The sequence below is a fragment of the Anomalospiza imberbis genome, chromosome 4, assembly GCF_031753505.1.
Source record: "Anomalospiza imberbis isolate Cuckoo-Finch-1a 21T00152 chromosome 4, ASM3175350v1, whole genome shotgun sequence".
In the NCBI taxonomy this organism is placed as follows: Eukaryota; Metazoa; Chordata; class Aves; order Passeriformes; family Viduidae; genus Anomalospiza; species Anomalospiza imberbis.
In genome coordinates, this window is record NC_089684.1 from 67,134,471 (window position 1) to 67,256,366 (window position 121,896).

Sequence of the window (121,896 nt, forward strand, 5' to 3'; positions counted from 1 at the left end):
TTTACTATATAACATAATATAAAATAAAAGCATCATGATGAAGGCTATACCTGCAAAGGCTAGATTCATTTAACTATTCTCCCTAAAGCAAGCAACATACTTGGACCACCAGTTCATTTTCTACCTGAAATTTTTCTGCCAATACATTGTGGTTTGTATTTGGTTTTTTTTTTTTTTTTTTTTTTTTTTTTTTGGTTTTTTTTTTTGTTTTTGTTTTTGTTTTTGTTTTTTTCTGTAAGACAAATTGCTGCTATTCCATGAGGGTTTGGCCTTGACTGCTCACATGGCTCATCACTGACTGATTACTCTGAGTTTAGATGATGCAGCTGTCCACAGAAAAAGTGATCTGCTCAGCTGCCCAGGAAGGCAAAGGCAGTAGCCCTGTTTTTAACTTACAGCAATAGACTGTGTTTATTATATTTTGACAAAAATGAATATTTCAAATACTCTTGGCTAGTCATATTGCCAATCATTGGCTCCTAAATATAATAACACAAGCAATTACTACACAGTTATGTATAGGGTTACTAAGTAATACAACCCATAGTAGAGAGCAAATCAAAGACCTCAAACAATGAGCACATATAATATTAAATAATGACAATGGACGTCAGAAAGTACACTCCATCTATTCAAAGACATCTTCATTGATTCATTATCACAACGGTGTGATCATTCATAGTACCTCAGACTGATCAATACCAGAAGTTACAGATGAAGTTCTAAAGTGCTATTAGTTGCATCTAATACGTTGCATTTACCAGACAGACACCAGATTCCCAGCTGCAGTGAGTTCTTTACTTGCTGTTAACAAGATGCTTTCCTGTCCTGTTATATCCTCCCTACCTCTTTTTAGAATTGTTTCACACTTACTCAGGCAGTGCTCATCAATGTGTGAAATTAAAGTACGAACTGATCAGTACAGGAAAGCGAGGTTCATAGAGTTAATTTATGAATAAATTATGCCAGGGATACTGAATATATTTAAGGAAGGCTGTACCACCTGCTAAAATGAGCTGTTACTACTACACAGATGTCTGAAATCAGAATGGTTGCAAGCAAATACTGGCAGGAATCTACTGAGGTGGGATAAATATCATCAAGGTACTAAATATAGGCAGTTAATTGTGTTTTGCTGGGATGCCAAATATAAAATCATGTCTTAAAAATAATAGACAGAATTGCAAAACCTCAGTTTCTATTCTGCTAGATGTACAACTTAAAGCTAATGTTTCAAGCTATAGATATGGTTTGCAAATAAACTGTATTTTTCTGCTTAAGTTATTGAAATGAAAAGATCTGTGTGTACTTCTGATGTCTGTGAGTTAGGAATGTAAGTGCTTTACCTGCTCAAAAGAAGTTATTTTGGAATACATAAAAAGTGGATATTACCTGTTAAATTAGTGTCATGTTCCAAAATAAACTGGGTCAATTTCTTGCTGTTTGGGCTCAAAGAGATTGTGAACAACACGTAGAATTAGGAGTAAAATCAAATGATGAATAATAATAGTATGGAAGAATACTAAAGAGAAATGCTCTGTCAGACCTGCAATCCGCTGGAAACTCAAAGCATCCAAGAAAGATTTAATCCATATACAGGGCACTTGTAGGAAAGCGAATGGAAGGTGGCCTTATTTCTGATAATGGAAGGTTCTGGTAACATTCAATGCATCCAGACCGATAATTGCGTATGTCAAACCAATTTTGCAGGAGATGGGATATGCAGCATACTAATGTCTGATGTGACTGATAGTATATCTACTCTCCACTTTCAAACAGAGTGGTGGTGGGTTTTGATAGCATATTTTACAGCACTGGCTAGAAAGTATTATGTGTACACGTTGATGAAAAAAATAAGATAAGCTTGGCCTTTTCATCCTCAAAACTCTTCTAAAATATGCTCTTGTTTTCTCTTCTGAGCTGTTCTATGAGTATTTGGCAAGCAGAACATGTTAAGGGGTAAAGTTGTGAGAAAACTGAAAATTTAGATGTAGATATTTTCCTAGTAAATGAAGCTTTAAGTTATGATAAATTTAAAACCATAACAATTTTTAAAATGGTCACAAGTTTGAAACTGTGGTTCTAAGCCTACTTAGAACCTACTTAAACCTACTGTGGTTCTAAGCTCATCTGTATGAAGATGGAGCTATGTGCCTCCATAAAAACTGCCAGGAAGCTGGGGGACACACTCAAGCTCTACCTTCTGAAAATGATGAAAACTAATTCAGAGGTTTAGAGCTATTGAACAGAAACATTACCCTGCAGTTTTGTAGGCCACAACAGTTATGTTACTCCACTAAGTCTCATTTGGGATTAAATCATCTAATAGAAAAATAAAGCAGTTATTCCTCAGGTTAGACTAAGGAAGCTCACTTCACCTCATCACGATTGTCAAACATTTTTCATTCTCAAAATAATTGCAAATTTCCTCCAACATTTGAATAACTCTAAGAATAAACTTATTCAACTAAAAAAATTCTTAGCTTTTTCATATTTTTTTAGGGTAGTGTTTTAAAGACTAAATTAAATTCACTTAAATAGTTTCCACAGCTCCCTTTCAGCAATTTTTTTTCTAAATAATACTACATGGTAGTATTCTGAGTTTTTTGAAGATATGATTTACTTTCGTATTTTCTAAATGAAGCAAAATGTTTGTCCCCAAATACATAAATGATGGAAATGATAATATTGGGTATAAATCCACAGTTTTTTATTTCTCACTATTTTAGTTGATTAGACAATGATTTCATATTTTCTCTTCCGACATTGAATGGAAATTTTTATTAAATATGCGAAGTTACGTGCAAAAAATAAAGTATTTATTTCAACAAAGTAGTAATTTTATATGGTGGAAATTTGTCAAGGTGATAACTAAGTTATTCAAATATTATTGAAGTTATAAATAAACTTAGTAACTAAGTTATTAAATTATTATTTAAACCTCTTCAAAAATGCTGGCATTTTTCAGAGGTGAAAAATATATGGAATATGATTCCAAGAAGTGCAACTAGAAAAGGATGCAATTAAAGAAACCTTGTGAAAAAAAAATAAGGAGAAAGTGCTTTGTAGCACAGCTGCAAATTGTGATTAATGAAGCTTGGTACATTAGTGCACTAAAAAAAGATTTCCACTTTATGTCAGCTTGTCTGATCTGGTAAATTCGGAGACTGATTTTTAGCATGTCTGATAGTTCACTTTCATTTTTCTAATCCAGTGGTTAGCTGTGCTTTGGCTGGAAGCAGGCGTGTCAGTTGAAATGACACAGGCACATTTGCTTCTGCTGAGATTACATTTATAATACCTTGTATCATTGAAAAGCAATTAAATGCTTTAAGTTTATTTAAAAGTAGGTAGGTGTCTATAAATAAAAATGGAAATGTGATCAGCTCTATTTGCATAAGTTGTACATATTTTACATTAAAAAACACTGTAATCCTCTGTGTACTATTGTTGTTCCATGTATAAAAGTACAACCTGGTGCACAATTAAATCCATTAAAAGGTCTAATGTTGCCTTGTATGGCTTGTGAAATAATGAACATTTTCAGCTCACAGTCTCAGCCATTATAATGTTATTACACAGTCATTAAATTGAAGTTGTTATTCCACTGCTAAAACAACTGATCAATATCCATTACCATTCAGTGATGGCTGGAACCAAAATGAGATTATATTGCAAATGAGCCACAGACAAGGTAATGATCCCTCCATTTTGATATATTCAAAGGCATTCCCTAAAGCAGATAATTTCCTTAAGGGAGAGTACAACTCTTCCATCAAGTCACCAATCTAGGATAATAAAAATATTCTTTAATTACAAAAAGCCTTACATATTATGATTTATAATGAAACAATAGTGTTCTCAGCAAAGATAACCACTGTTGGATCAATGAAACTGTTTCTAGTTTCTGCCCATTGTGTTTTACTTAAGTTATAAGTGCAGTTTTGTACAGACCCTGTGCCTTATTAAAGAAACAAATCAAATGATGTTTCTTTGAAGTCAGAACTTATCTCAGTGTAGCATACTTTGAAGCTTGTCCAGAAAAAAATAAAGTTGGGAAATACTTCCTTAGAGGGATTTTAGTGTCTCATTCCCATAAGACTCACAATAGTTTTGCCCTTTCTTATCACTTACAAGGTCTGGCCAAAAATTTTCCAAGTTGTGCATGAGTGGTTCCTCCAAGGCCCTGTCAGTCACTGACATAAGGGATCCATCTTTAGTTATCATCTCTCTTACCTTTGGATCATTAGTATACCTGGGTGTTTATAAGTTATTATTATCTTAATTATTTCTATATATTAATATAGTCTGTATTATGTTAATGTGTAATATTATGTATATGTGAGGTTTTTTTTCTTTTATGTTAACAGTTTATTCTCACAAGACAGATGTCCTTATATCTAGGTATCCGTATCTCCTTTACATTCCACATATCATTATAATATGTGGAACACAGGAGGTTTTCCAGTCTCTCCATCTTGCACCTCTTTTCAGCTGGTCCTGAAGTTGCCCTACTGAAGCAAAAGACTTCTCAAGTTGTTAAACAGATTTGGAAAATTTATTAATATGTGGTATAATATAGTAATAAAATATATCATATTAATTTATATAAAGATATTTTTCCCTTTCCTGCTTTTTTTCTGTATTAGACAGATTTCCTTCATTCTGTTTTTCAAAGTGGATATCCATGGATACATGGACAAAATGCTGTTTGTTTCAGATAGACCTTTTAGAACTAGATCTTCTGTTTCTATTTAATTCAGTCTTCTGTTATTTTGAATATATTTATAGACTATTAAAAGCACTTTAGCCCTCATCAAGGAAGATCAGCTCAAAAATAAAGCTTTACTTTTGATACTATAATGACTACTTGGAAGGAAAAACTATCAGTAACTATGATAGGCTTATGTATTTATTTATATACTAAATATAAACACTTCCTACAGCAGAAAGAATTTTCCCAATATGAAGATAAAAATATTGGAAGTCTAATACTTCCTTTTTACTTGCCTATATTTGATATTCTTGTGAATATTACTGTTCTACAGCATGTCTCTGAGGGTTGTCCAAAGGTTAGTGTCTCTGCAAATGTACAGAATGATAGAGGCAGAGAAGTTTACCTCTTTCATGGATAAAAATTAGTCTATCCTCTTTGTAGTCGTTCATAACCATAAAACAAAGGCTGTGACTTAATTTTCTATAAAACAGACACATTATCCACTTAAAATATACAGTAGAAAATAATTTTTTAGAAATAGGCTGGGTTCCAATGGTAATTTTTGTCATTGCTCTCTTCTTTCTTATGTAAAATTACTGCAGTTTTTGAAAAACTCATATTCCTGGCCCATTTCTTTGGATAGATAATTTGTATCTTCTCACCTCTCTGGATTTTTCTTCTGGTCTTCTCAAAAGCTTTTCGCTCTTACTGACTCAATTCGGTATGTTCATTTAGCGAGTACAATTTGTTTTTCTCGACTTGCAACTCTGCAAGCATAATTACTTCTTTGCAAAATCTCCTCATTTTCCCAAGAAAGCTCAAACGAAAGTGTAGCTAAATAGGCAGCTGGTGACCTGTGACCACTGTGCATGTCATACTGGGCCTCACTGCTTTCTCCTGCCTGCCTATCTCACTTTCACTTTGTCCTGTATCTTCGACGTGGTGCTGTGCAATCCTCAAGCTGCCTGTCTTGGCTCCCATCCCCATAACTATTGTACCACAGACTGCAGTGGGAGCAGGATAAGACCAAAAGGAATAAGATCCTAAGATCCTACAGGGAAGGGACTGAGGCAGCCACAGAGCATGCTATGGTGGTTTCACTGCTCCTGGCACCCATGAGAGAGTGAGAAAAGCTTGCTGCTGTCCCACCTCTGATGGCTCTCCAAACATCCTCTCAGTTGGATTGTTCCTTGTGCTACTGTTCCTTGGCAGAATAATGTGTGTGGCAGAAAGAACAATTAGATCATAGTCCATGGCTACTCTGAGGCATGAAGGCAATAATACCAGCAATAAATAATAAGAAACAGCAATAACTTTGGATCATCTGACAACACAAATGCATACTTAAAGCAAAAATAAATAAATAATGGTTGTGAAGACACCCTTACAGGCCCTTCTATACTACTGTATTCTGCTTCATTTAGTGTAAAGTACATAACCCAGCCTGACAGCCCTGACAGCAGAACTGTCAAAAGATTTAATGGAATTTTATGATTTCCTTTCTCTGATCAAACTGAGAACTGACTTGTTTTGGCAAAATTGTAACGAGGCTTTGAATGTTGACAGAAGAAGGGCATGTTGGGGAGAAGCACATAGGTCATGAAAACTGTCTAATCTAATAAATACTATAATTCTTAATGGGTTTTATCTTGGTGATTTTTATTTTTTCCTTACACTGTTGTTTCTCGCCAGTTTCTTACTCTCAGTTTATGTTTTCTATATGAATACATTAATTGCATCTTAGCTTTCAGAGATCTGAGGGCTGGTGCTGGTAGCAGAACTCGCTGCTCCTATTTATACCAACTGTTTGATCAATAATGTATTTATTGCAGATGCGCAGCCCCCAGTACGTTGTTGCAAACACCCAGATGGAATGCTTTTCTCCTACACACGATCCACAGCAGCTCAAGCTGTGCAGTGCCCAGTACTACTCCACTCAGAGGCCAATTAAAACCTTGCTGCTTAATTTCAAGTCCATTATAACCTTGCCAAAGGTTAAGTTATTGCACTTACTGACATTTAAGTTGTAAATAAACAAAACCTGAAGAGAAGAAAGGAAGTGGGATGCTATTTTATTGCATGAAAAGAATAATTTTGCTGGAGTTATAAGGAAAATTCTGTTGGTTTCTTCAGAACTGCTGAAGAAAATTTTCATTGGCTGTGGCTGAATATAACAAAAACACATTGGAAAAAGTATTTTAAAGACTGAAGTTAAAGACCTTAACTTCCTTTTACTTACACCTGCCTCATCAAGACTTAATTCTCTGAAGGAAAAATGTAGGTGAACTGATCCTGGTGGGTTTATTCTCTTTTATAGCATGAATGCAAACTAAACAGAATGAAATTCTGTCCATATTACCTTATCAAGTTCACTGGGAACAAATGAGAATAATTTCCAGAGTAAAGCAACATAATATAGAATGCAGACATATTTAGACTTGATGTTATAAGAGGAAATGAAAATTACTACATTCTGTTCAACAAATTCAACAATAATGATCATCTCTAATCTTTAAATGTCTCAGCTTATAAGAATAGTTTAACTAGCCCTAAGCTGCATACATATTAATAAGAATTTTTTCTCTTTCATTAAAAAAAAAAGAGAGAAAAATGCCTTTTCCTACCCTAACTAATAAAATTGTTTCAAGGAATAACATGGCTTTATCATTACTTTGAGTTCTTAAATAAGTATTAAGTCTTTCTGTAGATAATAATATGCAATTTCTTGAGCTGTATGCAAGAACTACTTGATAAAATTCTATGGTACTGATTACAAAAAAATATGTGCCCATCTCTTCTAGATTTAATATCTAATAATATTACTTTTCATGACATTACATTAATAAACAGCAGAGTCAACACACCACGTCAAGATAAATAATGTGAAAATAAAAGAGATATGATTTTAATTATTTCAGAACTTAGGTGGAAAACAACATTCTAAAGTGAACTTTTGCTGTTATTTTTAATTTTTAAGTGTTGTTTTCATTCGGTAAAATTTTTTATGTTTATTATTATACACTATCTTACATGATTTCAATTTTCAGCTATTTCTTCAGAACTTCACATAATCTGTATTACTTGACAGGTGGTAACTGAATGGCCAATGGCCATTCTGGTTGCTGAGAATAATTCAGAAAATAATTGCTTTCCAATGATTTTTCAGATATTTTGAAGATGGTTCTTGATTGTTAGATATGTCTTAGGAATTCAGAAAATTAGCTAGCCAAGGCTATTTGCTCTTCTCAAGAAAGTCAATATATTGAGGCATTAGTAATTATATTCCCTTTAGCATGTTTCTTTTAGAACCTTGAGTCACTCCACTTCTATTACTAAAAACCCAAATTATGCAATAAGGTAAATAGAGTTCTTTCTATTTTATACAAGCAAAATTTTATAACTAACATCAATCTATAGAAAGAAGACATAAATTTAATACCTGTCTGTCAATCATAAGTCTATCATACTAAATGTTTTTTCTTGTAAGGCTGGTTTCATACATTTCCCTATGCAATTATGTAAAGTTTTCCTTTGTTGTTTAGTCTTGCTGTTTTCCTTAAAGGTCATTTTATATGCCTGAGTTTAACAGTAGAAATGATAGCTACATAGTGTTTTATAACTCTGCAACATTTTAGTTTATAAAGTGAAAAAATGTGACAATCCAACAATTCATCTGGGTCTTCTTGGTTTCTGAGCACATCACTGATGCGTGTAGTGTTGTCTGTGGGACAACACCAAGTGATTGATGGCACTTTTTTCCTACCTAAATGCTGTGTTATAAGCGTTTAGAATAAAATTAGTTCTACTAATGGAGTTTACTGGAGTATGAACATCATTGGGGAGTTTACTAACGCAGTTTTTCAATGGTCCAATCTTGATCCAATGGAAGTAATTTGAAAACATACATTAATTTTCAGAGGCAAGTTTTGGCCACAAGAAATTCAGAGAGAAAGCCATTTAGCATAAAGATAAATAGTTCAGAATCTGGTATCTTTTATGAAAACTTTTTAAATGTGTAACTGTCAACATCATTGGAGCTGGTCACAATTACATTGATATATAAAAACAGATTGGGCCCAGCAAGATTAGATTAATACTAAGAAGTAAAATAGTCATGTGGAGCATGACCTGCTTCAGAAATTCTCAGTGATCAAAATGAACATTCTAATTTCTGCAGAATTACTTAGATAGACTAATGGACACAAAACTCAATCCAAACCAGTAGGAATCTACAAGGGGTTTTTTTCTGCATCATTGATTTAATTGTAGTGGAAGATCACATTATGGTTTTATGCATCCATACGTACATTTGACATGTCTATGAGAAGTTGGATTTTCATTACTTTGACCTTAAGTAAAATGGAAAATATGCCTCCTTTTCTTTCAGGAACTTGATCCTCTGTAGCATTGGGCACATTATAGAAATGTCAAGGGCTTTGAATTGCCATTAAAGCCAGAAGTTTGAAAGGTTGAGTCATACAGACATTTATTTTATAGCAATTAATAACCTGAGAAATTAAGTCACTAATATACTCTACATATTAATTAGAAGCCACATCTTCAATTCAATTACTTTTGTTAAACCTGTCTTAAATTCAATTACTTTCCTTTGCAGCTTTCTTAACAAAGGTGCAGATTCTATATAAGATTTACAATGGATTCAATTTCTTGTTTGTTTATGTGAAACTTGCTGAGAAGAAGGATGAACACTAAGTGATCTATTTTTACTCTCTAGTTGAGATGCAGAATTGTCACTGATACTGGAAGACTCATTACAGTGAATACACCCCAGTGCTTTTAGGGAAGTATTGAAGCTACCCTTACCTTCTGTGTATTTTGGATGTCTAGCTTGTTTTAGTTTATCCCTTCACACCTTTGCAATAATTTATGTTGTATTTTCTGTTACTGCATGTCCAATTAAAATTATAGACTAAAAAAAGAAAAAAAACCAAAATAAACCAAAAGTGCCCCAAAAACTGGATGGAAAAGGCTTGATATAAATACAGATTTCAAAACAACTAAAACATATGTCTCAGCATTTGAAAAAAAGACCAAAAAAAGCAACCAAACCCCTGTTACTGAAGCACCCCTTCCCCCATGGTAGTCTAATTAATTTACAAAATTAATTTACTTTTCTATGCCTTGCATAGATTTGTTTCCTTTTCCCACTAACTCAGTGCTGCACATCTAACACTCTTAATTTAGCACATTTTCATTCATACCTTATATCACCTAACTAACTGTGCCTTTATCTATCTCCTGGGCAGATTACATAAACTAGTTTGCACACAGACATTTTGAGTACAATACTGTATCACCTGTGCAAATGGCCCACCAGATTATGTGGTCATATTCCTCATTATTCCAAATTTTTGTATTTATTAGAAATGAGACACTGAATCAATCTTTCTCAGACTTTAGACAGAGATCTGTGCACAGACCTCAGTTCTGCTGTCAAAGAATTCCAGCCCCTCTAGTGCATGTGAATTTTGCCCCAGACTCAGTAAGCCTCTTTCCTGCCCTCCTAACTTGCCTACATAAATTCCTTCATCCACTTACTGCTGATAATGTCCTCCAACTGCATGCTGTCTCCAATAGTCAAATCTCTGCTTCACATAGAATCATAGAATGGTTTGGCCTGGAAGGACTTTAAATATACAACCAACCTGTGGTAAGCAGGGACACCTTGCACTAGACCAGGTAGCTCAGAGCTCCTTCCAACCTGGCCTTGAACATTTCCAGGAATGGGGCTTCCACAGCTTCTATGGGCAACCTGTTCTGGTGCCTTACTGCACTCACAGTTAAGAATTTTTTCCTAACACCTAATCAAAATCCATTGTCTTTCAGTTTGAACCCATGACCCCTTGTCCTGTCACTACATGCTCCTGTAAATAGTTCCTGTCCATCTTTCTTGTAGGCAAGGCTACAACAGAGTCATCCTGGATCCTGGTTCTCCAGGCAGAACCATCCCAATTCTCTCAACCTTTCCTAATAGGAGAGGAACTCCATCCACCTAATCATCTTGGTAGCCCTTCTCTGGACTTGCTTCACAGCTTGGCTCTTTTCACACAGCATGGTCTTTCTGGTTTTTTTATGGTCACAGCATGCCCCCTTTTTTTACAGGCAACTTCTTTCTCCCTCTCCTCGTTCCAGATGCCAGTGATTTGGTATTAGGCCCTGAGAGACTCTTGTCTATTGGAACAAAACTATCAAGAGACCCCTCATAATCTCATAAACCTGAAAGGATCTTAGCTACCTCCTAACCTAAGGTGCTTAGATGCCTCTCCCTTCCTGTTATCCTAAGTCTTCAGGGCTGGAGAGAGCAATTGCAACCTTCCCACTTGACAGAAGGCAAAGACATGCATGGAAATCCTGGATGCAAAAGAGGGCTTAACACTTAATTTTTTTTTTTTTTTTTTTTTTTGCATTTTGCAAAAAGGAGCCAAGGTGCCTAAGTCAGGGCCACAGATCCAGCTTCTAGATGACAAATTAACTTATCAGTGTTTGCAAATGTGTTGCTATAGGATGTTGCAGACTATATATATATATATATATATATATATATAAATAAATTGTTTAATGGGCTGTCTTGGGGAATAGATGTATGAGCACCTATTAAACATAATGATCATTCACTTAGGCCAGGGAATCCCACAGCTGCCAAGACTCAGTTGTGGGAGGAGGTGTGAGGATGAGGCTGCTCTGTTTCCTGCTCTGTTTCCTGAGGTACCTATTTCTAACCACCTTGCAGCACAGGGCATCAGACTGGATGGGTTTAGTTGTGATCCTGTTCATCTATTCATACATAATTTAGACTAAGATAAATCTTGATTTAAGATACTCAAGATGCCAGAATATATTAAAATGAAGTTATAATAATATATTTCTGAAAGGAGATTAGTCAGCATTGAGGATATTATATTTATTGTCATAAATACCTATCCTGAAGCAAAGGGCACAATTAATAGAAATGATTTTTTGATAACAAAATTTCTTCAGGCCTTAATATAAACTTTTCCATCTCAGTGAACTGTGCATTAAAAAGCTTAGATTATTGTATCAGAAATCTACAATAATGGTCATTAAAGTTAAACATATGCATGTTCAACATATACATGTGTGTGCATATTTCTGCACATTTTAACTAAAAATATTAAGCCACGTACTGTGGACAGTAAGGATTTGCAAAATTTACCAAAAATACTCTTTAAATGTATTTAAATGTTGATACTAATGACTCTACATTTTTTGATAATATTAGGAATTCTGCAAGTACTCTGAGCCATGTTCATCCCATGAATCTTCCTAGAGCTGCTGGATTTTTGTTTCCTCTGATCTGTTGTGTGGAAAACTGATAAAATAAATCTTCCCTCACAGCCCTCCAAAGACAGTTAGTTTCTTGACATTTTAATGGTTCTGGTTCACACCAGATTACTGTTGTTACAATGTCAGAGCCATTCCAAAAATGTGGGCATTCCCAGTAGCCATGTATCTCATTGCTCACAAATGCTAGGCTGCTGTTTTTCAAATAAATATGTTGTAGCAATAGTGATCAGGGAGTGTTCTTTTGTTTGTTCACCTCCTCAGTCCCAGACTGCTAGATTTGTTCAAGCTAGTAACAGAAATGAGGACAAAAGTCCCCAGATTCACAAAAATATGTTTCACCTTTCAAAACTCTATGTAGTGGTGAGTCTTCCCCAGGAGGAAATTCTCAAAATTTTGAAACTCTAGGCATAATGAATACTAAAAAATGCAAATTTAAAAGAATGTATTTAATGACCTGGATGTGACACCAATCGTAAGAAAAAATAGCATGCATACAGATAAGACTAGCAAATGTGTTTATACATATATTTTTTTAATGTCGGGTGTAACTGACAATTGCTAGCTTTGCACTGACTCATGTTAAACTTTCAATAACTTTCTTCATTATAGCCACTTTGATAGGTAATGTAATAGATGAATTCTGTGGCATGTTCTTAACAGGGTTCTGGAACAGAAATTAAAGCTTGCATTTTCATAATATTCTGGGTTTATTATTTTTCATTTTATTTTATTTTGTTATTATTTATTTACCTTATACTTTTCTACACCCAGAAGTATCAAGTGAACTGACTGCATAAGAAAGACAAGTTTTTTCCACAAACCACAATCTCTATTTTCTTCCAATATTATTGTTGCATATCTCCGTTTCTTTCCTCTTCTTTGGGTAAGAGGTAGGTACTGTATTCGATAGACCAAAGAATTAAAACCAGCAAAATATGCAAATAATGCTTCACAAAAGATATTTCACAAATAAATCCTTTTATGCTAAGATAAAATGTCCATATTATAAAAATTATACTTGAAAAAAACTTATATTCTAGAATTCACCAGCTGTTCAAACTGAGAGCTCTCTACAGGAAAATTAAAGAATAATAATAAAATAATACAATAGAGTGTTATAGACAAGATAATCTAGAATAAGATCAGCCTTTAAGCAAAGAAGTTGAATCTTGTTTTATATACTTTAGTTTTATTGTCTTCATGCTATTTTTCTTTACCTTAACAGCATTACCTAAAATATGCCATTTTGAATTATTTTCTCTGTCTTAAAACTTGATTAAGTGAAAATTTTCTTCCACTGACAGATCATGAAACTGAAATTTTTTGCTGTTGGCTTATGATGAACTTATTTTGCTCACATATCCATGCTGAAAGGTTGACTTCATAAAACCAGGAACATAGGCAGTTTCTAGCTTTGGCTCAAAATCATGCAAGTTTACATCAGAAAAAGTTCAAAGCATTAAGATTTACACATCTGATGTTTTTATTTCTTTTTCCTTTTTTTTTTTTTTTTTTGATAATGATCTCTTAACTCTCAGGTGAAGAAAAGACAGGCTTTTACCTGCAGTACGTTCTTAAGATGAATTTTCCTAATGCACTGTAGGCTCCAGATAAGTAAGTATTTTATTGTTTTATTGTAGTCTTATAAAATGTGACTCCCTAGGAAAAAAACCTAAAAACTCAAAAAAAAAAAAAAATAGAAAGAACACATGGGATTTTCAAGCCTTGCAGAAATACTTGAGTTTTAATTGTTCAGTAATGCAATCTAAGCAACTTCCTGACATCCCAGGCAAATAGTCTATGGAAGGTTGGGGAAGAAATTCTTGTGGCAAAACACACAACACCCAGGTCTGTAATTTTTTTTTTTTTTTTCTACAGAATTCCTGCTTGTTTGAGTTGCATTGTTTAGTCAGTAGAATTTATTTTACTGCATCTTAAAATCATTATATTTTTTACTTTAAGTTTAATTATTTTCCAATATTTTTTTAAGAAGCACTTAATAGCTTTTGCCAGTATTTACCATCAAAAAATTGCTGTTTTGAATCTAAATGTATTTGAGTATCTGATGTAGGAAATAGCTGACGACAGAGCAGATGTTCATCATGTGCAGTAGGACGCTTGAAGTCAAGTTTCTCTTATATCATGGCAGGTGAACAATTTTAGATAAAATTCAGTAGAGCCAGCTGAGGTGAAATGTATATATTCTTGTACATCTCTCTGAAACAGCAGCTTACAATAGGATGCTTCTTATGAAATAACATTAGTCCTAGGACAGGAAAAGAAGGCTTGGACAGAAGAAAAAGTATTTCAAAGAGTTGAGAACAAAGAGACCTCCATTCTAGAAGGTGCCCAGTTTCAGTAACTGACTTTTCAAATCATGAGTAAATGGAGATCAGTAGAGCTAACAGGGCCCTGTTTGCAGTCTTAGCTGTGAAGACCCAGCTAATTTTCCAGCTAATTATAGCTACCAACACCAAGCAGATCCACTGAGTCCTAATCATTAGATTATTTTGATTAATTTTGATTTCAGAGTATTCTGAGTCCTGCAGAAAAATGAGAGCTCAAATGCTGTCATAACAAATCAGGATGCCAGTTTCTATCAGCCTTAGTACAAAGGGATGTAATCGAGAAACTCAGTTAGCTTTGTGTTGCAAGTTTTCAAAGAAGATACATCATTCCCATCTAAAGCTATTGTTGTTCCACCAGTACTTGTTATCTAAGTTGGCAAAGTCTTATTAGAAGGCAAGGATCTGATATAAAACATACTAAGGTTACTGTGCTTGTCCCCACTAATTTCAACAAGCTGCAAAAAAAAAAAAAAAAAAAAAAAAAAAAAAAAAAAAAAAAACCAAAAAAAAAAACCCCCCAAAAAAAACCCAACAAAAAACCTTAGAATGTATTTGGCTAAATTTGTAATCTGAAAGGGACAGATCATTAATCTTGGGATCTCTGAATCACATGATATCTTAAGGTCAAATTTCATTCCTAGAGGTCTTAGTTTGAAATTGAAGTCTACAGCTTTTTTTTGGTAAATTGTCTTTACAAAGAGTTTTTATGTCTCTTGTTCATTTGTTCTATCAGAAGTGACATAGAGTTTGCCTAGGCTCATTACTGAAGCTTGTGCTGTCTTAATAACCTTTCTCACAGTTCTTCCTCAGTCTTTTCCTTAAAGGACAGAAAACAAATTTGCAAAGACAATGCCTCATTAATCAGATTGATTCTATGTTATTAATGACTGTTAACCACAAAGCAAGAAAAGAGAAATATATTCCCTCAAATATTTTGCTTCCTTCCAGAGACCTTTTGAAAGTTATTTCTAACATAAAAGTGTTCAAGCTCATAACAAATATAATTTAATTCTAATTTAATATCATTTTAGATCAAAGTTCCTACAAAACAATAACATGATTTTACTACAGTAAATGGCTTGTGTTTCTGCTACATTCATTTTCCATTTATTTGCTTCTGATTTTAATATGGCACAAGCTACTGATTGTTCAATGAAACACAAAATGCTATTCCAGTCAGAGTTCACTTGCCCTATGTATGAAAAAATTAAAACCTTTTAAATACTTTGTGAAAATGGCATCTTCCTTTCCTCACCAATTCCTGAATGCAATAACAAAAAATCTTTACTTCATAGTCATGTTTTGTATCACATTATTAGAAACCTGTCAAAGAAATTAGGACATGGAATTCTGATAATGTTAAATCTGGCAAGTAAGAGCATCACCAAATTCAGATATTATTGCTAAAGAAGGGGAACACAATAACTTCCACACAAATATATTAGATATCTGTCTATCTGCTAGAGTCCCCATGGTAATTAAAACTCAAGAAGACTCACTGTTAAAGTACTTGATAACCTCAGTGTGTCAGGATGCACTCATAGGAAACTCTTAAACCTCCTTTAAGAAATGAAGAACACAATTTGCATTAGTAGGCTCTTTATACTCCTTCATTCATTTGTCCACAGTCTGACTTTTAGTCAGAGATTAGAGCTTTATCATATGGGTATTATTGGGAATGGTCCCAAATCCTTATCAGAGCTTTTTAGTAGCATACTCTTCAATCCTTCCTCACATAGGAATAAGCAAGAAAAAGCAGAGAACTTCTGCCTGCAGATTACTGGAAAAAAGATTGGAAAATATTAATGGAAAAAATAGTACCGAATTCTATGAAGTATGCAAGGTTTTAATATGATGGATGGCAAAGAAGTGGATTTTTAATGAGAGAGAAGAAGTTTTCTGAAAAGTAAAAAAAAAAAATGCTATAGGGCTTTGCATCAACAAATATGAAAAATCTTGCATGGATTTAAAAAAGAAGTCTGCCTTTTCATTTAAAATCATAGGAAAGAAAGCTGACAGGACACGTGATGTGAGAGTAAAAGCGTTATTGACTGTGAGATGCAGATCACAGAGGGAGAGGGGTAAAAGACAAAATAAATGGAAGTTTTACCCTGATAGATTGGCTAGTTGCCTATATTCTATATATGAATAAATAAATTGTGTGAAAAGAAGTGTTAGTCTGAATTGCATATCCGTGTTAGAGCGATATGTTATCTTTCGGTTTTAAAATATGGCTTACCCTTCAGGATATATTTTTAGGATTATTTAATCAAAGTTTAGTTAAAGCTTGATGGCAACTGCAAATAGAGAAAAAAAGGAACAGAGAATTATAATTAAAACACTTTGGAAAAAAAGGCAACGTTCCAAGTAAATAAAGATAGCCTTAGAGGAGTTGGTTGGGAAATGGAGTGGTGTTTATTTAGCAGAGCATAACTGTTGTGAGGACTGATGTGAGCAGTGGACAGGAGGGAACTCCAGTATTTTGGTGTCAGACAGAGAAGACACTGCAGGCAACAGGAACTGAATTTAATTGCATACAGGTAACTGAGATCACACTGATCAATGCCATATTTTAGGAGAGTGGTAAACAGCTCCATAAAGGATGATACCTGCATATTTTTGTACTCTAAAGGGTGAGTCCTACATTTTTCCATGTATTCACATCCCAGTGTAAAGAGAAGTCAATGTGAAAGTAGAGACCACAAGTGGCATCAACAAAGGTTTATAGAGAAAATTATATATATTTGTGTTAAAACAATCCCCAAGATATATCCTTTCTGGGCAGCATGAAAGAAAACATCTGTTTCAGAGAGCACGAAAGCTCTGTGCTCAGATAATGTTCAATCTTTTATGCGCAATTTGGTATTTTATTCATATTATGGGACATTTTTAGTGGTACCTCACATAAACTGTGCCTCCCTTGTGGAATCTCACATTGGGGTAGGTTATTGGAAGCCAACAGCCATTACAGTGGTAATTTCAGCTGGGACAGAGTAATGGCACAACATTATGAACCAATAACGGGATGCTAATGTTTGTAGTATGTTCTTGCAGTGCATAATAATGAAGGGGAAGTAAAAATTTAGAATCAATCCTTAATTAGGCAGATGACTTTCTGATTCTGACAAACACTGCAACTTGCCCAGAACTTCAGCACAGACTCACAGTGTGGCAGCATTTCTGCCCTAGGATGCCCAGGTCCCTACCAAGCAGTATTGCAGGATCTGTTTGCTTTAGCTTTTACCACCTGAGCCTCTAAGCCACCTGAGCCTCTAAGCAGCTTTTTCAATCCCTTAGATTTTCATACAGTTTTATTCCTGTAGTGGCAGTGATCTTATGCCATTTGGCAGCACTCACTGCTGTGGTGAACACATGTCATGATTTCAGCAGACGAGAATGGCAGTGAAAAAGAAAAATGCTGGCATTTGGGGAGCAGTCAGCTTACTTTCGATCAGTGTGAGGAAAGAGACACTTAATGATGTTTCAGACACTAATGAAAATTATTTCAGCATATCCTCTAAAGTTTCACATAGAAAAGGTTGAGAACCTTCCCAGAATAATTCATAACAGGACACCTTGTGTTTGTGCAGGGGCCGGGGGGGGAGTATGGTGGGGGCATTGTTTAAATCAGCTTCTTGCATTATATCCAGTGTCAATGTCAATGACAAGGATGCTATGAATGCAACTCTTTTTGCCTCCAGTAAAGCATGAATATTGTACTTTAGCCATATGTGGGTGAGGAAATGATAAAATAAACAAACATATGGAATGATTAAGCCTGCCACAGTACTTACAGACTGGCCCAAATCCCCTTCTGCTGCTCCATGGCTTCCATCAGCATTTACAGCAGTAAATGGGGAGTGAAGCTGGGCTCCTCAAAGCAGAGCTGCAGTACTTTTTTTATTTGTTTGTTTGTTTGTAAATATTATTTCTGTTAGTAGTTCTGTTTTAATAAGTTATTTTTGATTTGGAAATTTTTTTTGGTTATAAGAACCTTGCATAAGACTTCTGTGTGTGTTCCCAGGTTCAGCTATACCAGCTTCATAGTCCATTGAACTGAAGGTCCCTGCTTTTAGAGATATGGTGTTAGGTTAGGAAACTCTAAAAAAATATCTAGAAAACATTAAAATCTGAAGATCAGAAACACTCTGCATGGAGCATGTTCATCAGTCCATGTCTTCAAGCACCTGTGACAGTCAACTGACTGCGTGCCAGGCCAGCATGCACAGCACAAAAGAGACAGGATTTAAATGAGGCAGGAAAGCAGAGCAGCCAAAGGAAAGCTGTCCATTTGGCATTTTCTGATTTATATGCTTATATTGGGAACTCCTTCATTTACAATGTTATTTGAAGCTCCCCTACTGAAGCCCCTGGGTCTTCCTAGAAATGAATGGAAATACATTTAAAATGGTAATCTTCATTGGCTAGGAGTTATTAAATAAATTATCTGTATTTTCTATAGATAGGCATATTCTTTCAGAACACACATTGATTATCAATCCTTCCAATTTGGTATTTGCTGCCTGCTCACAGGTCAGGTCAACAAATACAATTTTTTATGTCCCATCATGATTTTAGGTCATCTAATTTAGGGCAAATAGGAAGTTGCCAGAAATTTAAGCAATTCCAGGTCAATTCATTAAGTTTTATAATTCTTCTGAAGTTTAAATTAACACTTTTCTGCTGAATTACAACTCTAATTAATTATCTTCGATGTTACTCATCAAAAGGACTCCTCTTCTCCAATCTTAACCTGCTAATAAATGTCAGTGTTTATGAAGAGAAAGGTGCCAGATTCTCATTTGCACTAAGGCTCTTCACAAGGAATGACAGTAAAAGAGGGAGAATAGGAGTGTAAGATGCTCTGTCTCCAGTTTTAAAAACCTCTCCCTATTGACAAAGAGCTGTTCTCACAGTGTCCAAATGTGCAAAGATATAAGATTTTATGAGTAGAGAAGCAAACAAGCAGTGAATGACAAATGCTGTTTTTAGGATTTAGAACTCATTACATGTATATATACTATATCTTGTTTGCTAAACTGTTCAGTTATTACAATAGGAATAAGTTTTTTTGTCAATAACCTTAGGGACATGCCTAATGCTCTTCCTGTTGATAAGACTTTTTAAGGCCTGTATTTTTTCTTCTACCAGCTCCACTGCTTTTAAAAGTCAGTCTCAGCAGTTACATAAATTGAAGGGGAGAGGGGCAGAGAAGCGGCTTTGGTTTTTTTTCGTTTCTCTGACAAACAGGTATTTCCAGAAGCATGCTGACATTTTATCATCCTCTGGACTATTGTATCCTGGAAGAAGGGCTATATTTTGTGGATGATTGCTTCCAATACACAGAGCTTCATTGCTGTCCTGTATTAGTTGAAGCACATAACCTATTTGTTCCAAACAAAATTATTATGAGCTGTTTCAAATGCAAGGAAGTAGAAATGAGCAGTAAGCAGAATTGTCCAAGGCAGATATTTGCACAGCTTCTGTTCCTCAACCTGAAAAATATAGAAAACTTACAGGAAAGAAGTTACTTTTAATCAACCACAACTGTAATGACAGAGACATCGTTGTTGCTCCTGCATTTTTGTGAATATTCCTTTATATTTTTTTATTACTTTAGTATTCCAGTCTTATTTCTCTTCCTAAGAACATACCTAGTTGAACAGCTGCTATATGCAAATCCACTGTTGGGAACCCTGGTGGCTTCCTGGGGAAGAGCAGTGGGAATGGGCAGCAAGGACTTGTCCCCCATCCCAGCAGAGCAACCAGGGCACAGGGACAGCCCCAGCCCTGTCCAGTGTGCACCTCCCTGGGGATGGAGATGGACAGAGGCCAGGGCATCAGTCCACAGAGGGGGATTTATAAAGAGGCAGACTGGCAGCTTTGCTTACAATCCACATATCCTAAACTTCTATCAAACTGTAACTCACCTGCTGCCCAAACCTTCAGATATCTATCCATCCATCATCACCTACCTACCCAAATGCTGCAACCTGAGTACACACCAAACAGTCACACCCCAGGTCTTGCAGACAGGAACCATCCCCAGCTCATCCAGAAGAACATCTGAACAGTGACATCTGTCACATCCTGGAACTGCTTTGCTGCTCTGGATTTCCCTGAAAGCATACTTTTTTAATTTTTCTTTTTAATAAGGTGAATGAAGCAGCTATTATGCTGCCAGGGGTGGCTCAGTTAGTGAGACTGGAGCTGAACAGCTGTTTTCCATGATGAATCCATGTCCAATTGCAATGCAATTGGTCAAAAGGTAGCTGGTGAAGAAACCACTATGAGCCTCTGGGAAAGGAGGGGAAAGGCGAGGTCTGTGCTGGAAAGCAGTAAACAGTTCTGTGAAAGGGTGGATTAATAAGGGAGAAAGTTTTCTGGACCAGAAAAGCCTGGCAGAACTCAGAAATGCCTCTCTTCCTTTCCCTACTATTCAACTTTATTTCCTTTGGAAGGCATATTTCTATCTTCCACAGCTTTTAAGGGAAGAAATCACTGTTTCCCATTCCACCCTCCTCATTGCCTTACTGAGCAGCCACTGCTTTTTTTCATGGCCTTGACTCCAGTCTAAGCTTCTTTTTGCAGCCTCTCACAAATGGCCAAGAGGTGATCCTGGCCTCCCCACAGTGAATATGACGATGATCCCCACCTCAGCCTAAGAAAATCATGATCACTGAGCACACTGTGCCTGCTTCTGCTCCCTGCAGGATCCTCCTCAGCCTGTCTCACGCAGGCATTGTGGTGGGAGGCGAGAGCCTGGACCCGGCTGGTGCAGGGGCTGTAAGCTCTCTCATCCTGCAGCTCTGTTCCTGTAAGTTCAGGAAAAGCCAAGATCAGTTTATTGCCATCATCACCTGGCCTCTGCTTGGCAAGGGGCCCATATTTGCAGGTTCCTGTGTCTGCTTGGATATTGTTTAAGGCTTCTCCTCTGGGGCACCATTGTATTTTGGGGGTTCATTGCATGGTTGACATAAGTTGCTGTGTGATCTTTTGCTGTTCTCTCCACACTTCCCACTAGCTCTGTCTTATTTTTATTCAAGGAGAGACAAAGTTGGCTTCCAGCCCAGATTTGCAGCTGGTGTCTCTAGAAGAAAGCTTACAGAGGGGAAAAAAACCCCAAAAACCAGTAAACAAATAACCTAAATTCCATGCTGAATCTGCAGATTATGCAGTTGGATTCATCCAGCCTTATAGGATGTAAGAGGTAAAGAGACACTGAGAGGAGGTAAAGGCTATAAGTGCTTTCTCCTATGATGGGAAGAGCAGCAGTAGTCGCTCTCTCTCCTCCAGTGGTGTCCAATAAACTGAGGATCCCAGGTGGGAGCAATGATTTTAGCAATGCTGTGCAGTACAGGAGATACAGCCTGTCAAATGAGAAAGAAAATAGGAATTTGCTGTGATGGCTTAGAGAAAATACACTCTGCCACTGACAGAAAATATCCCTACTGCCAGAAATGGTTCTCTCTTTCAAAAAACTTTCAAAAAAAAGTAGCTCATATTCCCACCTGACTTGCATACAGAACAGCACAGCACAGAAGGTACAGATAGGGTTATTCTTCAAAGAGGAGAATGCACCTTTTGTACCATGCAGCACTGCACTGGGGTAAAATAAATGGACTTGCAATGTTAAATGTTGAAACAATTAATGGCAGTGATGGGTCAGCAAATTGTTTCAGACAAGTGCCTTCTGCGGAGTCTGGGCAGCATCTTTTCAGGTTTTCCTTTGAGAAACTTTGGGTGGAACATCTATTACAAAGAGCAGAAAATTGCACCTCCAGCCACCTATCCCAGTACTTCTGCCTGATGAATGGATTTGGAGAATTCAGCTGTGTGGCACTAAGATGGAGAGACTTTGCCTTGAAGCTCTGGAAATGTCTGGGTCTCCATTCTTACAGGTAAATGAGCTTTTATGTTCCTTTTTAGAATTGTTTAACCAGTCATTCTGAGGAACATGGTGCTCTTCCATCTACTCGTCTTCCATGAGATAAGATTCCCTGGCTACCAGCAGCATCAGAATGTTGCTCTGTGCTGCTAGCACTTGAACAGATGGTAAACTTAAGGGTTCAATTTTAAGGCATTAATCTTGCAGTTGGTTAGCCATGGAAAAGAACCCAATTGATATGAACAGACCTTTGACAAAGCACAGGATCTTACTCAAACATTAGGCTGTAGGGCCAAGGCCTGTGAGGAAACACCCTCAGCCATTCAGGAGCTTTCCCGTCTAGTGGCACAAGATAAAACTTCTCAGGTACCACACACCAACCAGAATCTTCTGCAGGGGAACTGATTATACATGAGAACTTTTTTTTTTTTATTTTGCATGCTCATTATATGATTTCTAAGTTAGTTGATCACGCAGTTGACGAGCAAACAATAGAGCAAAGTAATTTGATAAATCTTACAAATATGAAGGTGTCAAAAAGGAAGATGGGTAATCAGGAAGATTTGGTTCAGAAAAAGCATGCTCCAGACATGACTTGATTTAATTCACAGCGGGTTTCATTGACGTAAAAACAAAAGAATATGAAGAGATTGTGACATACTGTAATAAAATTTAAACAGAAGCATTCTAAGGAATACCAGTAGAATCTCTTTGCATTTATGTTGCATTCATTTCAATGGTCCCAGTTCTTGCTTTGCCATGTTCAATTGTCTTGGGACAGGAGACAAGTCTTATGCTTAACTGTTCAGCATTAAACATGCAGCTCATGCAGAATAAATATAAAAGTAAATCATGACAGGGATTTAATATTCTGGGATATTAAGTAAATCAGAACACACCTACTACATAGTTATTCTTATTGAATTTCTGTGGATGACTGAGGAGCCTGAAGAAAATGACACATCTTCAGACCTGCGAGAAAGCATCAACTGGATAATCCTGTAAGCATGGGACATCTTAAGACCTTGGTGTCTTACCAGTTTAAAAGAATCCTTTGATCATTTAATGGTTACAGTAAATATAAGATATAATTCCGGACACGGGCCCTGAATGATATTGCAGTGTTGCTGAAATTTTCTGCCATCAAGATCATGATGGGATGTAGCACACATCCAAAAAATATGTTTGTGGGAGTAATATGATCCATGAATTTACAGCTATGCTTCCTAAGGTGGAGCATTGATGAGGTTCTGGAGATGAGGCGCTTGATGGCTGCTATGAATTCAAGTAGGATCTCAGCTCCTGAGCACCAGCTGGAAACAACTCATTGATTTGGGAGCCTCAGTTCCCAGAATGGCCATCAGCAGATCATCAAGGTAATCATGTGGGGATGATGAATTTAAAGCACATAAAGATCACATTGATCCCCAGGTACTTGAAGATGGGTGGAAACCACTCAAATCACTTTCAAAGCCATGGAGAAGTTGTTTTTTTTATTAATTCTATTATTGATTTAATTTCCCTCTCTTTCCTCCATGACAGTTTCACTGTGTGTGAAGACATACAGAGGGGCACAGAAGACTTTGGAAAACTTCTGTAGCTTTTCAGAAACACTGATTTACAGCTAATTTATTGAAAGCTTGTATGTGTAAGGGTTCTTCTTGCTTCTGTAGCTGACAGAGCAGCATCATTACTTGCCACCTGCTGAGATGCCTATCACAGATTGACTCAGACAATTGCTGTTTACCACTGTCTGGGATTAAGACAGATTCACAACAAGTATTATAATATAGCTCTTGTCAGACAAACTTGATTCATTATTCCTTTCAAATGCACTAAAGAATTAGTGGAAGAAAGGAATGGGACAGCATAATAATTCCTGATTTCAATGTCAAGAAAGCTTACTTGTAAAATTAATTCAAATTGATTTGGAGTGGAAGTAGGAAGCAGTGGTAAAGATGATGATCAGTCTTATTGAGATGAGGGGAAGGGCATAGGGATCACTGCAGAGATAACATGAGTTTTTCAGAAATAACAGAAAAAAAGAGTTACATGCTCAAGTCCTAGTAAATGCCATAGGGAATTTGAGATTTCTTTGTGCCTTCAAAGATCTCTTTCATATGTTTTGCTTGCCATCTTCTCAAAGCTAAAGTAAATGGAATGTTCATGAAATTCGATTTTAAAAAAAAGGACTCAAAAGTATTTAGAAACATAGAGAAAAGTAAAATATGAATGAACATTTGAATAAAGCAGCCTGGTTAGAAATAATTGAAAATCTGGGCTGCATATTTCCAAGAAAAAGCAATGGGGGGAAAAATGAAAGAAAAAAGGTGACATAATTTGCAATATAAAAGCAATTAATAATTCTATATATGGAAACACCTGACCACATTGCAGGAAAGGAATAATCTTTTTTCCCTACCTCTGTCCTTCCATTACTGACCAAAACTAGAATATGTGCATCCTCTTTCCCAAAATACTCTTGAACAGTTGGAAGAAGCTCAAGAAGAGTCATGAGACATATTTGAAACAACAGTCCTTAAATTGCCACGGAAGCTTCGGGTAACTGTCCACATGAATTTAGTGACTTAAGTGACAAAAACAGAAGTCAAGCCTACCTTTCCATCAGAGAGCAAGAAGGCACTCTTAAATTTTTCCATGAGGACATTCAGGACTGGCATTATAAAACCTGTGAAAGAGCAACTTTTTTCCTGAAGACTGGACTTAGTTCTGCAAGATGGTGAAAGCAATCTTGCCCTTGCCAAAGGATACACAAGGGCCCCTCATCCCTCCCATACAGAGACTGAAGCATCATGTGACATGTCCTGCAGGGGCTGGGTCTTTTAATCCTTTGGGATGCCTCCAAATCCACAGTGGAATGGAGGACTACTCTTACCCCTATTTTCTTTAAGCTCATTTCTTGACTGTGTGACAGGCGTTCAATCATTCAGCAGTCACCTAAACTGCTCGTGTCAGAAGCTTACTAATGTAATTTAAATCAGGGATAGGTATAAATCAGAACAATTCAGGGCCACACTGTCAGTGACTATTTTGTGCTGCATTGAATCAAATGCTACCTTCAACAGAAATGACACCATATGAAACACACAATTCACCTAAATAGGTAGAGAAACAGGGAATAAAGCTTTTAAGGGTCATTGATTGATAGTTTTCACAATTCCTTCTAGGACAAACTAGCGATCCAGTAGGGATGAAAAATATTCTATCAGGTGTTGCCTGCTCTCAAAACTTTACATTTACTATGTACAATATATATTTATGAAGACAACAATCTTTCAGTAATATATAAGGAGAAATCTAAGTTTCTCCATTATCAATTGATTGATGTTAAAATAATGAATTGCATGCATGCTGAGCAGATAAGAGGTAAGTGATAGTATTTCAGAATTAAATGTTGCTTTGGAATCTGGAAAGATTATTTATTGCATATTTATAATTTCCATTCTTTTTATGTAAATTTAATTTACTTCTTGTTACTGGTACTCATCTGTTCTGGGGTAACTGCTTGCTAAAAATTACACTGCACTGTAATTGAAACACCTAACATGCTTGCTGCTAGGACTTCATCTAATATGTCTATGAAGGATTATATGAACTAGGGTCTTAGAACGAATTCCATCAAGCTATTTCTATATTTCCCTTTTATGTATATAAAATAACATAAAGTAACATTAACATGGTGAAGAAACAGACATTTCAATAGACAATGCCACATAGGGCCATGGATATTCCCACTATATCCATCTGGTCAATTACTGTTTTTCGTAATTCCTTTTCCTTATTACCTGAGGCAAAGAGATGGCCCAGTAAGAACAGGAAGAGTCCTTATGGGAGGAGAAAATTCTCAAATACTTTTTTTGTTATATTCATCACTAACTGTATTGATTCCATTTGTGCTTTTCCCCAGTGTGCCTTACACAACCTAATTGCCTGCAGCTGAGGATTGCCAGGGTGCCAGGCTCCAAACAGATGGGAACACAGTCGGAGCTGTTTCTCTTCTGGGCACCATTTGTACTCTCTTTTCTCAGCACCCCACTTCATGCTGTCACAAGACCAATTTCAAAGAAGGAAGACTTTGCTAAAGGAGGAGAGATTGCCATCTTCTGCTATGGTTCTACACATCAGAATACTGGGATTTGGTCCCACTGAATGGCTGTTTTCTGTGCGAACAGTAATAATCCACCAGAATAAAACAAGAATCCCACTTCAGATAGTGATGTAAGGTGTTCTGGTATGAAGGCAAGTACCCACTATAGCAGCCTGCAACAAGCTATATATCCCCATGAATGAGTGGATGGTGTGAGGAAAAGCTCTCCCAGCTTTTACCTGCACCTGCCTTGTGCAGCCCAGCACCACCATCTCTGAACTGGGATGTCCAGTTTAGCTGCAGTACCATCACACAGCAGGTGTAGGTGGCCAAAGAACACTGACAGCAGCAGTGGTTCATTAATCAGTGAAAAATGACTTTGTGGCTTGTTTCAATGGAGGACTGGTCTTTGCTGAAGGAATGTGCCACCTGACAGTCTGAAACAAATCACAAGTTGCAGGGCAATGTGACTGTGCCTTCCAGCTTGTGCTTTATGGCATCGTCTTGGTAGCAGTGCTGAAGTTATTCGAACCAGTAACACTGCCAGTGTGTAGAGCTTCCCTCACCAGTTTCCAGTGTAGTCTAGTCTCTTCTGAATTTGAATATGTGTCTTCAGGCAAGGAATAGATAAGCTCTCAAATAAAAGTGACTGTGAAGTCCATGGTAACAATGAAAAAGAGAGGGGCAGAGTGGAAAACATCAAGCAGGATGAAAACCTCTTCTAGATAACAGATCCTGGAAAATGAGAAACTACTTGCTTGCCTCTAATATATTAGCTGAAGTAATGTGTGAATGTTATTTTTATGATGAGCCACATGAGTGGTGCAATCCTGCAGAAACCTGAAGATTTCTTGATAAATTCTGAGCATCCCAAAGAGCCTGGTTCAGTTCATGAGTCACTTGTAAAAGGAACTCAATATTGCCCTCTTGTTACTAATTTGGGTTTTCCACCTCCAGTAGGAAGTATATTTTTAAATATCATTACTTGAACAAAGACAACATTAGCAAGTCAAACTATATTGTGTAAGAACCATTTTTTTACAGGAGACCATAAAATTATGCATTTTATGCAATTTATCATATTGTATTAATTCAAAGGAAATCAAAGTGAATTCTAAAATTCTATTTTAGAATTCATTTCAATTATTCTAATACTTAAGCATTTTTGTTAATGCAATAATCCTTCAGTAATAGACTAGTCAAGCATGTCATTCTGAGCTTTGTTCACACCTTTTCAAGGGTAATCATCACTGTATGGCAAAACTATCTCTAGTCCCCATCATTCAGTTAGAACAATAACTGGTGTATGTAACATCTATGATGTTACACTTCTTGATTCACTCGCTTATCTAGTGAATAAATATGAACAACAATAACTATTCTAATCATATTCTAATTCATTACTCTCATGAAGTATTAGCTTAAATGGGAGATTACTTATAAAGGAAGATTTTATTTTTATCTGTTTCAAATTTTAATCTAGACTATATCTTTCCGTATTTCTGAACATGTCAAATATTAAGAATTAAGCTCATGGGAAAAACATAATGGGATATATATTCCATGTTGAATTCTCATTAAGACCATAATGTAAGGAATTGTGTTGATTTAGAAAGAAAATCTGCAGAAGCAAGAACTCTATTGCTTTCCTTCCAGAAATGTCCTTGCTGAATTTACATGTTAAATTACTTCTTTGTATGTTTTCCTTATTTAAATTTAAAAATAAATTTTATCAAAGCAATTATCACTTAAACCTACCACTAAATTGTTCACTGAAACCTAGCTAGTCTTTAATTATACTGAACCAAATTCGCACCCATCTTTGAAAAGGATGGAAATGAGGACCCTAAGAACTACTGACCTGTCAGCCTCACCTGTGTATCTGGGAAGATCATGGAACAGATCCTCTTAAAAGCTGTATTATGGCAGACAGCCAGCACAGCTTCACCAAGGAAAAGTCCTGCCTGACAATCCAGTGGTCTTCTATGATGGAGTGACTGCATCAGTGGACAGGGAAGAGCTACAGAATTATCTGTACTTATGTAAGGCCTTTGACACAATCCCCACAACGTCCTCCCCTCTGACCTGGAGAGACACAGATATGATAATTAGAAAATACAAGATTATAAGAAAGATGCAGACAAACATTTAGTAGGGCCTGTTGTGAAAGGAAAAGGCTTAATGGTTTTAAACTAAGAAGATAGATTCTGACTAGTTATGAGTAAGATATTTCTTATGATGAGAGTGGTGAGACTCCGGAAGAGGTTTCCCAGCAACCTGATTTAGTTGAAGATGTCTGTGATCATTGCAGGAGGGTTGGACTAGATGACCTTTGAAAGGTTCCTTCCAACCCAAATTATTATTATAATTGAGGATTTACCAATATCAGTATTTGGATTTTTGTTGGTTATTTTGTTTTGTTTTGTTTTGGTTTTTTGTTTTTTTTTTCAGAAGAACATTATCTTCATAAGCTTCAAACAGAGTGGATATTTAATGTGCTGACTGCATCTGCTAAAACCCAATAAAAGGCACAGATTCCCATGGTAGACTATTCCAGTGTGTAATAAAGTGAATAGCTGAAAAGAAGAGAATAAGAAGACTAAAATAAAAAGAATGAAAAAATCTTATTTCTAAAATGAAACAAGAAAAAGTAGCTATCATGGGAACATAAGAAGAATGTAAGACAATACAAAACAATCCAAGTGCTTCTAATTTACAATTCTCTCGTAACACCTGGGAGCTTCCAACCAACCCTAGCCATCTCAACATCCACAAAATCCCATTCCACTGAATGTCTCAGCTTGTGTTCTCCCTAATTGTCTGAAAACTGTATAATAATAACTATATAGATAGGGTTGGAGCTCTACCTGGGTGAACTGGATGAAAAGTGTGACAGGAATTAGAGAATACAACTGAGGGATTCTCATGGCCTGTGGTTCCTCCCCTCTCTCTGACCACAACACATTAGAATTTTTCACTCTGAATGAAGGACAGTGTACACTGTCTAATTCCAAAATCAAATCACTTTGTCTTAAGATGCTACTGTGGTTACCAAGTAGCAGTAATGTCATTCATCTGCCACATCACTCACATGCCTCATGAACACATGGAAAGTGATTAAGGTTATCAAAAATCTCACAGTACTCATATATGAAAAATACATATCAACATAGTACTCTGTTCTCCTCAAGAATGAATCAATATGTTTTGAGAAATTTTAGGCAGTATAATAAAAGAAAAAAAAAAAGCTCCTAAAAATATTTATATACTGACAAAACCAATAGACAGATCAAAAAATCACCTAAGCATTCCTCAGGCAGTTACTTCCTGGAATACTGAGAATAACTAGGAAGGCAAAACAAGCCTTCAAATTCAACCAGGTTTACTAGGAATGTTCAAGATGCTGTCTGCATCTAAAATGTATAATCCCAGGTGGAAAAAAGATCTCAGTATTAGGGTAATTTTGGAGTAAGTAAAACTAGAACTGTATTCCCTGGAGGATAAGTGATGATTAAACAGTTGGAAGTTTCATCAGGTAAAGAATAGGAAGATTAGAAAAGATAGAAAGTAAATGCTAAAGTTTTCTAAGAAGCATTAAACTTTCAAAGGAAAGAATGAGTCTTTTGGACCAGGAAGAAGCAAGGAAGGAACATAAAGGCAAACCTGAGATGCCAAATGATCTCATACTGTCTGTATCAGTTCTGACTAGACTTATCCCAGGTATGGTCCTTCAAGCTATTGAAATGTAGTCAAAATATGCTGAAGCCAACTAACTATCTGAATAGGAGAAAATCTAGCTCTAGATAGGTTAAGGAAAGAATTGGTGAATGAAATTGCTTCTAAAAAACTCTTAGAAGTTTTTGAAAGTGGCCTTTTAGAGGACTAAAAAGTAATACAGGTATCAGGATTAACCCTGGAAATTAGAATACAAGAAGTCCTCTTTACTTTAGCTAAAACCATTTAAAAACCATAAACCATTTTAGCTAAACCATTTAAAATTACCATAAGATGTAAAACATCTCTTCTGACACAAGTGTGCAGTTAGTGCTATAGAACATGTATGGAGATTAACCCTTCTAAATGTGGATGTGTATATTTGTGTGCTCACAGTAATAATTTGAAATCTGTAAGAACTCAGCAGCTCTTTTGTGAACTCCAGCAGTCCTTACCCATTTCAGCTGTGGCTGTCTGAACCACAGTTGTCTTTTTGTTGTTCCTGTAATGAGAAAGGGATTTATTTTCCTGTATCTGAGCTGAGATAACAGGTTTGCCATACAGAGCTGACTATTCACAGAAACTTTTCATTTGTAAATGTAGAACACACACTCTGCTGTAGTCTTTTAAATTTTCTATTTCTAAGCTGATTTTTGTGAACTTGTCAAACTGGAACTGCTTTCCGCTCTGCTAGTAAAACCACTCAATTTTTTAGTTTATCCTGTGCTGCTTCTTAGCATAACTCTCTTTCTCTAAGGGTCTGTATGGCAGTTCCAATTAAACTGCACTACCGTAAATATTTTTTCCCACTCTTGAAATGTTTTTTTTTTTTTTTTTATTTCCAGCAGACTAGTTACGAAAATATTGAACAAAAAGTAAAAACTTGCTTGATTCTATTTAAAAAGGAGAGGCAAAAACAACAGCCAAGAAAATCTACTAGATGGTTCTTTTAATAAATACATTAAAGTCTCTTTTATTTTCCTCCAATTTTAGCGACTAACATAACAAAAACTTTCAGACCATCAAACCAGTTTTCACAATCTGCCATAAATTTGCATTTCACAGAAATAATCCTGACAAGCACTAATAGATGAACGTTGTTGGTGCAATAATAAAACAACATAAGGCATATATACACCATCCTTACATACAGAACACTGTACACACAAAAAAATCACAGATCCCGAACAAAGTAAATTCAATCCCTTAGACATTTTACGTTTATAGGCTTGGTATCAAACAAGTAATTCTCCAAGCAACAGACAACCTCTTGTTCTTGTGTGATTTATTTGTAATATTGTGCTCATGCAAAATAGGTATTTGATTTATTGCATTAACATTGAGAGAATGTTGGGAATTAGTTCCAAAACCAGTTCAATTGAATTTTAAACCCTGTTTGTCTTCACCCTTAGCAAGTCTGAGTCATTTTTAATGGTGACATAAAATGAGGTGTTAACTGATGATTGAGATTTTTATTTGTTACGTTCCAAAATAATAATGAAGCTCAACTGACTGTGGTTCAAAAACCATCTTTCTTGACCATGCAATTTTTTTTTTGTTATTATGAAATGGTTTAGATGAGACATCTTTTGCATTTTTAAAATTTCTATCTTTATATATATATATTTTTAAAGAAAAACATGTACTATCCAACATCCACTGTTCACAGAAAGAAATAAGCAGCAGGAATAGCTCTGGTGGCAGAGTCGGCCAGGAAGAGGACATCAGTAAGAGGCAATGTAGCAAACATCAAATGCCTCAGAGATACGTCAGGAAAGAGTTGATTACTATAACCCATATTTCTGTAAGAGTTCAGACTGCCAGGGACGTTTGCGCTCTGGAAAGTAATCTGGAATGTGGATTTTTTTAAAATCTTGAATACATCTTCTCATTTCTTCCTCAACACTCAGCTTTTCACACACCTTCTTTTTGGAAAGATTTGTTTCTCTGGACTTGCTAATGAGAGTTTGAAAGAGTTCACTGTTCCTGCGTTTGTCTGGTGCTGGCATCCACTGCACCGGGGCCTTCTTAGATGGACGATCCAATGTCAGGGTATTTGGCTGGTGGGCTGTGGATGGCTGAGTGCTGGTGGCATTTTCTTGAGGGGTGCTCGCTTCTGAGTGGCTGTCACAGCTTGAGGTGGACAACTCATTACAGGAAGTCCCACTTTCACTGCCCTTGTCCAAAACTTTGTCGTGCTTCCTTTCTTCATGGTCTTGTTTGGGGGAAACAGTTCGCTGGGGGGGCCCTAATATAAAGCAGGAGAAAAAAAGTGTTAAGCAAGCACTGCTTTACACATAAAACTGATCTGATACCATAAAGAAAAACACGATTCAGAGTCTCAGCTGGCAAAAGTTGGTGTCATTTCCTTGTAGGCAACAAAACTATACCCAACTGGTACACAAATTGAAGGTCTGCTCCTCAAAATTCTCACTCCTAAAAATGTTTACAGCAAGAATAACTTCACTGCCTGCATCAGAATCCAGGTAACGAAGCATGCACGATGCTCACAAATTAGCTGCACTGGAAATCCTTGCACACAAGTTTAAATGAACTAGTTTCCTATTACACTGCAAGAAGTTTATTGTGATAAATTAGATTTGGTTGTATAAGGGAAATACTACTGTACAATTTGCAAGCCCTTCACTTGAATAAAAATATTCCAAGGATTTTGATTTTAATTTTTTTTGGAAGCTCTTAATTCACCTTCCCTGAACAGTCTAAGTCTGCAGAAGGCCTAGACACAAAAAGGAGTATTAAACCTAGGATAACAGAGAGATCGCTCACTGCTGACAGAGGCTTTAAGATTTTGGGTTTTTTTATCCTATAATGATTTCACTGCACTTCTTACTGTCAGTTGTTACCCAGACTTGGTGCAATCTCAGAATTCAGCTGTACACCTCCTGCTGCACAGGCTGGCAGGGAAAAGGAGGTTATGAAGTTAACGGGTGAACAGGCACTCAGCCATGGCAGGGGGAGTGGCCCACCAGCCTCTTGGCAGGCACTGCTCAGCAATTCACATGCCTGAAAATCAGATCTAGGCTCTTATTCCCTCCATATATCATTTTTGCTTTGAAGTCTTATGCAGAATATGATTGTGAAAATTAAGTGGCAGCCACTAAATCTGTACAAGCATTTTCAGTTTTGAAGACTTATTTCAAAATTCCAGCTGCGAAGTGAAATGATGCTATGCTGACATCATATAAATGTCACAATCTTAATTTAGGACACTACCTAAAGATGACAGAAATATCTACGGAGTTTAAGGAGTGTTGGACGGGACCAAAGAGAAAAATTTCAAAGATGTTTAAGGATCTAAATGAAAACATAGAGTGGGGATTTAGTGGCAGTTGTGTGTTTGCTACAAATCCTAAAAGTGTCCAAACAGGTTGGGTATCTAAATATCTTATGAAAACTAGATTATCCCTACAGTATCCCTACAGACACCACCAGCATCGGTTAACTGCCATTGCCAGTACCAAAACTCAGTTGACAGTTCTACCTTGGGTCACTGGGACAGAGTTGCAAGATTTTTGATTCACTTAGCATTTTGTTGTTCAGAATTACAAATTAGAAATGCAATTACAATTACAAAAAGTGCAGAAGCAATATGACCACCCCAGTGGTCTTTTTGACAATGCAGTTTTGTGACTCAAAGGAACCTAACAAGATTGCAGTATTTTATATGAGATGGGTGTGGGGAAAACAAAACAAAGCAATACACAAAGGAAAAGAAAGATTAGTCTAACAATAGCAGCATTCAACAACCTGCTTTTCTTTTGTTTTAGCCAGCATCCCGATATGCTGTGTCCCATTTCTGTGTCAGAAACCCATGAACAATCAAGAGCCAAAGAGAGACAACAATACTACAGGGTTTGTACTTAGATTACGCAGAGTGAAAAACAGAAGCAATTTTCTACTTCATTATATTTAACCCAAGGCTGCACCAATTTCTCTCCTCTTTCTCTTTCAGAAGTTTGATCACCTTCTTAAATAGATTTACATGCCTTCCTTCTAATGTTGTATCTAGCATTTCATTTCATAACTCAAACGATTATATGAATATGCTAAATTGAGAGTCAGCTGGCATTATGGAACTACTCTGGCTTTGCAGCATGCAATTATCAAACGGAGTCATTAATCAGACAGTGATTTCAGTATTGTTACTCTGATTTTCAGTAACATGATTAACATCAATATCTAATCTAGTTTATAATCTTGGTTTCTTCAAATATAACAACACTTAGAAACTAGAGCTTTTTGTTTGCAGTACTCAGTAGTCTTCAAATCTCTTTCCTGCCCATTTCTTTTACTGCATCTTAATCTATCAAGATGTTATTTCTTGTTGGTTGCTCTGTACTTAGTTCTTTATTGGTACTCCTTGCTTATCATGAACTCAAACCTGCAATGTACTAAGGATCTATTTCAGAAAAGCACATTGAAATACACCTTCAAGAATATAAAAAGATCCATTTCCTGCTATAAGATTATTCAGGAGCATGACAATAGGCAGGTATTTAAATGCTTTTTTGGATCACAGCCCTGAGGTTCAGTATCTTACAGCAGTGAGCTCCATATGCTCCACTGAATCACTGAAATTCGTAAGGACTTGAATTGAAACACAAGTTTCTCCCACACCTCTCCTTTTAAAAATTAACAAATCTTCCCTCACAAAGAAGTCATTATATGCCTATGCACTGCTTTTTCAGTAGTGTGTTATTAACAGAAGCAACAGTTCTGCTACAGGGGAGGTTTTCCTCACAGTATTTTTTGCTAAAACCCAATAGAATTTTAATATATATATAGAAGGATCTACAAAAGATTTGTTGAATTTTCAACATCAGGGATTATTGGATAAATTTAGCTACCTTTCTAATTCAAAAAACATATCGTTACTGCCCTTTCTGCTGCCACACTTTTCACTGTACCTCCTCAGCTATTCCAGGACAACACCAAAGACATTCAAGTAGTTCAGTCTACCTGAAACTACTTATTTTCCAGGAGTGCAGAATAGTTCTTAAAAACTCAGAGAAGGTATATTTGCTCCACTGTGCACATGGGATCATTTAGGCTGGAAAAAACCTTTAAGATCATCAAGTCTTACTCCTAACCTGACACTGCCAAGTCCACATGTAAGACAGTGCAAGGAAGTCAGGCTGGGAGAGTTAGGGTTGTTCAGCCTAGAGAACTGAGGCTTCTGGGGAGACCTTTTGCAGCCTTCCAATGCTAAAGGGTCTACAAGATAGAAGAGGAGATGCTTTTTAGTAGGGCCTGTTGCAATTTGACAAGGAATAATGATTTTAAACTAAAGAGGGTAAATGTAGACTAGATATAACAAAGGAAGTTTTTGCAGTGAGTGTGATGAGGCACTGGAACAGGTTGCCCAGAGAGAAGATGGATGCCCCATCCCAGGAAACATTTAAGGTCAGGCTGGACTCTGAGAAATTCAATGTAGTTGAAGATGTCCAACCTTCATTGCAGGTGGGGTTGGACTAGATGGCCTTTAAAGATCCCTTTCAACCCAAATAATTCTTTAGGATTCTCCTTTCTTCAGTCAAATGCCTGGTTTCCTGTATGCACAGGAATTCAGATGCATGAATTAATTTCCTCACTCAGCTACTTTATTCCTACAGTGTCTGAAAGATAATTTTTTAAATATAATTCAGTTTATTTTTACTGCAAAATGTAAAAAGTTGTGAACATATGTATAGACGGCAGCAGTCAGTTATTTTAGTAACTATTGTGTTGAAATGAATAATGGAAAATCATAGTCTGGAGTACAATGGTTATAACTGGATGCAAGACATGTAGATGAGTTGAAGCTGATATAAAAATGGTCATTTGGGAAAAAAACATAACCAACACTTCATATGCATTCAATATGCACCACCTCAATCAAGAAGTATGAAATCTGCTAGAAACATGCTATCTTTTACTGTTGTTTCAGAAAATATGCATAAAAGAAGTGAACTGATTTGAGTTTTATGGATTCCCTTGCTGGCACAATAAAATAAAACCTGTTTGTTGATTTAAGTAAAAACCTAAACCAATTAAAAAAAAAATCAAACTAACAAACCCAAAATCTTGAGTCTTTCTGTGATATAATTTTAGTAAAAAAAAAAAGTTGAGGGCATTTTATCTTCATACTTTCCTGTTTCTTCAAATATACTTAAAAACCCAAACTCAGCACTACTTGATACAGTCTATTGAAATAATGAAATAATCCAGTTAATTAAATCAGTTCATTTGAAATGATATAGCCATAAACAAAACTAACTCCTGCATAAGCAATAAATGTTTTGTAAATACTTTATATTTATTGAAGACCTTTAAGAACATTTTTTCTTTCAAGAATATCTTCAAAAAATTGCAGCAAAATTGTTATCAAAATTATGATGTAAAATAGTGAAACAGTAAATAAACTTCATTGTTCTAGCAGATTTTTAAAAAATGAAAATAGGACGGCAACAGGGTTTTAAACTTAAACTGGCATTGTATGGGATGGTTCAGGAACATAATAGCAATGAGAACAGAAGTTACTTTTATTTGTATCAGCAGAAGAAATTATATCTAATTCAATGATATTATTTGCAGTTTGATTCATAATTTTTGCATTATGTGACTTGTACATGACTTTGCTTAAAATGCAATATTTTCTCCATTGTTTCACATAGTGAAAAGTCCTTATTTTTAGAGGCTACACAGGACCTTTAGTCTGGAACACAGATATATTAAACCCCTGAATAAATGTCTCCTCCACCTCCTCTCTCAAAATTATGTTATGCACACAGAGAATATAAAATGAAACCTATTGTGTTTTATGATTTAATCTTTAGAATCTAAATAAAATTAACTATAATTAATATACAATTAAAGAAAAGAATACTTGTCTAATCTCACATTGATGACTTACTCATCTAATATATCTGGGTTTTTTATTACCTTTCACCAAGACTGGAAGTATTACACTACACTGAAAGCTTAGAGAGAAGTCACCTGTGAAATCTGATGACAGATTATGGCTACTGTGGGAACACTTTCATTACCATAAGTTTGAGTACTTAATGTCACACTTCAATGGTAAATGATTACCTTTTATGTCTAATTTCACTTTATTTATAAAAAAGATTACTTTTAAGAGCTCTGAAAGGATAACTCTAAACCCCTGACATTTTCAGTGGCATATTAATAGTATTTCCAATTTCAGAAGAAAATCCTGCTCAGCTCAACACATGAATTCACTTCAAGACCTGCACAGGACTCAGCTGGACTCTTACCATTAGACTTGTAGGTTAAAACTGTACCTTTATGGCCAGCAAATTTACAAGGTGCTTTCTGACTACTGCACTCTGTCCTATTTATCAAAAATCAAAGCTAAATCCACTCCTTGGACCTAGCAGTAAGAGTTTATGTGGGTTTAACTCCATACAGTTTGTCAAGAAAACTTCACTACTAAGTTTAGTTATCACAGTTTACATTTAACTTAGTTCTGGAGGATGAGGGACAAGGGAGGAAGGAAGGCCATGTCCCATTGAATGTCTATTTTAAGGCTAATATGCAGGCCTACATATGAATTAAGGGCTGTGCAGTGCTTGGCTGTCCCTCTGACCATGGATGAACTTCATCCATTATGAACATATTAAACAAAACATACTAATAACTGAATATATAGTGTGAGAAATACCTAAGTGCTCTTGACAAGCTCTGCTCTAGACAGCTTGCACTTATGGGAAAAACTGAAGAGCTCAGCATAGAAATTTTCATGGAATAAAATTCTGTGTAGGAGTCCTTATGCTGTGTGGCATCAAATTGCTTCAAGTAAAAAAGCATTCAGTTTCCAAAGTGAGTTTCATCTGGTACAAAATTCCAAACCACTTCTTGAATTAAAGGCTTGATCTGAAGAATGCTTAGTATATAATAGCAAAGCATTTCTGCAAAAGGAGGATTAAAATTCAGCCTTTCCTATTTTCTTCCTCCTTTGAGGAGAGTGACGCATTGCTACGGATAGCCAAATGCTCACACTTTTGTGTTTTTTGACCCAAATGGGTTTGGCAATAGTCAATGCAAAGTAGAATAGCTTCAAAAAGCCTGAAAATCATGTCCCTTTCACTTTCAACTACTTCAGGGTAAAATATTCATTTGGAAGAAGTAAGTTAACTTCCCTCAGGCATAAGGGAGATTAGTATCTATAAGGCTTTGACTTACTACTGTGCTAAGTTCTTGGGTAAAAGGCCAGCACTGCTGACATATCAACTTCAGTACTTTGAGCAGAACCTGTAATTTATGTGATTTAAGAAAGCCAAGCATGTTGGCTGGCAAACGAGACTGCCACAGAGAGGCTTGTGAATCTCAGCAGGGCTTCTCTGTCATGAAGAATAGTACTTAGGTTACTCATACTTTATCAAAACAGTTTTGTAAACATGCCCTATGTTCTGGCAAAAATTCAAATCCCTGTCTACAGGGCATGTAAATTGGTTTGGCTTCACTGATAAGAGGATTCTGACCAATGAGTCCAAAACTGCAAAAATTTTTAAGAAAGTTTGAGACATAACTGTTGGTCCCATTTAACTCAAAGACAACATACTCTGTGCGCTTAAATTAAACAAAATTAATAAAAAAAAAAAAGCCTGTTCATTCTAGTGTGAACGAAAAAAAAAGACCTTATTAGAAAAACAATTTAATGGAGAAAATAAGGTGAAAAAATACTGTCTCTTCTTAAAGAAAAAAACCAAAGAATTATTTGTATAACTTTTCTGTACTTTATTTAGACAGCATATTTTTATTGGCCTCCCGAGACAATTCATCTTTAGATGAAATGAGGAAAAATTACTGCAGATAGAACTTTTGTCCAAACGTTTGAGCAAAAACATATGAATATTATGTTCTAAAGAAAACTTCACCACAGACTTAATTATCAATTTTGATAGAATATAGAACCCATAAAAATAAAGAAATTATGAGCAAATTAAAAAGAAATCATAATGATTATAAGTGATGAAGGCAAAATATACTCCTTGATTACTTGGAACTGATTTACTACATTCAGAATTTAATAGGACATGCAAATTATCCCACAATATTTCCTGTTTTCTACAAGCCCATGATGCATCTCACATGCTTTGATTTCAACACAAAATTTCAGTGTGAACTGTACACCAAAGTCTTCTTGGTAATGTTTTGTTTAAGATTTTTAGGAGTGTTTATTTTCTATTCCATGGATATTTCAATAGGAAGAATATGTCTGTGATTGCACTCTTGATGAAGCTTCTTATTTAAATCTCCTTACCTGCCATGGAAAGATAAAAAGACACTGTGTAATGACAGCATCTGTGCTGGGCATAGCTCCCACAGGGGAAATTACCCTTTAATAGTGTTAAGCTTGAAGGTGTGTGAATGGTTATGTGGTACTTGAAGTGAATGAACCAATTCATCTTTCAGATTAGGGCCACATGCCTCTAAGTGATAAGTGTTTTGTCTCAAAAGAAAAAAAAAAAAACATAAAAATATTTTACTGTCACATTTACTACCACCTGATGTTAAACTAACTTCTAGAAAGGGTGCAGTAGAATGAGTGAAATAAATCAATGAGAAAAATTTCTTTGCTTCTTTCCAGTCAAACTTTATTTTACATATTATCATTATTCATGACATAGACTAATTAATATATAGAGAGGGAACTATTTTTGTTATATGGAATGACAGAATAATGAATAATAAATCCTCTGCGCCCAGCTTGAATTCACTAGATATTTCACCTGAATCTTGTTTTGAACAAATAAGCTACCCACATTCTTCCATTTGTTACTTTTCCAGCTCGGTTTTGTGCTAGGCCAAACAGTACTTAAATAGGAGAGAGACAGGGAAATTCTGACATAGGGAATTTGTTGCATTCCAGTAAAGAGACCACAGTTTTTTATTAAATACATTAATCTGAAAATTCTGAAATCATTCTGCAAAGTGTCTTTTCTAGGCAGATAATAAGATGACAAGAAAGACCACTGGTTTTCATATCCAACTGCAAACAGAGTCCCAACATTGAAGACGATATTTTTATTTGGGAAGTTAGAGATGGCTATGACATTAATGCACTGCTCGACATACAACAAGAAAATGAAAAGTTTGGAATAGGAAAGTTTGGAATAGATAAGACAAGCTGAATCTGTAGCAAAAGATTCCAAGTCAGGAAACCACCAATACTGCCAATATCCACCCACTAAGTATTATGCATGACAGATTTAGCCATTTCTGGATTTTATCACTAGGTCAATATTTTTCAGCCAAAGATGTCAAACCTCCTGTTTACCCTTGAAGAAAGGACTGTTTAGCAAACAGATTGCACAATCTTCTGCAAAATCCTAGAAGCAAAATTAAAAAGTCTATCCCAGTTAAAGGAATATTATGAAGTCACCTGCCAATTTCCTAGCAGGCAACACAGATTTCCAGAGTCAACCAGATGGTTCACATTTTCCATGTTACCTCCTGGGTAAATCATGACATTCTTCAGGAGCGGTCATGTGCTGTACCACTCTCCATTAACAGCAGAGTAATAGCAATAAAATACAAATACTATACTAGCAGCAGTATGACTGAGTGATTTGGCTATTTTAGAATGAAAGTAATTTGATGTAAAAGTATTTGACATGTAGAATGGTTGATTTTTTTTCTCTCTCCACCTATAAAAATATTTTTCCCTTGCCCAAAATCTGAAAATATAGGTACTTAAAATAATTTTGATGCTTGAAGGATAATCTCAGAAATTAATGCATTGGTATAGACGACAAATGAGTACATCCTTTATAAAAAAGCATACTTCTTTCATAGCTTTACTTGTTACAGTGAATAGGCCCAATTGCTTTATTTCAGTAACAACTTGGCAAGTTTTGGCAGATGTGCTTGTCATTCATTTACAATCTAGTCAGTTAATGTTCAGCTCTGATCTTGTATTTTTTGACTCATTATTTTTGACTGGTTTTCAGTAAAGAACTAAAATATTTTGTTCTGACCATGAGTAATGCTTATTAGTTACCTTTTATATACAGTATTATCCCTAAAATAAATAGCTAATTGATATTAAATGCCACCAAATTATAAATTTGGCCTTTGAAAGTCAGTTAGACTTATCTAGTGATATTCTCAATACACCACAAAAAGGAGTTAGGGGAATGATCAAACGCAGGATATTTGATTGTGTTGCTCTTTCCTTAACTAGTGCTGGGAGAAGGTTTAATTCATTAATGCTGATCACTGGAAGAGTTCCAAGACACAGACCCATCTTCCAGCTTCTACTTTAGCCCTTGTACTAAAAGCAGAGGTACCTTCTTTCTCTTTCAACACCTAGGATACTGGACACTACCAGAGAATCTCAGTGTCAAGAATGTTCAGTGTTTTTAAGCTGCTCTTTCTTAACCATTTTCTTCACCTTAGATGCAGGCTTAAGTTACAAAAAGGAAAAAAAAAAAAAAAAAAGATTAAAAGCTGACAGCATACTTGCTAAAGCTCCAAAATGGCAGAAGTGACAAAAAGAAAGACAATCACTCCACATTACAGAAACACATCCCAAATGCATCTCCCCCCTATGACTCACAGGACAAACTATAAATGACTGCTTAACCTCTGGGTTTGGATTCTCAGTTCTATTTCCTATTCTATTTGGTATCCTCAGTTAACAGAGAAAGTATCTGTTGACCTTGGGAGGGATACTGACTTCTATATCCCTGTTTATCCCTGATATAGGCTCCCCATTCCCTGGGGGTCCCTCTGAGGTTGCCCAGTATTATAATTTCCCTTTCTCACCTTCCCCTTTCTTCTAAGAACATATTTATCTGCTGGTCAATCAGGCATTTCAGTCTGTAGTCAACCACATTACTGGCTGCTGCATTCTGCTTTGTAAATATTAATATTGGTTGGGCATCTGCTCAAGTGTGAAATAGTCTTTTAGCCACCAGGTCTGTGTTTGGCAAAGCCCTTATCAGACTTCTAAGCAATGTGAAGCTGAATCTCTTTCCACTCAGATAAGCAACACTCTTCTTTGAGCCACTCACATTTCTTTTTTCCTAAATTCATTTTAAATTCTCAGCTGTCAGATGTGGCTCCCTATGTGGCCATATAAATGCTTGTGCCAGAACAACAGGCACCGGAGGGAGGATGGGAAAGCGTACTGATGGGAAAGGACTGCACCTCTCAGTGATGGCTTATGGCAATTTGAAACATGCATGAAGCAGTGACTTACCTTCTTCAGACACACACACACACACGTTAAATATATTGACTTTATAATGCCCCCAACAAATACAGTTTACTCTCAATAAAAGTATATATGGAATGTAAAAAATGCCAGCTCAAATATGGTCCACCAGTCAGAAACATATTTCAGTGGAACTTCAGGGATTCAGTCATGTCCAAAATCACTGCTTCTCTTAGAAGCTACAGCATGAGTTAAAGCAGAGGGAGAGTGACCAACACAAAGTTTCAGGAGTATTTGCTTTGACAGGTTCTTTGAAGGAAAGTTTATTCATAAGTTATTGGTACAAACTCTCCTCTTTGGGGATTGTCAGTGGCCTCAGATACTTTGTTCTAACAGTATGAGTAAGAGAGAAAAACAATAAAAAAGACATGATCAACCATCATGTTTGTGGCTTGTTTCCTCATTCAATTTCAGATACTACACTAATACCGCAGTACTAGTAGTACTGTTTTTCTGAGTATCATATCACATAACTTTTCTGCATCAATTACACTGTCGATTTAAAAAAATAGGAAATCTTCATTTCTTCCCTCTAGCTCTTTCAATTTTCTTTTTTGTCTTTCCTTCTGGCATGCAAAATAAATTAATGTGACTTCAGAGGATGTGTATAAGACATGGCAGTAGGAAGCTGTCAAAATACCATGCACCGGCTTTGGCCTTAGAAAAGGTCTTATGTTAAAGAAATATTTCAGACATCAGCCACCTTTAGTGGCTGATACAGAGTGGTAACAGGCAAGTGCAAAACAATGGGAAATGCAAACTCAGTAACGTTTCATTACCAAGAACTAGCAGTGAATATATGAACTGGGCAAAAATCCACAGTGAATTACCCTACGGGTTGAAGCATTTAAGACCAAAGCAATTCAGAATATACTCAAGATCATATTTGTCTTGTTTATGCCCTTCCTTGCCAGTCCCTGCAATAACAGAAAGTTATCAACCTGCAACAATTCTGTGAAAAGACCAGAAATGTTTGCTGAAAGCTTTCCTTAAGTAACAGTGTTGGTCATCAGTGAGGTCCTTCTCACTTCAGTGTACGCAGCATGAAGCATATTTGAGATTTACATTTCAACTATAGCAGTGCCATTCACCTATTTTATCATTGAGGTCCAGTACATGAAAAATAAAGTAACACAAAATTATATGTGTGGGGCATTCCATCCTAAACCATGTAAACACATTCCAATGATAACAACTCACTTTTTTTAGATCCAAATTCCTAGATCATCCTAATGGAATAATTCAAAGTATTCATTCAAAGCTACAGAAAATATGAATATACATGCAAAAAACAACAAAATTACTTATAGGGTATATATTTAAGTGAAAAAAAATTACTCAATATGTAAGGGATAATGAATTCATTTTGCACAGAACACCTATTTTTTCCTCTGCAAAAAACAAAATAGTTTGTAAATAATTTGCATGTTAAAGTATTATATATGCATATGAACAAAGTATTATGACTATATAAAATAAGCCCACAAACAGATAAAATACCCTAGAGGCTGAATTCATTACATGAATTTTTCTTGGGAAACAGTGAAACAACACAGCCAACCCAACTGAAATCTGTTTGTGATGACAGCTGAGGTGGTACTTCTTTTCTGTCATCATCCAGAGGTGACAAAAAAGACCAGTGTATGTGCCTTAGGACTGGCAGGGGAGAACAATGTAACTTCAGTGACTCAGATTTCCAAGTGCAATCTGTACAGTGATAAATCAGGGAAAGGCATATCTGAGCCCTACTCATTTTTAGTATTCCTCAGAAAGGAACCCAAGATCAAAATACTCCTCTCTTGCTATATTCACTGGCCTCAGTCTTCCTGTAGTGTAATATTTTTCTTCCTACAGACTTGTTTTTCTTCTATTTTGATTTCCTTGTAAGCTAAAATAATTTAACCAGGCTTTACCAATGATAGTGTATCTTTCCTATTCAGCTGTACATTAAGCTTTCAAATTCAAGGCAGTTACCCTGAACAAATTGGTTTTCTTGCCTGAAAATGTAATTTTCTTTTGCTTTTCAATGCCAATATTAAAGTCAGGATTCTTCTGTCTCACTTCCTGAGTTTCTCAACCTGTAAAATGTAAGTTGTCCCTTATGTAAAAAGCTTCAAGACCTGCAGCTGAAAATACTAAATGACAACTGGATACTAATAATTCATTAAATTAAATTGTGCTGGTTTCTTACAAAATAAATTCCAAATTTATTTTAGGGTTATAGATTAAAGTACAGCTGGACCAAGAGAAATTAAAATCCAAACCATAAACTAGTTAACAGTTTTACCTCATGTGACTGTAGAAGTGGTCCCCTTTATATTTTTACTACTATTTCTGGTCTGCTGATGTGTGTAGTATGTCACAGCATTACTGTGGATTGACAAATTTAGGAGAGCAAAGGAAGTCAAAATCCTTAGTAGAAAAGATGAATGAAAGCCCAGGGATTATGAGTCTGGTTCTCCAGGATGCTTATGATTGACTTTGTCTGATTTTCACTCTACAGTCAAAAGTTTATTAAATTCTCCCTTCCAATTTTTTTTTAATTAGACTTAAAAAGTGTAAACAAATGTTGATAAAAGGAAGAAAGATATGCTGATATAGAGTCCTACATTCTTCTCACAAGATACTGTAACTTGCACATTTCAGGTCTAGCTTTTGTCTCATGCTTAGTGTGCACAAAGGGCAGAGATTTAGAGCTGTGTGTATTCCAGGCAAGGTCACAGATGGGAGATTTGCACTGGCAGGGACTTTTAGTGATGGAAGAGAAACTTTTATACATCCTTTTATTTTCCCACACCCAAGCTTCAGGGATCAACAAGTGGGAGTGGTGCCTGCACTATGGTGCTATTCCATTGCTCTAGCTGGGTGTGGTTTTGCTAATTATACTAACATGAATTAAGAGGTACAATCTTGGCTATGAGTTCTGTTTCTTTAGTGAAATTCTTTAAACTGGATTTTATGAACCAGTCATGAAGTGCTTTCTGACACAAACACCACCAACTGTTCCTTGTATTAGAAGAAAGACCATTCTTCAGAGAAAACTTAATACATTTTTGATTGTAGTTTTCAACTTACTGTCAATGATATCGTTTATATTTTACACTCCTCGGTAGAAGTTCATAATAAGAAAAAAGAAAACACAATTGGGTTTTTTTAGTATTTAATCATAGTTGAGATACTGCATTTTTAAAAATATATTAGGGTCTAAAGGACAAGTGTTTTTTCTCTTTCTCTGGGTGGGTTTTGACTTCTGTCTTTTGTTTTAAATATATGTTTTTTCATTCCAGCAAGTGAAATGCTTGTATGTTTTATAAATAATGTAAAATAAATAGGGAAATCCATGTAAGTTAAAAGAAAAAAAAAATAGAAGTTATTTAATAACTTTAAACACTTTTGGAAATCATCTGTTTTTCTTCTTAAACTACCTTTATTTTTCTAGGAAAGAAATTAATGTAAATCTACGTACTTACAGTACTTCAACTTTTGATGAAACATATTTTTCACTGAAAAAATATTACAGCTTTTTTTTGTGAACACAACTAGTACTTTACATATATTTTCCACATCTTACATCACTTTACAGTAGTCTGTGACACAACTGAAACAATAATTCCACAGATCCCTTTTATGATATTTGTCTGAAGCTCTTTCAATGTCTTTATATGAAAGAATAGAAGGCAGAAAGGGACAAAAAATGGGAGTCATTTTAATGTGTATGATAAGGTAGTTAGAATAAGGGTATCTCTCAATTATGCAGCAGTATCTATGGTTAATACAGATGCAGTACTAGAAGTATAGATACAGAATTACATTTCTACTAATGGCAAAATATTATATTATATATCCATACTTATTTCCTCAGCAGGTAGAGGCAGCCAATATTTCAAAATCATCACCTCCTTTGCTTCCTACTGCTATTGCTGCACTCAATAAGATTTTCAGTTCTGCTATTCAGACCTTTCTTATAGTATGGCTCGGATTCTGAACACAGTTACACTGCTGTGAATCCAGCTTCATGCCAGCAGTGTTGCTAAAGATGCTCTGATCTCCATCATGCTCACACATAAGAAGACAAGTCAGGTTCTGTTGTCTCCTTTATTCTTCTACATTAACCTGAATATGTGCAAGACAGACATGCTCCTATATTCAACAGTGCTACAGCTGGACCTGGAGGTTCTCAGCTCCCTTTTAGCATCTGCTAAAACCTCTTGCTTTACAAAATCTTGGAAATGTTTTCATGGTCATCATAAAAAAACTCTGTTAGTATTACATTCTGTACTGGAAATATTGCAGTTTATTTTTATATAAATTTTTTATATATTTTGCAGTTTCTTTATTTAGATATGTTTTTAAAACATAGTTTTTAGAAAAGGATTCATCATTTTTAGATGATGAATTATTTTCTGCTTTGTGGAACAACCTCAGTAGGCAGTCCAGGCACAGACATATGGACAGCTAAAAGTCTGGAAACAGGGAAACTCCGCTAGAGATTGCAAGTGTTTCCAGAGTGAAGTGATAGCTGAGTTGAGTTTCTCAGGATGACATGCTGCACTTAGCTATCTAAGTTCAACCACATATGCCTAAATCTTCTCTTTTTGATGTGGATTTCAGTTTTACCTTAGCCAGAATACAGCTTAGAGATATTTGCCACTCTCCTGTCATGTAAGCAATGAAAAATTTCAAGGTTTAGCCTCCTCATGTTTCTTTGATAAAGACTTTACTAAGCACATCAAGCATTTCAGTTTAACGATAAAGTACAAGCAAAAGCTTACGGCTGGGAAGTGAATAACTGAAAGAGGTTTGGAAATCGTATATGCAGTAGCTGAGACAAAGCTAACAAAAATAGCACTGGATGAAATCCATAAAAAAATCCTTCTTTAACCAGTACATAAGTGTCCACAAGATTGTGCCATGCTCCTTTTCTGCCCTGCCTGCCTCTGCAGGTTCCTAATGTCACTGGGGGTGCCTGTCCAACCCTGCTTTGATGAACAACCATGTAGGAGAATGGCACCTGCTTCCTGCAAAGAGGTCCACTGCAGTGCTGACCACGAGGGTGGTGGGGCCAGACATCCTGCTTATGTTTGACACATGGCTCAATGTGTCAGAACAGTGTCACCCAAGGCAAGAGCCCTCAGGGAAGGGATGGGAGGTGACACTCTCTAAGGAGAAGCATCCATGCTGACCCTCAAGACATGCTGTAAACTTGCTTCCCACTCTCTTCTGCCCAGGGACACAAGCTAGACAATCATGTCAGTTATTGTTTCTACTTGAGCGTTTCTTCAGAAATAAATGAAACTCTTGCTTGTATCAAGGGACAGCCTGAGAATGGGCTCAGTTTATAGAGAAGCAAGTATTGTCTAATGTGCATGACTTCAAATGCAAGAAACGGTGATAGTCACTGAATGGCAGTCTGCAGCATTAAACTTACCCCCTCTCTGAGCAGCATGTCTTTTCAGGATTAACAATTTATGAAGTTAATGCACATGTAAGTATGCAGCTGTCCTTTTCTATTTTTAATAACCAAAAAGAAAATGTCACCAAGGAAAGGAGAAAAAAAGCTGTTTCTCAGATGGGACTGTACAGAAAATAGTGGCAGAGTTATTCTCTGTGCTGTAAAATGGCACTAACCATTTTTGTCACAGAACTTAAAAATACCAGATAGATGAAAATATTTAAACTCTCATCATTTTGCATTTATGTTATTATTGAAGTGTTCTTTGAAATAACTTATTTTAACTTAGATTGTAAAATGATTCCTACTGTATGTGTAGCTTTGTATAAAAAAAAATAAACAAAACTATTTGAGATATTTCACTATTTATATGCATTTTATTTCTATTTTACACATGACTTAATACAAGTAATGCCTTACTTTTCTGGGCATTTATGTATGAAGAATCAGTAAGTGCTTTGCAAAACTACATACACGAAGGAAAAACTTTCAGTGTTTAAATGCAGCAGTCCTCTGAGGAGGTTGATATGTAAACATGTATTTTTCTGCTTGCCATCAGTTTCTCGGACTTTGGTAATGGATGTGCTATAAATACTTCGATAGGAATAGAATCTGCAGCTGCATGAAAAGATGAATTTTGAGCAATAAATATTTTGCTAGGATATCAGTACAATTTCTCACTCATTTGAAAAGTATTGTAAAATTTGTGCAGTAATCATCTGCAAAAAGCCAGACAAGAGGAGGACTTATACAGGAATACAAAGGTGGCCACAGACTTGACTACATGGGAGGTGAAGATGAAAATTGAATTGCTGAACTAGAGAAAAGTGTTTTTTTTTGTTCAGAATCATATTTGAGATGAGTCTCATTTAATATCTGTAGTAATGACCTTTGCAAAGAAACATGCTGCAGAAATGTGGCGACACAAAGTTGTAAGATATTACAGAGGAAAAATCATGCTGAAGACCTAAATAATAAAAACAGGATGAAAGGTAATGATACAAAAATGCATCTTGGAAATTATCAATAAGAATTTCTTCTTTAAGTATCTGAGTGGAAAGAAAAGGAGAGCAAAGAATTGGTTGTGCTAATTGATCATAGCTCCCCTGAACAAAGTAATGCAGTCATTAAAGAAGAAGTTGTATGCAATTTCATAATATAACAAGTGAGGAATACCCAGAAGGAAAAACTGTACCGCTCTGCAAGGTACAGGTTAGACCTGACCCAGAATACTGTGTTTAATTATGGATTCTCACACTTATAAAAGACAATTAAAATTAAAGAAAGTGTTTCTAGCTTTTTTCCTCTTTTTTTAAATACTTTTTTTATTTGAAAGCCCAAAGGAAGAAAAAACAATGCAAACAGAAATGACAGTGTTTGTACAAACATAAGTTGTTTTTAACCAATTGTAAGTTCAGAAGCTTTCTAACAAGCCAGAACAACAAGGTTTTGCAGTTTGATAAGTTTATACACATGTGGTTGCTTGAGATAGTACAAATTCAGTAAATTTGGAATTGCCTTCCAGCCACATCTATGACGAAATCCCCAAATTAGCTACAGCTTTGGGCTGGATACCATAGATAATTTTCTTATAGGTACTTCTCAAAATCTTTTGATAAGTTAAGGTGAAAGAGAAGAATAAAATCAAAACCAGGTCTTCCTTGTATTGCTTGTGCTGTGGGCTGACAGATTTTCTTTCTGGGAGTTGCACACTTAGCAGCTTTGCAGCCCATGTCCACTCAGTACACCCAGTGAGAGCACCAGGCAGAAGCAATCTTTCCTCCCTTTGCCCAGCCTACATTGCTTACAGTGCAGTGCACCAACTTACCAGAAAATGAATGCAACCTGCTTTCTGTCATGACTCACAATGAAGCTGGTCAGTTATACAAAACCCAAAATCCTACATTCTTCCCAGAAAAACAAACAAACAAAAAAAAAAAAAACCCTACCAAGAAGGTCTACCCAGGAGTGTGCTCTACAGTTGGAAGTAGCACATGCACTGTATACATGCTGCTACAAACATGGTGATAAACAGCCAAACTCTCAGCAGAGCATGTGGAATCCAGACAGTGTTCCATTCTCACAAGACAGGGCTGCAAAATATTTTGGTTGCAGATGAGAATAATAATCCAAACCCAAAAATATTGCACAAACTTTATACTGGGAGGAGACAGATGAGACTATGTTAGAAGATCTGCGAGATTCAAACAAATTTTATCATCTATTTAGAACTATATATGCTGCTCTTATCTTTTGGAAACTGTCTTAACAACTCTGTTTATGTGTAATGATAGCAGGTCCACCTTTCGGTGAAACCCTGTCATCATAACTGGAGAGCATGTACCCAACATGCTGTTGATTTCATAAGACTTCATCACTTCCTCGGCTGTCAGTCTCAGCAATTGCAATGTTATGTTCCTTCCTCCTACACTGTAATTTCTTTAGCACAGGGCAGGCAGTGGAGCATGGTGTTTATGCTGCTATCTCCACTGCTGTTGTTACTTCATCGAATGCATCTGTGATACAAGTTGCTCAACCATTATGAGAATAATAATGTATTATGAAGCAGGCTACTTATTATGCTAGAATTATTCAGTAAAGGTATTTTTAATGAATATTTAATTTCCATCATCACTACAATTTGCATAGAGCTGCCTATAAGTCTCAAACAAAAACAAATAATTGTAATCCAGAGTCATTAGTGCTACAATTATGAAGTCAATTCATACACATATGAAAACCTTTATTGTTTCAGAAAGGTAAGTCTTTTGGGGTTATATTAATAATCTGTTTCCTGAGCTTATCTGCATTAACAATCAATTACCGTGTTTAGAAAAAATAGTATACTGTGATTGCTTTTGGGACAACATGTAACATATTTTTCTCCCTTGAAGGTCTCAGCAGCTACTGAATAGAGTATTCACTGCCACCAGACCCTAAATATCTGCCCACTGAAGAAGAACCTTTATGGTTTCTTCCACATTCCTCTTGAAAAATATACATCTATATTTATACAACTGTGCTATGATTCCAGGAGGGAAACTTAAGACTTAAAATCCTTCTGGAAACCAAAGCAATATACCTTTTTTGTAATATATTTATAAGGCAGATACCTGGCATACACCAATACAAGTGGTCACCAACAGAAGCAGAATTCAAGGGACATACATAAGCAGCAAGGGCAGACATCGTCTGATAGCAAATGATCTAAAGTTTAAACTCTCTGCTGCTCTTTGCACTTCTGGAAGAGGTTATTGCTCCCTGAAACAGTAAAGAAAATAATGTGTAGGCACCTCTGGTGCCTCAATTCACAGCCTGATAACCAAATCTATTAATAAAACAACATTTCAGTGTTGCATTAATAGATATCACTTTTGTTTGGTTCTGACATTGTAGATGAGAGACATTCCTTTTATCACTGAGATACCATGTATTTCTAATGTAAACAACAGTGCAGCCCTTTAATTTATATTTTAGAGGCTGTTTTGCTCAACAATCCTGTAGTTCATAGATAATATTCTTGGTGAGCAGGTTTCCTGATATGTAGCAAATACTCCACCCATAACAGAATATATTTAATATGATGACTTTATATTCTTTATTATGTAGCAAGCACATTTCTTTCTCTCTTATTTCATCATTACACTGAAAATTATGAGAAAATGTAGATAGGTATAGCACCTAATTAATTAGCATCACAGTGTGTGCAGAAAACATGACATAAATGCAACATATATACTATGGAAAGCTATTGTGCAGATTATCTATTATTACTTCTATTGGGACACTAGATATAGTATACAAGATGGTGCCCATGTAAAGTAGTTTGCATTGATTTCACTCATATCAGTGCTGATATAACTGTTGAAAATACTCACTTGGACTTATTTTTCTTTTTCAAAATTTTATGTAGCCCAGTCCCACATTCACTACTCTGCACAGAGTCGATTTTCTTCAGCCTACAACCTAAATTAATGGAATACAGTGAAATCTTTGAATTGTAGCATAAGGCTGAACTGTGCAAGGAAAACCTCTACAGAAAAATGCATATTAATAAATACAGGAAAACTTATGGAAAACTCTACTGGTCAAGGATTGGGCAGACGCTGTACCTTTTGGCACATTGAACAATGATATACAATGCCAACAAGCACTTTTTCAGACAGTGTTTGGGCTTTAAAAGCTTTAAAGAGTGTGGGTCAGGGTCTGTTCTCACAAGGTCAGTGGCACATGACCACAGCGGTTTTGGGTGAAGAGATGTTTAGTGTATAAATGGAGACCTTTTGTCTCAGAAACAGCTTGGGTTTTTTTAAGCTGGTAAAAAGAACACAGTACAGATGGCCAAAATTGACTTAGCACTCACTTCTGCTTAGCTTTCTTCTATTCCTTTGCTGAGAAACCCAAGAAATAGTTCATGAGGGATCAAAATCAGACAATCTAACTGCTGTTGGACAAGCACTTCTGCCTCCATCTGCTTTGCTGCTGTTTTTCACTAATGACCAGCTGCAGAGACAGAGACATAGAGCTAACAGGCATTACATAACCCTACAGTAGCTCTGACACTGAGTTAAGCTTTCCACAACAGCCCCCCATGCCTTCAGTGCTGTAGTGTGCTGCAGAGTCACTCCTCTGAAGTCTAAAGATACTTACTGGTTCAAGACACTGGGGACAAGAAGTGAGGAGACAGTCATTTCTCCAGCGATATCTCCAAATGCAACACATGTGCATTACAGTTTAGCAGGATATTACAGTTAAAATCATTAGAAGTTTCTTGTTGCAAAATGGTTTGGAACAAAGAAAGCAATTCTAGCTTGAAAGCAGATTTGCATATAGGAGCTTAATTTATCAAACTGTGGGATGTATTTTGGAAGAAGGGAGAATACAAATGAAGAAAAGGAGAAGCAAATTTAAGATGATTATGCCTCCCAATTACATACATCTTTATGCCTTGTTCTTATCTTCTGACATGTAGAGCTTCTGTTTTCCAAATAAGACACCTCAATACCTTAATTGAAAACAAATATGTTGAAAAACAGAGGAAGAAGCATTTCCTAATCCTGTAAAGTGATATAAAGCCAGCTAAGAGCACAATAAGATAAGGAATAGGGACTAATTGGTGATAAAATGTCAATATTCAAATAGATGTATACCCACAGTCCATTAGATTTAATTAGGATCTCTCAGCAAGCAATAAATAATGTAAAAGATGAATTGAGAAAGAAGTCAACTGACTGCTGGGAAACACTCATAGGTTGGTGTACCAAGGCTAATCTTTAGAGTAAATTAAGAACTAGCCCAGACACGTTAAACAGAGAATTTGAGAAAAAGAGCAATGTCTAATATTAGTACAGGATTAAAAGATTACACAAAGGCACTGTTGATCTACTCAGGTTTTAATTATTGATATCATAAAAAAGTTTTAAGAAAGACTCCAATGAAAGAAAGCACTAGACCCCATTCTGAAAACTGGCAACAATTTTTGTGCAGCACATGGACACTGCAGCTTCACCCTGTGTTCAGCAGGGCTCCATGGAGCTGCCCCTCTACACTCCATCAGCTGGATTAAAGTCTGCAGTTGACAGGGTGTGCATGGAAAATGAAATGCAAATGAACTGGTGGTCGCATTTGCAGGATCAGGACAGAACAGCAAGTGCAACACACACTGGCTGAGCACACAAAACCAAACAGAAAAAGGGAAGATGACAATGAGAAAATATAAGAAGTAGTTCCTGCAGCACTGAAGAACGAAAATATAATATAATTTGTGAGAATAAAAACTATAATTTTTTGCTGACATCAGTGATGGGATTTTATATTTTCCATGGCTCTTCTCAGTTCTTCATTAAAAAGATGTCTGAAAAAGCATGTGACATTTTAAAAAACTTTAAAAGCATCTGAAATACAGAGCACAAGACGCACAAGAAGGGGAGTTTTTGGGTTAATTTTTGGTGGAGGCCAAGGCACAATAAAAATAGGATGATACAAAGAAACATATTTTCAGATTTGCTCAGAAAGTAACAGCTAATTTTTTAAATTGTTTTATTCTGTTTTTGCAACCTAATCGCAATAGTTGTCAATTCTACTTACTTAAAATTGATTGGATGAAACTTGGATAGAAGTGACACAAACTGCCATTTCCCACAGGACAGACCTTCTCTTGTCATGTGTAAAAAGCAACAAATGGTCTTCTTTTATTCAAAAGTGATGCTATGACAGTTTGCATTATGCCTTGAGGCAGGCATTTAGTCTGCATATTACAATTAGAATGGGACTCACAAGAGCAGAATGTTGAAGACCAAGTTTCTATGATTTCTGGCCTTCAGGAAAAAATTCTTTATTTTTTTTAACTTCTGCTTCTAATCGGCCCTTGTAAGATTTTATAGGGGAAAGGAAGAGAGAGGAAAAGTTCTCCAAATGTTTGTAGATTTAACCATTATTTTGTGTTTGCCATTTTAAACTGTATATTAATACTCTATGAAATTAGCTCAGTGGTAGGTAGGTAGGTAGCCAGGAGAAGGGATTTATTTTCTTAACTTAGGTACAAACTCCTTGCTTGTTCCGTGCTGCTCTTCAGTTTGAGACCATCCAAGTTACTGACAGCTAACACATTACATCAAGAATTATCCATGGCATATTTCCAGAGCTGCATCTGAGCACCAGGGCAGTACTAACACACATCAACTGTATCACTTCTGGCATTGGACAAGCTTCATCAGCACTTGCTGGAGATGTGCTCCACTACCCTGTGTAGACCTGTCCTGTGGGAGGTATAGAGTGTCCAAGATCCACTATGCCTTCAGCAGCAGCTCATTCTTCTTAATTTTGTTTTTTATTAATTTGGAGATGTCCTTTTTATTTTCAATTTTCAGAAATGGTAGCATATCCATTCAACCTCTGCGTGTTTGCTGTACTTAAATGCACTATTACTGTGACAACACATGAGTCCACACAGCAAGGGGAAATTTGCTCAATGATTTCTTTGGTATTGTGCAGGTTTTGCAAGACTAGAGCCTCTCCCTGGCATTTTCTGATAAAAGAAAGCTGCTAAATGTCTATTTTCCAATAAATTTCCTGGTAAAAATTGGCAGGGTTTCCCTTATTGGATAAATATTTGAGAAAAGTTTAAATCTCCATGTAAATTTATTTGTTGGATTTTTTTTTTATTATTACCTTTTAAAACGTAATTTAAGATGTTAGATCACAGCCTTCTGGCAGTACAAAAGCACTTACTGTTCAAATTCTTTAGTGAAAGGACTCTCAAAATCATTTAGTTAGTATCTGCAACCCAGACATGCAGCCACATCCTTAGACTCATGCAGAATTATATAGAGATGGGATATTTTTGGTAACAACTTGAAGATTTGTTTGATTAGCTAATTCCAGTTCAGAAGAGTTGACCTTGCTGTGACAAAGTGCTTGATACTTGCTCAGTTTAAAATTATGTACAGTACCCTAGGTTTGCTGATGTGTTTTTGTGTTTTATTAAACCTACTAAGACTGTCACATTTTGTAAAATAAATAATTTGCCTTATAAATTTTGAGAAAAGGACATCAAACTCTCACCCAAATTGGTCTTTCCTGCAACAACCTTGCACTGAAATTTCTTGATGAACCTACGGAACAAGAATTAAGTATAATTTGATTCTTGCAAACTATCCTGTACATTAATTTAAAAATTAATCATTAAAACTCATATGTCTAGTAGAAATTGGTTATTTAAGGGACCATTTGGCATTTAATTTTTGTTTCAAGCTGTTTGTGTAGAAGAAAAAAAAATTAAAACAAACAGCACCAGACTTGATCAATACAGAATAAAATAACCCAGCTGAGGAAGCACTTTGGTGATGGTTACCCAAAACTGCTCATAACCTTCTGTTGATGCATGCATAGAATTTTTTAATAATCACAGAAAAATAAAGTTTATTTGCTGTTTTCTGATACAGAGTCTGTATTTGGACAATAAACAGCATCTACTTCCCACATCACCTGTGTTGGTACCTTTAAAGTATTGGCTGGTAATGGAAGAAAAGCTGTTTATTCTACAAAAAGCTAAACACTGAATAAAAAGTGTGTCTGTATGACCCAGAGCTGTTTGGCTAAACGTTAGATCTTACCTTCATAACCCCTGGCAAGGCTAAAGTAAACATACAGGATTGCTGAGGTTAGAACGGATCTCTGGGGATCACCCAATCCAAACTCCCACTCAAACCAAGATCAACTACAGCCAGTTGCCTGGGACCATGCCCAGACAAGTTCTGAGTATCTCCCAGGATGGCGACTCTACAGCCTCTCAGGGCAGCCTATTTCAGTGTTCAACCATGCCCACAATAACAGGGGGTTTTGTATTTTTAAACAGAATTCCTTCTATTCCCAATTGTGTTCTTTGCCCTTATCCTGTCACTGGGCACAACTTGGAAGGATCTGGTTCCATCCTCTTTACTTTTTTCCCAAAGATATTTACTCACATTGATAAGTCCCCTCCTGAGTTTTTTTTATTTTCCAGACTAAACAGTCCCAGGTCTCTCTGAGTCTTCCTATGCTCTAAGACTTTAATAATTTTTGTGTCTCCAGTATGTCCATGTCTTTCTAGTCTCACAGGACTATGTGGCTGAGCAGTGCTCAGTATGTATCCTGGGCATTCATGCATGGAAGAAGCCTGCTACTTTCTTTTTTCAAAAGAACACCTTGGAATCTCCTGATATTACAAGGAGACAATAGGTGGTTCATTGAGAACTGTGAAACAATGCTTAACAAGGAAGGAAGTGTGAAGATGCAGACATTAATAGATTTTATTCTAATTCCTGCTCTTTCATTAGTTTTGATTTAATTAATTTCAAACTAAATGACTGAAAGCATTTTACTCATGTTGCCAAAATTCTGTATCACCATGGCAAGAAATTTTAGATTCTCTGAACTAAGCAGCAAAGGTACAGGGGGGGCACTACTTTTCTTACATAGAGTGGGAATCATCTAAAAGTATCATACAAACAACTTCCCAAAATTGACAATAACTTATTTTTACATTTTCTCTATCAAGAGTTTTACACAGGATCCTTGTAGAGACAACCGTGTGAAAAACCAGAAATTGCGCAAGGAAGAGCTGTCAAAGCTCTCCAGGTAACACCTGAACCTCACAATCACAGCTGATGCTTCCCAATTGCCTTCTGGGTTAGAATGTGTCTTACTGAAATTCTTTTCAGAACGAGCTTTGTTGTGAGAGGAGGGTGGGTGCACACTGCCCCTGTGTCTAGCCTGATCTTCTGACTCACACAGTGAGGATTACTGCCTCAGCTGTAGCCTTGCTACAGTGAAAACCAGCAGCATACAGTGGCTTCCAGTCAGCACCAGGACCACCCTTGGCAGACAGCAGGAGCACAGAAACAGAGCCTTTGCATTTCCAGTGCAGAAGATGCACCCAGAGCTGGCATTAGTGTAAGAGCTTGGACAGGGGAGAGAAATGAGAGCTCCACTGACTCCTTTCTGATGGATATTCACAACATAGTTGGCCACCAAAACAGCAGCTTCTTACCATTTTTTAGGCTGCTGAAAAACTCATCAAACTTTACAATTAATGTATGTTACTTTTGGGGAGACCAGGGTGAAACAGGTTATATTATTCTCCATTTCCAGTATACATGAGAAAGGGTAGAAGATATAGGAGTGTTGTAATAGGTTATTGCATTTTTGCACCTCAAGAACTTTACAACTTCATACATAGGGTCAGAGTTACTGTGTCTGTTTCAAAGATTTCTGTACTTCTAATAGTATACTCCCCATCATCTGTGCTTTCCTTACACTTTCCTTCAGATAAAGAAGTAAAATGCATTGATACTTGTAGTAACTAATAGTTATAAAGAAGAAAAACTTTTTTCAAATTGTCATCTCTATCAAAATATTAAATAATTTGTAACAGCCATGCTTGATAAATACAAAGATGAGGAAGATTATGTATTTTCCTACCCCTACCCCTGTATTTCATTAGAAATTTGTTCTTCAGAAAAGCATTCAAAGTATCTCTGATTTAAGTATCTTTTTTTTGCTATCTATCATACCATGTGTCACTGCATCATGGCCTATATGGCATAACTACTGTACTGTGAAGAAAAGTGATTTATTTACTAACAGAGGAACATGGGCAATAAACATCTATTTAGAAAATGGAAAATAAGTGACTCTGAATTCAGTGCCTCTTGGAAATATTTTGCATCTCACACACAGCAGTTCATTTCTTTTATTCAATGACTGTTCTTCCAGATAATATGAGTATGTTCTAATGAAGCTAAATTTAACACCTCTAAGTGTTCAGAAGGAAAGTGCTTTTCCTTTGGGATGCATATTCATTATTTTTTTCTACCTAACTAGTATCAGCATCCAGACAAATTCCATGATGAGAAATTGATACTAACCATGTGTGGCATAAAGTTGGTGATTTGTGACTGAATACTGATTTGAGTTTCGCAGATATGAGACATCAATTTCCCAGTGGTGGTCCTTCTATAAGAAGCTTAAGAATTCTGAAGGTTAGTATTTTCTGAAGCTCAGAAGATTTTAAAGCTTAAAGACTTTATTTTTTTTTAATTGTAGGGTACAGGAAACCTGAAGGAGGTTTCTTAGGCTGGATGACAGGAATCAGGCTGCAGACCATGACTTCAAAATACAAGGTTATCAGTACTTAAAGATCACAGTTGCCTGTCTTAAAACACTGCCAAAGACACAAGAGGAACTTGTCATAAGATAAGCCCTGACAGCAGGAACTTGAGATAAGGACAGATAGGAGAAATTTTCAACAGGAAGGCACTAATTCCACGTCTAGTGGATGTAAGGTCTGGTTAGCATACCCTGGTTAATGCATTGAGGCAAAAAGCTCCCACTGTGGCAAACTGTGGGAAAGAAAGCAACAGTCTTTGCTTAAAAAACTGCTAAGCTGAAGAAAGAAATCTCCGTTCCTCACAGCACAAACCAAGAAAAAATAATATTTAATAACTGCAACAACCAAATCTCCTCTAAGGGGCTGATAAACTGTCTGATAATAGAAACTTATAGAATGAATCCTAGTGAGCTTAAATTACTGAATTTTACAGTGAATACTATCTGTTCAGGCTGACTCCAGCAGCTCTGCCTAACATACAGGTGATGCTCAACACTGCAAGGTCATGGGGAAGCCATCATTAGAGATCAGTATCAAAATCAGTGGTGACTGCACTGAGGTGTAGAAGCAGAGTTTAGCTTAGTTAACTTAAAACTACCAAGATCCTATTCCACAAGACATTTAATTACATGTAGAGCTGAGCCCAGTCTCACACCAAAGTGTTCTTTGAACAATGCTGTGACCCTCACAGCTACAAACACTGTCTTGCAGCCAGGGCAAGCAACAGCAAAGACTGCAAAAGAAATAAATCCTATTCCTGGAAGAAGGCACTGAAGGTGTTAAGTTTACTAGAGCAATGAAGAGAGATATAAATCTTGCAGCATCATCTCAACATCTTCAGTTTGAGAGGCAGGGAAAAAATAAATTTATCCTGAATTTCCTCTTGCTCTTCTTTCTGGTGTGGAAGAGACAACTGTGGACTTCAGAGTGCTGATAAATGAAGGAGTAGTTAGGTTGAAGTCTCTGAAATGACACTTTCTGAAGTAAATTCCAACTTGTATTGCAGTCAGATGCAAAAGAGCTGTCAGAGAGATTTACCTCTCAAGAAGCAGTGTTTGGTAGGATGGTAGATCAAGTTTTATGTTCTTATCAAAACACATGAATTCAAAACTGATTTACACTTTCGGGATGAAAATTTATATACAAAGAATGTTTAAATTATCACAAGTAAATAAAAACCATAAAAGATTAATAATTCACTTTCATTAATGCTTTAGGTTGTCCTTCTCTTGAGAATTCATTCAGGAAGAATAGCTATTTGTCCACTCCAACCCAGTATTACTGAAATTGGTTCTTACTATGCAAGCATTAAGGAAGCATCCTCTCAGATCAGGCAGTACAATCAACTGCCTTAAAAAAAAAAAATTAAATCATTAGTTCCAGTTTGTATGGGCAGGTTTTAAAGAGCAAATGACAAACTGATTACTTTTCTAAATAATATTTTAAATAAGGAAATTGTTATGTATAATTTATAGCCAAAATGATAAAGTACTTGGTAGACAGCTCCAAAACAGTGTTTCCAGGGTCTCTCTCAACTTTGTTTTCCTGATACCCACTGCACCTCAAGCTCAAGCACAGAACAGTCTTTCAGGTAACCAATACATTTTCTCTCCTAAGTCAGGCTCTTCATGAATGCCTACTGTTGCTACCTCCCATTAAGAAATACAGACAATACATATTCAAATTATATTTAAAAAATCTAATTCTAAGCCAATATTCACATAATCAAGCAGTTATGTCATTTTACCAGCTCAATAAATGTATTTTACTAATTTCTATAAATTATTATTGTCACATTATTATTATTATTATTATCTTTTAAGAAGGCATAGAAAAAGTAATTAAGTGGCAAAAAGAATTCAGTAAGTCTCACCATTTTTTATTTATAGTTAAAAGGCTCTGACGGCTACAGGTACTGTAATCATAGAGTCCAATTATTAAAACTCTTTTTACATCTCACCAAATAATATTATGGCAATTTTTTAGCAACTTCATTCTAAGGAGGAAGATTAACAGAGTGCATGATTTTTTTAGAACTGGTGGGTCTGTGAATTCTTTCTAAAAATAATTTTTATTGCAAGTGGAATGAGAAATATTTCACATCCTCTGCTGTAGCATGAGAGGAAAAACATTTTAAAGGAAAAACATATACAGACAAGGAAATAATTTCCTGAAGAGAAAGAAGAAAAAAATCAAACAAAAGTCTCAAAACATTAAAATAAAACAGGCATTAAGTGCAACTAAGACAGGATTATATTCATAACTCTTGAATGGATGATTCTGGAGTTCATTGCCTGTAAAGAAGGCAAAAAAAAACCCCAACTATGGTATCTGCAGGCCTCCAGCAAAGCCAAAGCACTATGAATTTGTTAATAGAGAAATACACCATTAGATATTGATTTTCAATACACTGTATGACTTGCAAAATTTCTCATGTGAAGCCTCCCTGCAAGAGATCAAGAACCACAAATGATAGACTGGGAAATTTCCTATCGATGCACAGTTGTGCACACACAAAACCACACACACACAGAGCACTCGTCACCTGTGTTTTGAGAGAAAACTGTGGCATGGTAAAGAGTAAAGAGGTAGCTCTTTCCCCAGGTAAAGAGCTTTGTGAAAGAGTGTGCACTCCTTTAAAACCAGGCTCAGCACATGTTGCAATGCCCAACTCTGAGCAATCTTTGGATCAGAGCTTGTTCAAAACCTGGGCTGGTTTCATCTGCATCAGCCTGAAATGCACCACCTCTGGCCTCAGAGGGGAAATTACCCTGCTACAGAGACCACCTGCAATAGCGTGTGCAGACTGGAGGTTCTTTAATGCATCTTGCAGGGGCACCAAGCTACTTGAGTACCTGAGTCACCACCAGCTGCCTTTGAACAGCTTCTGAAAATCAACACCTCTACCTGTACAAATTTCAACATCAAAATACACAGTGGTAAAGGTTTTTCTGTCAGAACAGTTATGTATTTCTTTGCAGAAGATTAAGAAGTCCCAACTGAACAGCAGCAAAAGCTAAAAATGGAGACCAAGATGTTAACCATAAAGTCTTCATATTCTTTATTTCACTAAAGTCTTAGTATTTTTATCTTCATTTTATAGGAAGATTTATGCACAACCCTGAAAAAATAGCATCATTTTCAGAAAAATTCTATCTTTATCTACTGCAACCAGAAGACAAATTTTAAAATCCTAATTACAGAAAGAGAGATACTAGTCTAGATGCCAAATCAAACCCAAAAAAGCAATGGGGGCAGATGGCCTGAAATAAGAATTCTTTAATGCAATGGAAAATCTCTTTAATCCTTAAAATGGAAAACCCCCCAGGGTTTCTAGAAGTTTTTGGCCTAAAGAACTATACTTTTAATGTGTTAACTACTTCTGATGTTTTTCTTTATACAGTGTTCAGTGTAGGTTGTAATGCACTTTCAAATATCTGTATGCTAAAGTGAGAGAATATTTAAAACATTTTCTCTGCAATAAGAGGTTTAACACTACTTCATTGTATTAAAAAAGCTCAGTCACTGATAGCCTTTGTTAAAACTGCATTTCCTTTATGGTAAGATTTCCTAAATAACTTCTTTTTAACCTCTTCCACTTGGTGACATCATACTAAAATTGCAAAATATTTCATGAAGACAAGGCAAGATGCATTCTTGAAAATTCAGGATTTTCTCTAAGAAATGTACACAGTAGATGGAGGCAAAACATAAAAGAGGACCACTATTTTCTGTGTCCAGCTTGGAACAAGCTTGGGAGAGGTAATTGATCCTTAATACAATGGAACAGAACTGTGTAATATTTTCTTTAAAAAGCTATACATTGCTTGAAAATCATGGCCTAAAGATTTTCAAGCTTTTCAATCCATACCATATGGCTCTGGATTCCCAAAAAACTTCCAAGGAAGTTTTAGGTGAATTCAAGTTCATATCAGGGTCTGAAGTTTATGACAGCAAAATCCTCATTAATAAACTCCAATTTACAAGTCCTGTTATATTAACTAAATAAAGTGAATAGTAATTAAAACTTCTTGCTTAGCTAGGAACTGCTCTCTTAAGTCCTTGCATCTCTTGAAACAAATGGCTGTGGTGTGCTAAATATGAATCAAATAGGTACATGACTGTTTCAGATAATGAGTGGGTTTAAATGCTTAAAAAACCCCAACTGATCCTATGACCTCAGGTATGTCTTTTCAGGACTGAATCCAGCATGACTAGAAAAGCTGATTCACCTCCTACCACCATCAATTGGCAGGATTAAGTGAAAATGAATGACTGGCAGAGAGGTTTCATTTATTTTATATTATTTCCTTACACATATATACATAAACAAATCACCACATCTCTTTAGAAAAGAGGAAGTTTCAATATTGGACTCAGAAACTGACTTCTTTGACCTTATTTTGTAAGGAACAATCCAGACAGTGTAACCTTGCTGTTGGCAGCATTAGAGATGAAGCTGATCTTAATTCCAGTTAAAGTATTGCTTGCTCTTTGATCACATGAAACAAGGTCAAACTTATTTTACCTGAAGGTGTACCCTGTAAAACTCAGAAAAGTGCTACAAAGAAGCAATAGAATCATTCATAATTTAAATGACAGCATGTTTTATACAAAGGACTGTCAAGGAATATGATAAGGCTATGAAGTAAATTGAATAGAATTCAAGGAATCAGTTGCAGGTGGTAGAGCTAAATGAGAAGGATTGCAACCATAGTTAAAAGAAAGGGCACTGGAAATGAAAGTAGTTAGAGACATGTAAAATTACTGATTGCCTAGCATATTTCTAGTATTTTACAAATAAAAAATAATTGCCTATTAGGAGAAAATAGTTATTAACACATAATAAAAAAGAGAATGAAGAGTAACTTGAAGAAAACAAACACTCAATAAAGAAGATGGGACAGCCTGCAAACACACTTCAGTTATAAGTTGAGGTGCTTTTAGTGATTGAAGTTTTCTTACTAAAGAAAACATTTAGAGCCTCTTACACAGACCGCATCGTCTTGTGTAAATGTCAGCAAAAAGATGCTGCATAAAGATATCATGCAAGTGAAAATGGAGTAGCTAAAATTCTGATTTTCCCACTAATTTCTTCAGGTTTTTTTTGTGCACTACTGATGAATATTGTCTCAGGTGTTTTATTTGACTTTTTAATGGTAAATAAATCAAATTATTTTTCCTGTGTCCAATGCATGCACATACACACAGCAGTCTTATAAAACATTAAAACAGCAGAAGAAATAGTGTGATGTTGCCCAATTGTTTATCTAAATATAAAGCTTTATGATCTAATTACCAGCAAGCTTCGTAAGAGATGAAACTAAAGTAGGGAAAATGAGAAGACCCACTGAAATGAAGGCATGAGACATCCCAGGTTTCTATCAGCATCCACATCCCTGAAATGTTCTTATTGCCTGGCAGTATCTCATTAAGATGAATGGGTCACTTCACGAGTCTTTGGAGACTTTCTGAAAGGGTATAGAGACATGAAAGGGAGAAATAATAGCATTTACTTTCTGCATCATTTAATAGATATTTACTGGCATGGCAATCAGGTGCTTTACATTTAAAAAAATGACACAGAGAACCACTCAAGTTTTTTGAGATTTTTCACTTTTCCTGCAGAAGCTTTCGCACTTGAAACACACACACACTTTTTTTTTTTTTTTTTGTTCTGTTTCTTCTAATTAACTAGCTTAAAGTTTCAAATTCTTGGCAGTTAAAAGCTTCTATTCATATTGGTGCCTCTCAATTATAGCTTCATGCCAGGTAAGTGCTAACATCCCTTCAGTGTGTATAGGTTTCTTTGAAAGCCTGTTAATGCAGCCCTCTTCCTTTTTAGTACAGGTGTACCTAATGTACCTTCTCCAGCTGCTCTGAAAGTTGTTAGTTTGTCTTCAGAGTTCACACTGACTGAAATAAAAGCAACCCTTCAAGCAGCAGGATAAGCCTGCTATTAGACTAGCTTAACAGAAATTTCAGCCTCCTGATCAGAGAAATGAGAGTAGGTAGAAAGACATGGTGCTAACTGAAGCTCTGGTATACGTCTAATTAGGCCAATGTGATTTCCCAGGGAGCTGAGTAAAGGCTAGACAATTTCATGTCAATCTCCTGTTCCAAATTTGCTGAGATGGTACGCTTCATCCACCACATGAATCTAGCCAAGCTCTTTCCCCGTTGAACCAAACTGCCTCTTGATAAGGTAAAGATTTCCTTAGTGCCCAAGAGAAGTGAAGCTTTCCTGATTAAAAAAAAAAGACATTCAACAAAACAGTCACTACTGCATCTGCTCCTCATCCCGTATGGATTTTTTCTCTGCCTTCCTTCAAGGAATTATAAAAGTCAGTCATGGTGCTATGCCTTCACTGCTAGTTAGTGCAGATTAAGAATTTTTGCTGTACCTGCCATCTTGTCCAGCACCTGAGAAGGAGAAGAGATTGGTTAACCCCACAGCTAGTTGATGGGTAGGTATCGATGTGATGGAACAAAACTCTTCCCAATAGAGACAGATCATCTACTAACATTATGTAATCTTGTAGCAACACGTTGGGAGATTCGGGCTGGACATTGGGAGAAACTTTCACACAGCACACGCTGCGCAGAGAAGCTGTGGAACCCTTTCCTTTGCAGTTTTCAGGACTCAGCTAAGCAAAGCTGGCTGACCTGTGAGGTGGGTGACTGTCCTGCTTCAGGCAGCAGGTTGGACTTGATGACATTGAGAGGTTCCTGGCGACAATACTCACAACATCCAGTGAGCACTGTACACTTACACAGCCGGCTGTCTGGCCAAGCTGGATGCCTTGAGGAACAAGGCCTTTTTGTCCTTTTGAGGACAAAACGAACTGAATCTGTGGAAGTGCCAGATGGTACAGAGGTATTTGAACCTGCTCCTTATCTGTGAGACCTCTGGGATGATGAATTTATCTCTAACTAGGTCCTTTAAGCATATCCTGATAGTCTTCAAAGAGTCAAAATGGTCTATTAACTTTGTTAGCATGAAAGCTAACAAAGCTTTAGCTTTAAGGAATCTGTAGCTTCCTTAGTGGCTTTAAGAGCATGAGATCTATATTCCTTTCTCACATCTTTAAAATCATTGCCAATGCCAAAATGTGTTACAATGCTAAAAAGTACCAGAGACATTTCATTATCCTGAATTGGAATTTCTCATATCCATATTTTAACAATTATTTAACATAACACAGTAGCCAAAACCTCAGCTGATAACACAATTTCATGGCATATTTATCACTACATTAATATTGCATAAAGGCAATTATGCAAACTATACAAATACAAACTATACAACAGCTATACAAATAATAATTTATTTGAAAAGGCTAGCTGAAATTTATCTATATTACTGGACATAAAAGCTTTTCAGCATTTTCAGACTTGCTCTGGAGGATCAAGTCTTCAACACCATAAGAGTTTGTGACATACACTGCAAAAAAAAAAAGGAAAATGCAGAAAACTTATTCTATATTTTTCAATTATTTTAGCAAGTATTTAAAAGATTCAGATTTTTCTTGAATAATTTTCAGTTAATTGGTAGTATTAAAATAATCTGAAGTAGCTAATATGTTGTGAAGTTAGATGATTCATAAAATTTCATTTCATAAAGAAAAATAATCCATAAGATCACTTCTCTTATGCTAGTATTTTTCTTCACTAATTTATATTTTGCTTTGGAAATCTACAGTTACTTTTTTTTCTTAAAAGAAAGTGAATTTCAACAATATTTTTTAGTTTGTTCATTTGAGTAAATAATTTTTAAACTGAGCTTCAGTGAAAAGCTGTTCATGCAAACAATTTTCCAACTAAATTTATTGAAAATATCACTTTCTGTTATGAAAAATTGTTGTTCCAAGGCCTACATTCCAAAAATTTTATAAATAAATTCACCTTACATAAATTCAAAAAAGATATTTTAGGAAATACTTTTAAATTATGTTTTACATAGAACTTTTTTATCAAATGGGATTTTTTTCTCATCTCCCAAATCTGATACAATATTTCTAACACCCAAGTGTCATTTTTCTATTAAAATACAGATTACATGAAGATTGCTCATCAGATCTGTTCATTTTTTAATCACCACTTCCAATGTATCACTCTTTTCTGTTAAATAACTGAAATAAAATATAAAAATATGCACATTAAACCAGTCGGGTTTAAGGCACCTTTGCCTGATTAACTGTCAGACTAGAGAAATTACCATGTCTTAAGCAACTGAAAAAACCTTCAATTTTAAGGACATATAGCCATATATCTATGGGCACTAATTCTGTAATTAAAAAAGTGACAATAACATTGTAGAGCCAAGGACACTGTTTACTAAAAGGGTGGCTTTAGTAACTCTCAGATAAAGGAAGCAAAGTTGGCATTATCTTTTCTTCCTGTCTTTCAAAAATTCTAGTGAAAAGAACAGCTCATATGGAGCCATTTAACTTTTCTTTTCCTATGTTGATGTCAGCTTTGCAGTTATACTTGGCATAACAGCTTTGATTAAACATTTTATATAATTGTAAGCTTCCTGAGGGGACTCAGAATGGAACTATCAGGTGCTTGGGTTACATTCCAGATGGCAAGAGATTTGCTCAGCTTCACACTCCTCTTCCCACTGATGATACTAAACCACAGTGGAATTCATTTGCAAGTAATTCCAGGAACCATCAGGATGAATTTCAAAGAATTAAAAAAAAATCAGCAACTCTGCTCTTAAAACAAAGCAGATGATTTGCAGTGTCTGTTTTATAAACAATTCCAAGGCTTCCCCCTGAGTAATTTTTAAACCTGTGTCTGCAAGGGTTAGGTTCCAAAAGTGCTGCTGTTGCACTAAGGCTACACATGAACTGAAATGGCTTTCCAGAGTTAATCCATTCCCACTCCTGATCTGATGTGTAGCTAAATGGATATTTGAGTCAACAACTCTAGAAGCAGACAGGTTTGGTAAGGGCATGTTGCGAAGTCAGCCTACAATCAGATTCATTTGGGCCACCTTCACAAATGGCCACTATCTAGACAAACTTCATTTATCATAGCAAGTTAGCTTCTGCAAGCAGTTAGGAGGGATCCAATCTCACCTGCAGAAATAGCAATACCAAGGCACACCTTCAGGATGTTCAGGAACAAACCTGTGGACACTGCTGCCCTGTATTCTAGAAAGCTTCAGATGTAGAGGGCTTGGAGGACAATCACAATGACCATTCTCAGAAATCCCTAATATGCCTGGACCTACTGTTTGCCATTTCCCTATTTCCAGTGAGCTGTCAGTTGTTCATACTTGTTTCTCACCTGCAAACAGAATGTTTTAAAGTGTGCTTATACATGCACAATGACCGAGCTGGACTGGTTTCAGGAGTTTTTCTATCCCATTAAAGTGGACATCTAGAAAGGACTTGAGCACAGTGGAAGTATTTCCACCCAAAGCTTCATCCCAAAAATTCTCTCTGGCTACTGAATACTCGTATGGTCACTATTCTGAGTTCAGACCCAAGACCAAAGAAAGACTGTTTCTTGTCATGCACAAAACTGGACCAAGCTAAATACCTGTCACAATAACTAAACACTGGACTTTGTTCCATTTAAGCATCCTAGAAGACTTTATCTACTGGATTTTAGGCTCAACACCCAGCAGCAGACTGGCTTTCCACTTCCCATTCTCAGTAACACATAGCTATGACAGCTTGAGGATGCCTGAGGAAGAACAAGCAGCCATGGGGAAATGAGTATTGCTTTTGTTTTTCATCAAAAGACAATTACAACAATGATGTGATTGTCCTGCTAGAATACACTGAAAGAGTGGTTACAGACACAAAGTCAGAGGAGAGGAGTTTGAAAATATACTTTTTTTCTAATCTGGAACCAAGTTTTGTTCTGTGTGTGGAGCACAATTGTAATGCAGAATGAGAACTGAACAAATACAAGGAGTTACTGGCTAAAAATAAAGACTCATCAGAGACTATGTGCAGATTCACACAAAGTTAGTGCAACAAACAGCAGAAGTGGTAACTGCAGTGAAATTAATGCCTGATTTGTTGATCCCAATTCCTTTTACTCACTCTGTACTATCCACTTTTTTCCTGCTAACAAGGAAAGGTAGAAGAGCAAATACAGAAAATTGTATAAGTTGATTCTTGTCAAAAGCTACAGAGGAAATGGAATACCTTGGAATGGGCTTCCCTGTTATGCAGTAAATCATAGTTTTCAAATGAAGATTCATCAAAATACTGTCAGAATTCATCATCCTCTAAAAAACAATCAAGGAATTTAATTTGAAAAATTAACATCAGTAATCTAATGTTTGACTGACTTAGGAATGTAAGGTATGATTAAGTAACTCTTGGATGTCAGGTTATTTCAGGACACAGTTATTTCAAATCCCACTTCATTCTGAATAAGCAGAATATAGAAACATTGCACTGGAGCATCTTAACATAATAACAATATGAACATGAACAAATTAATTTTGTGAAATGACCTCTTTCTTATCAATATAGTTTGCAGCTATTCCTTTGACTGATGTGATGTAAAAGTTAAAGCAGTATTTCACTATAAGGGATTCTTTGAATCAAAGAATTAAAAGTAATGTGAAACAGAATAAAGGTCAGATATATCTGACCTTGAAAGATAAGAATGAACTGCAACTCTTTAAAGCTTCTGAAATTTCAAAAATAAATTTAAAAGGAAGGTCATAAAGGATTTATTCAATTTGCTTATGAATAGCACTTTAATGAAAAGTAAATCTGTTTTATCACATGAGTAAATGTCATGCCTGAACTATATTACAGATCTAGCAACATAAATGAGAATTAAAAAGAACATTCTTTCATCTCATATATATAAGAAAACTATTAAAAGATGTAAACAGTAATATATAGGTTTAAACATTTTTTTCATGAAAATAATGTTTAGGAAATAACATTGTAATAACAGGAAAAGTCATATAAAGTTAATTTAAAAATTGATATATAAGCTAAAGATGTAACTTCAATTACATTTTAATTTTGAACTCTGTTTTGAAATTACCATGACAGGCATTTAGAAGTATTTGTTTACAGTACTGGTATTTTTGATGTAGTTATATTTAAACCTTAGTTCTGCAATTTTGATCAATCAGTTTGTTGGAGGGTTTTTTTAAATATTAAAATACCAGTCCTGAATTTGAATAGAGTGAAATCTTCAGGACATAAGCATCAATTAGAAACCACTGTTCCGACTGTCCTATTGATTTAAAAATAAAAGTGGGAAAAACATTCAAGTCATAACATAGTCTTATAGGACAGGAAGCACCCCAACAGCAGAGCTACAAAAACTACTATTTTATGCCACTTCAGAGATTTGAACTTGTAAAAAATTCAGAATCCATTCAAGGAACAACTACTTGAATTTAAATAAGAAAGGATTATATCTTCTGTAGCTCTTACAGAAATCTTTGTACAAGAGAAGAGTCAAAAATGGACTGTACAACACTAGTCAGGAAGGAAATCTTCAGAAATACAATCCCACATCACCTCTGCAAGGCATGATTTTGCTTACAGTTCATTTGATTTAAATCTACTCATTTCCTTTTCTGTCCTCTACTTATATATGACAAGTACTTTCAAAAGAATCTCTAGAATCATTCTCTTTCCAAAAATAAAACTGCCAATAAATATCTCATACCTGCTAGAAATTGATGTGCAATTACGTATCATCCTAAATTTTGGAAAGTTACATTTCAATGTCATGATGTCTGAGATTACTTGGATGTTCATGGACTTCTAGTCTGTCAATGATAGAATAGAAAAAAGTAGCTATTATTACTCCGTTTACGCAAAATATTATTCTCAATTCTTAATAGGGTGAAGTATTTATAAAGTGGAGACAAAAAATAACTTTAAGCTATAGTAATTCTTCACATAAAGCTATTTTTGGAACCTGTTAGCTACATAGCTATTCATGGTCACATTTTGTCCCTGCTAATACTTGTCACAAAAGTATTCTAGGAAAGCTCACCTCAGAGCAGTCTTCACAATTTTTATTAATTTTTTTTCAGTCCTTTAATGTTTTTTTCAGTCCTTCTAAAATGTTGTAAACTAAAAAAGTTTCTCTATTCTTCTTGGATGGATTAACAAATAGGTATTTGGAGAGGTTTGAGAGCATGTGGAATGCCAGGAAGTTAGGATGACAGGATAAAATTATTTGCAGCTATGGTGATGTTACCATACTGATGTCCACTTAAGAAACATCTTTGTCATGCTGTTTAGAGTACTTATTTAAACAATAAGTACCTGAAACCACAGTAATTTTTAAAACTTTAGCCATCTATTGCATGTATTCTACATTTTTAATCCAGCAAGGTCCCCTCTGTTGAGTTTTACAACCTTCTCTCTACTCCTGAAACAGAAAACATGACTATTACCTATGGAGAGAAAACATGGAAAGTTCCATCAAGAAATTATTTATCATGTGAATAATTTTATAAATAGGCAAAAAAGACTCCTTCTTTTTTAAGAACTGTGAGCAATCTGAGGCCAAGACTGCCTGACTGACATGCTAGTCATTACAAGTAACCAGAAAATTTGTGGGGAAAGATGCATTGATGATGAAACCATTTGAATGCTTCCAGATTTTTCTTTTCTTTTAGTGCAGACTTGTATTGCCTGCTGCTTTTAGATGTTTCAGGAGACACACGTGACTATTTCAAAGAAAAATGTGGCAGCTTAGAAATTTGCATTACATATATGTTTCAAAAAGCAGTTATGGGTCAGATGGTGCCCAGCTGCATAGAGTTGCAGAAGGGAGTAAATCCTCCTAGCTCCTCTTGTGCACCCCTCTGGGAAGAACAGCAGCTCTGACTAACACTTGCCCCATTTTTGCCCCGAGAGAAGTTTCTGGACTGCTTGGGAAGCATACTTGGGAAGGCAGAATGAAGTGAATTTTCTGGTCTCTTTCAGCACATGTTCCTTAAGGTACATATTATCTTCACACTGTGCCTTTCTGAGGTCACTGAAAGGACATGGATTTTTCCAAAAGAATATAAAGGAAAAAGAGAACTAAGCTAGCATGCTTGGTTTGTTAAAATACTGTTCCTTGTAACAGTCAAGTGTAAATATGCCTGACCTTCCACTTTAGCTTGTTCCTCCGTAAAGGAATCAGAAAGAAAAGTAATTTTCCAGGTACACTAAAACAGAGAATTTTGGAAGATGAAGAGGCAATTTCTTGGCTTCTGACTAAATGAAATAAGGGGGAACTCATCACTTCTAAATATTAGCATAGTACTTACCCGCAAGGCAAATGAGACAGCTCAGATCGACAGAAAAACTCCTCCCACGGCAACCAGTAAAAACAGGTTTGGCATTTTTAGGACAGAGGTTCTGGGACTGCCTACACAAAAGATTCACCAAAAATTTACTGAAGCTGGTAATAGGGCAGCTTTTTTCCTCATATGGGACTGGAGTGAAAACCCACAAATATTCAAATCCTTCTAAGAAGAGCAACAACACAGGCTTGTTTCTGAATGGACTCTTGCATCTGTATCATTTTCATATGTCAACAATTATTTGATTATATGAATTTTTACCATGAATAGAAAGAGTCAAAAGACAAGGAGAAAATACAGCGAAGTGTAATACAGCAAGGAAAGGGAGGGCAAGGCACTTTGGGATTCTATTTTAGGGCAATGTTTTAATTAATTAATCTCACAATCACATAGCATCTGTCAGCTATGGAAAAACATTAAGGAAGAATGAATGAAAATTGTACTAGAGAGAAAAAAATAATGCATAATAAGCTGATTACAAAATTATCTCCTGTAGATCCTCTGAAGAATAGTAGACTGACTCATACAAGGAACAAACTAAATGTGTTCATACAACCTGTGCTGGGAATGAACAGAGCCACATCTGGCTGAGACAAGGGAAAAATGCTACCTCGTGCTTTTATTCTCATGGGCAGAGCAGATTGACACTTTGGGTGCCTGAAACCACAGAGCTAAATATTCATTAGAAAAGACATGCATTGCAAATGCAGGTAAGCCTCTTTTGACACAGTGAACCATTTGCAGGTGTATGTTTCCCAAATGTGTTCATTTTTTTTCATGATTCAGACAATTAAGCTGGATATACTTTTATTGGAAAAAAATAAAGAACAGACTGCCTGAACTATTTTTGCTCCTTAGTTTTGGCATTATTCTTGGAATAAATAAAATAAAATAAAGGATAAAAAAACAGAGAATGGTTTTCAAGAGGTACCTACCAAAATACATCCTAAAATTAAGGTTTAAGATGTGCATATTCCCCTGTATAGACCTCCCCAGTATAGTGATTTTGCTATGAATTTTAAACAACAAACATTCTAAAAAATATTCTCAAGTCCCAAGAATTTTCACATGCAAATAGAAATTTTCTGTGTAATCATATATAATGAATATTTTGACAAAAAATCACAACAGTAAAGCTTTAATTTATAGAGGTGTTTTAAATCTTACTTTTATTGCTAACTACATAACTATTCCCTGTGCATCCCAGAGATCTCTATGAATCACCTTTTAATTACTTTTCATTTACTAAGAACTACAAAGAAGGTTAATGTCACTCTTTCATATTCTGGGCACTTCTTTTTCAAGAATAGACAGTGATTTTCATGATTTCCTTTAGCTGAGTCCCTGGTCATATTGCTGTGGTGTGTCTGTATTCACAGTGCAGTGCCAGAAAGATTCCCAGAGTCAGTTATATCACAGGTTGATTCTATACCATTAAAAATATATACCACCATTGTCAACTGAGGAAGATAATGAACTGAAAAGCTCCAATGCATTCTTAAAGGAGCAGTCTGGTAAAGGATCTCTGAATCTCAGTAACTGCTACATGGCTAGGACCAGGAAAACTACTTCCATGGACTAAATCCATGGTGACACGGTGGTGAATGAGACTGCCCAGCTGGCTTCTCTTTTCCTTTCTGCCGGTTAAGAACAGCTGTTTTATTTTTATATTTCTATTCCCTTTATTCTCTAACGTGTTGGAGATCAAAACATGGGGAAAAATGTTTCCTTAACAATACCAAATCAATTATTAAAACTGAAGTTGTTTTATTTATCTGGGCCTCAAATACAAAGCAGATGAATTTCCCTTAATTGCACCTGAGGAATTAGAATTGTGCTGCTAATGTGCAATTCTGCTTTTAACATACTTTATCTAATTATATTTAAATGAAATATTTGGTGTGCACTTTGTCCCTAAAAGTCAGGCTTAATTTTTATTTTCCAAGATAAAGAAATACTAATTTTACATTCCATTAAAAGCAATCATTGTAGCAGACAGTTTTCGGCTGAATATTTCCGTCTCTACTGAGGTGTTTACATGTCCCTTGGTGTATGTCTCCTTTCTTGTAGCACCTCAGTATTTCTCCAATCTATGGTATATGTCACAGCAGGTTATCAAATACTGTGACTTGGAGTTATGAAGGCAAAAAAGTAAAAGATAATGAGGTTCTCATCTGTATTTATATTTCTTCTTATTACATTCTTTCTGTATTTCCTCTTTCCCACCTCACAAAATCATAATAAACTCATCATCCACCCTGGGTTCATAGATGCTGGGAAGCAGAAACAAGCAAACCAAGGAGTCTCAGGAGAGGCCATCTGTGTCTGGCTCGCAGTGGCCATGGGATGGAGGTTGGCCGGCTCGCTGTCCCGCTTGTGGCCGCAGAGCAGACACGCGCGTGGCCACCCCCGAGTCTCTGCCGAGACTGCTGCGGGTGGCAGTGATTGCTGCGTCGTGGGTAGCACAGCAGAGGCACAGAGCACGAGGAAACCAAGGGAAAGGAATAAGGGGGGGACACTTGTCTGAGTCTTCAAATATTTAATCTCGAAGTTGGGACAAAGCAAGTGACAAAACCGAACCTGAACAGACTACTTTGATAGGGTAGAGGGAACACGGGGAGGACACAACCTTTGAGCAATAGGAGGGCATTAGGGGAGGGGTGCAGGGTAAGGGCTCCCCAATAGAAGCCAACATGGGAAAGGAGCAAACCTTACAACCCAATTCTGCTTTGAGGAAGGGATGAGAGACAGGGAACACTCCAGAAGCAAAGGAGTGTGCTATCTTTGACAGACAGGGGTGAGACAAGGGAACAAGGGAGGTATACAGGTGGATTGACATGCAGATTGACATACATTTTGACGGGGGAAACTGTGCTAAACAACTCAAGACTGAACCATTAGGGAAGCCAAATGGGGTACAGAGACTGAACCACTACAAACCTATAACAAGGAATATTAAAACATACTGCAGAAGAACAAACTGTAAAATAACAGACTACCATAGCCATCCCCAGACACACCATCAGCGTGTCGGTCCAACAGGCCAACACTGCTCAGTACAAAATGCTTCGGAGCCACTTCTGCCATAGGAGAACTCGATATTCAAAAAGCCTGCCATGAGCTCTCATGCAGAATTCACTGAGATGTGGAACAAAATATAAACGAGTCTGACTTAAAAATTACTCATGTAAGCAACTTTTGACTGTATACAATGTTCTCCCAGCCAATCAAGCTTTTTCTACAGATCTTTTTTTTGCATATAGATGAAACATCTTCCATTCCTTGCATGATTTGTTTTGAACACCTTATTATATATGATTAAAAGTTTAATGATGTTTTGATACAAAAGAGCTTTTGCATAATTACAAGAGAATGACATGAAGTTAATACTAAATATAAATTTTTGTCTCTCATTCTATACATGAAACTTAGTTAAGCTTTTACAGAGCATCTGCAAAGGTTTCCGTGACTTCTTCCAATGTTTGCTTTGTTGTGAATGGGGTTCATCCCTCTAAATTATGATAGCTGCCAGCAACTTTAAATTACTCACAGCTAATGAGGTAGAGGAAAGCCCTCAGCACTTCTGAGGTTAGAAGGACAGATGTGGTGTTAAACAGGTATTCTGTCAGCTGTGAAGGCATGATGCCTGTACAGCCACTAAAACAGCCTTAAACTGCTGATATGCCACTACAGCACTGAAATGTAATGGCTCTGAAGCCCTGAGTTTAGGCCATAATGTTCAGAGAATCCTCTAAACAGTGAAGTGGATATAGCTCCAGCTACAAAGACAACACTATTCTACTCTAATAAACTAACAGGTTATTATATGCAATCTTTTTAAAAAATGGCCACTTTCTGGCCTCAGTTATACTTCTACCAAGCACCTGTAACTTCCCTGTAATTCATTTATCAGTAGTTTGGGCTTTTTCTACAAGATTCCAGAATAGGTAGGAAATATATCTTTTAAAGTGTGTCATATAACAAGCAAATATCATCATCTTCCCATTAATTCCCATTAATTTCAAATACAACTTTTTGGTTCCCTATCAAAATTGGTTTAGAAAGCATAATCCTTCAAATATTTTGACTGACCTCTCCATTTTTAAATTAGTCATCTCAATCTTCTGGATTTCAGGATGCTGACAAGATATCTAGACATCCATAGCAGAAAAGAAAGTGCTCATTGCTAGACATGAGTTCGTGCTAGACATGAGTACTCTGGTAACAAACACCTTATGTGTCACATCATCTACTGGTGACAGTGTCCAGTCATAGCTTTGGGCTGACGATTTAGTGATCCCAATTCATGTACAAGCTTTGTATTGGAACACAAGACCATGAAGATACTACAATAATTATATGTTCCCTGTGTCCAACCTTCAGTGTCTCATTCATCTACTGTCTCCCAGCATCTGAGCATTCTTGCAGGACTTTTCCCACCTTTCCCCTTCTTCCCTTCCCAGGAAAGAGTATTTTCTACAACAGTTCTTCTCCCCTGAAATTGTGAAATTGTACAGTAAAGGAAAAGTATTCTGAATACAAAACATTAAAAATGCACTACAACCTTAAAAAGAAAAGTGAACTCACTATGTGAAGAAAGATAAAATGATTGTGGACCATATTGCGAAGGAAACTGCAAAATCAGTTTTTTCTTGGTTCTTCACTGTCTCCACATCCATGTGGAAACACCTGCTGAAATAAATAGCCACAAAAGTATGTGCACACAGGATTGTTTGCAGTTTCTTGTAAAATAACATTATCAGTGCATTCTAAAAAAAGTGATGACCAAGGAATGAAGTACATTATTTTAAAGGTGACTCTTTTTTTACAGTAATAGAGATTTAATTTTTTAATCTAATTTTTACCTGTACTGCAACTTGCAGTACGACTGAGAATTTCTGTTAAGGAGAATCCTTAGCTAACCATGTAGGATACCTTAACTATCTAAAATGGCCACAAAAATCACCTTTTCCAATTAGGGTTGTTACAAGTTCTTTGCAATATTTCCATAGATCTTGAAATTACAATTATGTATTAGGGAAAGACTGTAAAAAAGAGCTTACATTTTCCTATACATGAATCATTCAATTGAAACAGATTTTTTGTTCCATTTGTAGATGCAAAGTTTAGCAGCAACCAGCAGGCTGAAAACTTATACATTAAGAAGAAATTTAAAAAAAAATGTAATAGTACCAGCCAGTAATGCCTATTAAATCATGTCTTAAGGACACCAACCTTACTGCAGAGCTCCTCAACACAAGCCAAACATTTCCTTAATAAAAACAACTCTCATATCCCATTAAATCTTACTACTCTTATTTACACTGTTTTATAATAAAGCCATTTCCTTTTGTTAGAGTTTTTCTAAAGAAGGGAATTATGCTTCTTTATGATACATTAGATAGATGCACTTTATTTTTGTCGTCCATTATGTTAGTATTTTATTCTGAAATAATTCCCAAAGGTCTGCTATCAGGGGACAGTAGATGGAACTGTATTCTTTTTAGTGGCTGCAAAAATTTCCAAAGTAATATATGTCTTGTTCATGTATTCATCAGTCAGCTCTCATGTATGCTAACTAGTTCTCAAGTCAGAAACATACCTACACAGAAATGGAATTGAATATACATTCTCTTTCTAGTAAAGATTTCTCTTCTGAGAGGTTCAAGGGAAGCCCTGAGTCCGTTCCTTCAGCACTGCTGAACGCTGCCTGTGAGGATGTGAACTCAGTGTCTATGAAGATGCTCTAGACTTTGAAGCTAAAATAGACCTATATAATTAGCCAGAAGAAGAAAAAAAGAGCAATGACTAACCTAATATTAATTGCCAGCAAATGAAACCAGCTTTTTCTTTTAATGACTCAGTCTTCTACATGTTCACAATAAAAAGCTGAATTTGTGGTACTTGCAGGCAAGTGAAGGTCAAAGAAACTAATTAAGAGCAGAAGAACCAAATGGACACATTTTGACTCAGGCAAGGACAAACAGTGAAACAATAAATGCTTTGATGGGAACCTCAGCTGGAGTAGGAGGATATACATTATGACATGTCATTACAAAGCACTGAATATGGCACTAAGGTTGCCAAGAGAAGGAGACTGAGTTCCATTCACCTTGGAAAAATGGGAGGATCAGCATTGTGTCAGTCAGAGATTTTGGTTTATTTTCACATTTGTCTCTAGAATGAAATGAGCTGATTCTGTGGCCTTATCAGAACACTCAAATAAATTTTAAATAATTTGGAGAAGTCCTATTTTGACTTCAGAACCTGCTGTTTTTTCTGCATTTTTCACGCATCACAGGAGTTTGTGACAACTTGAGTTCCTCTGTGCTCTTTAATAGGATTGTGTATAATGGCCTTCATTTTGAGTAGAGTTTCTGGAATGCCATTTATTAAGTTTTGGATTTCCTTTCCAAGAACTTTTCTTAACACCGTTCTCTTCTCTCTATATATCCAGTTCTGTTTCCATGTGCATGCATGCCTTCCTGAAACCCTTGAGTCTCAGAAGCCATATGAATATGGTTGCTTTTCAAGTAACTTTCAGTTTAGTAAGCATTAAAAAAATTTCACAGCAAGGTTTACTGTTTCAGCTCGGGGCAGGCTGCTGAACTTTCCAACACTGACCTCCTGGATAAATACTAAACTACAAGTAGGTTCTCTATCCCATTAGTGAGGAAAGCCAGAAGCAAAAAGAGAACAAAGAGACATAAAAGAAAAAAAGATACCTGTAGCTAAATTTTACCTCTTGATGCTTAAAAGCAACCAGCATAATTTTACCAAGGTTTTCAGTGGGTGACAGGTAGCTGGTATCACTCACAGCTCATTACATTGCCAAAAAAGCAGGGGGGAGGCTGAAAGCCACAGAACTGTAGCACTACGAAAGGTAATAACATGACAATTTTCGAAAAAAATAACCCCAGCTCTAAATTTTTACTATCCTTGTTGCAACTTAAGACAGAGTTTGACAATTCTACAGATTGAGAGACCTCACTGTACACACACCTCCTCATCTGTTCTAGTCAACTTGAAGAGTTTCTCATTAAAGGTGTATCTACTCCCTACTGTTTTTCCACAGTGGTTTGCTCAATTTGGATTATGAAAACATTATGGAATATTTCAGGTTTCCATACAGTGTCCAGAAATTATTTAGCTATACTAATATATTTTAACAGATGGACTTAGTCAATAGCTGAACTTTTAGCTTCTATCCCCTTCATGAAACAGAAGGGGACATAAGCCCACAAAGGTGAACTGTACTTAATGGCTAGTCTAGGGAGACAAAGAATTTTGATACAAATAAAACTAATTCCAAGCATTCAAATTCAGAAGATAAGACCACAATCATAATACTGGCTTTAAAGTCTTGAAAGGAAGAAGGGAAAAGGATTTGTTGTCTTCATTTCATCCTACTCAGGTGAATTTGTCAATCATTTCTTTCTAACTTACAAAAGACAGTAACCACTTTAAAATACAATAATAATAATAGTAATAATAACAACAATAACCAAAGTTTAAATTCTGAATTAAAAGGTGAACCCAGGAGTTTCGTTGTAATTTTTTGAGAAAGAATACCAAAATTGAGTGGGGTATGAGGATTCTTGGTAAATCAAGGAAACTTTCATGGAATTTAGAGTAGGTAAAATGTTACATTACTTGATTTTTTTAATAAGGAGATATATTTATGTATGTTATAGCATACTAACTGTATGTGGCTTTTAAAGACATCATCTCATAAACAGATAGCAAAACACTTCTTGACAATAATCAGAATCAATACAGCTACTTCACAGATGGAAAAACTGGGACACAAAGGACTGAAATTACCACACAAAGGGAGCAGCCAGCAAAACCCTTGCATTGACCTTATAGCTCAAAAATCCAACAGAAGTATTCCTTAGCCAACAATATCATGAAAGAGACATTTCTACATTTACACATTTCACTTGTAGATAATAAAATGTCCAAGATGAACAAAATGCAGCTTATAGTGATGTGTAGTGTTGTGCAATTTTTTAATCAATTTTTTCTAAAAATCCGACTTCTATGCTTAACATAACCACCTGATAAGAGCCATTTCCTGTGAGCTTCAGATCTGCTCTAAATATAAATACCTGTTCATTTTGTCTTTCTGAATATATAAAGTTGCCAGCAGTGAAAACACAACAAATAAATTTAAATTGCTTTGACTCTCTGTCTGACACCCGAAAAATTAATTAAAGGCAAAATATAAAATGAGAAAAGAAGAAAGGACGATTTTAAGGTAATATCAATGTCTTTGCCATAAGCATGGAAAAAAATCAAGGGGTGGCATATGATTAAATATGGTTTACCAAGTACAACATTTTTGTCACTCTTTAGTGTAAATATTTGGCAATCAGCACCTAAGTTTTATGATTTAATCCTGGGAAGACTTATGTGCAGATTTAAATGTATTCCAATGCTTAAAGTTTATTGTGTGCATAAATCTTCAGGATCACATCTGAGTCATCCATTTAATCCTTGCGATATAAAACAGTGTGACACCATATAAAGCAGTGTATCGCTCATTATTTTTGGAATAGGAACTTTGTCTGGGAAAACCACTCTGACTACATGGGATAACAAGGTATCATCTCCAAAACTGCACAAGAACACTTCACATGGGAAAAGCTGGACATAAAAATAATCATATTTTCAGTATTACAGCTCATGTTTACAAATCTCAGAGACTTCAAAATACAAGATCATTCGGCTGATTATTCACAGATAACAACTCTTGTCTCGTTTTGACCTTTCACATATGACAAACTATTATATTCTGAAAATGAAAAAAAATTTGAAACAAAGCATGACCCTATAAAATAAAGCATAAAAATCAACTTATACTTGCAAACGCTCTGAACTGGAAAAAGGCTGTATTCACAAACAGCTTCCGTTCATTATGGAGCAGGTTTCTAATTTCCTACTGCTGACTCACAGCAATTAAGCCAGAAAACATAGTCAAGATAGAAAGACAGGCAATTCACTATTGGCAGATAAGCTTATTCACAGTGTGAATTTGGCTCTCAGGACGAGAAATGAGGTGTCACAAAATCCTAGAAAAGCAAAATTTCGGTGAATTTTAATTTTAAAATTACAGAAAATGGAAAGAGGTATATGGAATAATTAGGCTGACAACATTATGGTTTTAGTTACAGCAGGCATAGCAAAGCCAGGCAGCTGAAAACAGAAGGAATATAAAGCACTGAATATTATTTTAGTGATGGAATAATCTGTCACCTACATCAAAGAAAATGTTTGGGGAAAAAATGCATTGCTCTGACAATATTAAGCACCACATGCAAACAAAGACATAAATAAATCAAATGTAAAGTTACAGTGGTCCAAAGAACAAAAGAATCAGAGTCATAAATGAGGCTTTTGCATGCAATCTCATGAGCTAAGTATTCAGAGACAACAAGTTTTCAATAGCCGGGCAAATGCATGTGCACAGAGGCTTGGTTAATACTCTACTATAGTAATATCAGGCATATTTCAAGCATGTGAACTTCAATAATGAGTTTTTATTTCTTTTATTCATTTAAACCAGCTGTGAAACTAACTGTGCTCAGTACCAAATGCAAGTTCAGAGAAGTTTCTGATAGTCAATTGCAGCCACTAATACCAATGTTTGCATGATGCCACTTCATACATGGCTGTAGCATAACAGAGAACTCCCAGATCCCAAAGTAACTGCTGGTAACCCGAGAGCTGGGATAAAACACTGGTACCATCTTCATCACGCTCTCAAAAGGACAACCATGGCAAGAATAAATAGCAGAAAGAGCTACTTCAACTTTTTCAGCTATCTGCCCAAAAGTAACTTGTTAACTTCCTTACCTATATCTGCAAAGGGAAGAGGAGAGTGGATGATTTTTAAGGTTCATTTCAATCCCTCAGTATTCTATGATTCTGTATTTTAATATCTTCTCATCTGAATCCAGTTGCCAAGGTATGCACTTTTCACAGGAAAAAGTATTTTAAACCGTGAGAGGGGATACCTTGCTTAATTTGCTTCATACAGCTAATTCTTCAAAAATCACTTTGTTTTCTATTTCCAGAGCTGGCTTTTTCAAAATAGGCTTAGTTTTCAATGAAGGGCATTTCACAAAGGAGCAAATGCCCTGCATGTTACTGCTATTTCAGCAGTACAGTGTATTTGATGTTTTAAGATCAACATGTTGAAGAACACTAGGGCTAGATTATATTACAATGGTCCTTGCAAGAGCTGCCGCTGCATCCATCATTAAAGCGTAAAGTGCAAACTACTAGTCTGGGCAAGCCTTCCAGCACAGATGGGCTACCCCAGAAGGCAGGGATTTTCAGCTAGCTGAAACAAGATAAAAATTATTTTCCACTTTGCCCCTGAGCATTTAGAATCAACAAATAAAAATCATTCTTTGATTGGTAGTTAACTGAAGAAAGAAATACTCGTTGCTAGTGGAAACACAGGACAGGAGCAAACACTGTGCCTAGTTTTCTAAGTAAAAGTAGATGTCTGAAAAAAGATACATACAATTTACATAACTACATATATGACTAGAGTTTAAAAATATTTTTACAATCAAATGTAGAGAGGGTTATACATTTTTTTTCTTATGCAGATGATGGTAATGTCCTTCACCATTTAAAACTTGAAGTACATAGCAAAATTGTATAGAACTTGGCAACTATTTCTCATTCTCAAAGTCAGATGCTTAGCTACAACCACAAGACTTCAATCAGTACCATTTCTCTTTAAGAATAAATGTCTCAGACCAAGGATTATCTTTCATAAAATGAAAAAAATCTGAGGGTGGGAAATTCCATCTCTTCTGCATTCTGTAAAACCACTTGTATCTCCATCCTTTGAGCATTATTTTTTCTCTTCTACTTTTCCTGTTGTCATTGACCAATAAACAAATTTATTCTAAGTTTATAAACATGTACCTTTAACACTTCTTTTCATTGTCACAAGCCTTATAATATTTTATATTTAGGGGAAATTATAATATATTCTCTTTTACATGAGCCTTCTCCAATGAAAGAATTTCAGTATCAGGGGTTCTCAGAACTCCAGAGAGGAAATTACAGAGACAACTTAAGACTGAGATCCTAATGTTCACAAAAATAAATTGTTATTTTATCCTTATTTCTTCTAGAAGAGTGGTGTACAGAGCCACAGCTAAGGTTCAAAAATGTTCTATCTGTCCAAGCATGTCAAGCATTTGTAAATTTAACAATGGTTAACAAAAAAAAAGCATACCAGCTCAAAATAATAAACTTGAACCTAATTCAAATATCAACATCTGAATTTTGATGCTGGGAAAGTGTTCTATGTGAAGTATTCATGAAGGAGACAAAAAAATCCTGCAGATAAATTATGAATTATTTTCTCAGCTCTTTTTCAGGACATCAAGTGACGTTCTTTGGTGTCTCCAAGTTTCCTCTTCTTTAAACATAAAACATTACCATATTTTAAAATTTCATGATCAAGTCATAAAGATATTACAAAGGATCTGTGAATAATAGTTACTTCAAAAGTATTTTAGATAGGAAAAGTTTAATGTTGACTTTAAAATGAATAGTTTTATCATTTACCAACAAAATTGTCTACCTTTTCCGGGTTAAGTTTCTTTTGGGCAAGATATATTAAATTCTAGGGAAAATACATAGTTTACAAAATTATTTCCCAAAGTGTATCCAGACATCTATTTTCAGGCCTCATGCTTTGGTGTACCAGCATCTATATTTCAAATAGTAACAACCAGATATTTTTGCACGTGTATATACAAGCAGAGGAAATACCACTATAGGATCATCAGAATTCATACACCTTTCCAGACATTTATTTAACATTGATCTTACCTATTCTTCATGACCCTTTCTTTTGCAGCATTAGCTTTAAGACCATGTCTACTTCATTTTAGCCAGCAGATCTTAATTTTGATACTTTCAAACTCTGTTTCTTATAAATGGTTAAACAGCTCATTTTGTATTGCAACATTATAATTAGCTTCATATCACCTCTTAAAAACATTTTAGACCTATTAAAAATTACAGTTTTATTCAGATGAAGTTTTAATTTAAAGAGCATGAACTTATCCCCAGCTGAAATCAAGATAATACTAAAGAAGGTCATGTCATGATCTTAAATATAAATTGTGCTGGTTTTGGCTGGGGTGGAGTTAATTTTCCTCACAATGACTGGTGTGGACCTGTGTTCTGGATTTGTGCTGAACACAGGGTTGACAACATACAAAAAGTTTTGTTATTGCTGAGCAGGGCTTTCACAGAGCCAAGGCCTTTTCTGTTTTTCATACTGCCACACTGGTGAGGGGACTGGGGCTCTGTGGGAGGCTGTGAGGTGACACAGCCAGGACAGGTGACCCAAACTGACCAAAGGGATATCCCAGACCATGTGAGATCATGCTCACTGTATAAAGTGGGGAGAAGGAGGAGGAAGCGGGTGGGCATTGGAAATGATGGCATTTGTCTTCCCAAGTCACCATTATGTGTGAGGAAGCCCCTCTCTCCTGGAGATGTCTTGAAATTACAAGTGAAGAAGGTCTTATGTGAAATGTGATTGAAATGCAACAATATCATAGCTCCAGAGATATCAATTTTCACTTGTAAATCTTTATTTCAATTCATTAAATTTGTATTTGTAGACCTAAAAAACAAATTCTTGGGGTGTAGTTGAAAAATTGCTTCTGGATAAATAGTTCAGATATTAATAATATATTATGACTTTTGTTTAGTTTTTGTATATTGTGTTATGCATTATTATTTCTTAATTATGTTTTGTCATCAGCAAGTAATTAATTTTTCTCATATTTTTTACTTGAAAGACTTCAAGAACCTTAAGGCATTCTGTGAAAGCTTTGAACTTTATATTTCCTTTGTACTTTCCATTTCTTTCCCTATTCTGCTGGTTCATACTTAAATTATGAAAAACATTACAAAAAAGGTCACAAGTGAAAAAGAGAGCTGTAGCAGTACTAAAACAATACAGCATTTGAGTAAACAGAATGAAAAGTAAATCTTTATAGTTTATGAAGGCAACAGAAACTATTGTTGAAACAATTCAGTAAATTGGTTTTTAGTCACACTGTTATCACTAAAAGTTACATCTCAAATCTGAAGCTACTATAGAATTGAATAGCTTTGGTATTCAAGTTTTCTAAACCATGAGTTAAATTAATTTTGAGTCATCTGAACCCTGATTTTTTTTCAAATTTCCCCAGGTATCTCATACTTTCCACACAAGAAACTTTTTATTTATTATAGACCTCTTGGAAACAGAAACCATTAGTTATTCCCAACTAGGACTGCCATTTCATATATAAAAAAGTAAAATCAGCAAAGTACCTTGAGTTCAGTCTTCTAAAAGGAAAAGCCTACTGAGTATTTCAGAGCATTTCCAATCAGTTATAAGTACATGATTCCCAGGCGGAATAATCAGCTTTCTGTAGCAACAATTCAACAAAGCATGTGCAATATCTTCCTAAAGTATTGTTATTTAAGAACAGGGTGCAGTTTTGAAACACCATTGGCAAGACTTGACATCCGCCTAATTTATTGTAAGCATCGCTGTTTGTGATACACTTAAGGTGACATTGTATACTACCTTAGTTGTATTTTGTATGTTTAATTCTGTAGTGCCACTTTTCATGCAGAGCAGGTGTCCAGCTATAGCAATATACTGATGTTGTTAGCTAAGCATCTAAAAAAAACAGTGTCATTAATATCAACAACATTAAATTGTTTCCATTAATTTATAAAAATACTGTAAAGTTTCAAGAATTACAAAAGGCAATTAGTAACCAGCAAATTTATCTATTGCAAACAATCTCTCTCTTCAGTGCCAGAAATGCCAGAAGTGCAAAGAAATGACATATGGTCATAAAACCAGACAGGCTGATAGCTGGCAACCGAGTAAGTGAACAGTAATAGGACAAAGTATAACAACCTAAGTCAGCACTTGCCATGACAGGCTGCTGGTTTGGTTTCTAAAAAGATGCAATGACTAAAGAAAGAAAGCTTAAGAAAAATCTCAGTATTGACAAATGCAAAGAAAGAGTTTATATCAGTAGTGGTCATGTTGGACTTGTTTGATTTTCTCTCTGAAAAAGACACCAGATTCCTACATAGTCATGAAAATGAAAGCGGAAGGCAGAAAATGTTATGTATGCATAAAAGGCCACCTAAATTATAAGGGGTATAAATATCCAGGTAAGAAGCCATTACTGCATATGCAAAATATTGTTTCTGGCCCATGAAGAAATTCTATCACACACAGCTCCTCCCTGTGAAGGTGATTTTGTTCATACTACTAACCACCAGAAGTCACACTTGTTTGCTGCTGGCTTCTTCAGTAAGACATGTCCCACTCCACAAATACAGCTGTGGGGCTCTGGCAGGAAGGGTGTAATCCTGCAGAAGAATCAGCAGGAATGTGCTCCTTCAAGAAGGAAGCAGCAGTCCTGAGAACATGCAGCAAGCACTCATAGCATGAAGAGCTGCTCCAGTCACTGAAAAAGAGCGCTTGGAAATTGGATCAGCGTACCTGAGATGCATTGAGCAACTCAATGTAAGTGCTTCTGCATTTCAAATTTGATTCAGAATTCTCTGAATTCAAGAATAATTTTGAAACAAGAGAGATTCTTCCCAAAACAAAACATGCTTGTTCTTTCAACTGGCCATGTTTACCATTATAGGCACTTATTGGACCTGATGTATGGAAAACAACATATAAGATGAAATCATAGCCAGTTTTCTGTCTAGACATTTCTATCTACATCCTCTGTCATTGGCTATTTCAGTTCCACAAATTCAGGAAACTGATAAAGGTTCTGCTGGTTCCACTGCTGAGCTCTGAGGAATCTCTGAATGCTGCAACATTGGCCATTCCTTCAACCACATGTTGTGGGTCTGCATTTCCTCTGTGCAGTACTTCAGTCACCATCCTTGTGATGTGCCACTGCAAAATGCTGCTGGATTGTGCCATTCCCCCTGCAGCAAGTCTGGATATTCATTTCCCGCCTTGGCCAATCAAGTCCTAGAAATGACCACCACACAGCCAGCACCAGAACATGCTCTTCCTGAATATTAAGAGAAAAAAACTGTTGTAAAAATTATTCAGAAGAAAAAAACATGTAACTATATTCTTGAAGAGAAGGTTGTTGAGTAACCTTAGTCATGTTCCATCATACCCCAAAAATTCTGTGTTTCAAAGCATATCCAGGAGAAAGTGTTAAATAAGTGAATCACTTGACTGATTCCTGTGTGTGAGATGTTAGATGCTATCCGAGGAGCTGTTGTCTCAAATCTGTATTGATGCCTCTGTGTTTTCCAAAAAAGAACACCCAGACTATGGCAGATTCATACTTGAAATGAGTCAAGATCACAAACAACTACTGCAGCAGTTTCTGCTCTTTGTCTGGTGTGACTAATGAGTTATCAGGTCCTGTCATATCCAGCAATAGGCCGTCATTTCTAATGAATTTGAGGACTTTGCTAGGAATCTCACTCATTTAAGCTAACACCATCAAACAATCAGGCTGAATAAATGATGTAGGCAGTTAAAAGTGCCTTACAAAGAACTGCCAAAGGAGATCAGCCAACAAGACTAGTCAGATCCCTCATTTGTAGCAGGTCACATCCACAGCTGGGCAAAGACAACTTCTGAGCAGCAGTTCTACAACACAGACTGCACCTATGTCTCTGTTGAATGTGTGGGATTTTATTCCACCACCAAGCATTGACAGCCCAACTCTCCTTACTCTTGTCACTCAAGAAAGACACAGTGCTGCTGCGCTTGCAGTACAGGGGGACTTGCAGTCTCCCAGAAAAGCTGCCCAGTTGAGGGAGGTAGATATATTGTAGATATGTGCTACATGTGCATGTTGTAGAGATGGGTATTTCATATAAAGAGAAGGAATGTGTATGTACAAGAGAGACTACAATTTTGGTGAATAGAATGAAAGTTTACACAGCTTGTAGGGAGATAATACAAATAGAGATGAAAGAGTAAAATCTAGATTTAAAGATTGTCCCAGAAACGTCAAAGACAGACCAAGCAGCAGAGGCAGGAAATGGGAAGTTATACATACCTGGTATGTATATTTTTTCATGCTGTGAGTAATTGTACAATTGCTGACCATCTCAGTGGTGGTGTAGAGCATGGAATTACCCTGTATTTGAGCCTCATTGCATGTGGGTTAATCATCAAGTTGCTCTAGTAAAACAGCTCTGTGGATCTGCTGCAGAGACACTCTGTCATCAATGGACAAGGTCCTGGCTAAGAGAGACAGGTGAGAGACAGGAAGGTTTTATTCTCACTACTGCAGGAAACCTGTCAGCATGTGTGTTGTAGATGTCGGCGAACCCAATGGGAAGAATGATGATGTCTGACTTATTTCAGAAGGCTGAATGATTTCTTTATTATAATTATTCTATGATACATTAATATACTATATAAAAGAGGATACTAAAAACTACATGCTACTCTCTCTAACTATCATATCTAACTCCCTCCCAACTCGTGACCCTGTTCTCCAGAGTCCAGACACAGGTGGATCCGACTGGCCATCAGGCCCAAACAATCCACCGTGATCCAACCAGGCATTCGCTCTAGGTAAACAATCTCCAAACACATTCCACAAGAGAAAAACAAGGAGCAGAAATAGAAATTGTTTTCTCTTTCACTTCTCTCTGTGCACCTTTATAAAAATCCTGAGAGAGAGAGAGAAATGTGCTTGCCACACATGTGCAATGCAAGTTTCAAAGAATATAAGAGTGCAGGGGAAGAACTTTAGGAAACTTAATTTCTTCACATAATTTGGTTTAGAGGAATGAAATACTGTCCAGATTATTTGTATCCTTCTGTACTTGTGTTGTGTGTGGGAATACTCAGGGCAATGTTGTCTCTTCATAGTCCCACATGCTTTTCTTTCAGTAAGGGGCCTCTGACATACGTGCACTGTTGAGAGATACAGTTTTCAGCCCCATGTAGTTTCAGAGCCAGGAGGGATGAGCAGAGTTGAATGCATCCCTCTTTACCAGCTATTGGCAGGCAGAGGATTATTGCACGCCCAAGTAGACAGAATCAACAGACAACTGCAAATCAAGTTATCTGTGCAGAACCCTGTAGCAGGCCTGAGAAGTTGCAACTAAAGGTGAAGATATGAGTACAGAGAGCAAGTGCAAGAAATAAGCAACAAAAGTCGTTTGAAAAGCTTGCTATTGATGGTACCTTTTGATAAAATTTGTATCTTTATTAATTTTATCTGGGCTGCTTCTAAAGACTGGGAAAATGGTTCAGGGTCCATAGAGCTCTTATTCCAACCCTACCTTGTCCCTCCTATTTCTGTCCTGTTTCTCCTATTCCTATCAGCTTGGCCATGTTCTGTACGCTTCTGTTGACATCTTCAAGGTGTGGAGCTCACCAGTCTGCTAGGGCAGTGTCCAAAAGGTGAAGATGATCAGTAAGAACACAGTCCAACCCCCCACATAACTGCTGACAGAGAGCTGCACCTTTGCTTTCTGTGTGTTTTGTGCAAACTTTACAGGCTTGTAGCTGCTTCTGCATTTCGATGCTCCTAAAGGATGAGGTATTACTTGATGCTTAATATGCTTAGGTCTCTCAAGTACATCTTGTGTACCATCAAATTAACCTGTCTGGTCTTGTCTGAAGCAGTTGCATAATGATCAAATGTAGCACTTGGCTTGTGCGGATTTTAATTGCATCTCAGACATCTAATTTCCTATCTCACAACATAGAGACATATACAGGCAACAAGAAGTTGCAAATACTCATGCTGGATGGGTACTGTTGAGGACAGTGCTTGGAAATTGATCTTAATGGGAGAGAAGGGCAGAGGAAGGTGCAAAACATTACCAACAAGGCATGGGAATGGAAAGGCTGAAGCTGGAAGAGCAGTCACTAATGCTGACAGACAGAGGGAAGGAAGAGAAAAGGCAGATTAAACAAATGGGCATAGATGAAAGGCAGCTGGTTGTGCCTGGGAAGGATGATGATTCAACAGCTCAGTTCTACTCAGCAAGAGACAATCTTTGTGAACACAAAGCTAAAGTGAACTTATTTATACTAAAGCTGCTTGAAACAAATGTGAAAATAGGTCACAACTGCAACAGCCTAAAGTACCATGGGAAAAATGAGCAGAGCAAGTTCTGCTGTGAAGCAGAGAATCAGAAGTCTGAAATCTGAGCAGTTGTATGAGTGACAATTACCAGGAAGTGCTCTTAGAACAGAAGTATCTGTATCTTCACTCAATTCTTCTTTTAATATATAGTAATTTGCTAAAAATCATGACAGAATCATCTCGGAAATCGAAGACAAATAGATCATTATAATGACAGAAACTTTACTTGTGGTTGTCTGCTGTTAATGAGAAATCCTGAAAACTGAAGATTTAAATATGATACACCTACTTATCCTTATTGCCATATGTTCCAAAAACAAATCTAACCTATGGTGCTATTAGCAACATCAAAGCTTTTGAAATTTTTCTGGAAGAATTACATTTTCCATTTGGCTCAAAGACACAGAGGAAGGCTTTTCAAAGCCTTTGGGAATATATCACAAGAACACTTACATATATTAATAAGAAAATGCCCTGGCCTTGTAACAAAAAGACGAGCTTGCACATTATATCCAAGTCCAGAGGGATATATGCAGGTGGGTTAAAGTACAGGTGGACTAATAAGCAAAAATACTGATACCAGCTCATTTCCATTTCAACAGGAGCTTGATATTACATATTCATGAAAAAGCTGGAAATCTTTCAAAGAAAAATGTGCTTGGTATTTCAAAAGTACCTACCATTTTAGCATATTGTGTGGAACTAAAGGCCAGAGGAAAAGATTACTTTTCAAAATGCTCGCTCTTCTTTTTTTTTTTTTTTTCCTTGCTTAGCTACTCCCCAGCAGAAATAGTGGAAATGTAGATTTTAACCTTTCAGATATGTACATGATTTCACTGATTGTAATATTACACTTTCATATTTCTTTGTGAGGCAGTTGATGAAATTGATGAAACAATCAGCACAGTATGATTACAGACATCACGCCTTTGACTGACCAATAATTCAATTATAGACATTTCACAGAAAGAGTATGAAAGATTACAAAGCTTTACCCTCATAGGTGAAGTCATGCTGTGCAGTGTTTTGACACACTTTCCATCATGACAGTAATCAAAAAAATGTAAAGCTTTTTACATGGACTTGGTTAGATCTTAGATGCGGAACTGTAACTCAAACCTAAATGGCCATGCTAAGCATTTGAAACGTTGGCCTTAGAAAAAAGATAGTTAAAAACCTATGTATTATTACCAAAATATAGATTTTCATTTATTAGCAATGTAAGTACTTCTCTTAGGTAGATTTCCATTAGACTACTCCCAAATGACTCTGTCTATTATAGTCTATAAATAAAATGCCAACTCACAAGACACAGACTGGATTTTGTGCTTGAGAATCAATTGGTCTGACAGTGCCAATGATGCCTTCTGTAGTATTAAATATAGTTCACAGCCAAAAATTACATATGTGAACATATGTGTACAACTGGCACTCCAAAATGCACCGCATGTCATGGTGAAGCATTGGAAAAGACTGATGAGAAGTTTTATATTCTGAATGTAGATGTGGAAATATCACAAAATGGGACTTGTTATGAAAAAGAAGTGAATAAAACCACACGAAATTTAAATCTCGCACTATTTCCTATTTATTGTAGAGTGCATCTACTCCATGCAAAGTTCTGAAGTGGACAGTCATGATTTTTATGCAGAAGAACTACATTGCAGGAATGCTTTAAATTCACCATGTACCAAAAGCCCAAGTCAAACAAAACGTCTAAGTAAATAGTAGTAGGAATGTCTTTTTGACTCTAGAATAGATAATGAATCCTATCACTAAAACACAGCAGTAAGCCTAATTTTAAAGTCACATGTAAGTTATAACTTTTAAATTAGCATTTTTTATTTCATTCCTACTTTCAATATAGTTTCCTAGAAATTGGTACATAAAAAATGTCAAGAGAAAACAGCAGGCAACCATCAGGTCTTCCTTATACACTCTCAGACTCGCACGGGGTTGGATAACCTGGGTAACTCAAACTTAAGTATAATCCAAGACAAATGTAAAACTTGGTCATAAGAACACACTGCAAGGGTGCAGTGGGAGAAGAGCAGTGTTGCTGATGAGTGTGGAATGGAGAAATCCCCCAGCTGGCACCCGGCAAGCAGTAAAGAACACACTCTGCACTCAGCCTGGGAATGCCTGCACTCCTCCTGAAAAGAAACCAGCTCCTGCAGAGCCAGCTCCAGTGTCTCCGCATCAACGGACCACTGAACCCTGAGTCTGAAAGATTTATCCTTGAATAATCAAGAGCTGACGGCATCTGGATGAGCTCAGCCCATTTATTAAACATGTAACCTCCAATAGTGGCTACAAGCAAAGGGAAGCTTTCCCTTGCCATATGCTGTTTACTGAATGAGTGCTGGAAATCTCCAGTGCGTTAGCTGCTAGTTCAACTAAGGTAACACTTCTCATAATGACTTTTCCCAGTACCATGGATGCTGCTTTAGCCTGTCATTTTGCTACTGCTTGTTTTAGATTTTTTACAAAAGCTCAGCATGGAGAACTAGTTTGCACTGAAAAGACTAAAAGTATTTTTCTTCCTTTTTTTTTCTATTTCAAGCACTTAAGTTTATTCATGTAATTCCTCACCTGTGATTTGATTCTGCAAAGCACTACAATCTCCAGTTTCTCATATGCTCAGTGTAGCCCTTAAAAATGCTTTGCAGATTTGTATTTTATTCTCTGATTGCATTACACTTTATTTAAAGGAAATGGTAATCTCACATGTTCTGGAGATGATATGAGCACTAAATAATGAATTGAAGGTGAATTAAAATCTCAACTGTGATGGACTAAACAAGTCTGAAAATATTACTAATACTCACCAAGAGAAATAAAATAAGACTAATTGCTGTTTTTTATCTTCTCATACCCTTGCACTTTCATTGTCTCTGAAGAAAATTGCTGACATTGCTGTCAGCCTATCTGTTTAGCTTCAATCATAAGATCTAGAAACATTTTTACTACAAACTTTGGGAACCACTATGAAACACAAAATATGACTGGAGACTGCTGCTGAAGTTTCAGCTAATTTGACTAAATGGTCTTTTAATGTTTTCATTTACTCCTGGGAAATGTAGAATTCTGACAGACTACAACCTAGAGTGCTCATTTCACTCTTACACATGCTCAATTTATAACTTCCCCTTCAAATTACTAATGTTTAAAAAATAATGTAATTAGTACCATTCTTTAACCCACGAAAAAAGCATACTTTGCTTTTAAAACATTCAAATGTTCAAGAATTCTACGCAGCTAGTTTTCTTGGATCACTAAAATAAAGTTCAATAACAACAATATACAAATCCAAGGCAACAGGCTATTATGTAAAAATTTAAAAGTAGATTTGAATCCAGGGCAATTTAGAGCCAAATATATAATGTAAAATCATTTTAACCCCAATGTATGTAGTAGTATGGCTACCATAGTTAAAAACACAGTTAAAAACATAATTAGACCAATCATTTTCTACAAAGAAATATGCTTTTATTATCTCAGTGGGAGACAGCCCTGGCCTTTAACTTGAAATAACCCTGCAAGTTACCTTCCTGATAAACAATGCAATATTAATACCACAGCTGGGAGCAGTTTTCTGAACGCTCGCAGCAGGTATCAAATTTGTTGCTTAATTTTTGTCGGAATTGTAGCATCCCTTTCTAATGGATATCTTTAGCATCAGAGAAGAGGAAAAAGTAGAGTTCAAGATATAATTAAAGTATTTCCATATTAAGCTAAGGGACAAAATTATCTACAGAGCAGCAAATATTAAATCATGAGAAGCATGAAAGTAACAAATTATTCAACCCACATTTTAATGGTATGATTAAAGATTCTTAGTTATTAGTAATAGAAAAATAAGCATATAAAAATTGAAAAAAACGAAATACCTGGGGAAACCCTTGTGTCTGTGTTCAGCTTATATTGAGATTCCAAGTCAAACTTCATGTTTTATTATGTGTCATAGATAAATTTTAGGAGGGCCTGTTGTGATAGGACAAGGTTAATTGTTTTACACAGAAGAAGTGTCAAATTAGATTTTTTTTACCATGAGGGTGGTGAAACACCGAAACAAGTTGCCCAGAGAGGTGGTGGATGCCCAGTCCCCAGGAAACATTCCAGATTGGGTTGGACAGGCTTTGAGCACGCTAATTCGGTTGAAGATGTCCCTGCTCATTGCATGTGGGTTGGAGTAGATGTCCTTTAAAAGATCCTCTCCAACCCAAACTATTCTATGAATCTATAAAAAAGAGATCTCTATTAAACAAAAAAAAAAAGTATCAGTAACAATATTAAGCATTTTCTAGATTCTTAGAACACAAGAAACACCGTTGTGACAAGAAAAAGGCAAAAGCCTGACAGCTATTTCTTCCACTTTGAACACCACTAATCCCAACACAAACATTCCACACCTTTTAGTATGCACCAAGGTGGGAGGCTCTCTTTTTGACAAAAAAAACATTATTTGGTAACAGACTAAAAATCAAATGTAACACAGATGCATAACAGGCCTCTCTGCTCAGTTATGAGATTATTCCAGATTGTATAACCAAGGAATTATCTTGAAAAAAAAAAAAAAAAAGCTGGACTTATTGTAAGATTTCCATAGCTAACATAATTGTCAATTAGGAAGAATTAGGAAGTTGTAATAAATGACAGTGAGTGTTCTGCTGTTCTTTATTCTCAGCTTAATCTTACCCACAGTTCATTCTGGCATTCATAATGGCTTCTCTTACCTTCTGCTAACACTTGAAATACAAGATCAGGCGTTTGGTCTAATGAAAAAAAAATCAAAAACTATGTTTCCCAAGGAAAAACAAAACTGCACTCAAAATCTGAAAAATATTTGTTTTGTATTTGATGTTTTTGACAATCCCATTGTAAGGAACTTTCTTTTACAGTCTTTAGCTGTTTGGAGGATTTTTTTTGTTTTGCTTTTTGTTTTTAAGTGTCTTTTCCCTTGTTCCTATAGTAGCTCTGGCAATTTCAAAAAGCACTACAGAGTGCTCAGCAGTTTATGCACCAGAACAGTCAAAAAGAAACTTCTGAAATCCATAGTCAGCAGCTCTTATCTACATTTCCTTTTAATTCTACATAAAATAAAGTGAGATTAATGAGAATGTCAGGTGTCGCACCTGTCAGCATTAAATGCTGATGGAATAAACACAACTTTGAAAGTAGAGCCTGTGTGTTATAACATATTGATGTTTTGCTGCACAACCAAAAAATGCCAGTCAGTGATTTTCTGTTGCCTATCACAGAATCCTTCCTCCCAAATTTCTTTTGCAATCTTTTGTGTTGAGATAAGATATATATATGTTTACATGCACACACACACACATATATATGATGACCAAAAGTTATTCTTAAATGTATTCCCCAACACTAAACCTGTATTTTTTTAACAAATATAGGTTTACATTCTTATAAAAACAATGCAAAAAATCCCCAGTGAAGACTGGCTGTCAAAACATCTGCACAGTATGACAAACAAAAGTGGATCTAAAGCAATATGAAAAAGTATCTGGACTACCCCACTCAAGTAGCCACTAAAACCACATGTTAAAAAATGGTTTATAGGAAGAGAAGTAATACATCCTACACCTGAGACCACACCTCAAATCCTGTGTTCAGTTTGGGTCCCTCACTACAAGAGGACATTGAGGAGCTGTAGTGTGTCCAGAGAAGGGTAACAGAGCTGGTCTGGAGCACAAGACTTGTGAGGACCAGCGGAGGAAGCTGGGGTTTTTTGGCCTGGAGAAAAGGAGGCTTTTTTATCACTCTCTACAAGTACCTGAAAGGAGGCTGTAGCCAGGTGAGGAACAGTCTCGTCTCCCAGGCAGCCAGCAATAGGATGAGAGGACATGGCCTCAGGTTGAGCCAGGGGAAGTTCAAGTTAGACATCAAGAGACATTTCTTCACAAAAAAAGATTTTTAAGGATTGTAATGTACTGCCCAGGAATGTGGTGGAGTTACCATCCCTGCAGGTGCTCAAGAAATTATTGGATGTGGCACTTAGTGCCATAGTGTAGTTGACAAAGTGGATTCAGTCAAAGGTTGGATTCAGTGATCCTGGAGGTCTTTTTACAACTTATATGATGCTGTGATTCTGTGAATTTGATATTAAAAAAAAAAAAAAAAGAGAGAGCAGCTTCACATTTACCTGGCCACACCATCCTGTATCTCTAGGTTGTGAGGTTTGCAGCATGGTTGTAAAAAGACACAGCAGCTTATAGACAAGAAAAAACATCCAGAAACAGAAGAGATCAAGAAAAACCTTCCCAACAATAGAGGGTTCAGACAAGTTAATAAGCTAGGACCAAAAGATCATCAAAGAATCAAGGTAGTGTGAAATGTAATGGGGTGGAATGTAATACTACTACCATGGGAACTGATTGCTGCACTAATGACGAGAAATTTGTCATCCGAAGAAAACAAGGCATGTGAAAGACATGACTATCTTAATCAGATAAAATATCGTCTGCATGACTTGGCTTTGTGAAAATAATGAATGTTATCCTAAAACGCGTAAAAGCCACAGCAACAATAAAAACTCATTAAATGCAATCTATACCATTCTCTCTTTCTTCAGAAAATCAACAGTTAAACAGAATCAGATGCAGAAAATAAATCTAATAGTGATCAGAGGAATCAAATAATAGCACATGAAAAAATCATATCTTATGCATCCTAGCAAACCAAAACACTTAAAATTTCTGATTTTTCTTTTAGTGGAAGAAGACCTATCTGAACTGTGGCAGTAGCAGCACTTAAAAAGAATAAATTATCTAAAGCAAAGGCTGGACATTTTAAAGTGCTTTCTAACCAACAAGAGTAGTGATAGTGAACAAAGTGATAGTTCTTAAATTCATGCAGATGTACATTTAAATTGATATAGGATGATGTACATTTACTTATTAATGCAAAAGATTAGCTCTTTAGAATTTGGAGCATCACTCCCACACTTGCATCCTACTTTCCTGCAATCCAACTAGTAAAGCTGGAAGTTGCACAGAGAGAACAGTAAAAGAAAAAGCTATAGGTCTCTCAATGGGTTACTTGAGGAAATCTGTTATTTTATCTTTACCCTCAGTCTTAAGATATAGAATGTATTCCTAAATGAGGATTGAGGGAGAAAATAATCCACCTCACTCAATACTGTATGATAATTGATTGCCTTCCTATAAAAGGACATGCACGATTATATATAAAATTAAGATTCACTACTAACCTACAGAAAGGAAGACATACTCTGTGATAAGAGGAATATCTATCACTCCATACCCACACTAGAAAGACCTAAGAATCTCTAATCTTTGCAGAACACATTATGATATGATCAATTATATTTTAGCTCAGAGAAATAAAATTATTATTGTATCTCATTAATTTAAATACTCTTTAAAGCAAAAAATGGAGCAGACTGAGACTGATTTGTGGCAGACCTCAGTTCAAGCTAATGCTTCATAGTCCTCCTCAGCAGAACTACTTAAGCAACCATGAATGTGTGGGTTTGTGGCTCACTGCTATATTTGCAGGAATTGTACCAGCCCCAGAGTTATTACTTTACAGGGATTGCACTTCCGAAGAACAGGATAAGGAACATCCTTATCCTGCCTTATCAGGCAACAAATATTAGCAGTTTTGCAACACAAAGATATACAACACCAACAGTTAAGGAAAATAAACATGTTCTCAAACCTTACATATTATGCTATGTTTTACATAAGAGAACTGTAACAACATGAAGCTAAAGCATTGCAGCTCTCTTCACTAGGCTCTTCCATTAAATAAATACAGTAGATGAATATAACTTCTGTGAAAACACAAAGCTAAACTGCCTTCATCTGCACGTCACACTGACTGCTGCCTGTATTGCCATGACGAGTCGGAACCCAGTAAAACATGAAGCAAAATTCATTATGCCAGATTGATCTATTCATATCAGATAATAGAACCATGTAATAAAATCATACTTTTGCAATTGTTCTATACAGGTTACTGTGGAAACTTAATAGGCAAGTGGGTTTTTTTCCTTTTTCTTTTCACACATTTTCATTTACTAGAAAATCAAACAATGTCATAAAATCACTTAATCATTTTGGTTGGAAAAGACCTTTAAGATCATGAAGTTAACCTGACACTGCCAAATCCACCAATGATCCAAGTCTTTCAGGAGGATTCAAAATCTTTTGTAAGCTGAGAGGAGGTGTGAGGTAGCATTCATTATTTATATTCCTAAAACCATCACACTTAGAAACACGTTCCACCCTCCAGTCAGGGAAAGGAGAATTACACACTCAGAGTACAAATTCAACAACCCTTGCCTAAGGATTTTTGGCAAATGCTTCAAATAAAAATTAACATCATCCCCAACTTAAATGATTTTAAAAATGCAAACGAAAAGGAAGAAAAATACATGATGTGTGGTTTAAGAATGGAGGGAAATTTATAATGTGATTTGGGAAGAACACACAGGAACTGGTGTTTTGTCTCTTCATTGCATCGAACAAATTTTCTGTAGCCGTTTTGAAATATTTTTTAATTGGGCTCTCTGATACAGAAAATAAATAGTGACTGGTACTAAAAGGGATAGATTAAAGCTAATGGAAGAGAATGTTTTAGGATGGATGTTTCATTTTACAAGATTTAATTCCATTGATACTTTAAATGTCAAAGAGGAAAGTGAGTACACTAAGACTCAAAATGATAAATATCAGGCACGTCCATCAAAGTCCAACAGGAATGTACTTGTGACTCCACTGTGTTCTGGGTTTTGTATTAGCAGTTGAGCAATTAAGTCATTCTTAGCCATTTAGAAATTAAAAATGCTTTCTCTCACCTTGCCCTACTCGTTTCCAGCCTTCTGTGTCTGCCTTGACTTTTTGTCTCTAGGAAGTATCTCACAACCCCTCCTCGGACACCAGCCTGATTTGCCCATGCCTGCCCCAGGAGAAACAGCACCACCACAAGCTACCCACTGTATCCAAATGTCAGAAATAGAGATGTGGGGAGCAGCACAGCCAATGCCAGCATGCAGCATCCCAAACTGTAACAAGCTTCCAAAGGAAGAAAATGAATAATTTTAATAGTGGTAAACAAGTTCCACAGGATGAGCCATTTTGAATATTTAAATTAAAATGCCAGATCTGTTTTTTCCTTCTGTCTGTATACACTGCTGTGATCATTTCAGATAAATATCCCGTGTCTTTTGTTGTTGACTTCTTAAGAAATAGCATGATTGAATACGATGTTCCCTTCCCCCTCAGACAACTCCTCTTGAATTTTAATGCTTCATGAATCTCTTGTCATCTTTGTAGAGAACAGTATTTTCCATAAACACTCACTTCACCATAAAATTTCACAAAGCTAAAATGACAATGAGGCAATGCTAAAATTACATACCTTAACTGGAAAATCAACACCACAGGATACAAGTAATAGAAATAGCCAATAGATGTTTAATTTTTGGGATAGCTTTTAAAGTCCTTCTAATTTAATAACTTTCAAGTTGAGTAAAATTGGCCATTTTCTCTTTTATTTCTTAGAAAGTTTTTTAAAGATAAGAAAATTCATTCCATCATGATGTAGTAATATTAGCCCAGATATTATTACATTTCAGTTTTCTAAGTTATTGCCTCTAACAGTGGGAAGGACATCTACCTCAGTACCTTTGCTTCAATCATTAGATAGCACACTTACATAAATTCTGCTGACTTTCTGAAATGAGGCAGAAAGTTTAAAAACTGCAAAAAAACAAAAAAATGGACAAAAAATATAGACTCCAACACCTTATTAGCTGTTATTTAATCATTTGCCTACTTTTTGTATGTGTGTCTGTCTTAAGAAATAAAAATGCATCAAGCTTTATTACTTGTGCACTGCAAGGCCAGCCACAATTTTCCACATGCACTGACTTTTGCGTAGTATGCTGTGTCAATCCTCTGGTCTCCACATTAAAAAAGTGATGTAATTGCTCTGCGTCTGAAGGAAACAGGCATTTGCTAAATAAACAAAAAAGACCCCTACACAGATTTCAATAGTAGCCACAGCCTGCATTGGAAACTAGAGGGCCAAACACTTGCCTTGGCTTAGCTAGTGCAGGCATCTCTCTGTACAGCAGGAAAACATTCACCGGAGAGCTGGCTAGGTGGGAACTGGGACATCCCAAGGTATCTTGCTGCCCATAATCTCCCTTTAAAAATTTTTGGAGAAGTGGCTGCATCTGATGAAAAAGTGTCCTTACGCATCAGTGAGGGGTCTGCATGAGCTGCTGACCAAGTTTACTGACTGTGAATAACCCAGGGCAGCTGAAATGACAGCATGAAAAATGCTAATCTGGCTATTGTTGTACATCCCCCAGCAGAACACAGTCACAGAGCTCTGCAGACTATGGAAGTTTCTCACTTGTCCAGTTGAATCTGAACCTTCTCTCTAGCAAACAACTCAGGTTTTCTAGATGGACTGAGAGTTTGTTTCTACAGCAGCAAACAAAACTAGTAAATAATTCTGAATATGCTGCAGAATTTTACTCATAAATGCAGCAAATTAAGACAGCATAAACAGTGAAATTATGCAATTCAGCCCCCATTAAAAAAATGAATTGAAAGAAAAAAGAAGGAAGCATAGCATTTTATAAAGAAAATACCAATCTCTTGTTTCTATTGTGCCACCCAAAGAAGTTGCATTTATTTAGACCAGCATGTGACCGTAGGAAGTAACAGTTAAGGAATGCCAACAAGGGAACCAGCTGTTTTCCATATGTGTGGCATGATGGAAATGAGAAAACAAAGACAATTAAGAAACAACCAAAGCTGATGTCTTCTAAAGGTTTTAATTTTGTTACAAATGGAATAAAATGTGATAGAGTGGACTAAATGCAAAAATCCCAGAGTCTTCAACTGCTGGTAGAACAATATATTCCAGTCAAATTGTATAAGGACACAGAAATTTTTTAATTAACGGTAACAAAAACACCAAAATGCACACAAAAGCGCCCAAAACTGAGAAAATAAATGTAAAAGAAAAACAGTATCACAGTGGAAAGCATAATGAATTAATTTATAAGCCTCTGAAGAGGAGTATGACCAACATGACTCAGCAATGCACATTCACCGCCCAGAAGGCCAACCTCATCCTGTACATCTTGACTCTCCCTCCTCCTGGAATTTCTCTCTGCTGAACACAACTGGAATCATGAGTGGTAGTTAATGTTTGTTATTTTCTGTACCTTTTCTGTCTTTTTCTAATTACCTATTCTCAGAATTTTGAGTAACATTTTGAGAAATCTAAAGTCAGATAGGCTTGGAGTTTGCTAAACTGAATGAGCTAATCTAATGTTCTGTGGAATGTTTTAAGTTGATTGAAAACTGCTCAAAAGCTTCTGCAAAATTTTCTGATTTTCTAAGTTGACAGTAAAGGCTTTTTTGTTGTTTTGACCTCTTGTTGGTGTTTCTTCTGTGCATCTAACTCAGAATATGTAAAGAAAAGTCAGCCCTTTTAAGTGTCTGATCAAGTGAGGTTTTAGTGGCCTTATTGCCTGTTGGAACAAGTCCAGAACCAAGCTGATCACAGGGCTGGAGCACCTCTCCTAGAAGGACAGGCTGAGAAAGTTAGGGTTGTTCAGCCTAGAGAGTAGAAGGCTCCAGGAAGAACTTTACAGCACTAGTACTAGTACTTCTAGTACTTCAAGGGGACCTGTAGGAAAACTGGAGAGGGACTCTACAAGAATATGTAATGAGAGGACTAGGGGGAATGGCTTTAAATTAAAAGAGAGTAGGTTTAGATAAGAATGAGATATTGAGGAGAATTTTTTCACTGTGTGGATGGTGAGGCACTGGAACAGGTTGCCCAGAGAAGTTGTGGATGCCCCACATCTGGAAGTGTTCAAGATCAGACTGGATGGGACTTTGAGCAACCTGGTCTAGTGAAAGGTGTCCCTGCTCATTAAGGTCACTTACAATGCAAATCCTTCTGTAATGGCAAGAGAAGAAAAGAAGCTGTATATATCCAAATAAGGGAAAGGAGGTAAAAATCAGGAAGACAGCTAGAGTACTTAATGAGCATTGTGCAAGAGTATCTGACAAGAAAAGCCATTCAAATTTGAATTTATAATTAAGATGTTTCTCTGAAGTCCAGTGAGTCAGAAGGATATCTTCTAGGCAATGGTTGGAGTACTTCAAGTGCAATCTACAAAACTCAACCAAGAGGATGGCATAAAAGCTGCAATGAGAAACGCTAACATTAATTTGGCAGGAGTGGCAGCTCTCTTGTTCCTGTACATTTTTAGAAACAGAAGGAGGCCAACAAAATAGTGGGAAGGGGAAGCAGCAGTACAAACCAATATGCAGCATTAGCTAAAGAGAACATCTTAAATGTTTTCTTTGTGAATGCCTGATTATCAGAACTGGACAGAGTTGGCATTCTGTTTGGGTTTGTTTTTCAGGAACACAGCCAGAGTAAACCCAAGAAAACAATCTAGAAGAACACAATGATATTTTAGGAAATAGAAGTTTTAATCAGAAGTGTTTACATTTAACAAACAAGGATAATCCTTATGCTTACAAAACCCAATTTTTGAAGACAAACCTCCTGCTTTCAATTAAATCATGAATCTGAGTAAAGACAGATCATTTGGGTAGTTTGACGTATCCTGGCATTGATTTGTTCTACAGATTCAATCAGAACACATGAGCAAGATTAAAATCTTCCATTACAGTGAACTTCTCTCAGCTTGCATGAACAAAAAAAAAAAAAAAAAAAAAAAAAAAAAAAAAAAAAAAAAAAGGGTTCTTCTCTTTTGCAAAGTGTTGGGCATGGCTGATTAAAAAGAGGAGAAAATGGCAAGAGAATGGCTACAGTGGGCCTCCCTACCTCTGAATACTCTCTATAATCCAGTCTTGAAAAATGAGTGCTTTGGAAGAGTGAAACTCCTTGTACAAAGAGAAAATCTCAGTTTTACCTTCCACCACAAGATGAAAGAGAACCAACCATGACAGAACACAAAAACAATCAACAAGTAACATGCCCAGGTTCCAATTTCTGCATAAGACTATCCATATAAATAATTTTTTACCAAACTCTGTGTCATTCTTTCTACTGATGTGAAGAAGCCTAATTGAAGGCAAGTTTCTGTTTTACGAAAATCTCTGAGGGAAGGTATTTATATTCTAATTCAGAAAGAAAAAAAAAATCCCTGTTGCAAAATGAATAGGTACATGCCTTGACAATTTAACCCGGAAGTTAGAAAACTCATCTGGGAGGTGGAAAGTCTATATTCAATCATTCGTTCTCTCTGATTTAAAGACCTGGCAACTTCTACCTCCCACATAACTGCCCCAAGACCAAGGCTCATTTTTCCTCACCAAATTCCAACTTAGAACCATTTGTTGCTTCCCCTAACTAGCAAGGAATCATCTAACCATTACTATCAAATACAATTTGAATTGCATTTTTATAGTAAGCCATCTGCATCTTTTACTCTGGCAGAGTTATGTAATAAATTATAGACAGGACTATCACTTTCTGTGACATGCAAAAAATGACAGCAAATAGCAGCATATTTTGAAAAGAATATTCAGTTTCTGTGAATGCTGCAGTAGAAGACAGATAAACATCTATTTGGCCTGCCTTCCTTCCAGCAGTATTAATGAAATTTCAGTTATGGCAGATCCAGTAAAAAAGTAAGAGAAAATTTGTTTTCCCTGTATTTCAATTTGGCTTTATTCAGCTCATTCAGGAGGGGTGTAGCAAAAAAAAAAAAATCTGAATAAATAAGATAGAAGATGCATGCAGTGAGGTCCCAGGAGACACCAAGTTAAGCTAAATTTTCTTTAAGAAAATGTATTCATGGCAGTATGCTTCCCAGCCTCAGGCAAGAGCCTTCCAGATTCTTAAATGTTTAACTCCAATGAAAAAGGTGAAGGTATTGCATCAAATTTTACTTTGTGAAGTATAAATTGGACAGAAACTTGAAACTGTCTTATTTTTGAACAAACCATACAATGAGAATAATCTTAATAAATTTTACAAAGAGAAAATGTCTTTGACAACTCTTGCCTTTCTAATTTTTTGGGGTTTTTTCAGGTGCTTTTATACCTTCTTCCTTTTATCTATTCCTCATACAGTCAATCAATCCTATGTCAGGTGTCTTTTTTTTCCTACTCTTGTATTGTATTTAATTTATCCTGATAATGATATGTCTATTTCTTTTGTCTTCACTGTAGAATCCTTGGTATTTACTGCTTTAAAAACTTCTGTCCCCTCTTTTCAGAGCATTAACTGGAGGTTTTCTTTCAAGAAGGCTGAAAATAGGAACAATAGAGACAGATGCTTGCTTTAATAACCCTCTGTTTTCAAGGATCTCATCCATAAATTTTGAACATTGTTTACTAATTTAAAATTGAACTCCAACTACTAACTTCCAGCTTTTAGCCTTCACCTACTACTGCCACATTTACTCCTCCAGAGCCCATTTGTTTCTAATCATGGTGTCCCTCAATTCTCATTCCAATAACCTCTTAGTTAAAATACTTCAAGTCAGCAAACTTCCAGTGTTCCAACTAACACACAATCCAGGACTGCATCCCAGCTCATATGTGGAATTGTGAGCCCTGGCAGTTTTCCAGCACTAAAACAGCAATATCTAGATGCACCCCAGCACCTCTCAGCTCTCCACCACCACCCTTCCACCACTTGGTTTTCTTGGAAAGAGAAAGAAGCTGTGTTTTCTCTCACTGATTTCTCAGTATAGACAACATATGGCTCAAAACTGTGAGGCAATCTGCTCAGAGTCTAGCTGCACTTTCAGCTCTAACTCAATACAGCTTTTCACTTGAAGTTTCTATGAATGCAATTCCTTGGGGATAGCATTGAAAGACAACCCCAGTTCATCTCACATCCAGCCAATGCAAGCCTGGTTCAATCAGCTTGAATAGACTTCCATTTGTGTAAAGAAAAAGGAAAAAAAATTTGCATTTTTCTTTGCCCATCCATATGTGGCTCATCAAAATCCAGTCTCCCACCTGCAATTCTTTAAGCTATGTATGTAGAAGGAAACATGAAACAGAAGGATTTATTCCCCCCTGGATAAATTAAATCAATTCCCCTGCCATGCACTAGTGCTAAGGCACTGCCATCTAGTGTGGAAAATCAATATAACAAAGAAAGAGGAAAAATAGGAAAGAAAAAAAAATATAAAGAGCATTTATAAAAAGGCAGATAAAATTCTACTGACTTCCATCAATTTTGAATACCAATTCATGATATTCATAACATTCATCATTCCACTTTATGGTAAAGCACAGAAGCCCTCCCTTTTAAGGAAAATCTCTGACCTGATAGGCTGCAATGGATTCCATTAGATGGTACTGCATCATGTCAGACAAACTCAGCAGAGCCCTTAGTCCCAGCAGCCTCATTTGGTGTAACTCTGGGAAACTAAAATTCTACAGTATTTAATGGTAGGAATCTCTTGGTAGTTTTTTCTTAATTGCCACACATTTTACTGCAAATTTACAGTTTCAAAACTCAATTCTCTAAATCATGTTATATGGAAAGCATTGCAACATAGCAATCTGCAAGACCAGAAAATCAGAAATTAATGGATTTTGCCACTTTGTGTAATAGCTGAAGATTTTCTCTTGTCTTCCAAGCATTCCTTTCCATACAGCCCCAGTTTCCTTTGTTTTATGTCCTGTGAAATTACCTACAATTGTTCAATGAACATGCGAAGGATTTGACCTGTTTCGCTTGGACCAGCTTTGTACAGATGAAGTTAAGTACACGTGACATGAGCCAATGGAGCATAGATAGGATAAATTTACAAAAGTTGCAGAGCCTTCATAAACACCAGTGATTATAAACACCGTTATATTATTTAGTATTTCTACAACTTGTTGTAATCTCTGTATTACTGCCATTATGATCAAGAATTTTAAACACTTGATTAAAGCTGCTGCTGACTTCTTTCCAGAACCGTAGCAAGAGAGTTTTATGTATTGCTGGTACAGATATTCTGTATCATCCTCTAAAGAGGATGAACAAAACTCTCTTTAGAATACAAGCTACATCAATGACTGAAAGTTCACACAACATAAGCCAGAAGGTTTTGAATACCGTGTCACTTAATTTTTGATTTATATTTAATGTGAACATAGAGGGACAGACCAGCTGACACCATCAAGACATCCAGATGTTCTCTAAGTGGATGCAGGTGAACTCGTAACAAAAGTACCAATCTGCCCAATTCCTCCATTACAATAAATTGTGATGGAAATACACTATACCTTAACAACATATACCTCACCTAGAAGAATAACTTTTGAGAAGAAAACATATTACTAGGCATAACTGACACAATTTCATTGATATTAAGTGTTTTGACAACCTACAACTGACACAAGAATTTACATAAGATCTTTTTATTATGCCGCTTCTCTATGATTATGTATCTATATTTAACTATTAGGTATCAGTCAAAGCAAACAATATTTCTGTTTTAGCTTGTTGTCATAAGGGAATTCTTAACACCACAAAGAACCTTCAGCTACATCACTTCAGCAATCTTTTCAGTAATGTGGGAAAAGCAAGAGGAATATCCAACATTTTTTTTTATAATCCTAGTTACTAGTGCCTCATGTTCTATTCTCACATTAAAATTTCAAGATGGAAAATATTTAAACTGTTGATATATTGTATTTAAGCTATGCATCCATTCCGCAGTGTATTGCTAACAAGTAACTCCATATTGTTCATAATTCCTTTATTATTATTTTTAATAGCAAAAAAGGCTACCAAAATAATCCTTTTCAGCATTTTTGCAGTTGCTACATAAATTGATTCAAGCTATGCTAGGGGGAAAATACAGAAGCCAAAAATCAGCAGCAAAAAAATATGTCACAATAAAGGCTCAACACTGATTAAAGCCATCAAAATGGAGAGAAACCCAAAGAAATCCAAGGCAGTCTGTCACCTTTATGAGAGATAGCACCAGAATTTCTCTAAATGACAATAAAAATTATCAAAGTTTTAAACAGTGGTGATTTTCTAAATTTGTGATAGTAGTTCTTTCTTCAAGCAACATATGATCAACAACAACAGTGCTAGCCAGTAAATAGTTTGATTACTTTTTCAGATACTTTCTTAACTGTGGCATATTTAAAATTCTATGGTTTTGAATTTGGGCCAGAAAGTCCTATAAGAAACTTTATCCTGAAGCAGTTGTTTCCATTCTGATTGGACACACTGATGTAAGTAAAAAGACAACATAAAGCTAAAGCTTTGAAGTTTTTGACTTTGAGAATAATCAGAATTTATAGCTTTCTAGCATCTACCTAATTTACCTGCAGCAGTTCAGTTCCCCTTTTCTGAGAAGTGTTTTCAAATAGCCAATGTCAATGTAAATCACATCAGAGAAGAGAACCAGAAGATAACTTAGGAGCAGTCCAACCCCCTGCTCAAAAGCACGGTCAGTAATGAGGTTGGATCAGGTTAGCAGGGCTCGATCCAGACAAGTCCTGAAAGCCTCGAAGGACACACAACATGCACAGCATCACTGCACAACTGTTCCAACACCTCCTTAATGGAGGAAATGTTTTGCCTTTCATCAAGGAACTTTTAAGTCTGTTAGGAAGCTTGAAGGCTGAGTTTTATGTGCCTACCATATGTAATGTTTAACACTATTTAATTTCCTGATTCACAGTCTAAAACCATATACCTTTTTGAACTGAAATTATGGCAACAAGCTCTGGACCAGCAGTAATTGTCTAGTAATTTCCAATAGTCTTGCTACATGACTGATTGATAATAAATAGCTTTTACTAGCATTGCTTTCACTGTTACAAACTGACCCAATTGAGCAAATAAATTAATGAGAGCTAACCACTGCTAGAAAGCAAGGTAAATTTCAATAAAATGTCAATTTCTGGATTGCCAACCTATGCTATAACCACAGGATAAGGAAGGAAAGAAATAAGTGTGGTTTATTGCCAGTCGCAGAGGTGACAAGAAAAACTACATTTTCCAAACCAGTAGTCTAAATTCAAATTTTTCTATCCCTGCTGCTTGCCTGGTACTCAAAGTACAGATGGAAATTTTCACTGAACTTGACTGGATTTTCTCAAAATACATTCAAGATTGAAAGCATTGATTTGGAGGTCAATTTTATTCTCATATTATTCTCAAATGTGATTCATTACATGGTTCATTAAAAAGGTTAACTATTTTTGCTAGCAATCTCATTATGATGACAGAGGATAATTCTGATTTCAAAATAATGTATTAAAATATTTAAAAAAAAAAAGGATGTTTTCTCAATGTTCAGAATATTTTTTCTGTGTTGAGAAAATGCAGCTACGCAACCACTCCAGCTTCCTTTGTACCTTCATGCATCATGTGTGACAATACAAAAAGTCTTGCATACATCATTAATTATAAATGAAAAAATTTGCCATAGTCTAAAAAGCAAATAATTTTCTCCATTTTTTTATTTCAGGTTACTTATTACTTATAACAACTGATTTTGTCCCTCCATATTTTGCAGACAAATAAAGAATATTTTCATGAACTATATTAAGTTTGAGGTTACTATTGAATTTAAGCTGCTCCAGCAGCATGGTTGCAGGAACACAAACGGTGTGCCATAACACTGCATAAATATTAGATGCAACTCTGGTCTTACTGGTCCCTTTGACCAAGAACCCTTTGGCTTTCATGCATAAGAATAACCCAAGGAGTTATTTCTAATGTATTTTGCGCTATAACAAGTTTTTAAATTGTGGAATGCCCCACCCTGACTCAGTGCTCTGGTACTGAAGCACACCTGTGACTATGGTGCCTGGCTAGAGTTCGTTGGAGGATGCAGCTCTTGGCTTATTTGCTGGTATTCACAGAGGGCAGACATGGGAAATAATATAAATATCAATATATACATATATACCCATGGGACACCCCCAGGGCTGTACTAGCCCTGACAGACCCACAGGGCTTCCCCAACCTGCCCAGGACCCATTCCAGCTGTGTCCCCTCAGGATGGCAGACCCCAAGGCAGCAGCACCTACACTCTCTAGTTCCCCATGGCCTTACACCTACCTTGCCAAGAGTCCACCCAAAAGCACCACGAGCGCCACATACACTTTTGGCAAGGGTGACCAATGGTCAACCTTGCTCCTAAATCCATGTCAGACCCCTCAAACCAGAAAAGCAAAACCATCTTCTGAAGACGTGGACTTGCACAGGCCATGCAGTTTTTATTCATGGCATCCCTAGAAACGGGATTTAGGAAGGAAACACTGCTAGGAGACAGTACCTGGGGAACTGATTAGACAGAGAGCATTTAACCTAATCTCCTCTGCCACGAGCACATTCTGCTTCCTGTAATTAGATGTGATCACAGATGCAATTATTTAGTGGCATAATTCCACCAATTCAGACACCAAACTACTTCAGCTACAGGTGGAAAAAATAAATACTGAAAGTAGAGGAATAAAAATGTGAGTGCTGTTATGACTGGAGGCTGAACTACTAGACAGCTAAAAGTCATATGAAAATATAAACTTAGCAGATTATGAGGTAAAACTTCAAAAATTCCAGTATTTTCAAGTATCTAAATAACAATCAGTTCTGAAAAGTTTGTCCCTTCTATCCTAAAGAATTACAGGGTTATTTTGAAGCCAAAGGATGTCATTATCTGCTACTCCATATGTTTTAGAGGGAATAAAACCACACAGACTGTGTCTCTCTCTGTCTATAAGATTTAGAGAGGTTATATTCACTTCCTGTATCCCCAGAAACAAACTGACAGTGTGAAGATGGGAAATGTATATTTGCAAGCCATGACAACATTAAGATAGGTAAACAAGCACAGCTTTCTGAGAGACTGGTAACAGAAAATTGAAATCTATGGGTCCTGGGAAAGTAAAAATTCCAAGCAGGATTGCTATTTACAGTGGTCTTAGCTCCATTCCTTAAAGAGTTTTGTTTTCCTCTTTAAATATGATAAGGTTTAACTGCACATACAGATTCTGAAAATTCCTTCTCCAAAGAAGGGGTACTTCAATGCTAAGTCAAGCAGAAAGGGTGTGGGATTTGATGCCAAAATTTTGAAATTAAAAGAGGATAGAAATAACCTTACTTGAACAACAGTCCCATTCCATCTTGCATCATAAATAGCTAAATTATTTTCTTCTTTCTTTTTTCCCCCCTGAAGTCCATGTAGCTTCAAAAATATTGATCAGCATTTGTATAAAGCTCTATAATGGTATTTTTAGAAGGACAGAATGAGTGATATTTATATTACCAAACACTGGAAAGAGACAAAAATAGATGGAAAGGCAAGAGTAGCCATGCCTCTGCTTTGTTTCAGAACTGCTCAAAAGCCACAGTAGGCATCAACAACAGAAATAGTAACAGCTGTCTGAAAAGAACAATACTGGCAAGTGACTGCTTATAAAAGGGTGACTGTGAGAAGAAAGGGAAAGAAAATGTGTTTACTAAGAAAAACTAGCAAAAAGCGTTGTTTAGTTTTAATCTTTCTCCACTGTATTATCTACACATTACACTAATTAAATTGTTGGCACTCAATTTTACTGATTTATTTTATCTGCCTTCCAGCCCTTCTGTAGTTGATTTTCATATTATTTTGTATTCATGAGTTTCAATGAGAATGAAAAAGCTTGGATTAAGAACCAGAGTGTTAGAGAGTACTTCTGTATACACAAACTGGACATCTGTCATTACTCTCATAGTTTTGCAGGTATGGTGGTTTTAATGATGATTTGAGTAAGAAAAGAGGGAGAATCTCATTCAATTAAACTATTAGTAAGAAGTTATGAAATTAACCCATTTGCAGAAAAATTATTTATATAATCATGAAAATATGCAATACCAGGCCTTTTTGCTCCTATCATTAAATAGAGTTTCACAGATCCCTGTGACATAAATAAAATATTCACTAATAAAAAGCTTTTGGAATGATACTTTCAATAACTTCTGTGGAATACGCTGACATAGTTGCAATCCTTGAAAGAACCTCTGAACATGTACATTCAATAACATATAGAAGAATTTCACTACTAACTTAAGTTGCAGGAGAATGTTTATAACAGAATGTGACAAGAGTACCTGAGCACTAGTACTTCTCTCTTTGGGAATATTTGTTAACACTACTAAAGAGTAAAACCCAGCACGCATGAAAGAGAAATATACAAATGCATCTGAAGCTTATTTTTGTTTGCTTATTCAACAAAAAATATACTGACTTACTTTCTGAATAATATCTTTCTGCTAATGCAAAGTGAACATCTCTATAATTATTAAATACAACTGAACATATGCTAAGTGAAGACTTGGAATCTTTACTTTTCATTTATAAAAGTCAATGATGATGTTGATTTTTCCCCTCAGTTTCCCAGCCCACACCTTCTAACTCTGAAGAGGTGTGCAGAATACCTATTTCAGTGTACTAGTTGCCATGAGCAGTTGCACTTGCAACTGAACTGTTGTCTCTGGGTTGAGTTATTCACAGTATTTTTTTTAAAAAGTGCTGTACCATTCCCTTCAAAAGAAAGTACTATTATTTTTTATTCTATAAGCTACTCTAGTTTTCTATTTTTGCTATAGAAAACAGAAAACAGGTCAGGTACAGGGTACGTGACTGGAGCAGTACAAAGCCAACCCAGAGGCAGTGGCAGTCCCCAGAGGCAGCAGCCCCTGTCTCTGCACCTCCTGCTCAGAGCCTCTGCCACAGGGTTCAGGCATGTTAGGAACAATGAGAAAGGGCACAAATACATTTTGACCCAGCTGCAAGCTATTGATGAAGGAATCATTGCACCAGCTGTACCCCAGAGCTGCACCTTTGCTTAAGGCCAGGCAAACCCCATTGCACAAGGAATAGGCAAACACACTGTTCCATAGCCCTGAAGGCGTATCTCCTCTTTTGAGCAACCCTGGGAAAGACAAGATATAATGAAGCTCACCCAGAAATAGTATTTGCATAAAAGTTTTAAAAGCATTGCATTCATCTAGTTGCTAGAATCATGAAGCTCATTAACACCACTGTGATTTTGACTGGTGAAGTCCCCAGAATATTTAGAGCTGCGATGATATGAATGGAGTTGCACCTTGCAGCAAGACGCACCCTTTAGTTTGTCTTCTGAAGCTACACTGTCAAAATGCAACAGACATGATAAGTTTAACTACCACAATCTGATAAAATGCAACCAAAATGGAATGGCATCAGTTTCTAAAGTTGCCGCAAAAATTACAAATCATCACTGCTTAACTCCTGACAGGATTTTGTATTAAAAACAGTTACAAAACCAAATAACCACTCATGTAGTTTGAATTTCACCTTTATGTGAGGATATAGCACAAGGCTATTTGTTGCTTCAGTCCCAGTGCAGTTGCAATTTTGAATGGAACTTGATTCTGAGTTTCACACACTGTGGGTCCTTATATATATGATTAGTTCCATTTAGGTCAAAGAAAAAAACCAAAAAGTAATTAATTCTCTTAATATTCTTCAATTTGTATGAGGTAAAAGCTAAATTTGCAATTACTGGCTTAAAAATAAAAAATAAAAATAATACAAAACATTGAAATGAAAGTACTTAATTTCTTTTAAGAATGATATTTTACACATAGAACTTTTTTCTCCTAATGTTTATTCAATATATGAATTTTAAGAAGAGTATAAATTGTTCTTCTGATAAAGAACATGCAGTTTGATCAAGATGGAGTGAACAATCTCTCCAGGAAATCCATCATGAAGCATTTGATTTGCGAAAGCAAAATGGAATTTGCCAAGTCTTTTTTTTTTTAAGGATTTTCCACTGGACTTCCAGTAGCTCAGTTTATAAAAGAGCTATCCATGATTTGAGTGGCATTAGTACTCCACTTGCTTTAGGAAATAAAGGTCTTGTAAGGAGAAGTGAAGTGAAACAAAATCATCTTTGGATCTAAAAATAACATCCATTTGTGAGGTTAGGATCTTAGCTGGTATAGTGGCTTCAACTTTTTTCAATCATAGTCAAATAACCACCAGCCAAATAAGCAGTCCGTAGTGTGAAAAAGCCCTGCAAACACAACCATGGCCAGTTTAACTCTCTAACAGACTTCTTACAGTAAAGTACTCCAAAACTGAAGAAAGAAAATCTGAAGAAAAATCTGGGAGCAAATACAGAGCAGGGCTGGACCACTCACCCGGGTGTCCTGCAGCGTGTGACACCCGGGACCTGCTGAGGTGCTGAGACAATGCAGGACAATGCTGAGCTGGCTGCAACCTCCACTAAGAACCACACCAGTCTCGAGCTGCTCAGGACCCCAGCAGGGTGAGATGGATGCACACCACCCTGTGCACTTTCCTTCTTGACCCTTCTGGGTATTCTGAGCTCATCTTTAAACTGGTAACACACCAGAACACAAGCAATTACTTCTGGCCACTTTGTCCAGGCCCTCCTGGTATTCAGCTGGACCAAAAAGAGGACCTTTCTTGATACTCTTCCCTCCTCACACCCACAGGATCTTTCTTTTGACCTCTAAGAGAGCTGCCTGAGCAGTTTTTAATTTCTGGACACCTGTGTGTGGAACTATGGCAAGAAAGGGGCTAATGTGACAATCAAGGAACAACCTCATGGTGCAAATCTCAGTGAATTTTTGTTTGCCACACAAATTCTCACCACAGTGTAACAAATGTGGTATTTGCAGCAAAGGAGAAGACCAGCCATAGTGAAACACCAGCCATTTCATACTGAGAAAGCAAACACTGCAAAATACATTTTATTAGCAGTAATATTTTAATTTTTAGTCATCTGCCTGGAACAATATTAAAAGAAAGCTTTTGCATGCATAACTTCTGTGCTTGAACAGTAGATAACTGGAATTTCATGATGGCACTAAAGAAAAAATAAAATATGATTTGCTCATCTTACTGTGAAAAAATAAACATTTCCCTGCAACTACTGTCATAAATCCTTGAAAATCTATGAAATTATCTGACACCAGGAAGTGGTTCTCCTGCAAAATATTACTGATCCAGCAAAGTCAGCTTTTCTAACACTGTCACTTTTCCCCCCAAGTAATCCACAAGAAATACCAGTCTGGGATAATAGCAAAACCAGTGTGTTCCATTTCCTGACATCAGAAATAACAGCTGCTTCCATCAATTCTTGCTTATTCTTTATCTAGCATTGATCCTGGTATATAATATCCAGGATAGTTGATTTTCTTAGTTTATCTCTAATTCTATTTTTAAAATACCACACTACATTTTCAACACTCAGCTCTAAATATTAAAAAGGCTCCACAATACTTAAAATATGATTTTTCTGTAGTAAGGCCAGAAACTGGAGACAATTGATAAAATGTGATCACAAATCATTGTATTGAGTTATGCGTATTTTGAAGGAAGTGTAAAAAAAAATCAAGAGGTTCCTGGCACAGTTTTTCACTGCAGCAGCGTCTTTATATCAGTTGGAGAGGAATGCAGGTTATTTTCATTTTTTAGAAAGTCAAATCTGTTCAAAGTTCTTTTTAATCTCATATTTTAAAACAATTCTGAGATAAAGTCTATTGGTTGAAATTATGACTAACATCAGAATACCAGTTTCAGTAGACTATATCACATGCTATATCAAGTGGCAGCATAAGAGTAATATTCATATATTATTAATTATGACTGCACACTTTGATTCATCCCTTTGCATTCAGGAACACATATTTTGGAACAATGGCAAGATAAGAAGCAGTCTATTATTTGTTTAATTTTAAGCTGTATTACCAGTTGACCTGAAATCATAAGACAGAACATCCTAAAATTGCACACCAGTTTTCCAAAGTCAAAGGACTGCCTACAAAATCTTTCTTTAAAGGGCTTTGCTCAATAGCCCTGTCAGAAACAACATTCTAGATCTTGAAACTGTTAGAAATCTGAAGCTTTTCTACACTGTGCTTGTGATACTGATTTAATCCTTCACATCATCCTGCCACAACAAAAATTTGTACTCTTATGCTCTGGTTCAGGTTCAAAGTAAATTGTCCACATTTATCTCCATGTGTCATAGAGATTTAAATTCCTTGGTCTCCTTTTTCTCCTCAATGTCTTACATATATTTATTCCAGATTCAAAAAAAAAAAAAAAAAAAAAAGGCACAGATACACTCCACATATTAAAAACTCCACCAAAGATGCAGCGATGGATGGAGAAGAGCTTGACATGGTCACAGTAACCACTTGCAGGATGGCCTTCACACCACTCTGCCCTCAAAAGAGCAGTTTAGGGTTATCTGCCAACCTATCAACCCCTTACTACCCCAGTGGGATGCTGAACTGGATTTGGCACGTACAACTAACAGCTCAATGTATTGTACATGCAATGACACGATCAGTGTTGATTAGCTTTCACTGTTGTTGGGTGGGCTTTTTTTGGAGGGGGTTGCTGCTATCATTTTGTTTGAGTTTGGGGTTGGTTTTTTTCTCAAAATACCATATTGCCTCCTAAAAATTCATTTCTTCCAACTGCCTATTCCCCGTCTGATTACAAAAATATTATCACTTGTTTATGACAATTTCCACAGCATCCAATGTAATCTCGAAGTGCTGTGACTTCAAGTGGAAAATAAGCACGATAAATCCATGCTAATGTCACCTGTTGTAAAACAAAAACAAGAGAAAACAGAAACTGTCATATGTGAAACAGGAGTGTCAACATAGAAAGCATGTCAAAATTTTCAGGAAATACTACTGCATTCTTCTTATAATAAAGATGTCAGTTCAGCATAGTAAGCTTTCAGCTAAGCACAACAGTCTCAACACCCCTAAGTCGCATTGCACAGCAGATGTTAAAAGTAAAATCCATTAGGACTAATTAGATTCTACAGAAGAAAAAAACTAGTAATAGCATGCACAGGCAATCTTGCATTACACAACTGTACTGAGAGATATCATGAACCACAAAAAAAAATCCCCCCAAAAATATTAAACACATACATTTCACCCTTTTCTCACAACGATGCAAGCTAACAGAAGACATGTTACAGTGCTTGCAGCCACAGGAAGAAGCAAGGTCTTCTGTATCCAGTTAGAAGCAGCTTTTGTGACAGCCATAACCTACTGTACATCAACAGGTAATTAATCTGTCATCCTCTATGGCAGTGTGAAACAAAGCAGCAGAAGAGTTTGAGCATCCTTCCCAAACTGCATATGCATTTCATGTTACACTAACCTGACCCAAGTCATCCTCACATGTACTAAGGTGAGACTGTTAATAGCATGGAGCCAAAAAAAAGCAGTTTGTGTTACTCTCTGATAGAGCCTTTTCACTACCATATAGAAGTCTACTCCTTTAACTGGCCATTAAGAGACAGAGACAGGATTTCTAATGGACATCTGGAACAGATCTATGAGCACTTTTCAGAACTGAGCCACCAATGCAAGGTACAGGCTAAATTCTGGCCATGTACTAACTGTGTAGACAAATGAATCTGTCACTGTATACACGATAGCTCAAACACCACTAGGGGCAAAGAACTTAATTTTTTTAATAGGATATACACATACTAAGAAGGAAATCTGGTTTTGTATTTGTTGTGACACATTGCCAAAGGCTGAAGCGTTATTTCCTGGTAAGCAGTGTCAAATAACTCTGATTCCTCAATCAGAATTAGTCTGCATCTACCCCTAGATACTAAGCAGCTCATAAATTAGTTAAATGTATATGCAATATCCCAGGTGAATTTGATCTTCCAGAATGTTTAAGAATATAAAGTAATTTCTATGTTTTTAGAAAAGTAATAGATGATCATTTCAACTCAAAAACCTACCAAAGTTTGAAAGATCCTAGAAACAGACCTGAAATATGTTTCACAAAGCACAGATTAAACCTTTGTCTTTCCTTTGTAGCTCTTGGCTAGAAACTCATTCAGCTACTTATGGCCTCAGAAAACAGACAGAATGAATATATCCTCATGTATGTTTTCAATCACTTTACTATCTACCATTACTAGGAAGCAGAATAGTCCACAGTCCTCAGGAGAAATGGTGAAAAATAAGTTTATGTGACTGCTATGGACTTACAGACCAACAAATAATACAGTTGCTGTTGTTTGCAGATGCTCATGCTGTGAATAACAAATGCAAATGCAGGTACAGCTTTTTCCAGTGGGATATAAAACTGGGTTTCTTGTTTGCTAGCACCAAATTAAGTCTCAGGCACTTTCCAAAACTGGGATAAGCTCCCTAAAGTCTTTTGTCTTGATATTTTTTTGCCTGTAAAACACAGCCCAGGGTTGGACCTGAGAGCTCTTGAAATCAGCAACTTAAACTGCCCATCTAAAACTGCTTCCTCTTCAGGGTTCATGGGGACATTTGGCAAGGAATGAATTGAAAAGCAACTGCTCTTCTTCTTGTGTATTAATGTCTGCTCACGAGCAAGGAAGGAACACGGCCCTGGCTAAGGCTGTTGGACAGCTTAGAGCCAGTAGCCCGGATCCCTCTTGTCACTCTTGGTGCAGAGCACAAGGCTGCCAAGGTTCACTCTCTCTTGGCTGGATTCTTGTGCAGCTGTCAGGCAAGGCAGCATCACACACACAATCCATCCAGGGCATATTATAATTATTATTATAATAAAGTGTTGTTTTATCAACAGTCTCCATCAATTGGACATCTAGTCAGACTTAAAAAAAAAAAGACATAAAACCTAAAGCATTTACTTCAGGCACTGTTTCATGTTTCTCTTCCCATTTTGGTAATTCTTCTTAAGTGTTATTTCTATCTTCCTATATTTCAGAGAAATGTATCTGATCATAAAACAATGTATAAAGTCATTAAATAAAAAAGATTCTATATGCATAACAAACAACCAACATCTTTTCAGCCTATTTTTATCTTGGCCATTTTTTTGCATTCAGAATTAAAACAAATCAAAACCCCCACATGAAAAATTAATCAAAACCAAAAATTTTCAGTTAACTTTATCAATTTAAGTAATTAACTATTTTACTCTTCACATCAGAAGCTTGAACTAAAAAACAAAACAAAAATCAAGACATACAACATCCAGTTCATCCCTGGCATTATTCCAAATAAATTAGTGGTATTACACTGGGGATTAATTTGGAACACTGATGTGAATTAAGAGGACTGTTCTATACAGCAACCTCATCCTAACATACACACAAACACATAAAAAAATAACCAAAACATTATGAGCATTACAAATGCACGCAAAAAAAATTATGCGCCTACAAATCTATTTATAAGCAAGCAGTACATACTATTTCAAGGAAATTTTATTATTTAGAAAATAATTACGTCAAATTTTCTGAGAAAGAAGGCTTAATAATCATGTAAAATACTTGACAGAATTCCACCCAGGAGAATGTGAAGCTCCTCTAGAGCTCAGTTTTCACATATTCCATTAAAATATGACCAGTGGTAAATTATGCAATTAATGTTCAAAAACTGTTTTAATCCAGTTTCAAAGATTGATCTGAGTACTCAAGTCTGCCCAGCAAATGGCAGTCACCACCTATACAATATAGAGCAATATAAACTAATGAATTTCTCCTCCCAGCAGAAAACCATTCACATTTCCCTCCTCTACTAAATACCGTGCCCAAGTCCAGTTTTGCAGGGCAAACAAGTTGCTTCTGTCCAGCTGCCTAACCAGTGAAGTTAGTCAGAGGCTGCATCTCCCACCCCACCACAGAGGCAGGCAGATGCTCTGCCAATTCATCCCTTCTTTGCTCAGGGAGCGTGAGACCACACAGAGGCAGGAGAAGAAAAAAGTGAATGCATCTCTCTTCTGCCGACTCGCTCGACTCTCAAACACATCTGTTACGTTTAAGGCTGCCTCTGCCTTTCGAAGACAAATCTCTGCCAGGGGATGGTGTTCTCGCTCCAGCTGCAGTTTCATGACCCGAACCCGCAGCTCAGCCAGTGCCCTACATAGCACGATATACTTTGCCAGATTGAAACTCATTCGTCATCGCTCGGTTTTCCTATCCGCGACTGACCCAAAACCTCTAAAGCTACCCACAGCCAACCAGCGAAGCTGCTTAGGAGCTGTGTAATGGCTATGGAGTGGTTAATTTCTCTTTTCCAATTTTCGTCCACCTTGGAGCCAGACTCTTTCTTGCTCCTCGGGAAGTTGGCTGTGCCCTCGCTGCCCCTTCCCTCACGGGGACCGTGCCTAGGCGCAGTGCGCTCACTTGAAGGAAACGCAGCAATAAAATATTAAACCCCTTCCTTGCTCGGGGATCTCTGCGTCGCCTCGCTGGCGGGGAGCACCGCAACGCTCCGCGCCGGAGCCGGAGCCGGAGCCGGAGCCGCGCCCGCACCGCGCACCGCGCCCGCCCAGATGGGCAGGGACACCCCCCCGAGGTCGTAGCCCCCCGACCCGTAACCAGTGACCCTTCCCCCGGGACACCCCGACACGTGGGGGCTGCCTCCCGGCACTGAAAGGCGGGATCGGCCCAGGCTGCCCCACGGAGTGTGCGTGAGGAAATGCTCCCACGCCGCGCTCCGGACGGGGCATTTTAAGCAGTCCTGTCCCGCCCCCACAAAGCACAAAATGGAATTTGAACTATGGCGGTGACAAAGCGGAGTGAGGGGAAACGGGGCAGCCCCCATTTCTCTCCAGCTACATGTTGCTTTGGGACAGCAAGTGCTCTGGGATGCAGCTGTAGTTCAGGTGCACCCGCCGGGGCCGAGGGCAAGGGGGACGACACCGGGGCGCGGGCAGCACTTACTGAAGAAGATGTACTCTGTGTAGCTGCTCCAGATCTTGTCGTCCCTGTACTGGTTGATGAACGCGGCGGTGCCGGTGGAGTTGCAAGCCACCATGTGGAAGCCCGCCTCGGAGAGCCGGTCGAAGGCTTGTTCCAGGTAGGTGAATTTGAGGTAGAAGCGGGAGGTGTACTTCTCGGGGGGCCGGTCGGGGTCACGGCTCTCGTTGAGGGTCTCTCCGAAGACCTCCTTGGCCAGGGCGATCCTACCGCACACCATGATGCGGGCGACGCGGCGGAACTTGGCGTCCGCCTGGTTGTCCCGCACCGTGGTGTAGGAGCCGCGGTAGCCCACGGTGAGGAAGCCCGAGCGCTTGTCCAGCGCCGCCCGCTGAAGCCGGTCGCTGCTGCCCTGCGAGTTGCTATCCTCCAGGTCGCTCTGGCAGCCCTCGTCGTTGAGCGAGCTCTGCTTGGTGACCTTGGGCGACAGCAGCTTCACCAGGTCGCCCAGCTGGAAGTACTCGGCCTCCCGCAGGAGCCGTTCCTTCTCGGGGAAGTGCTCGGGCAGCGCCAGCTGCTTGTCCCGCAGGTAATCCAGCACGTACCTGAAGAGGAAGCCGTCGCGGTCGATGAAGAAGCGCGCCCGGCTGTCCCTGGGCAGCTGGCGGGCCGCCGCCGGGCCGCCCCGGCACGGGGAGAACATGGTGGCCAGCGTGCTGTCCGGGACGCTGAGCAGCGTGGAGTGCCTCGTCACGTACACCTGGCCCCCCACGTTCAGCTCCACCACCTCGGGGAACGGCGAGCCCGACGGCCCCGATACCATGTCGCTGATGGGCAGGATGCTGCCGCCCGCCTCCTTCAAAGCCATGGCTGCGAGCGGGCGGCCGCGAAGGAGGGTCTCCCTCCTAAAAAAGCCGGCCTCCCTCCACCCCTCCTTCCCTCCCCTCCCCTCCACCCACACCTCCCTTCCTCCTCCTCCTCCTCCTCCTTCTTCTCCTCCTTCCCCCGCCGCCCGGCGCGCCCGGAAGCGCCTGGACGGAGCCGCTGCTCCGCCGCCCTCCGGCGCGGCAGCGGGCGGCAGGACCCCGGCCCGGGCGTCCCCTGTCTGCCCCGGCGGTGGGACAGCCTGGGCTGGGCTCTGGGCTGGGCTCTGGGCCGGCCCGGCCCGACCCGAGCGCCCCCCGGCGCTGCCCGCTCCGCCCGGCGGGGCGCGGGGCCCGCAGCCGCGCTGGCCTCGGGGCCGAGCGGCTGCCGGAGCCGGCTGCCACTTTGCCAAGCGCTGCCAGGCTCGGCCCAGGGAAGAGCTAAGCCCATGCCGGGCTCCTCCCCTCCCTTCGGCTGGCTGGCTTCGGTTTGAAATTAATTTTTTCCCCCGCTTGAAAATCTCCCAGCCTCCCCCAAATGCCTCTGTCGCTCCGGTCGACACTTGCAGTGCCAGAATGATGGTCGTCCTTCCAAAAGTAGCATCCAGCAGGATGCATATGACAGCATTTTTGCCCATTTTCCTCCATCAGCATGCCTTTATTATTAGTGAAGAGAGCATTTAAAAGAGGGTACAAAAGAAACCAGCGTTCTGCTTTGCTCGTGGCACAAATCTAATGGGTCCTGGTGGGACACAAATGCTGGTTTTGATGTTGTGAGGATTCACTATGGCAAGGCACACTGGGATCTTGATTTTCAGAGAATCTAAGCATGCTTTCTAGATTGACGATGGAATTGGGGTGATTCAGAGCAGAAAAAAAAGCTGCCTTTAGGATCCAGATGACACAGTGATTTGGAACATGTTAGATTCTTGGCTATGAAACACCTCAATTTGTACTATATTCAATCAGTATAGAGTTTTTAATTTTTATCTGTTTCTAGTGAGAGCCACAGCTCACCTACATCCAGATTTCTGATGCATGTATTTCCAGGCTCTGCTGCTGGAATATATTAGAGCCCAGATTTGTGCTCATGCATTGGCTGAGAGATGTACAATTGTGTTTGCCAGTAAAAACCAAGGCCTAAACCTGACTGTGTTTCTCTGACTATCAGTGCCAGGCCTAAGTGTGACTGTTAAGCTGGGTGTTTCATACATGGGAATATTTCAGCTTTTTTTTTTTTTTTTTTTAGTCCTTTAAGTGGTGAGGGTTCAACCATTAATTGTGCCACATAGGCAGGAGCCCAACTTGTTCTTCATTTAAACAAGAGTGACTTCAGGCCTGGGGGTAAAAATCATCAGCAGGTAGATATCTGCAATCTATTACTTCCTCACTAGTGCG

At 36.8% G+C, this 121,896-nt stretch overlaps 1 protein-coding gene across 1 annotated transcript; it reads right to left on the reverse strand.

Annotated features, from left to right (window-relative positions):
* Positions 1 to 31,033: 31,033 nt before the first annotated feature.
* Positions 31,034 to 120,570, reverse strand: KCTD8 (potassium channel tetramerization domain containing 8). Its single transcript, XM_068188970.1, has 2 exons — positions 119,660 to 120,570; positions 31,034 to 32,349 (listed from the first exon to the last, which is right to left on the reverse strand). Exons 1-2 carry the CDS (start codon positions 120,501 to 120,503, stop codon positions 31,889 to 31,891), a joined length of 1,305 nt encoding a protein of 434 aa, XP_068045071.1. The 5' UTR covers positions 120,504 to 120,570; the 3' UTR covers positions 31,034 to 31,888.
* Positions 120,571 to 121,896: the final 1,326 nt, after the last annotated feature.

Excerpts from the sequence above, each read along its gene's own strand:
- KCTD8 (XM_068188970.1), bottom strand. The coding sequence starts at position 120,503 with ATGGCTTTGAAGGAGGCGGGCGGCAGCATCCTGCCCATCAGCGACATG. Across the intron at positions 32,350-119,659 it reads CACAGAGTACATCTTCTTCA|GGCCCCCCCAGCGAACTGTT; the intron begins GTAAGTGCTGCC and ends GCTTTATATTAG.